Below are 121,896 nucleotides of genomic sequence, written 5' to 3'. Positions count from 1 at the left end.
TTTAACATAGTAGTTAATGATTAGGGTGATGGCAGAAGGTACCCTCAGCCTGTTTACAGATGACACAAAACAGGGAGGAAGGGCTGATAGGCCAAAGGCTGCGTAGCTATCCTGAGGGCCCTCAGCTGTCTGCAAAAGTGTGCTGACGTGAACCTTGAGAAGTTCAACCAGGAGAAGCGTGGAGTCCTGCACCTGGCACCCGGACATGCTAGGGGAATCCAGCTGTGGAACAGCTCTGAAGAACAGGGCTGGGGGTCCTAGTGGACACCAAGTTGAAGTATGAACCTGCAATCTGTTCTTGCTGCTAAGGAGCATAGTGGTATATTGGGCTGCATTTGGTGAAGAATTAGCAGTGAGTTGAGGGAGATGCTCCTTCCACTCTGAGCAGTGCTGGTGAGGTCAAACCTGGAGTGCTGTGTCCAGTTCTGGGCTCCCAGCACAGGAGACAGTTGGACATACTGGAGAGAGTCCAGCAGAAAGGGACTGAGATGATGAAGGGACTGGAGCATCACTTTCATAAAGGAGAGGCTGAAAGAGCTGGGACAGTTTAACTTATAGAAAATTAGGTTCCGGGGGATCTTACCAATGACCATCAATGTCTGAGGGGAGAGTGCAAAGTGTTTGGAGCCAGGCTTTGTTCAGTGGTGCCCAGTGCCAGGGCAAGAGGGAAAGGGCACAAACTGGAACACAGGAGGTTCACACTGAACATCAGGCAGCACTTCTATCCTGTGTCAGTGATTGAACCCTGGCACAGGCTGCCCAGAGGCTGTGGAGTCTCCTCCTTGGAGATCTTCAGAAGCTGCCTGGACGTGGCCCTCAGCACCCTGCTCTGGGTGTCCCTGCTTGAGTAAGGGTTTGGCCAGAGAGACACAGAGGCCCAATAGCCTCAGCCACTCTACGATTCTCTGATTCCACCATACTTCCAGCACTGGCATTGCACAGCTTCCTTGGCAGCACATGTTGATGTGTCTGGCTCTGCTATGGAGTCTATTCAGTGCTCTCCTGCACACGTGTGAACCTCAGTGAACCTGACTGCAGCTCCTTGCTGCACTTGCCTGTCCTTCCCAACCCTCATGTGGGTTCACTGAGGTCAGATACAGCACTGGGCCAAGGGGTCGGCAGCATCATTGTGGGCAGAGATGGGAACTGTTTGAAAACAGGCAGCTGAGGTTAAACAGAGGATTAAACATACACCAGTTCTGCAGCTGCAAATACCACCTGCTGAATGCCTTCCCTTAGCGGGCTGTGGGAACGCTCAGTGGTGCAGCGAGGTGCAACTGCCTTTCAGGGAAGATGGCCTCCATGCGTGATGTCCTGTGGTGCCACGTTCAGTGCCCTGTGATGGTGCCTGCAGTGGGGGTGGGGTTGTAACCTGCACTGGTCAGTGAGTACAGCAGTGTATCAGTGCTGGAAGAAACAGAAGGACTTTCTGCCTTTGCCCTCTCTTCCTTCTGATTGGTTTGTAAGCTGCTGTGTGTGTGAGAAACAGCGCAACCTGAATCTCCAGGTGGATTTCCCAACCCTGTGCAGGGAGAGGGGGCCCAGCAGCAATGAAGCACCCATAGCCAGACTGGTGCTGCCAGTTGTGCCAGAGCAGCGCTCAGAGGGGCGGGATGTGAGGGCAACTGTGGGTGCACTCAGCCTTCCTCATCGCTCTGGATGTTATGTCCACGCTGGCACATGCTGCCAGTATATTCTCTGCTTTAAACATTTCATGGTGTAAGTGTCACCTCAGCCAGTCTTTGAGCAGAGCTGAAGCAGATGCTCAGGAGAGGATAAAATTACAGCATGTATAAGAAGACATTGCCGTTGTTATACACCCAGAGTCTTCTAGGATGCTGCAGAGCAAAGGCTTTCCCAGCTGGGTTGCACCTTCACTGCAGAGTCTAACTTCTCTCACTGTACCATTTTTCTATAGAATTATCCAATTACTTTTTGATCCTATGTTTAAATTTTGGAATTCAGGCCATCTTGGGATAAGGAGGTCCCAAACCTATTTAGAAGTTGTAGTCTGGTGTTGCATGAAAAGAAAAAAGAAAAAAAAAAAAAAAGGAATATTAAAAAAAAATCATTTTATCTTTTCCTCCTTTTTTAATCCTCTCTGAATAGTTTTTGCCTGACAGCTTCCATGAAAGTACACCAACCGTGCATTTGGTGCTGTGTGCTCCAGTCTGGGAAGTGAGAGCATGCAGCACTCCAGCCTGCTCTTAACTCCACCTCCATCGTGCTCTCTGCAGCGTGCTGGATCTTAGGCTTTTGTTCTCCCATCACTGTATTTCATATGGATGGTTTTCCATGTAGTCAGTGGTTGAGGCCTGTTACATCAGCAGACCTCTTTGAAATCTCTTAGACCCTGGTGGCCCAATGTTGATTGTATCAGCAATGCTAAGCAGAATTCATGAAGACCCTTTGGGAATGGGAGCTTGTGCAGGCACTCACATTTGGAAAATCAGAAATGTAGACTGGGAATTAATCCTCTTGTCCAGCTGTTTCACAGATGTTTGCTAAATAGCTCAAAACATGCTTCTCTAGCTGAAATTCCTTCTCTCTCTGGTTATTAGAGTTTCACCTGCTTTGTGATCTGGATTTCAATGCTAGGCATTCAATGCATGCTTGTATAACACTACAAATACAGGCAAATACATAAGAGCCTTATTTCAGTAAAAATGAATAGTTCCAAAAGAATTACTAGATCCATATTTTCTCTATACAATAAAATTGATTCACAGCACAGAAAAGCAATTTTATAGCCCATGCTGAGATCACTTATTTGTGACTTCTGTGTTTAATACATTTCATATAGTTCATGTCTCAAGAGTAACGTACAAACCACGTTTCATTTGCAAAGAGAGGACATGGGCTACAAACTGAAGGCTAGAGCGGACAGCTGGCTGAGCTCAGCTCCTAAAATGTGAGCAAACAGGCCTTTAGGACTCAGATGATTATCCAGAGGATTGTTACAGCTCAAGGAGACCAATGGCACGGGATCACACAACATGGAACATGTCCTTACTTTCACAGAACCCATAGGATTTTCTGTGTTTTGTTTTGCTTTGTTTATTTCAGAACATGAGCATTACACAATAAAGATAGTGCAAACTGTGACTCTGCTGTGGCCTCACTCAATGAGTTCTAAAGTCTTAAGAGCTCTTGTTGCGTACCAACATCCTTATCCCCATCTGCAAAATAGCAGTAATATTTCCTTACTTCAGAGAAGTGCTGTAAAGATTATTTAGTAACATATTTGTCCAGGGCTCAGAAAATTCTAAGCATTAGGCATCATAAATTACGTGCTGATTTCTCCAAAGATGCAGTAAAGCCTGAGTACATTGTAGGAAATTCTCATTGTGTGCTGTTGTAGTTGACTTTGAAAAAGGTTATTTAAATAATGGCATTACAAAACAAAAATCACAAAAATTACATAGCTTAGCGCCTTCTATTTAAACTATTACTTGTTAGCTTTGCTAAACATGACATTAATTATGAAGAAATCCAACTGTGTGTCAAGTAGCTGTCTCTACATTTAAACATTTTTTAAAAATCTGTAAAAATAATTCCTTGCTGCTACTTCCTACTTTTTGAGCTTTGGTGAGAGAATGTGTATAGAACTCTCTGCAGTTAAAGACTGTGATGGAAACTGTTGACAGAAACTCCCAAGGGAATTTTTCCTACCTAAACCTCCAGCTCAGTGGACACTGAGCAGGTACCTATGTCCCCTGCCATTAAGAAAGCATTTAAGCATGTGACTAACTTGCAGAATGTGCTTTCCTGCCAAGTGAGCAAGGATAAATGCTGTCTTGGAAAAGGAAAGTAAATAGACATCATTCCTCAGCACTCAGTAGACATCTTGTCTGGATTCATGTAACGCCTCAGCCAACCCTCACGGAGTTCTGAGTCTGTCAGTGGTGACTGCTATCATGCCACTGACCCTTCCAATGGCATCCATCCTTGGCATTACGTGACTATTTTACTACAAATGCAAAAGCATCTAAAAAGCAACCCCTCTTTTCCAAGCCCTCATGATTTACAGATGATTTGGAGTCTGAGATCACATGTAAATGCTTTTCTGTATGCTGTCCAGAAAGCACACATGCTGTCCTGTATGAGGAGATTTATTATTTCACTGGTGTTGAATGCTTCTGGCTTGTGGCACAAAGCTCTTCCTTGGCAGAAGCAGCTAGTCCTTAGGTGCTCTGTGAAGTCTGGGCATCATACTTCCTGAAACTCTGGTTACGAAATGATTCCCTGCAATTAAATGAATCCACAAATAAAGTCTGCAAATGAACAAATATATAGGAAATACCTGCCACTGAAAAGGAGCAGCTGACAAATCACCATCTGAAACATCTTATGTGTGGGGAGATCAGAGGCTTATTCCTTCTTCCCCTCTCTCCCCACTCTGGACACAGTGGCTTTGTGAAGAGGCATACATTCGTAAGTAAAGAGAAGAATTAAAAACTCTTATGTCACAGTTAAGGCATTGAAATGGATTATGTTATGGAAAGGATCACTGACTTCATGCTGGCTAACATCACACAGTGCCACGTGTTCAAAATAAACACATACATGTTCTGTCTAGCTTCAGATGCCTAAGAAATGGCAAGATAATTCAATTCACTCTTTATTAGGTCAAATGGAAAGTCTTCTTGTTTTGCATTATAATGCATAATGGAGCTGCTTGAGAGACAGAATTCATACCATATTCAGCTCCAGTAGAAGTCAGCAGACTTTTTTCATCAAGGATGAATTTAGCAGTCTGCATTATGGCCTGTTTTTTTGCTATGTTTCAAAACCTACTGGTAGAACGGCCTTTCTTCCTTTAAGAAGAGGCATATTTTTATATAGCTGCAAGAGGAAGCCCTGCCCTAGCCGTACCTTGTGCTGTTGACTTTCACTATAGGTTTGTACAGCTCTGGGATCTTTCTCTCAATCATGGGCCTGAGGTTCTCCTTTAGCTTCCCGTAGTTCTTTTTGAGTTCTTGCTGATATTCCCGCTGGTCAGCAGTAATAAGGTGCTTGTTTTTATTCACTGCTTCACCACACCTAGACAGAAAGAAAGAGAAGAAGGCACAATATGTATTACCTAATTCTGCTCAACTCATTAACTGCGTGTTAGATAACCTGAATGGACAAGACAGCAGCTCCTCTGGGCTCTGGAAACTTGTCAACACCAAAGTCATGGTGAACTAGTAAAGAACATCTGCGTTGTCCAAGTGCACAAGGTGGTATTCTTAAAGACAACAGAAATTCATGAGGGAGCTAGTATATAAAATACATTAATGTAGTATATAAGCTCTCAGAAAGTAATGTATCCCGTTTATTTCCATGGAAACTACCACAGATACAAAGAGCACAATAACACTGATAGAGCAAGTTCTCAGCTACAAAACACTCTTTTTTAGTACAGTCACCAGCATTAGCTGTGTACTTTCACCAGTGATGAACAAAAGCCTTGCATGCCATGCTTGTAAAAACCTGCACCAGTGCAGATGGTCGCTGCCACCACAGCTGAAACGCACCACGCACTGCCTCACTGTGCTGACATCCACTGTTTGGTCTCCATAAACATTCTGTAAGTGTTGATGAATGTCAGTGGGTTCCAATTTTTTTTTTTAGCATGGAAGAATTCAGTGCCACACCTTTGCTTCATATGCATTTCTGTGTCAGATATCATCTTGTTAGTGTTCCCTTCTGCTGACAGCTGTCATGTGGCAAGAGAATGTAATGAAATATTGGTGGGAAGGTTCAACCTCTACTGCCATACCACCAACATCTGCCTCTGTTGTGGTGGGCCAACATCATAACACAGGCATTACTTTGGAGTAGCCCTCATACATATTAATATATAAAACAAAAATACCATGTAATGAAATCAAGGCATTAGTCTCGTGTTAAATCTCTGTGAAATATCAAAAGAGAAAATGAATGCTGAATCTTATTTTTCCACATAATTCTTTTGAAGTCTTAAGATTTACTCTTATTTGGGAGGCAAAATCCTGCAAAGCTCTGTTTACAAAGCAGAGATAGTAAGCCTGGACCAACAACCCTGAAGTATGAGATGCCTAGATTTGTGGTACTAGCTTGTAAAATTAATTACACTCTCATATTACTGTCTCGTTATTGCCATTACTGAAATTATCAATGCCATTCCACATTTAAATGTGGTTTTACTAACCTCATTATAAACTCTTTGAAGCACAACCTCAGTTTGTTGTGATGTCGATAAAGTTTGGGGTCTTCTGGAATTTCAGCCAGGAACACTTGCGCTACCTCTAGTGGTCCCTTACAGGAACAACAAAAGAAAACGTCAGAAAAAACTGAAAACAGACCACATGCTTGATCATTTTGTGCATGAAGTTAGAGAAGAAAAGATAACTATGCACAGACACCATAACAGGATGTTTTTCCTTTCTTTTCTCTTAATTTACCTTTGGCAAACAATTTTTGCACATTGTATTTTATCCTTACTTGATTTTATTTATCCTCCAGCCGCACAAAGAAGAGAAAGAATTAATTCTACTCTTCAGAGGAGAGCTAGGTAGATGTACTGCCAAAGCCCATGTGTGGCATTACTCCATCTCAAGGGAGTCAGATAAAACCAGGGCGAAAAGAGGCCACTCTTTTCAAAACTTACAACATGTTACTTCACTCTGGGGGCTTCCACTGACCAAGAATCTGGAGAAACCAAGAAGAGTTAGGCTTTCAGCAAAGAATCCAACTCTGTGAAAAGGTGGATAAATACCAACTTTTCTCTCAGATTTGTCTTCATTTTGTCCTTTTTTGGGGGAAGCCTTTTTTTTTTTTTTTAAGATCATCTTTGTGGTTTTTTTGGGGGGTGGAGGGTGAGGTGAGGGGACGGCACTCTTCTCTTCGGTTTCATGAAGTTCTGCAAATTGTGAATTTATAATGATTGCAGGCAGAGTTATTATTCTTGCTCCCTGAGGATGCATCTGGATTGCACAGAATAGCTGAGATGGCTAGCATGCTAGAAACAGAAAATCCTTGGATGAAATCACAAGGTTTATATGATTATCTGCACATACAACCAAGATGGCATTTCATCAAGCACCATCACCAAAAGAAACACTCCTATGTCTGCTTGACTTCACCTCTACTTGGCACACCCACATAACAAACATGATGGAGGAGCTGTGTTAATTGAGAATTGCTTCAGCAACAGGAAAGAAAAAAAAAAAAAAGTCTACCAAACAGACAGAATAAAAGGACTAGGTATCAAAGGATAAAGTTTAAATTGGCATTGTGACTAAATGTGTCTGACTAGATTTACCTCTCCCTGTGCAAGAGATGAGTGCAAAAAAAAAAAAAGCATGAGCAGAAAAGTATGCAGAAAATCATCATCTGGCTTATTTGGATTCCTTACCTGATTTACAGTGGCTCCAACTGAGCCCTGCAAAACCATTTGTAGCATTTTAGCATCTGGTGGCTCTTGGTTCGTAGCTGCAGTTAGTTCTTGTGTTTTTTTCCGCATATCTTCAATAGCAACTTCAATTGGTGTTAAAATAAACTATTGGAAGTGGAAGAAGAAACGATTCATTACCTGAACCACCTGCATAATTGGCCTGTTCTAAATCTGGCATTAAAAATATGACCGCCCTGTGTGATTAGAGTATATGTGAACCCTGGAAAGACTGTCTTGATAAATGCCACATCTGATTCAGAGCTTATTGGCATCTTATTGCTTGCAAGAGCAGGATTTGGATGAGATTCTCCATTTGCATATACTCACTATTATTCTAAGTTGCTGACTTGATGTCTGAAAGAGTTTTTCATTTTCTACTATAATAAAGGTTCTGTGTTTCTATTGCAGCTCTAAGCCCAATTTAGTTCTTTGACTGTATGTTATCAGCTGGAAGTACAGCCATAAATGGAGCTCGATGTATTATTCTGCACAGCATATGAGAAGTCAAAAGAATTTAAATGTTCTGCCTTTTCTTCTCCACAGTAAGTGGAGTATCCATCTTAAATTTCCTACCCATTCTATGCCATTCCTATTTATGAGAGTAATGTCTGAAAAATTCAGCTTTTTTTTTTTTCCTGTCTACCACAGAATTTCAAAACCTTCCCCCGCAGACTCCTTCAACAACTGAGAAAATAGATTTGTCCTCAAAACCCAATTACCTCTTCTTTTTGGATGATATTTATTCTAGTTTTGATGTAGGGGAAAGCATGCATTGTGGTCAAAATGGTGTTCCTCTTGTATTGCTCACTAAGTTCTCCTCTAGGGCGCCCATCCATGGTGAAAGGCGTAGTGTACATGAAGCGACAGAGGTTGAAGTTCTTTTCAAAGTAAGTTACCCTGTCTTTCATCTCATATTCATCAAAATATGGCTCCACAAAAGTAATCTGTATGTATGCCTGAGAGAAAAGGGAAGAACCATTACAGTACTTCACAGTGAAAGAAGTGTAAAGGAATGGTACATACAATAATTCTCACTTAGCCAAGCATGGTCTGGAAGAGCGCCGAGCTACAAATCCTTTTCTTCTTCACAGCTGACAAAACTTACCTCTGGAGAGGGTGCAACATATCTCTGGGGGATCAGAGCATCTAATTTCCACTCACAGTAACCAGCTACCATGGCATAGGCTATAATCCACCTTAATGGTTCAGTATAAAATCTTCAAGGGGATCCCTCTCCTCTGTGATGAAGCACTCAACTCTGTAAGTAGTGCTTTCCTTACCTTATTGGGATCCAGCTTTCTTTTGTCAACAGGAGCAGAGTCTTTAATGACTTCCACACTATCTTCCCCAAAGCACTGGCCATAAAATCCCTGGAAAGGAAACAGAATTATTCCAGAGTGTTTTTAGTCCTTAATACAGTGCTACTAACTTGTATGCCTCTAAAAGAAAGGAGCAACTATGATGATTTCTGAGTTCTGTATGGTAAATATGCTTCATGAAACATAGCTGGCCAGGCTTTACCTTACTGACAAAGCTCAGTTTGAGTTACTCACAAAAAAAAAATCAAAGTTCCAGCTAAACAGAGAAGAAGAAAACATTGCAGTTCCATCAGAAAGCTGAAAAGGTACCAGAGCAAGTATCTGGTCCGCTCAGATCAAATTCAATGTACTACAAACTGTGGTACTGAGGTCCTCACTTTCATCACTCTGCTGTAAAAAAGGGCTACAACTGAAAGAGAAAAGACATACACAAAAGAAATAATCTATGGTAAAAACTATGTTTTGTGATTGGGTTTTATATAATAGTAATGCTATTAGAACTCTGTGCGCTCTTTAGAAAGGATGATGTAACATAAGAGATAATATTATCACCATCTTTTTTTTTCTTTACCTCTAATCTGTGAGAAATCTCAGGAAGTTTGGTAATTGCAGGCTCCTTGTAAACAAATTCCTGTTCATCTAAGTCACCAAATTTGGATCCATAGAAACCAACACGGAAGTAAGTTCCAAACATTCTCTTTTGTCCCTAATAGATACAGAAAAAGAGGAAAATCATAATTACCTGTTTTTCAATGTCAACAGAGTATCACTTGGATGCCCTTTTCCCCCTTTTCATACTAATTTTACATCTTCCCACATTTCAGAGGCATATTTAGGTTTATATGTCTTCAGTGCCAGTGAATTAGAAGCATTAAAGAAAAAATACAGTTTAAGAGGACATTTGACTGCCACCTAACTTAAGATTTAGACTGACCATGACATGACTTTTACAAAACAGCATTCATAATTTGTTTAAATTCCGTTCTATTTAACAAAATTCAATCCTGCAAGGAACAAAAGTTGGTAAGAACATGTAACTGACCAGGTTCAGTGTGTAAAACAGTTCTGGAGAAAAATAACTACACGAACAGCTTGAGAACTGAGAAGTCAGTTTTTTCTTTCCTCTGTTTTATAACTAAAAATACTAAGTAGTGGACACGAAAGTTGTTTATCTTAAATACATGTGTCAGGTTGAATAAAGTCTCCTTTTCCTAAATTTGTCCTATTCAGCTGTTTGTTTGTTTGTTTGTTTAACTCTAAAACAATTTCATATTTACTTCTTTTTCTGGCATGGAGAATAGAGCTTCGCTATAGAGCACGCTCTATAGGTAGGACAAAGCAAATGGAAGCTTCTGTTAGAAAAAGAAAACTGACCTATTTCTCACGAGTCTTCATTTCACTATCATTAATCATAACCAAATACTGCAGCCTAGCAACATGTGTTGCTGGTGGTGCCTTGCCTCACAAGTACCTTATTAATAATGCTGTCAAAGGCCTTCTGTAGCTTGCTATGTGTCAAGGTAAGCTTCCTGAAGTCTCGATGTGCTTCCAGTATGGGGATGACAATTTTGTACACTTCATTCACAGTTTCATACAACCCTCCCTTGGTGGAAAAAAAAAAAAAAGAAAAAAAAAAGAAAGAGAAGAAAAAACACAGAAAACAAGAAATGAATTCTCATGATCTCTGAAAAGAAACTGGATCTCTATTTACAGCCTGTCTGAAAAGGGGATTTATGAGACTCATCTTTCAATCTATTCTGTCACTTGTTTTAGCCTTCTAAAATCCGTAAACTGTAAAAGAGAGTTCTGAAAGTAGCTGTGAAGAAAAAAGCTGTATTTAATTTGGATCTCTGCTCTGTTGGGCACTCAGCACAAAATCCCCATGTAAAGCACATGGTTTCTCATCAGGGACCTGAAGAGTTAGAAACCCAGGTGAGAAGAAGGGAATGGATTTGTTCTGCACGTATGGTTTTACTGAGAGGAAAACACAACAAAACCTGCATCTGGACAAACCAAAAGAAATGGCTTGGCAAAACGTCTTTCAAAAAGCAAGCAATGGCTAACCCTATCAATTTGGGCTGGAGGTGACTAAGCATAGCAGTAGTTCTCTGCCCCATTTGCTTGCCTGTTGATCTACTGAGGTTATAGACAAGTAGCTGTGAGGACTGCCAGATGCCCACTTACCTTGGGTGAAACTGTCTGCAATGGGGCAGATCCATGGAGCCTGGCTGAGCACTAAACCTTCACTTTCTCCTGTGCAGGAAAACCAACTGGCACAACCCCTCTACATCTCCCCATGCTTTTGCTCTCACTCACCGTGTTGAAGAGTTCTGCTGCTTGTTCTAGTAAACCTACAAGGCCACTTTCTGAGAAGTACCTCCCAGAACATATACCATCTTCATCCGGAGACAAAACATCATCTGAAACAGCAGATTCCTCCAGCACATTGGATGAAATGTTCTAAAATACATCAGAGCAGAGAAATCAGGAACCTAGACCAACAGACTACAGTAAAGATCCAGGCAGAAAAGTTTCAACATACTTAAATGACAGAAAGAAGAATGAGATGAAGTGCAGCCAGAGGGAACACAGTTAAATCTTATTCAGAAGCAAATGTAACATCATAAATCTTTGCAGATGGCAGATCAGGAGTTTCGTTTCAAGAAGGCTAAGCTTTTTTTCTTGCCTCAGGATTAAAAGGTGAACTCCTGTAGATCACCAGCTGACCTCCTCCAGGTGGTTAGGTTTCCCTGGAATGCTGGAATGCACTGAATCTCCTATGCCACAGGGATAACTAGAGGCCATATCCTTTCAGTTTCTCATAACTCACAGGTGAAAAATTTCAAGCTGCACCTCAGCCCTTCTTTGAGCTTTTAGAAGAACCTGAATTCTCAAGTTGTTAATTCTGCAATTTTTAGAAACAGAGAAGTACAACATGGACGGTACTACTCTAAAAACTGAAATAACTGCATGCTAAGGTTTGATTTGCTAGTACTTAAAAGCAGTTAACTTAACGTCATGGTGTCTCTCTGCAGTAGAACTTACAATGAATATCTGAGTGCAAGATAGCTGCCAGCTGGCTAGATATCTAATTCCTAGAAGACATCTTTATAAAACGGTTGAGAGTCTGAGGGCTGCTACTGTTGATCAGATTTCAGATAAAGAATTGACATCACACATCACCAGCAACACAGAACTTCCCCCCATGGCTTTTGTAGATGCATTTATTTTTCCATAAGCCAAATTTACTGCAGCCACATTAACATCACTGTGTCTGTTCTGAACACCGTATCAGCTCCTCTACCATAATCAGCATTAAACTCAGGACAGCATTCACAGGAATGAGAATTTGTCTGCATTTCATCCAGAGAGAAAATGACAGCACCTTTAAGTAGACCCATGGCTGTCGTTTTTCAGCTACCAGTCCGATTGAAGACAGTAACATTAAACACAGTTTGCATACCTGGCACATACTAAGGCAACTCATACAACCTATGCTACAGCCCAATTTCTGGCTCTCTCCTTACATAACAGTACCATTAGGACTGTTTTCACAAAGTGGCACACAGTATTTTATGACTTCTTTGTTTTATTTTCTTTAGCAATGGGAAGAGTGCCCAGAAGACTGATTTACATGTGAGAGGAAACCTAGAAAAATCACAGGCATGAATCCCCTCTTCTTTGTCTTTAAATCTCTAATAACCAATGTCAGGAGTGTATTTTCATGTTTTTTTCAATCCACACGCTCTAGTAGGAAAGCATCTCCATGACATATTTCTGGGGCTAGTATAATCTTTTGCAGCATGGACATATCCCATTCATTTTTTTTCCTTCAACCACCTTCAATATGGAATAATTTTCTAAGTCTCCTCTATGACAAAAGCAATTTACAAATTACCAAATATATATTCTGTAACTATTTTGAACAAGGCCCTATTTTTCTTTGAGTAAAGGAGACACTTGTGTTAATTCAAGAGGCTTGGCCAGTTGTCACCAGACCTCATCACAAAGTTAGATGTAGCAAGTAGCCTGCATCTTTGATCCTCAGAACACCGTGGCTGATTAGCCTAATGCCAGGACTATGCTAATTAGCCTTGGATCTCAACAGATAGATGCAAACATACTAAGACCTTGTGTGTGGTAATGTAAACTGACTTTAAAGCCAGTCCATACTCTCTTTAAGTCATCATTCTCACTCACAAAGGGAATTCAGTATGAACACGAACCGACAATCTCCAAAGAAAATTTTATGATTGCAGAGATGGGAGCATATACAGTTTTGCCTGGCACAGTATATGGTAAAGTGTTACCTTTCAGACAATCAGTTTTGAGGACTCTAATGAAATAACTGCAAAATACCTACGTAAACTCATTTAATCTTTTGCTGTTCCACTTTGCTCATTTACAAAAATGAGCTAACGCTTTTGCTTATTCAGAGCAGTACTTTACATTAATTACAAAAAAAAACAAATACATATCACCAATACTAGTTAATTTCATAATGAAGCTAAATGAAATGGACCAGAAAGAATTAGTGAGTGAGATCTGGAACTCCAGGTAAAGCTGAGACAGCCTGAGTAATGTTCTTTCTTTTTTAAAGAGATCATCAAGGTGCTACGGAACACAGATCTATTTGTAAAGAACAGGATATCTTCTCTTGAACAGCTTTGTAAAAATGCTATGTGTTACCACATTTAAGTGTTGTTATTGAGCAAACTGAAGCTCAAAATTATGCTGTCAGTAAAATGTTTTGTAATTGAGTTTCTACTCCTTAATTAAGGCATTTAACTGCCTCTCTCCTATGGAGCAACTTTTCCTTTAGCAAGCATGTATTTACACAAGCATCTTGATCAGAGAGATTGATTTGTTTAAGATGCACTTAAACTTCTAAGTTTTAACTTGCTTGGTGTCTTGTAAAATAGTCTTCAGTTCTCTAAAATAATTAGAATCATAGTCATTTGTGGAAATCTGCTCAATCTGGGAGCAATGAAAGGAGGAACTGAATTAGAATGAAGTGTGTGCGTGTGTTACAAGTATTTGTGATTGTCTGAGAGCAGTCCTTTCCTAAGGAATTCCACCCGTATCCATATGATGATTGTACAGAAAAAGCAGGGAGAAAAGAAGAAAATAGAAATAGTGAATTTAAGCTTGAAGTTAGGAAGTATGCAAAACTGGTAAGAGAAACAAAAGAACAAGGAATGTGGGAGTATAAATCCATGGCCAGAAGGTTAGACAGTAAAAAAAAAAAAGTACACACAGCTGGTTTAGCAGTAAAGGAATTATGAAAGAATAATGCTAGGCAATGACCTGATCACTGTGGTGGAATTGTGAATACTAAACACAATGCAAAATTCCAAGTGGTTCAGTAATATTCACATCCACTATTCTGAAGCGAAAAAACCATACATGTTGTGGCTATATCAAGGGATGATGAATGTACTACTAGTGTTAGCCCTTTCTGAACCACCTGGACCGTACAATGTGCCCCCCAGCACTTTGAATGAGCTAAGCAAGAGGGTATTCTAGCAGCTAACACTGAGCCTCTGTATGTTTTGGAAAATCGGAAAAGTACCAGAGCAGGAAAATTCTTTTGGGAACTAAAGACTACAATCAGATGACATCAACAGTGCCCAAACAATAGATGTCTATACAGTGTGTAAGTTGGTACTGCACTCTATTCACTGCTTAGAATGATTCCAAATCATTGCAGCAAACAGTATAAATAAAAAATGGTCTTAGAAGGGATCATCATAAGTTTTAGACAACAATCGTAAGAGAAGAAGCATCAACACACGGGAATATTCTAAGCGTGTAGCCAAACCTATTTTACATGTGGAAAAAAAAAAAAAAGGAATAAAATCACTATGTTTGCACATAAAATAAGTTTGGGTAAGAATGATCAAAACTACATATCTGATAAGCTGAGCGTGAATGAATACCTGCATTTCAAACTATTTCTTAGAGCAGATAATTATATTTTAATTCATACGGTGTAAGAAACAAAGAGGGAAACAAACAAACAAGCAAACAAAAAATAATCCAAGAAATCTCTCTGGAAAAGGCCGGTGTATCACTGAGTAAGGAGCTCAACAAGGCCAAAGAAACCAGTGGGGCCCTTGAAGCTATAACCTAAAAGGTACTTCCCAGACTTGAAGATCTTGCAGGACATTTTTACTGTGCATAAACTAACGTGATTGTGCCATTTACTCCTGAGAAAGATGCTGCTTCGTAACTGGAGGACACTTACAGGATTGGAGAATGTGATTAATAAAATAGAGTAGCTCCAGTTACTTAGCTTATCAGAAAGAAGGCTGAAAGATCCGTCACAATTACTAAGTAACAACCATAGGAAAAGATACATGATAATAGAGGGTTTTTATTTGACAAATAAGAGATTACAGCATCCAAAGACTGCAGTAGGAGCTACAGACAGCTAGACATTAAAGTACCAGTTTTCATCAGTGAGTGTAATAAATAATCAGATTGATCTATCAAAAGTGGTGATAGATCCTCTGTCATCATAACTTTTCCTACCTGTACATCCACTCCTACTCAGCTTGACACAAGAAGAAATACACAAACTACGTCATCCTAGTCTGTCAGAGCTTTGGATTCCCTTCTTACCTGAAAGCTGACGCTGCCCACTGGGAGATAGCTGCGATCTTCAAGCATGCTGAGGTACTCTGCCACCAGCGCAGCAGCGTGGACGAGGCACATAGCTGCTTCTGTGTAGCACTTCCTTTTGGTGTGCTTCTCTGCCATGTTCTGCAGCCAAGTCAGTCTCAGGTCGGGTGACGTCTGGTACCCTTTGGCAATTCTAATGACACAGGGAAGACAGGAGATGTGAATGACTTCTCAAATAACAGAAAGGATCTCTGTAGTTCTCCACATGGGCTGAATGGAAGCAGACACCTCTGTCTTTATTCTCTAAGAAGGATTCACTAAGCACATGGTAAAAGAAGTAGCTAGAGGAGGGGAGCTAGGAAATAGTGGAGTTATGAGGAAGCAAAAATGCTGAAACCAAGATCCCTCAGTGATCGTTAGTTCCTGACTTGCATCCTTGCTCAAGCCCATACACACCAGTGACCTCCCAGTCCCTCCTACTGCCATGACTCCACATAAGCAGTCCCACCTGGGTCCCCTGTGACAGGTCAGCTGTCAGGTCAGAAGTGGGAGCGTATAGAACAGCTAGAGTATTTGTCTTCAGCTTGTCCCTGACACACACAGTTCCTGTGCTCACCTCAGTGCAGAATTTTCTCACTAGCAGTTCTAACTGGATTCACCTGTACATAAGGTCCATGAGCATTTCTGGATCTTCCTGAAATTCCCTCATTTTCACTGTGTCTGACAGGATGCTGTTCAGATTACACAGCAGCTCCTCTACCTGCAGTAATAAAGATGAACAGGCATTTCTCAGGCACTTATTTTTTCTTTTCTAGAAAAGTACCAGTCTTTGCAACAGGTGATATGTTAGTCAAACTTAGTCCCTCTTACTGAAGGAAATGCAGGATGCTGAATTGCTACTAGGCATGTTTTCCCAATTCTATTCAATGCAGCAAACACTACTGACACAGCAAATTTTATTCATACATTTTAATGAATCAAAATGAGCTGGACACACCTTTGATCAGCTTACTTCTGAATGAAAATAAAAAAAACAACCACAAATCAAAATCAAAAATCAAGAATAAAGCAAACAAACAAACAAAACAAACAACAACAACAAAAAAAAAACCAAAAAACTCCAAGACTACGTGCCAATTCAGTTCTTCCTGTGATCTAATAACAAATCAGATGCTTTTGTAAGTCTTCAGCACAAACTGAATTTCAGCAAAGCACCTGGCAGTTGTCTGAAATGTTTTTCATTACTGCTACTGCTGCATTATAAGTTGAACAGAAGCGAGATGTCTCCACAGCGCTACTTGCTAGAAAACATACTTAATCAAATTCCACCCTGGGAAATTCTTATGGTGTACAGTTCCTTGCTGGGGCCTAAGAGAAAGCTCTCTACAAAGCCAAGAGATAACCCTTCTCTAATGTGAATCAAATGGTACAGAACTGAGTCTTCCACTTCTGTCCTGCTTATTGTTGCATAAGACATAAGCTCAGACAATAATTCCTGCATCATTATTTTCATTCTTCAGTAAGACTGAGATTCTAGGACTAGCTCCAAGCACATTCCTATGTGAAAGCTCTAATACAAGCCACAGATATTACAAAAGATTCAACCTGAAGGGGAAACGGAGTTGCCTGCATGTCTGCATCTTCCTCTGCATAGGCCAGGATAGTTCGTAAAGATCGTCGAAGGAATTCCTCATTAAACTCGGGTGATTTGCCAACCAAAGAAGCTAGTGACATGGTTACCTGCATCTTTACTCTTGAAAAATTCTTTCAGAAGAAGGAAAAGAAAGCCAAAAATTAGAGATGATACACCATGCATATCATATCAGTTCACATATCTCTGTCTCCTACATAAACCAAACCCACTTTTACCTGCCCACACTGTGTGGGTTAAAGTTGCTGCTCATGTGAACAAGAATCAGCAGACCTGGACTCTGGCATGTCAGTGCTACGAGGCAAGACCATGGTTGCTTGAAACTAGAAGAAGTCAGCTCTCTCTTTTCATAGAATGGCTTCGGTTGAAAAGGAGCACAGTGATCATTTAGCTTCAACCCCTGTTATGTGCAGTGTTGCCAACTACTAGACCAGGCTGCCCAGAGCCACGTCCAGCCTTTTCACCTCAGGACAGGCCAATAGGCATATAGATCAGCCACTCAGAGAGAATGAGAGCCAGCAGTACTATGGAAACATATCTATAAAGTAAATGGCCTCCAAGGATTTCATCTGGTGATGCACCATCCCTTGATGGTAACACTGCATCAGGGGCTTGCTCTCCTACTGCAGATCCACCATATCTTATTATTAAAGGTTCTTAAAATGAAAACTAGGGAGAAAATGATGCTAATGAATGTATTTACATGCTAGGACATTTGGAATCTACACAAATAAAATATATATTTTGCTCTGTATGCATAAGTAAAATCTGGGCCTAGTTTATAGTCCTTGACATGAAAGGGAAAGTGAAAAATTTGCATTAGTAACAATGTACAGTTATTCTACTAAGGCTGTAATTGCATTAGAATAGAACTGGTCAGAAGCAGTTTTGACAAAGAAGCAAAAAAAAATTGTAAGAAAAATAAAGTGTTGCTTATCTATCGTACAGCCCTTGCTATCAGAGCCCCATGATGTTCCATTTGAAAATGTACTTACAGATACTGCAGAAAAAAATCACATTTTCCTAAACAAAACATTGAACAAAGATTAAAACAATTCTTTCTCTACACTTCTCACACCACTTCCAGTTCAAGTGTGCAAAACAGCACAACATATTGACCTGCAGATGCTTCCTGTTTGTTACCACAGCTTCAGTTTCTGTTTCAATTGTCATGAAACTCTTTGCTACTGACAAAATCTTACACTGGTAGAGCTGAAGCTGTATCTCATGAGGAGATAAAGAGTAGCACAGGCTTGAGTCCGTGTAATGTCTATGCTGCTGCTGCAGTGATGGAGAACTCTTTGACAGAGGTCAGCACACTGTTCCACCTCTTCTTCAAACAGGAAATCTCCAAACTAAGGGAGACAGAGAAGATACCATTCAGTACTACCATTTCTGGCCATTAAAATACCATGAGCTTAGTGCATGAAAATCACAGGGTTCAGACAAAGACTAAAACTTATACAAATAATATTTTATACCCTTAATATGGGCATCTGATTTCTGTGCCTCTACAGATTCAATTTCCAAGCTATTCCAAAGAGAAGAAGAGTTTGAAAACAGTCTTTCTGTCTAAAAAAAAAGAGCATGGAAAGGGAGAGCAAAAATTTTCTCAGGGAGTCCCATGGTGCCTTCAGGAGTTTTTGAAAGGATAAAGCATTGCAAAATTCTTAAAAAGCAGGAAGAGTTGCTATTTCCAGAATATCTAACAGTTGATGAACCATGCAAATATTTCCTTGTGCATAAGGAGTAATTAGTGGCTTTTTGCATCAACGCCCTACCCCTCCCCAGCCCTCCAGCATGTTCTTCCTCCTACAGTGTGCCACAAAAATTCTGTTGCCCATCCTTCATGAAAGACCCTCTTTTGAAGAATGTCTTCATGCATCTACCAGACAATAAACCCAGGGAGCAGAATGCCTATCCTAAGAGACTGTCACTGTACATAGAAGTGTTGCACCAGTGTCATACGTGCACAGGTTGGACTGATAAAAGATGGGTGAGAAGAGTTCTGGGCTATTTTCCATTTGCAGGCCTATTTCCCAGACTCTGACCTTCTTTACTCAATTATCTCACTGTTTTACACCTAATTTATATTACAAACCTGCTAGTGTAGGGTTCTATCATTTTCATTTGTTTGTAAAATAACATGTATATACCTAAGGTGCAATACAAATAATTGCAATGATTGCTTCATAAAATGAAGAACTGAATCAGCTTAACTGGGAGATCTACTTCAATAAGAGTAACAATTGCTTCACAAAATTCATTATTTTAATTGGTAGTTAGCTCCCAAAGATGTACAATGAAAACATAATTATGAGTTTCATAACTACTCAGATATCTACCCTGTAATTAGGCTTTGTCAGACAATCTGCATTTAGCAGCAAACAGGCATTAACTGGACAGGAGTATCTATTTGCTATTTGCATTTTAGAATAGCTTAGGTGAAAAAAACACGTCACTGATTCTTCTGTTGTGGAAGTAATTTTCTTCATAGGAGAATGGCTCTTTCCCAGATTTCGAATTGGAAACTGGTCTTGATTATATAGTAATTCAGATATTTCTTTACAGTATCTGTGCATTCCCTGGAACTAAAATGCCTAATTAAAATCAGAATGTATTTGAAATAATTAGTTGTAATTTTTTTTTACACTTTTTTATTCGTAACTTTTCTGTATTTAAGAGTGAGTTGCTCAAACTCACAGCCACAAAGTTGTTCTGATTAATTCATCCCACCTTACGCAGTCAATGAGCTAATCTTACAGCAGCTAGAGAAGTTCCTGGAGTCCCTCCATCTAGGCGTTAGTATTTACACCTGTTAAACATACTTAACAAATGCCATGGGAAAAATGGTGCGTGATTACCTACAGCTCTGCTATAGAAATGCTGCTCTAACAACATCTGGAAGCATGGAGACAGAACCATGTCAAAAGCATACCTTACAAATGAGTGCTCTGAGTGTAGCAAAGCAGTGAGTCAGGTAAGTGGTGCTCTGATCACAGCCAAGAGAATTTACCAGGACCTTCAAAACTCCTCCCAAAAGATTGTCTCTGCACTCTGCTGCAAAGCTTGCCTATACATGAAGGAGAAAAACAACAATAACTGCACGAGGTAATTCCCCAGTGAACTTGCACGTAGGAATTGGATGTTCTGCTCTCCCATTCAATAGATGCATCCAACAGTTCGGAGAGCACAGGTTTTTGTTTGTTTTAATTTCTTAACATCTACTGCAAAGGGAACTCAAAACAGTTTTGTAGTGGACAAGATGATAGGAAAATGTTTCCAACATTTTTCAGTCTTCATAGGCTCCTCATGTCAGCTTTGTGTCTAATCTTTCATGCACCCTGCATTGGGAAGTGACTGTGTGGTGGCTATGCACCAGCTTTTTTCCCTCATGCATTTCTGGGCATACACGCTAGACAAGCATACTGGTATCTTAGGGTCAAACCTACAACCTGGACAAAAGGGATACAAGTTGCAATAACGGGTGCCATGTAAAAGTCATGCCCAGTACTACAAGGATCTAATAGCTAAATCCTTAGCAACTAGTAGGTTTTGAAAAACAAAGTTCTCTCTTAACTATGTATTAATACAAGTTGCTCCAACAGTACTATTCCAATACCTATGAATTTGGAGTATCTTTCTTAAGCCAGGAGACCTTGTCTCAGCACAGTCAATTGTTATGGTTCTATTGATGTCAGAGCCTGTGAAATGTTGCTGCATTTGACTCCTGCAAGTTAAATTCTTTACATCGCTACAGGGGGACACAGCTCTTTTCAGAAGGACACTGTGCAGGTGGAAGATCTTTCCCTGCATTAAGTACTCTGTGAGAGTCAAGGTTAAACGACTTTTGTCTCACAGGATCACTCAAAGTATGACCTAAGGCTGTCCATCAGCCTAGTTCCAAATTACTACTGTCTAAAAATACACTGCTAATATAAATGAAGACTTTTCTTCCCTTATCCTCTCCAAACTGCACTATCATAGTAAGACAGTTGAAATGGCTTTTAAACACATCCATAGAAGATAAGGGGTTAGATTTCCCTTTTATTCACAGTAGCATGCCCTAACAGTAGAAAGTGCTCGTGACAACAGTGTAAGGAAGTAATTTTGTCTTTAGATTCATTCACCCTTGCCTTCTTCACCACTCCAAGACTTTATACAAGCTTGCAGTAGATCTTTAATTAAAACAATTTGCACCACCTAAGATACAAAAGGCTTGCTTCCACTGCCTTCTGAGAAAGCAGAAAGTATACCAAGCCAGCACCGCAGTTTCCCACCTGGATGATGTTCTCTTGCATGTCAAGTATGATCAGGTTAGCTTCAGTTGCCAGGTTTCCACTGATGAGAGCTTCTTGGTCTAGCTCTGCTTTTGTCCTGCAGAAAAGAGTTCTAATTAGACCAAGAAGGGAGTTCCACAGGTGGTGAATGACCTACTATCAAAACAAAAGCAAAATACACATGCAGAATGATCCTTCAAGAGCAAACAATAACAACAGTGTTTGGAGGCATTTCTTAAGAACTACAGCGTCAAACCAGGAGAGCTGATACCAATCTTTCTCCTGAACCATTCTGAAAAGACCCACTGCATGGCTGAAGCAGCTTTATAGGGTTTGAGATTTGAGCTGCTCTAAGGCTAAATATCATTTTTCTGTGGCTGGAAGAACACTTACAAACACGCTTCTGAACGAATTCAAAATCTGTAGCTGTTCTGCTGTGTTTGTTTCCCTTCTCAGTGGAATCAAAAAGAAAACCAGAGAATTAAGGAGCATCTTTTTGGGCACAACTTCTTAATTTCGGGAAGCGACAGGACAGAAAGTAAGAACAGTAGCACAGTTATTAACTACAATAATTCAAAGTAATGAAGAAAAGAAGGGGCTGCCAAAAAGCTGGTGCTACAATCAAGCCATGAATTGCTAACTATGAGTAAGAGCGGAACAAATTAGGCAAATGACATAGCCTTCTGAGCCATTTCCAACAGCCACAAGGCTAGCACATAAGCTATGCTGACTGGATCCTTTCTGACACCAAACATAGCTTGTAACTGCAGCTTGTCACCATCTCATAACATGCTGGCTTCAACGAGATGCAGGCTAAGTGGCAACATTTGCAAAGTTTTTGTGTCATGTAGGTGACCTGCAAACACCTTACTTACAGGACATATGCTGTAGAAATCCATTAAGGATCTCTAAAGGATCTCACCTACCACAGTGATGAACACAGGGTAAAACAGAAAGGCCTTGACAACATGCAGAGTTTTACTAGAAGATTTAAGTTTTAATTAAATCTATATTTAACAATAATATAGAGCTGCTGCATGAGGCTGGTTTACGCTGACTACGGTGAAACTGAGAGGAAGCAAGCTGATTTCAAGGCAAAGTAAGAACATCCACGCATGATCTGCACCTCTTCCAACTTAGGACGGAGGGCAGAAGGATTATTCTTTTAAAGTTCAGATAAATACCAAATCAACCATCTTTGTTTTCAAAAAAGTATGTGATAATTGCAGCTGCGTGCCAGGTGACAACAACACAGTTGCTGAGCTGATCACAAACCAGTGTTCCAGTTCAAACTCACACACGCTAAAGGATACTGAGGAACTCAGAGCAGCTGGAGTGGTGAGAACACACAAGTGGCCTGTGTGTCAGACAGACAAAATTCAAGCAAGTATCTGTGCACAACGATCTATGCATGGTCACATTAGAGAAAAGCAACAACTTAAATGCTTACAGAAGAGTACCATGTATCATACGAAAATGCTATTAGTAGCACAAATCTTTCTTGAAATTACCATTTCCCATAAATTTAGACATTTATATGTCTATTACTATATAGTGCACAAAAGGTGAAATGTATTGATATATCATTGATCATAACTTTCAGCCTGCAACAAGAAAAAATGTTCACTACAGAATCAACTTGCCATAGCTAAGATGTCAAATCCAGCCAAACATATTTAATGTGGGAAACTTATACCACAGTATTGTACACAGCAAAGTGTGATAGCAACACCAAAGCAAGTGTCATGGGAAGCCATGATGATATATATATGAATATATGATGCATGTACCAATGACTAGTATTTCTCACTTTGATAATCAAAAGGAAAAAATATAGATAACTAAACATCTCATTCAAGTATTTCTGATCTCTGTTACATCACAGCAACAGTTGGATTTTTCTGCTACATACACATTTTCTATTTCTTTTCCATTAACAGAGGAGGAAAAGGATTGACACTGCTGATTTTGTACTAAAACCATCTTAGGAGAAAGATCATAACATTAAAAAAAAAGAAAAAAGAAAAGAACAGCTTGGTTCTAATAAAAGCAATAATTTTATTAAATGACTTACTTATCTTGTCTCTCATTTGCTTGCCGCCAGTGAGTCTGCTCCTTTCTCCACCTCAGGTTTTCATTTAGTCCTGCTGACCTGTCATTCCCTGAAAGTGCAACATATATTACTGAGATTAAAGCACAGGGGCACACGAAAGGACAGGACTCCACTATTTTTTCATCTAAGACTTTTTGAACATCAGCTTACTTATTGATTTCTTCTAAGACCAAAGCATAAAAATTCTATTTATTAAATGAAACAAATCTTTTGATATTAACAATTTACTCTCACTGAGAATTTTGACATTGTTTGACATGGTTTTTGATTAGAAACTAACAACAATTTCTCAGAATTCATTAAAATCTCTTAGTTGGCTTCATATTCTTCATCTCAGCTATACATTGCATAATTGAAACATAACAATATTTTTAACCACAACAAAAGCCTACAAGGGAAGGGACTGTGGGAGAGAAAGATAGAGATGAGAACTGGGAGCATGCATAAAACCCAACAAGCACAGTTACGTCTAAAACCTTTCAATATCCTCTCAAAAGTCATGGGGGAAAGGTGCTATGAAGTACCAGCTGGTATTCTGCAGCGCTTCATCATTTCTCCTCTGGCTCCTTCACCTCTCAGCAAAGCCTCTTCTAATCTGGCTTTAACGTCTCTGGACTTCTGGAGTGCTTGGTTGCTAACTTTATCTGAACTTTGTTTGCCCTGAAAGTGAAGTCAAAGCAATCAACACCAATGCCTCCAGCTTTGAGCACAAACCCAGATTATAACACCCAAACCTTAGACAACAGGAGAGACTAGGAGAGCAGGTAGACAGCAATAAATATCATTGACTAACATACAAATGCTTCTTAAAGGTTCCAGATGAGGAAAGATAGTGTATGTACTGTTCATCAGAAATAGTGATATAGCTCAGTGCTGTAGAGAGAGAAATTAAAGTGCACAGAGGTTGTTTCAGACAAGCTCCATCAGAGAGAGTCCTGATGTCCAGACCTAATCCTTAAATGAAGTGTCACCACCAGGACCTTGCTTTGAAACGGGTAGGACATAAGGAGAATAGCTCCAGCAATTACTGCACCAATTATTTACATTCAGTCACAACTGAAAAACATCAGTAAACTGGACTTGAGTATATACTGAGTATATATTCCCCACCCAAAATAGCTGTGAAACCCTCTGGACATGGAAAAGTAATACGTTTCAAACCAACTTCGTAAGATGTCCTCAGAAGTTTTCGGCTGCATTTTGTTTGAAGGCTGGTCTCAGTCATTTTGAATTAATATGTCTGTTTGTAGCATAGATTAGACAAGAGCTAATTTAACACTTGTCAATAACAAGGTTCCTCTGGACAGCTAGAAAGAAAAAAGCCAACAAAACATGACAACAAAACCAGGGCAAGTTTCACTTACCTTGTATTCAAAGCATGAAACACAAACAAAAAGGAGGTCTAAGATCCTGTTTAGCTGCATGGACGGAAGGTCTGCAATCCATTTCTGTATTAGATTCTGATCAGCATTTTTCATGATCCAGAGGAAACAGATCAGAAGGTTGCGAGTAGTGTCAGGACCTAATGTGGCACTCTGTCTGTAGGACTGGAGACAGATAAGGTAAAAGTCAGTTGAAAGATAAAAGAATAGAAAGGACATTCAAGTGAAGTAATGTCACTTAAATTTCAGCTGAGTCAAATCTCATGGCAGATTTTCTGTAAGTTTAACCTCTTCCAGGTTATAGTAATTTTGTTTTTGTCACTCTATGCATATGTATGTGACAGAGGCACTAGCTGTATGTTTATGAAAAAAGAAGGAAGCACAGAACCTGTTTGTTTGTTAGTAGCCTGTACTTTAAGTTCATTAGAATAATTAAAAAAAATATTCTATAACTGTTTGCTCCCCTTTTGCCAGTTGTATCAGCCAAAATGCGTGGAAAATAAAAACAATCATAAGGAAAGAGATACAGGGAGAAGAACCCTATAATCACCCTAAATCCGTGGATTTAGGTGACACTGTCAAAGGGAGATGGTAGGGGAGTTATAGCAGCATTTGCTGATCTGCAAGCATAACTAGGATGGGTGTGCAGATGGCAATAGAAACACTGGAGAAAAAGTGGAATCACTTCTGGTGAGGAGGCAATTAGAAGATTTGAAGATTAAAGGAGAAGATGACAGTAGGAGTACGAGGCATTCTTCTGGGGCTAGCAGAAACAAGAAAGCAGTTTCTTGCGCGTGCAATTCTTAGTCAGAAGAAAGGATATGAAGGAGAAAACAAAGATAAAAATGTATGCAAGAAAGGAGTCTGGCAAAACCCTGGACATACCAAGGATGTCAAAGATGTTCCCGAGCTCCTGAGGTTGAACTGATTCCCTGCAATAGCAAGTGCCACATTCTGACTGATTGCACCTGCAGACTCCTGTTCTTCTTCTGGGTTTCCTGTGCGCCCCTTTCCGCTGCGGGCATCTGAAACTAGATTTAGAACATCCCATTGGGACCTCATCAGCAATTGGGTTGTTGCCGCTCACATTTCACAGTCTTCCACTGAGCTGTTATCTAACAAAATGATCAGCACCTCCATTCCTGAGACTTTATTTTTATTGAACAGCAGAAATTACAGCAATGGCAAGACAGGAATCATCTGTAAATACTGTCAAATTGTTCAAATAAATACGGAGAAAGGAGCTGTGCCCAGCAACCTTCAGGTATTTATGGAAGCTGAATTAAAAGCAAAAGCAGTAGCAAACATGAGGCTGGCTCTGAAGTTCAAAGCTAAACCAGAACTTCACAATACTTAGAAAGAAATGTCCACTTTCAGTCAATTCCAGATGAAAGGATCAACATGAAAGCCATGCACGGACCTGGGGAAATTTGGCAAGCAATTTAAGTCTGCTAACACCTGACAGAGCCGCTACTGCCTTCAAGTTAAAGGACAGTTTTCATTTTAGGCAGCTGCTTGCTTCTACTCGGTGCTAGTTCTTGAGATCAATTTCAGTGAATCTGCTGGTTCATAAAAGCTTTGTAAAAATCTCATTATATTCTGAGTGTCCATTTATGCTTTCCAAGATGTAGTTTTCAGACAAACTGACTGATGAGCCAATCCCTGAGCGTTCAGAACAAGGTCAACAACCTTAGATACTGCAGATATTTAGAAAAAAACTTTAAAAACTAGCCATACTGGTAGACATGGACTTCTTCAGTCTGTGGCATAAGGATAATACTTACATTAGAAGAATGTGGTGAGATTTACTTACATTATGCACAATAAATGCTTTCATGCTATCAGACTGAAAGAGCTCAATAATACATTCACAACACTAAGCTCTTGTCCAGATATCAAAATGAAAAATATTTTCAGAGCCAGGGACAAAAGTATATTCTTCAAAGATTATACCTTTTTTTCTATGGTCTTTAATTTTTAAAATAAAAGTAAAATGCAATTTTACAAGTAGCAAAGATTTATTATTTCTCACATAGAAGGTCAAATTGCTATTTTCAGCAGTTTCATATGAACACATTTATAGAAAAAAAAAATCAACAGCTTAGTTTAAAAAGGCTTAATAACAGAGAACGAAGTTTAAAGTTATAGTAGGTGACAGAAATATATTTTCTGAGTGATGACTACATTCACCTGAGGTGAATTCTGACAACTTCAGTGTCAAGTTAACAGCCCTGAGGAGCAAGAGAGAAATATGGAAGGAATACAGTCCAATTTCTTTAATTGTAATGTAACACAATGCCCATGTCATTCTTGTTTTCTTCCTCACTGTCTGTGAAGCCTATCTATATCTTAGTTTTTCTTTCAAGACTGCTTTTTTTTTGCAAGATCCCATAGACATACCACTGGGTATATCTATTTGTTTGGTAAGTAAGGACACTAGATATTTTCCCTTCTTTAAACAATCCAGTTATCTGGAAATAAAGAAATACTGTGCCTGCTAGACTGTGGCAGAATTTCAGTACTTAAGGCAAATTCTTTAAGTCAGATTGTTTTAGACAAGTTACTCTAAGGCTGAAAAAGACAAAGGAATAAAGGTCTTACTTGTAAAGTCATGGAGCTGTGGCAGTGAATCCAAAATTATACCAACCAAAGGGAGGTAGAGAGCAGCAATTTTAATCTTCATCTCTTTTTTGGAACAACGTGGGTCTAGGTCATGGGAACTCAGCAGGCTAAGGATAGCACTGACTGCTTTTCTTTGCACCTTACTAATCCTGTTAACACAAAAAAATTGCCATGAGCTCCAATAATGGGTCATGCACAAATTATTTGTAGATCAAAGATTTAAGAAACAAGGTGGACATGGGAGAAGGAAATTAATACACCGATAGTCATTAGACAGTGTCTTCCACTCAGAGCAGAGATCCATGTTCCCTGCAAAAGACAGCTGTCTCACATGGCCATAGCATGAATCAACAAGCAGCCGTGAAAAAATCAGTATGGCAAAGAGAGATGCTTAAAGAAAAGCATCACACACTGTACAAAGTTAGGCTAAACTCTTAGGCTAATAGACAGTGGTGTTTGAGAGGGAAGAGTGATAAAAATTTTGAGCTCTGATCTCTATTTAGCCAACGCCACTGCAGCAAATAGTACTATTTTACTCAGTAACAACAACATACTGCAATAAAGCTGTTTTAGAGTGACTCATTGAAAAAGATGGCAAAGACCACTCTTTCGCTTCCCTTTTCCTCAGAATCAGTCTACATCACAACTCGGTGTGATTGACATTTTTCAACATCCACTACACTTCTATATGAACTTTCATGAAGGTTCATGCAGAAGTAATTCCTTATGGAGGCAACACCGAAGAAGCTTTGCAGGACTCTTAGACTCTGTGCCAAAGACAGAAAATATTCTTTCTGATAACACCAGCCAGCACTGTCATGATACATTAAGTGATTTTGGTTACATTTATGGGAAACATGATTAACCCTAGAGTTAAACTATAACCATACCAACAGTACATTACTGCTCACACGGTCGCATTCTACAATCTGCAGATTTGGATACTCACCCCTCACAGTCTGCGTCCAGTGCTGCTGCCAACTCTGTAAAGAGTAACCCAGTGAGAAAGTGCTGCTGACGGTATTCTGATGAGAGGTCAAACATACCAGCAATTTTCTGGTCCTGGAAGCTGGAGCAGGAGCTAGAGTTCTGCAGAAGAATAGGATGTAAAAAAAGTAAACAAAAGTGAAACAAACGTCCTTAAAGATGTTGTAAGGACAATCTAAGCAGGTAACAAAGTATCCTTACCAGAGGAAACCTGATTTCAGGCATTGAAAGAAGTATGGAGGAACACATCAGTATGTGAAATAAAAAGCATCAATTTTCACATGAATTGCTTTCTAGGATGCAACCTCATCCTTTCCATTCTGTCCAAACAATTCATTTAAAGCTATTTGAGATGTAAAATTCCTACCCTGTATCATCAGTTTGGATAGGAGACAAAGTCAGAGTTTTCCCCATGTTTAGAATTCTGCGTCATTCTTACTGTTGCAAAGCTGATGAGGTTGCCCCTCATAGAAGGGGGACTTTGGGCATCAAAAGTGCTGCACTGTTAAGCTCCTATAATGTCTACCATGGAGGTAGTGTGAGGAAGGGTGTATGAACTGTGTTTCCTTTTGCTCTGGAAAATTTTGGCTGAGCTTGCTGGCAGCTGGGCATAATTTAAAGCAACCTTCAAACTGCTATAACTTATGGCTATGGCTGATATACAGCTAGTCCAGGAATGGAAAGTTGCTGCTATATGCGTGTTGTGAACTTCTTAGCTTCTCCAATCATAGGTGCCACAGGTCATCTGGAATGTTTTTGTACCTTGATCTGGTGAACATAACTCTTAGACTCCACTCCCCAGTGAAGCTACTGGGGTTTATAAGTCTGAAATTTGCCTTTAATTTATATTGTTCAATATTCTACATGAAGTAGTAGTATACCATACTGTGAAAGGTGTCTTCCAGCATATTGTTTCAAATGAAGCCTACATCTCTGAGCTGCCCTACACTGACCTAGCTTAACCTGCTCCCATTCTAAACTTGAGCAGAATGCACTTTGTTTCTGAAAAGTAACAGTAAGGGGCAGAGCATCCACATAAGTGAATTTGGCTTCTCTCCACAAATTCCAAAAGATTTATTTGAAAGGCCACATTTCTTATTGAAAATCTAACATTTCCTCCATAGCACTCTTGCAGACAGATCAGAATTACTGCAAGGGTGGTCAGTGACTGTACTAAATCATGCAAGGGCTTCAAAGGCTTATTTATTTGCCGCAGTTGCACTTCACATGTTACTCCTAAAGAAGAAGAGTTGGTGTTGCTTCAAGGAAGGAATGATCCAGCTCTGACCTGCTAGAACCAGTTGGAAGATTTCTGTCTCCCCACATATAAGCAGAGGAGTTCTGTTTGTAGCTCTTTGAAATCTAGCATGACAGTTAAGCAGGACATTGTGAAAACCTGATTACGGGACCTTCACGCTTTGCTTTCAAGACCAAGAAAAGTTTTAAGAAAATATTAATTACAATTACTGACCTGTCAGAACCCTTGAGGTATGTGACGTAGCAGATCTTAGCATATAACTAATTCTTTGGCACTTTTCAAGTATCACTTGAAAAGGGAAATATGAATCTGAATTGTTCCATTGCAATTTTGGTTCAAAATTTACTTCGAATTTTGAACATTTGAACATTTCAAAGTTCATTTGAAATTCATGGTTCAAAAACCACAAATTTTGAATTGCTCAGAGAAACTACAGGCAAAGTAATAGCATCAGCTGTGCCACTGGGGAGGAGAGGATCCCAAGAAAAGAACATTGATATTTGAATTGGAAAGAGTGATACTCCTGCTCCGAAGAACACTATGCTCAACAGCAATACATCATTCAGAATATTGAAAATTCCAGTGGTTTTGTCACTAATTCATATAGTTATAGCATTTTCATCTACTTGAGAACTTCTGCTAGAAGGCAAAAGCACTGAAAGTTTGCTGTGTGCTGCCATATGCCTTAGCTCTCCAAAATACACACTGGTACTGAAATATGTACTAGCGGCTGTGTGCCTATGGCATGCCTGTAAATGAACTCTGTACCTTCACAGCCTTGTTCTTTTTAGATTTTTTATGTCTGCATGAACAACTGTTTTCTTCTTACATGTTTCTAGAAGGGTCTACTGAAGCATTACCACAAGCATACTTGTGCTACGTTAAGCTTTAATTTATATAGGTTCTGTTTTGCAGTAGTGGTCCTTTAGTCTTCAATGTTTTGCCGTTTTCTCCCTGATGTAGTGATGGCTCATTAACTCTAACTGAAGCAGAGGAATACAGAGCAACAGAAGTCTTTCTCTACATGCATTCTTCAGGTGAAGACCACCTAATATTGGCTGATGGATGCCTACCTGTGAGGACAAAGAGGGTGAAGGAGATGCTGGAGTAGAGGCCGAGGTCATGAAGAAGAGGTTTAGATTCAGGTAATGCTCATGGCTGCAGAGAATTCTCAGGAACTCCAGTCTCATGGAAATCAGGGTGGAAAGAGAATTCAGCTTGTTTGAGAGCTAGAGAAACAAATGAAAGTGCCTTGTTACTGGTATTTGCTATTTAAATCATCATGCAGCGAAATATCCTGCATCCTGTTTCCTGAAATAGAATCAGTCAATTTAAAAAATATAGCCAAATATCCGAGCATGCCTTAAAATGCTCCATGGTTCCCTGTACCTAGCTGTTTTCCATCCATTAGTTGCTCTTTGTTTGGCAGTGGCATTGTCTTTTCTCCTCTATGGCTCACTTGCCAGCTTCCCAAGGAAGAATCAATACAATACAATAATATTGCATAACACTGGGATTATGAACAAACAAAACTTTGCTGAATCTGCGGCAAATTCACTGAAAGTCAGGTTAGTGAACACAGAACAAGTAGTCTTCTGATCTCCCTTCACAATAACACTGACATTAACATTAATAGGGTTTTGCACATACTATAGGAAATGATGGTAGCAGACACCTTTGAATTCTCCTATGTACCATTAGGTGACAGCTTTGCTTGTTTTCAATGAAAAGCCACAACAGGTATATTGGCTCACAAGAAAGAAGGAAAGCTTTCCATCTTGAATACAACAATTATTTCATGCTAGAGCCTCGCAAACATAATTTATTTTTAATTTTTGGAGGCTTGTAAAGTAGTAAGACAAAGGTGGATCATTTTGATCAAACACCCCAAATCTAAATACTGCCTGTAACAGCAGTATTTTGTGAGAGTGCAAAAGCTCTATAATCTGTGATGTGCAGACTTTGAGGATCCAAAGACTGATGCTAAGAGAAATAACAAAGAAAGGCAAGAGAAGTGTCTCTACGGATGCTCTACAGTGCAGTGTAAGGTATGGCATTTCTAAAAAAACCCTAACCTCCACTCAAATTATTTCCTGCAGACCACAGACCAAAAGAGGTGTAAAGTCTCTGTATATGCAGAAGGAAATAAGCTATTTACCTTACTCTTTAACACAACTCAGAGGATCTTGATGGATAAATGAATCAAAGAGAACAGAATACAAGACTGGCCATAAGCCCAATACAATCCCAATCATGCATAATGCCTACCTGATTACAGTAATGTTTGATGAGATTAAACACAAATCCTCGGTCCATTAAAGAAAGAAGATCATACAGGAAAAATGCCAGGCTGATGTTAATTTTTTCTGCTTGTTCACTTTCCTTAAAACAAACAAACAAATAAATCAATAAAAATGGGGAGGGGGGTAAAATTGCGCTTACAATTTATAAAACTCACATTACAGTGAAGAACTTCTTGGTATCACTTAGAACAAAAAAATAGTGTAGGGGACAGTTTCCAGAAATGTGGAACAGAGAGGACAACACTGTTTAACTTCTCTAATTTACATGATCTTGTTAAAATTACGTGTATTATTTCAACAGTCACTGCTTTTGGAGAAGAAATGGAACAGGAGAATGAAAGAAATGGAACAGGAGAATGACCAAGCTTATCTTTGCAAATCTTTGTGCAGATAACAACTGAAATCAAATTTGAGAGCTTTTCTGAACTTCCTGTGGGCTCCAAACTCTCTCCCCTGCCCTGCACTTCTAACACTATTGAAAATTGTTTAGGCGTTCAACATAAAATACTGTCTTCAGATATTAGTCTTAGATTAGATTTAATATTATTAATATTAAATTAGATTTAATATTATTAAAAATCTGCCCTAGCTCTATTGATGGAATGCCAACTGTTTCATTTACAAATTTCATAATATCAGATAAAAATATCAGTATGACAAATCTGTGGGCAACTAAACTCCTTTGTATTTACAAACGGTCTGATTACTAGAGACACACAAAGAACTCCAAGTATCTTCTAAAAGAAGGCTATTTCAGACATACCAAATCAAACTATAACAGCTTAACAATATCATGTCCTTGACCAAGAAGAATTTGTGGATGTGCCTGAGGGGTCTGCACACCCCTCAGAGCTCTCAGGTGAGTTCGCTCAAGACAGACAAGGGAGATGATTGATAAAAATGCTATCGGTGTCTCTGGCAAGTGAGAGCAGGTGTGCAGCACCTCAGGGTATTTATGACTTCATTTTTGATTCTTCAACCTTTTTGTTGCTATAGCCATTCAAGAATATATTTATACACGTACAGAATATAGAATCCATATAGAATCTATGATCTAGAATTTACATAGCAAAGTAATTTTCTGCTGTGCTGAAAAAAAAAAAAAACAACCAGCTTTCCACCACCTTATAGAGTAGTCTACAGTAGGCCAGTAGCTGCAGAACCTCAGGACAATGTTACATGATCAACCATGTATTGAAACATACAGAATATTACTTTGTGGATTTAAAACGTAGACAGGTGTCACATCCTGCTGTTCTGTACAACTAGGCAATGACCTTAATTCTGAAAACATTGCAGCAGAATTTTCACACATAGTTAGACTCTACCTACTCACTCCATCAAAACTGAATTGAATTAACAGCCCATAAAAACCTGTACGTTTCTCATGAAGAAAGCATAAAATATTATCTCTTAGCAAAACCTACAGATCTGTTAAAACATTTTTAATGTAGCACATTTTTTTCACACAACATATTCACTCGTGAAAATTTCTATGGAAATGTTTTCTGTGCATATGGACATCGCAGAAGCATCTTTTCTTCATCAAACGATGAAGAAAAGGATGAAGCTTTAGAAACAACTTTTTGGTTGACAGTAATGGTGACTTCTGCCATTTCTTGTCCTCAGTTGTCTGGTTGTGGCTCTTCAACAGTTTCAGTTTTCTGACACAACACCTAGCCACAGGTGGAGAACTGGACTAAGAGCCATGCTGACTGAGCAGTGATTGGGCAGGTCAGCTCTCCAGCCCAGCTACCCTATGACAGAACACACTGCCCTGCATGTGCAGTGCCTCTGGCAGCCCTGGGGTATGGAAATAATGCTGGCTGCAACAGCATAGGTGCAGACACATAAACTGCCTTTATTTTATGTTCTGGGGAATAGCAAAAGTGACATCAGTTAACTGATGTTGAAATATAAATTACATTTCATAATATTTTCAGCTTTATAATCAATTATGCCAATGAAACTTGTTAAAATATACTAGGAGAAAGAATTACATATGGTTTAGTCTCTTGTCTTATCTCTTGTCTTTGAGTTTCATGTGGCCAGTGTGTCTTCAGAGAGATCTGGGGTTAAGTATCTCATGGTTGGGTTTTGCAGGAAGAACACTGACTTTGCAGTCATGGAAGTCAAATGTAGGGAAAAATGCTGTGCAGTAGGAGTGAGTGTAATAGGAGAAGGAGATTAAAGGAATATGCTACACATGGGTGCAGCCTGATGCCCTAGCCAATCTGACAAAAGGCAGCACAGCTACTGAAAGACAGAGTTCAGTCTTTCCTATCTCAGAGAAAAGTAATTCCCTCTCACACGTGCCTTCCTCTGAATAAAAACAAACTCTCTGCTAATAAGGCACAGGACTATCCCTTACAGTCACAGCTCTCACTTATGATCTCTGCAACACTATAGCGTCAGTTTTAGTCTAATTCCAGTGATGGTCCTGAAAGTACAATGGAATTAAATAAAGCTCAGTGTGATGTGGTGTGAACAGTGAGAATCCACAGTGCTTTTTTTTCGTGCTTTTACCTTCTGGGGTTTGACTAGAAGTGCAGCAATCTCAGAAGTAACCACGTTAACTATAGTGGTAATATCATCTTTGAAACGGTCAGAGAACCGGCTTCTTCGTACATTGTCTTGCTTCTCTATACTGTGAACATACTGAGCCATGCTCTTTATCTGCAAAGCAATAAAGAAAAAAGAGAAAAATATAACAAAGTGGAGATAAAACTCTTCTCTATGTTAGTCCATGGAATAAGAGTTCCCACCTGTTTTTCCCCCAACACAGTCACTCTCACCTTTCTTAGAGCCCTTTGATAAATCCTACCTTTGTTGGCAAAGACACCAGAGAGCCTAGGGCTTGAACACAGGTAGTTCTGTCATGTTCATATTGTGGCTCAGTTCACCCTCACCCCATCCTTGCTGCTCGTACCTTCTGTTCTTTCTGATGACATTCAGGGGAGGACATTTCTGGAATTAATTCCTACTCCTTGATCTCCTGTGTTGCTTATCTGCTTCCAGTGGAAACCGGTACGTCAACAAAACTTGCAGTGACATCAGTCACCTCAGGGCTCTGTGACACTGACCTTGGGTAGCCTTGCTACTGCACATGTTATTAACAAAGGGGAAGAAATAGGAGCTGAAAAGGAGGGAACGGCTCACTTTGACATCTGTCACCCAGACTTCTGTAAGCTATGGACCACTGTGCAGATAGCTGATGCAGGATTTAATTGTCACAGGCTCTCAGTAAGAAATGGGGGTGAATATACAGAATTTTTCAGTTTTGCTTCTATTATCTGGAACCAACCACAGTGGGGTTAGTTAGCTGAAGACATTATAGTCCAACAAAATCTGTGTTTGCATTTCACCATCAACTTGCCACAAAACATCACTGATAAATCTTACCAGGAGCTCAAAGAAGAACCAGGCATATTTGAAGACAGCCTCTCTCACCATACCCGTGCTGACCACCATCTGCAGTGCCAGCTCCTCATGGAAATGCTAAATAATAAACACAGAGTGTTCAGAAATAGTCTTTCACCCAACACATCTTTCATTTTCAACCAATTCCCAGCACCTGCATCTTTGACAGCCCCCATAATGGAGAGTGAACAGCTAGACAGGAACACCTTGTAGGAAAAAAGTGGATCTGACAAAAATGACACATAAGGAATAGCACTATGGGCTTTAGGACTCATTCTGCTGTGGATCCAGAACCCTGAACACCTGAGCTGGAAAATGCCATTGGTCTATCCCCAGATTATTGGCTGTATGCCTGACAGTGAACAGACACATGCTCCTCCTGAGAGCTTCTGCTTAGCACATTTGTGTTTTTGAGAGAACACACAAGATTATTTCTGTGGTGGGAGAGAAGGCCACAGCAACAATCACAGCGGAGTTTGCAAGAAGTGTGTAGTTAGAGACTATACTCTTTGCAGTGATGTGCAACCACAAGACTCCTAGTCCCAGTGACCTAAACTTGGAGAAAACTCAGATCTGGACTAACCACATATTAATACCTATTCTCTGTTCCTGATACAAACAATAAAGCCAGTGAAATCTCTAAGCCTATTCAAATTCAATAGGACACACAAATCTAGCCAAGATTTAGATTGGGTATAAACCCTTATGTTTTTTGGCCTAACTCAAATCAATAAACAGAAATAAGAAAGAAGTGCCTCTTAACTGCAACATGGATTCTAGACTGCCCACTGTAGATTTTCTCTCCCGTTTCTTTACCCAACGCCTCCTCAATGCCAAGCACAAGATACAGCTCTGGAGGAGTTAACTATCTGCTATGATATGTTTTACGTTGTTAAAAAGCTGTTTGGGAATACAGACTCAGAATAAAGAGGAATTAATTGATTCTACACGCTACAAAAAAGGGGAAAGTAAAATATTTCATACAGAAGAAAGAAATGGTAAATATATCTGAATGCAATTCACTGCAACATGTAAAGGCAGGCATCCACAGCGAAACAGCAGTGAAAAAAACATAGAGGTCTTAGTACCTTGAGAAAGAGAGCAAAGGAAGGATACAGGCAGGCTGCTACTTGTCTAAATCTGCCCCAGAAAAAGAATCTAAACATTTCAGAGCAGAGTCAGAAATGCTTGGGCAATATTGATCCATAGATTTAACATTCCATCACAAACTCCCTGTTGAATAAAACTTGTTGTTATTTCGTTCTCCCTCTCCTCATTTCATGCTAATTACAAGCACTGCTCGTGGAGGCTCCAGGTTCTGTTAGTCTATCACTCTCACATTCAGTAGTAGGCTACCTTTTTACTGGATGGTCTTGGGTTTGCACATACACCTGGCGTGTCATTTGTTCCTTCAATGTAAAACGACATCCAACTGGAGCTGTGATCTGCAGGCTGGAGAATGGCCAGAAGAAATACACACACACATTAATGCATTGCCTAAGCTAATTAACAGATTAAAAATCAAATCAGCGTTTTCTTGGAAGGTAAATAAAGATGTTCACCTGTATGGGAACTGCTGAGTCACGGCCTGAACCTCTGATTGATCACCCGAGGGAGCACTGAGTCAGCCACAGGAGCACAGGTGAAGGCAATTCGCCTGTGCTGCTGGAAGGGCTGGAGCCTGGCTCCACCTCTCCTAGACCCATTTAAGAGCTGGCTACCACGAGGGAAGCATCTCTTTCTGGGGATCCCTCCTTTGGAGTTTTACAGCAAGCTCAGGTCACGGATAAGCTTTCTATTTGTTCTCTTTTGTATAATAACCTGCTTAGCCAAACTCTCTGGTATATCCCTTAATTATAACATCTATACATTCATTGATTATACATCACCCAGACATTTTTTATGCCTTTCTCTCCCCTCCTCTCCCCTTCAATTCCCTTCTCCAGAGGAGGCCAAAGACCACCTGAATTTGGCAGATGCAGGAGACCACAAATGCCAACGCTGCCATCGTGTGCCCGATTTTAGCACCACAGCTGTGTTTTGGAAACTAAAATTCACCCTTTCAAGGTAACAGTCATTAGGGTTTATTAGGTAGTTCTATGTCCTAAATTAACTAGTATCTGCAATTATTTCATTAAAAGTGATACCAATTAAAAGACAGTGAAATGTTGCCTAAGCATTATACATTTTTAATTTATCAGTGTGATAAAGCTGTAGTACCAAATGTTCTAATTATGTATTAATTTGAAAAAAACAAAACAAACAAACAGAAACCCACCCTGAGATATTTTCTGATTTTTCTTTTTTCATTTTCTTAGGACACACTATACCAGAAATTCACGAAGATACTAAGTTCAAATCTACATTATTAAAAATTGCTATGGGTGAATATGTATACAAAGAAATGAAACAGACTGGCAAATTCTGTGCACCTTACTAGCTCTGGTTTAATTTAGGAAATTAAACCATCTGATAATTCAATGGCGGAAAAAAAAAACAAAACCTCAAAATATTCCTGAAAATAACTTGCTTGAGAAGCAGTATTCCATGTACATAACACGGAAAAAGGAAAGAACACATGGTTCTGAGATGCTGATGAGATCTGTCTGGGTTGCAGCTCAGAGCAGCCTCCTTGCACAGGGGTAAAATCCTGCATCTGTGAGAGGTTCCTGCTGATTTTGCTCCTGCTAAGGTTTTGTTTTCCTCAGTGAGTTGAACATAGCCATCCCCAAAAAGCTCTCAGAAGAACTCAGGGTGATGCACACCAGCAAGTACTTGATGCCCCAGCAGGAAACAAAATTCTGCTTCTTAGTTCCTCCTGTCCTATCTGCAATTTGTTGGTGACAAATGTGTTCTGGATAACAAAGAGGAAGTTTGCGTTTCACTCTGTGGCTGAGTTTATTATCTGGAAAGACTTTTATACAGAATCTTCACAGCATCTGTACTATAGACAGTATCACATCACAGGATTGCTGTTATGTATGTTGCCTAATTGTTATTTTTTAAAGTTGGAAGTAATTTACCACTAAGCAGGCTCTGTGAGTAAAAAATAGCAATAAAAAGAATGAGAAGGAACCAGAATACATTATCAATGTATTTTAGAAAATCTATTTCCTTCCCGAGAATTCTTCACCCTTTTTAGAAAGCAAGCCTATTCCCACTGTAGACAGTGGCAATCTTTTTTGATACTGATTCTGTGACAGCTAGATCAGCTCCCTCTGAATGCTTTAGGAAATAATGCAAAAAGAACTTAGGTCTCAGGATGAACAGGAGACTGGGGCACCTTGAATAAGGAAATCCTTCCTGGAGTGCCTAAACCTGAAACTCAGAGATGTTACCTCTTATTTTCTTCACTGAAAAATACATCAGAATTTAGCAAAGAGAATGTAACTTGTACATGCCAAATTAGACAGAGTGAATGTTTCTGGTGATACATACACTGTATTCACAAGAAGCAAGTCCAGCCTTCAAAGAAAAAACTTGGCTTCCTAGACCTGGTTTTGGCTCATACACATCTCAGATACTTGACTTCCCCCTCTTACCTTGGACGACATGATGTTCTTGACCTCTTCATCAGCAGCTGACTGTGTAACCGTGATGTCAGGATTGCTGCAGCTTATCACTCGGCTCTGCAGGAGTTTACTCCCGACGGACACTGCAGAAGTGCGCCCAAATGTGTAATAACGAGACTCCGTCAGAGCAGCACTGCCCCCTGCACCTGCCCACGGGGAGATGTTTGAACTAAGACTGAAGGACACAGTAATATGAGAGAAACATGAGATTCGAGCCGGCTCTGCTCAGTGCTGCACAGCATCAGCAGCATGAAAAGCATGGAGCTTACAGAAATCTCATCGCCAGCTGCTCTGTTAAATTACACAGGCAATGAATAACAAGGTACAGATGTTTTGGGATTCTGCAGCAGACAAGCTGACAATGCTTGCAGTAGTGAAAGACTGAGGGCTTTCTCAACAGTAGCACTGCTGCAGTAGCTCTTTCTTCCCCTATCAACTCTTTTCAGTCTGCTGTAGATTAAGACAAGATTCATGTGCTGAAGCAGTGCTACGTTTGAAAACTACGCAGTCTGTATACAAGAAGTTCTGATTTGCTCTTTTGAAGGCCAGTTGTCTATGACTCAGAAGCACTATGATGAGTAGTGTGTATGAAGAGAAAAGATTTTTTTTGCAATTACTGCAATGATATTACCTAGTTTTGGCACTTCTTTTTGGGGGTCTGGCAGGCGAAACACATAGTAGACATAGGATGCCAGGAGGCAGTTCCTCCCGTGCTGATCTTTGCTCAGGTCTTTGCTGTTATGGAGACTGTTCACTATTGCAACCACAGATTCAAAGGCAAACTGTGAAAAGTTGGCTGTGAAACAAAAGGCAAAAATTAGTCTCAGCCCTGAAGGAAATAACATAATTAGATCATGGCATTCCTTTTAACAATAACTAATTTGTACATGCTTTAAATCACTCCTTAACAGATTAATAGCTGCAGAAAGCAACAGTTACACTGGGCCAGGCACTAAGTCTACATAAACCAAAAACCTATCTTCAGTAGACTCACTTTCAACCCAATCACTACTATTTCACCACATGGTGCTACGTAAGAGCAGACCCTTACTGTTCATGACAATTTCTAGCAGCCTTCAGGTACTTCCTAAAAATATATATAAAATGTATTTTTATATAATATATATATAACTATATAATTTATATATGATATATAATTATATATATATATTTATATAAAAATACAATTTATATAGAATATATAGAATATATAGAGTATATATTTAAAGGGCAATAATGTCGATTCTTCTCCAGCTGACAGAAAGATACAAGCTACCATGCTCTTCTTCTAATATTTTAGTGGATGACAAATATTGGCAACCAAAATTAATTAGGAAATCAGCTGCACCACTGTCTTCAAGTATGTCTTTCTTCCACATTTAACATAGATAATGGGCAGTTGACAGCTTTAGTAACAGAAAAACACCAGTGTGCATGACTACATCCTGTTTTTGTCCACCCAATTCTGGCTAAAGATATTTGGGAAGATGAAATGCCATCGTCAATATTAGCTGTTATTTATCTGCTGCTTTCCTCACAAAGCAGTTAAACCACCATCCTGCTTCTGACTTGTATCTCCAGATAAGTAACTATTAAGATTTAAAGCACTTCTGAAAGGGAGTCTCAGGGCTTTATTTGTGCAGGGAAGAGAAGCACAAACAATTTCATCAAATCTGATTAAACTGCGCAATGAAACTGTGTCCAGAGAAGCCCAGCTACTTCTGTACTACCCAAAGAGTAAATATGACCCTGGACATCTGGCAAACTTTTCCACATCTCTAGTTTGCTTGCGGTACCAAGGAAAATAAGCAAAGGATCATTAGATACCTGTCTGGCCAGCTATGACCATAGGCTGTACAGCCAGCTGGAAAAGTTTATCTAGTACCAGATGTAAAAATAAAACAAGAGGTTCCAGTCGTGAAGAATTCAAACAGATAATGCTGAGTTTCAGTTCGTGTTCCAGTGTAGCTTCAGTGATCTTCTGGTCCATTAGTCGAATGGGAAAGGTCGCTTGACTTTCCAGAGAATGGCACAGAGTGAAGAACTTCTCCAAGTGATTGTCCTGCAGATAGGGTGCACTCACAGTTAACAAAGCTGATATGATTCAGCCTGCTACTTGATAAGCAAAGCTTGATTCCCATCTGATGGGGAGAGAAAATACTTATACGCTCCTGGCTTACAGAGGCAGATAGCTCTAGAGACCAACTTCTAAGTCAGTTGCCACAATGTTCTGGTTTGTTCCTTTTCAGCTGGCTCAGATTCAGATTGTGGTTAAATCAGATTAAAAGCAGAAAAGGTGAAGTCTGCAGTAAATTATACTGTTTATTCTTTCTGATAAAACTCTGAGGTCTAGACCTCACATCAGAGGTCTATAGTCTTTTTATTATTATACTTACTAAGGTATTTTCCAACCTGAGCAATTCTGTGATTCTATAGTCCCTATATGCCACCTGCATCTAAGAGTCTCACTTCCAGATACATGCAAGTTATGTGTCTTATAAATATGTCCTATTTGTATGTAAAAAGTATGCTATCAGAGTTAACCAGAACAAGATGATGTAGGAGACGATGTGAAATACAGTGGAACAAAATAAAGCTTTGGTGCTTCAGACCCCAGTAAAAGTGGAAAGCCTTCAACTTTCTACCACACTTAAGTTATCAGAATCTTAGATCTCGAAGTTTCCATTCAGCATTAAGTTAGCATCCCTACCCATGGCAGCTGAGCTGCCATCTGTGTGGAGTGTTTTGGCAGCCTAGCTGGCCCTGAAGGGAGGGGAGATGCTGTGCCTTCCTTCAGCAGTTGGACACATTGTTTGAACCAGCCTCAGAGAACAGAACACACACACTGCAGAAACAAGCACTGCACCCTACCAGTGTTCTTCCTATCAGATCTCTGTTGAGCTGAGAGGAAACCAGGCTCCTTATTGTTTGATTTGATTTGCTGCTCAGAGTGCTTATTTGTGCACTCACATCAGTGGATTTCATTCACTGAAAATAATCAAGTTCTTTCTACAGCTGTAAGACAGCAGGAACTTTTCATGTGTTTTCAAACCTGTGGGGGCTTTAACATCTCCAGTTCACAAATTTCCTCGGTCAGAATGGGCATATGAATCCCCTTTGAAATGAAACTACAGTTGCATGTTGCTTTTCGTGCATTACCTGGGTATGAACAGATGAAACAGCTTGCACTTCAATATTGAAAACACCTTTGTGTCCTTCAACCCATTTGATAGGTGGTGTCTGTGATGGAACTTTCTGTGATAGAAGAGAATTGCAGGAATCACTGTCTTTTAATGATATAACAGAAAGCCTGTTTACATGGGTCTCAACTATCTTAAGGCTGTTCACTTTACTTTAGGCATCTAATTCAGTGCAGCACAGAGGACCATATAGCTAGGTGTATTTATTCTCATAAGCCAGATGAAGAGAATTTCATTCCTTAAAGAGGGAAATTTGGAGCACTTCAGCTGGATGCCCAGAACAGACAGTGTGAATTTGCATCTTCTGTGGTTAGAAGTTCACAGCCAATGCATGCCAAGGGCACTCCTTGGTGACATGGTACAGTTTCAAAGACAGAGGCAGTTTTCTACTCGCCATATCAGCTCAGAGGGCAGCCTCCTGCTCTAGTAGCAGCACCTGAATCCATGTATCCTCCCTCTCCCACACTGCCACAAAAAACAAGCAACTCATCTTGTGAAAGAAAGCAAATTATGAACCTGACGAAATCTAAACAAATGTATCACTGGTTAGACAATTCACAAGGATTTCTGAATTAATAACTTTAAAAGACACAATTTAACAAAACATAATAGCACCAATTAAAGTAATAACAACACTTTCCTCTAGAGCTTTACCGTTTTAAAGCACAGAAAGGGGCAACTGCCCAAAAACAGACAGCTACGTTGGATTGTAAAATACTCATGATGTTCTACACTGCAAAAACATTGTCTTTTCATAATTTTCTTTGTTACCTCAGGAGAGTGAATTGAATAGTGGAATGGCAGCTTATCCAATGCAACAGGAAGACAATAATGTCCTGTTTGAAGACGATCATTTAACAGAATTGGCAGCCACTGAAACAAATGAAGAGAAAATGCAGCAATATTCATGACTATATATGATTAGAGCTATTTATCTAATCTTATGTATATGTTATATGTTATATGACTATATGTTATGTATAGTCAACAGAACAAGAAATGAGATATTGACCTGAGTTTCTCTGCTCCAATCCATTAAACAGTAATTTGTTTGCATTTTAAATTCACTGATAGCTACTGTAGAAAAATGTACAAGACTGCTTTACAAACAAACTCTTCTGAAAACAGAGAGCTTTTCATGCGTGACACATGTTTTTCTAATAAATCCTATCAGAAGGATTTAATAGGTCCCATGCTTTTATCTGAAAAACAACTTATCCTGAATAGATTGGTATTTGGCTTTTTTTTTTAATCCCACCCCTAGAGGTGTTCAAGGCCAGGCTGGATGGGGCCCTGAGAAGCCTGATCTGGAGCTAGCAACCCATGGTAGGAGGCTGGAACTGGGTGATCTTTAAGATTTCTTCCAACCCAAGTCATTCTATAGTTTTGTGAGGTGAATCAAGCTCAAGTTTTGAACTTGAAGAGTTCAAGTTTTGCTATGGACAAATTGAACATTTTGGTCACTGCCACCCTGAAGATTAAGGCCATCAGAACTCTGCGATGACATCTGGACATACTTTGCTCCTGTTTAGGTCTGAAAGAGGCTGTGGAGTAGCACAGGGCAGATACACATCAGGTTTAGATGAGTAGGCATTTGTGGCATCTATCCACAAAAGAAAGCCTGCTTGAGAGAACTAACAGTACTGGAATCAAAAGCATACAAACCTCACAGCACGAACACACGGATAGTATTTGTATGGTTCCATGGTTCAGTAGCACTAGAACTTTTTCACATCTTAAGTATTATTATCATCTGTGCTTTCTTCTTATTCTAAAATCTCTCCAGATAAAAACATTTAAAGAAAAATGATGCTATGCTACAATATGTGTTTCTCAAGCTAAAACATGCTAGTTTCAACATGAAGATAAATGAGTTTAAATAACTGAATTCTAGTATCTAGATATTTTCATGGCTTTTGATTTTAAAAAGGGTAAACAACAGTTTTTATGTAAGCAATATACCATAAAAAGCTTAATTCAAAATATTATATTGGATGTCACCTCATGTATGAATGTGTTAGATAATAGTAAATAACAGTTAATTACCTTTTTTCTTTTCAGCAAATAGAATCTAACAATTAAGAGCTCTACAATAAGGCATTGTTGCAAATATGTAGGTGTATACTTAATTTCTGTGCTTTGGGTAAATTCACCAACTTCAAAGATGCTTACCAATGTAAAATTATAAAACTAAGATGTAACAACACAAGCTGCATATGAATTTACTGTGTCTGTACATTTAACATGCACGAGCACGCCCTGCAGTATTTGCAGGACAGCCTTGTTATGATGTATTACCATAACCAGAAAGGGAATGTATGGCAAAATCCTTGATAAGCAAAGAGTTTATCTGCATGGGATACATACCCACACATCTAGCCTCTCTTCTCCCCTCCCTGCCCCATGCATGCACACATTTGTATCACTTACAGAATATCCAATGAGAGTTTCCACAGATGCTCCTTGCTTTGGCTGGCAGCTGATATGATAGAACGTGAACAATAGATGGTGTTTCTCAGTGAGTTTTGCTGGCAGTTTTATTTTCACTTCTTCATAAAAGTCAGGACACCTGTTTAAAAAAATGCCATGCATATTTCAGAGCAGAAGGCATATTTGTCAGCAGGCTCCCAGATGCTATGGTTATAAGAACTGTATAGATCCTAAAAACAGCCTTGAGATAAGTCATACAAGTGAAATATATGTATCTCTGTGGACACTGTTGTGATCTATCTACAGTTTTGAATAAGGAGGAATTTGATGCAAAGTGTATAAGCCAGAATATCTCAGTATCATCCACCTCCTTACTTTTAAAACCATTCAATTTTAATTTGTGGTTTCAGCATAGTTACTGTATAAAACCTATATCTTGAGTTTGCATTCATAAGAGAGAGCCCCTTCAATTCTTTTGGATCCGTGAATCTGTAGATCAAGGTGAACGCTTTTACAAAGCTGATGCTTCCTGCTCCTGTTCCTTCATCTTCAGACAGGGAATACCCTTGACTACTCTTTAAAGAGCTCAAAACAAGAAAAGCAGCAGTCACATGCAAATGCATGCAGTAATCCAAATTACATATTGACAAATACTCAGAAAACGTAGAATTTTAAAATAGCTTATTACCATAATTCTTTGAGTAACTAATATTGGCTGAGAATTACGTAAAAATATGCTTAATACATCTCAATTTATAAGAATAACAACAATGCTTACTTGTTATGATACGTGATAGCTGTATATGTCTCTTGCACAAATTCTGGACCTGAAGATTTTCCAAAAATTACCTGCATTAATAAATGAAAGTGAATACAGTCAGATCTAAAACATTTAATTGTTACCATTCTATGTCAATTTTAAGACAGCATATAAGGGTGGATAATGATCCTTCAATTTGATCTTAGCATGATGACGCAGAAGTGTTATTAGTTGGCATCTTCCTCACACAACATGCAACACAAAACACCAGGAAAATGGATCAGAGGCATCTTACATTACATCCTCCAGTAATGCAAAAGTTAGAAACTTCAGGAATGCAGTTGTGATAAGTCTCCTGTGGATTATCATATTGGTTTTAATTACATTCTAAGTGATGAATTAAATTTTTTTGAGAAGTTGATTTTTCACTTCTATCCTGTTTACATAGGGCGAGATTCACCTCACCTTACCTTAAAGATCCACAGCTCTTTTACATTCAGTAAAATTTGACTCACTTTAGCCTCCATGAAAGGGTGCTGGAATGCTGTAACTTTAAAGGGTCTCAGAGAGATGAACTGAGATAAGGGAATCTGCACAGCAGAAACCGGTATGTATTGAGGTGAAACCCACACTTACAGTGCACAGTGATGCCAGACAAACTGCCATTACCCCAAGCATTCATCAAAACCTAACAGTGATATGAGCAGAATGTAAAATGAACAAAACAGCCACTTAGCATTACATAAAACGTAAGTGTTATATTCATATAGCACAGCATCAGCTCTGGAAGAAAATATGACCTGGGAAAACACTGAGCTGATGCTCTGATTTCAGTTCCAGAGTGCATCTGAGCTAAGGAACATGCCACTGTAAAGTGCACACTGTGCAGCGTCAGCGCATTCAATAAGGTCAGCCAGGTGTCAGTCCTCAAGACAACAAATTCTTGGGGTAAAGTTCTTCAAAGTAGCATTTCAACCCATTATTATTTTTAACACAACTAAAACCACAAAAGGTGCTATCTCAATCTCATTTTCAAAAATCCACTGACATACTCTGAAAATTTCCCCAAAAACGCAAGCTGAAGCTACAGGGCTAGAACTACAGGGCTGATGCCTGCAGGCTTTCATAAGCTTTCTGATGTCAGTCTCATAAGGTCCCCCTAGAAACTGTGGCAATGTGGAGCAAATAGTAAGCTGTCTCTTCAAAAGGTTCCTCAGGACAGCACCTGAGCAACATTTTCCTACAAGTGGTCAGCATTTATTACCGGCATTGCACAGGATGGGTCTTCACCACACATAAACTGGATCTTGATGGTAATGTTTCTTCCAGAAGCTGGTCGGTTAGCAAAATTGAGCCTTTGGGGGTAAACATAGAGGAGATTTCTGGAAGAAAGAGAAATAAGAAAAAGCAGCTAAGTAACAAGGCTTTCAAAACAAAGTGCACAAATTAGCTTCTTGCTAATGTCTGTCCCTGTTCTTCAGTATCATCCAGACAGTTGAAGCTTCAGGAAAACTCTTTTACCCAAGTCCTCTTGTTGTGACATAAAACATCCTGTGTTGAGGGTTTCTCATATGGTAAATGCATATGAGAGGGCAGTCTTCGTAGCTCTCATTTTTTCAGACATATGTAAAATGAAATAATATATTTGCTTGATGTAATGAAAAGCAGAAGCCTCTCAAGAAAGCAGCTCCTTTCTCAGTCACCAAGAGTCAGGTTTTGAAAGCACTATGGAATCACTCAGAGGTGATAAAAACAAGCAAACCAGGAAATGAACCCACCAACATACAATCCTAGGTTATAGCTTGCATTTCTAGATTATGTAAATTGAAAAGCAGTGTTGATGATTAAATGTGAACAAGAAATTTTAACCTGTAACTCTAGAAGCCACCTAGAAATGAGTCTCTGGACACATTTTATTAGTAATTCTTTAAAATACATCATACTTTGCCATTTTCTGGCTATTTAGTAGCTTCTATAGATGGGTAAACCATTAAGCTAAAAAAGAACCTTTAATTTTTGTGGTGCACAGATGGTCTTCTGAGTTCAACACTCATTCTGACATAACAGTGCAAATGTAAATACAAAGATTTTTCTACAGTGAAGACTGTGGCAGGTCTGAGATTTCAGCTAGATCCAGCTTGTACGCTTTCTGGAATTATGATTATGTCTATTTAGTGTGTCTCTTGTTATCCTGCTCCGGTATAAGATTCTCATTCTTTGTATTCATAGCATAAGAAATAAGATGAATGCTGGTGGAACCTTGTTGGCTTCCAATGAGAAACAATAACAGGTATTCACAGACTTTCAACTTTGCTTTTTGTCCAACAGTCAGAAACTACACACAAAATTAACCTGTCCTTATCACAGTACATTGTCAGCACCATTGTGGAGCAGTTTTGGAGAACACTGTCATTAAATCAGATGGTCTGTCTTCCTTTTGTTGCATTCCAAGACGCAGAAAATTGGTTGTTACTCCTCATTGCCGTGTGTCAAAAAGTGACAGTGATCTTCAGTTACACAGCACCAGCCACTCTACCAACCAACACATGCTATGTGAGGCATGGCATGTCTTAGCAAACAGATCAGTATGTAACTTGCCTTTCCTCCTGTTCAGCACAGTACTCCTGCCTGCAACACTAACGCACTTTCTTCCCTAATCATCTTAAGTGCACTTTCAGCTCTGCCAAATTCTCTCCAAGATAATATTAGGAAAATCTAAGTGAAAGTGAGAAATATATCAGTAACCTCCACTGAATTATGTTAAGGGGAATGACATATTAAAGGAAGGATATTATCAATATTACGTCTGTCAGAGATGAAGAAATACTTATAGGGGATGCTGCATAATCCAGCCATTGCTTCATTAATCTGCAGCCCAGCAGAAGATGTCACAAATCTCCATAATGCCCCTGAGCACCGATTTTTACATTTACATCTGACTTGAGATGAAAGATATGCAAAATCACAGAGAGGTCTTTGCTGACTACACAACCAAAGAAGCATTCCAGTGAGCACTGTGCAGAAGAAGTAAAGCTTGTGCTATTTATGCTCAAGTGGTTTTAGGGACCTCTCTTACGTGCGTATTAAACCCATCAATGCTGAGGAAGAACAGAAGTAAACCCTGATTCTGAGTATCAGGCAGCGATGAAAGTGATGAAAAGCAGGAAGCTGGGGAGATGATCAAAAGAGTTTCTTCACAGTGCACTGAGGACAGGCATACACAGCAGATCTTTTGGTGACTAGAGTGCTTCTTCCTGCCAGCAACAGTTCCCTCCAACAGCCTGAGAGCCTAAACATTTCCATGCAGCGGTTAGCATCGCCCTCAGGATGTGGTGAGCCCCAGGAAGCCACATGTTCCTCTTCAGGCTCAGTGCTGAGAGGAAGTCCTCAAGCAACATGCCACAGCAGCTGCTGTCAGTGATTAATGCTGGTGTGACTGTACTTCTCCTCTCACTCCCTCTACAGAAAGTACCTCCAGATGCAGGCAGACGTGTTCACAAGAAGCAATAGACACATTCAGGAGTCAATATGGGTCTACAAAGGCCACAACAGAACATCCAGTATCAATCCAACAGGACAGTTCCACACTGTAACAGGGTTCTAGGGGAAGCACTAATTCAGTCTGTTTCTCTGGATCTGAGGCTGACCCAGCACAAGGACTGTGAGGTAAAAGGCTATTTCAGCGCAAGAAAACCAAGGCTCTGCATAGGACACTGTGAAACAGTTCTCATTTTAATTTGCTGATTTTTCTACTCTTTAATAGAGACTTAGCAGTGATGATTTGATCACCTCCTATGGCCAAAGCAACGGGGACCAATATTCTGCCGAAACAAAATCTATGCACGGTCTCCAAGACTGTTATCTTTCTGACTGAACATTGCTGTCTGTAATTACTGGCTGTGTAATATGTGTGTAATGTAATGAAATCCTTTTCCTTGCTAAGTTACGCAATATACAAAGTTTCACAAGTGCATCTGAAATTTCTGAACAATATTAGATGTGTTCACTGATGACTACAGTAAGAAAACCATGAATAACAAAAGCCAAATTAGGAGCAATCAGTCATCACTGATAAAAACTACAAATTGTTTAGGAGCATAGATGTACTACTTAAGAAACTGGAAACAAAAACTGATACACCTATTAGTCATTACTTTCAATCTTTGATGATTCCTCTGTTTCTACTCTTTTGAGAGAGAGATCTTCAGAAAAATGGTAAATCATGAATACTTTATCAAAGTTGCTGATTTTTCCATGCACTGACTAGAATAAATGGCATGACAAGAGAATTTCAACGTTATTTTCAAAAGGATGTGTCTATACCATATATTCTAAAACTTTGTAAAATTTTCTTCTAGTTTGGATAAGTTTGAATGTTTTTCTCATGTGCTAAAATTAAGCATTAAAAAGATAGTGGCCAGACTACATTACATTTTAGGTGAGAGCGATTGTTCAATTCATCCATTATCACTGACATGAAAACTTTAACAAATATTCTACTAAATTTTCAGAGCATAAAAATTTTCCCAGATAAACTGAGATCAGCTCATAAAATCTGGTTCCTGAAGTTTCAAATCACATCACATTATTATAGAAAATTAGTTCTTTCTTAATTTAAACGTTATCAAGAGCTCAGAGTCAATTCTGACTAAAATCTTAGCACTACTCTCTCCAGAACTCATGTTCAATCTGTGTATGTAATTGAAGAGGCTCATCGTTACTTCAAACATCAAATATTACAAAAAAGTAGTCAACAGCATAATGTATTTGAAAACCAAAACCACAGGCAATTAACTGAGATGTTATGCACCACAAAAAGAACCCACAAAATAATCTATTACCCATCACAATAGTTTTCTGCTGTATAAATGCAGGAAACCTTTTGACCCACAACTGTCTACTTCACATTACCTTTTTCAGAAGTTAAAACCTAAAAACTTTTCCAGTATTAAATTAAAGAGGACTAGATCCCCTTCTCATGACTTCTGCAGCCTTCTGCCGTAACTGAACCTACTGTGAGGTAATACTCTCAATTCCTCAACCGGTCCTAGTATTACTAAATCCTGAGTTGTCATACTGTTAAAGGAGACAAATGACTGCATGTTCATTAGGTATTGACTATTGCAATATTAAGCACAGAAGAGAGAAAAAGAGAGAAAGAAGGACAGAAAGAAAGAAAAGTAAACTAGGTTTCTGCATCTCTTTTAAACATCCAGGCAACAAACTAAAAGTAGATGTTACATTAGTATTTGTCTGGACGTGTGCAGAGGTATTATTATGCCAACAAGACCATACCAGACTGTATCTTTAAAAGTTTTCATTGTTTTGTTATTCAAATACATTTATATATATAAATCTCTCCTACATTCAAAGTAACATTTTAATTTAAAAAATACACATATATTGACTTTACTAATTTTGGATTCTTTTAGTATCTAAATCCATAGCACTGGATCAGTCCACATTCCCTAACAACACTTTTTCTGGCATGACTGTGTTTATTGGGTGCCAAAAGCATCTCAGAAAGAGCCATGTTACTCTAGCTTGTAGTAAAAGGTTTCAGTGCTGCTGCACAAACACAGTTGCTACTTCCTGCAATCACAAAGTCCTTCTCTCACAAGGTTTGCAAAGCTGACTCATCTGTCTTATTGGGGATCTACGGCTAGATATCAGCAATATTTGCTGATGACTCCCCTTTCTAACTGCAAATACAGCTGTAGTGACAAAGCTGTTGAAACAAAATCTAGCACTTCCACATTCATTCATCACTTTCCCACCGTATCTAAAAGACTGTCTTTGGGGTTGGATGGGGTATTAACAACAAAACTTTACAGTTTGCAGCACAATACTATTTTTGTCATGTCAGTTGTGTTATGTTATCATCACTGATTCATTAATTACAGTGAAGATTAAGGTAAACATGCTATATTGATCTTCTCTTCATTACCACTACCTATACAGGACAGTTCCTCTTTCGTTTCCACATTTTCTACTTAGAGTGAAATTCAAAACAGAGCCCAAAAACCTTGAAGAGGCTCAGCATGTTGGGTGTGAAGTCTTGGAAAAAGAGTGTAGCTGTTGAGCTACAGCAAGCATTTCTTCTTATGCAGGGGTATTTATCCAACACAGACACCTACCAACTGGAGGATAGTGTGGAGACACATTAACTTGCTTCAGGAGATGCACAGATTAAACATGGTAGCTTTGTTATTCAAGATGTATAGCTGTAGGACTTTACTCTTGTCAAAACTAAAGAGAGACTCAAACTCCTTTCTAGATCAGCAATTTAAAGTGTTTCCAAATGCTTTTTGTTTTCAAAAGCAAATCTTCATACACTACCAGGCAACCTGGAGTTGACAAGTGCTTCACCTTACTGAGGCCTAATAATGGAAAGGGAAGTTAAAATCTGGCCATTTTTTTTTCCATTAAAGTAAAAAAAAGAAAATTGACTTCATTTACATTAGTACTTTCAATTGTATAAAAACTACTGCTCTTTTTTTCACGCTTTCACTAAGGAAATGGGCACAGTATCCACATGATTTTATATATTTATGTCAAGCCAACAACAGCTGCTAGGTTGTGAACATTTTAAAAATATTCTGTGTGGAACAGGATAACTACATAATTAAATAGAGCATCCAGTGGGTATCTTACCTTCTAACAGCTAACAAGAGTAAATCAGTCTAAAACATAGTCGTTAGCAATTTTTCTCAGCTTTTATTAAAAAAAAAAAAAGTCAAACCACAACTACCTTTGAAAATGGTTCTTAGGCATTAAAAAAATAATAATAATCTTACCTGTAAATAGTATGGGGAACATACACTTCTCTAATTGGGAATTCCAAAATCTCTTTGTGAGGACGACTACGATTTTCTGGGAAGGGCTTCACTGGTAGTAATTCCGGTGTCAGACAGTAACCAAGGTTTTCTGGAGCTGGAGAGATCTCCAGTTTAAGCGTGCCTTTTAAAAAAAACCCACAAAATGTTACCAAAGAATACAAAAAATAACTAATGTATAATAAATCAAAACTGAAAACAGTATGTGAGGTTACACAATAACACTACGTAAGTAAGAAATGCATATTTGGATTGAAAGCTGCATGAGAATAAAACATGCATGTAGGAGGATACACAAGTTTATATGGAAGCTGAATAAAAAAGGGTGGTGTATAGCAGAGTTGTCTCTCCATCTCCACTAGGATTCTGCTGTGTTAATCTATGACAAGTAGACACCATCCAACAGAAAATCCAGACTAGCTGTGGACAACATTTACATAGTTAATAGTGATAATCCTGCCATGAGTATAATCAAACTTTCAATTTCAACTTTAAGTTTTGGAAAGCAAAAACTATTTTGGAAACCTGTATTTGTCATTTCTGACAATTATCTACAAAGGCAAAAGAAGCTTTACACTGAGTTTCTGTTTTTTGGGGGTTCCTCTACAATCCAGAAGATCTCAAGATGTAATTTATCTGAAAAAGTAAAAAGCAGCTTGTCAAGTGTTTGAGCATAGCCAAATACTGATCCAAATTCAAGGTGAAATATGTAGGCATTTTAGTCTCCTTATGTAACATATGACTCATTGGAAAACACTGCAGAGAAAACCTCTGTCTTCAAACAGCTTGAATGATCATGAAATACATCCAGCAGACTCACTATAAGTTAGAAAAAAAAGCAAATCACTGCGGAATATCAAGCTCAACACAAATCTCAATACTTAACTGGGGATGCTGGGAAGGTTCCACAATAGTTTAAAACACAATTTTATTCTATTTTGGGGTTGAAACTTACAAAATGGTTTAAAGGAGAAAAGTACATATATACTATTCCATCTTAAATGAATTGTGTACCTGGTAAAGTCTTAATTCGTCTCTGCAAGGAAGATGATCTTTTGAAATCAGCTAAAAATTTGAAGAGATCTTCATCACTAAGCCTGTCTCCTTCCTAACAGGAGAAAGACAAAAATCATTATCTTTATAGCAATACTACATAACAAAAGGCTGTCCAAGAAGGTTATGGATGCCCCATCCCTGGAGGCATTTAAGGCCAGGCTGGATGCGGCTCCAAGTATCCTGGCCTACTGGTTGGCCACTGTGCACATAGCAGGGGGGTTGAAAGTAGATGATCTTTGAGTTCCCTTTCCACCCAGGCCATTCTATGATTCAGTGATTACCTTGAAACATGCAAACAAGGTAAGTTACTGTCAACAGCAATTATCCTCTGAATCCCCACTAACATCACTGTATAATTTTTCCCAACACAGTTCACACAACACATATGAAAAATGTCTTAGGCAGTCAGAAACAACGAGCATCCTATACCTGTTTAAAGAAGGTACTGTGGGTCAGAGAGACAGTTTTGAAGTTTGACACTGGATAACTGTCCTCAGTGCTGAGACTTCTCTCAGATAGTCTTCTTGCTTGTAATAGTGTTGCTCTCTTCTCACTAGTTGATCCTTTCCCTTCAAAGAGAAATTAAATAAAATACCAACTTGTTTTGTGCTACTTCAGTACCAAGACTATAAGGATATGCTAGAAATCCACAAGTTCCCAGTAACACCAGAGGACAGAGACCAGTACCTACAACCAGTACCTATTAAGCTTTTATCTGTATTTCCCACTGGCCGTATTTCAGACTATGTGAAATAATGGAATGCTATGATACACCTAGTGAGAGTGACATTATTTCTGCTGCAGAGCACAGGCTTATTCATATTTCTAGTTAGTGGGTTACAAAGCACATTGATCAGTGTTGGATGCAGCTTGAAAACATCTCTTGTATACTACAGAAACTAAGAAGATTAATATTTTGATTCCCCTTTATTGCATAGGGATTCCAGATAGTAAAGGCCAGTTCAACTAAAATAGAACCTAGAACTGAAGAATATTTAGAATACATAAAAATACATATGCAGAGGTGAAATAGTGAGAATATTAACTTTTGCTTGTAGGACTACAAAGGAAAGCTGAGAAGATATGAATTTGAATCTGTCATTTGCTCTTGAGGACAAAAATAAATGAAATTGCTTCCTAAGCACAGAACCACTAAAGAGTTGCTTTGTGTTAGTCAGAAAACTTGGACAAGTACCATTCAAACCTTCAGCCTCAGATACTTCTCGCTCAAGTGTGGAAACGTTGAAGAAATTAGTTAGACTTATGGGAATCCAGGCAAATGGCATTCTGTATTTCCCTAGTCGTTGACAAAAGCATTCAGCTTGGGCTTTCAGTTTTTCAATCTTTTCTTTTGTCTAAGACAAAGAAAATAATGAATGTTTTAAAAGCAATCAGTTATTCTAACTTCATTTTAAAGAAAAAAGGGAAAAAATTTATTTATTTACAGTTTAGTAAATAATTTGCACTCTTATCTCTGATATCTTCCTGTTACACCACTGTCAGCACCATAGATGTTTTGATCTGTAAATTCAGTTCCCATTTCAACTAGTTCATTTTTGTTACTGAAAAGGAGAATGCAGATCTTTTTGCAGTGACCCTTGTGCCCAGCATGAGTAATCATCATAAAATGAGCAAGTTCCATCTCCTCCATCAGATACAGAAATAATATTCTGATGAACGTGAGAAACATGGGATTTTAGGAAACATCATCATTCTGCTCGAGGGAAGGTAAATGACAATTAATTCCCCAAACAAAGATCGTGTTATTTACAGATGTCTGCACTGAACTGGACATACACACCCCACAACAGGTTGCCTAATCAGATCAGCAGGAAGCCTTTGAGGTACAAATATTCATGCTATCTTCACTGCACTGTCATCTCCTTTACTTACCTATAGATACGTTATGGCTCAAGACGTTGGAATCAGTACTGATTTCCAAAGTGACTAGGAACAAAAGCACACCTTGTCTTCTTTTGAATTCTTCATGTCAACGACAGACATCAAATTGCTTGCCCTATGGACTGATCGATTCACTTTCTCCCCATTGTTCTTTGGGTTCTGTCCCATTCCAAAAGATTTGCTCTTTCCCTGTTTCCCTTTGCACGCATGTTTTGATCCAAACACTTTTCATGGTTGTTTTTCTTACCTTGCCAGCTTCATTTTCTTTAAGAACCATGTAAGGTTCTGCACAATCTCCAATTTCTCCTTGCTGAAGCACTTTTTCTATCTACAAAAAGCAGTAAAATAAGATGCTCATAAAGAAAAAAAATCACTCCAAACTTAACACATTACTTCTCTAGCAGTATGGAAAAGTCTGCCCAAATCTACCAAAAATAATGCTTAAAACTGTCTTCACGGAGTAATGTACAATAAACTTTTCCCAGCTCCCCTATTGTCAGTTATGAAGCAGAAAACATGTATATAAAAAAACTATCAGATACTGCTGCATTTTCACCACAAGCAGGAAAATTAACACATACCAAATGAAATGGTTCGGGCAAAATTAGTTCCAGAATTAAATAAACAGACCAATGCAAAACATACTAACCCAAAGCCAAAAAAACTCCATTTATACACAATTTAAAAAATTTAAAAACGGTTTATTTCACCTAATTTCTTTCTTATGAAGAAACAGGAAAACCTAAACATTCAGCTGAGCTAGAAAGTAAGATATTGATAAACTTCCAACTTCTTACATTGGAAACAAGATACACCAGGGGATATGTGTACAAAGATGATCAGAAATTACCAGAATGCCTCTCAGCTATGGAAAAACCACATTAGTCAACTCCACATGCTCAGACAATTGGCACAGCTGGGAACCGGAAGAATGGTGTTAAAAGTACTACTGTAACATACCTTTATTACTAGGTAAATATCTGATGAGGGATAAGTGACAGAAAATACTGCTGATCTTGCCAGAGAAGACAGGTCAGTGGAGGGTGTATGAGAACGCAAGAATCCTCTCAATGAATCAGAGTTCAGGTCACAATGGAAATTTTCAGAGATCTTGAAAAGAAAAAGAATTTAAAATGTACTGCAAAGCAAAAGTGAATTGAATGTTATTTTAAAATAAGTCAAAAGAAGTAAATGGAAATATAAAATAAAGAGCTGCAAACACAAAACAAAAGAGCTAGCATGACTACAGCAACCTAGATCAAGATGCACCTATGCAAAAGTTATTTTTTGTAAGCAATTCTAATAATTTTTAGAGTTAAAAGTTTTAAATAAGAGATAAGTCAATTAAAGAAAAGAAACAAAGAAAAGCTAAACATCCTAGAATTTTCACACTATAATGAAATTGAGCTGAAAATATGAATGAATGAACAACTCCATTCCTTATTTATGCTGTAGTGCACACTTGCCTTTTTCCTTTCTTTTATATCATAGAGAGCTATGCATGCAAACAAAGGCTCAATCTCTATATCAAACCTGTTAAGGAAAGACACACTCATTAATATTTTACTTTTAAGATCCTGTAAAACAAAAAAAAAAAAAGGGGGGGGTTAGGTTGTCATTTCCTTAGAAAATGAGGAGAAACACTTCATTCCAGACCTTGGCTCTCTTAAAGTTTGGAGGATTTTTCTTTTTTTAGCTAGTGCATTTTATTAACTGACTTCAAGTGGGGAAAAAAAATGAGATAAACTGCCAGCAGTGTATTTTCTGCGTTTGTCAGAAAGCTGGTCTCAGATATCAGTTAAAAATGATTCTACCATTCTTGATTTTTTTTCTATTTATCGCTATTATGAACAAAGATCAATCTACTTTGTTTATAATAAATAACTTGGCCTCATCCCCAACTCCTTTTCATTCTGACAAGATAAAAAGTCTTGTAACTACAGATATAAATGGTTTTCTGCCAAAATCACACTAAAGCAAGAACAAGCAAGCATGTAAACTCTTTGTGAACAAGGAACATACAGTGTCAGTGTGTCTGTGGCAAGATGCTCACATGAATTGAGACACTGTAATTGAAAAGTGTCACCAAAGCCTGCCAGACCAGGATGTAAGAATACTTACTTCAGAGTCTGCAGCTTTACCAGAATCCTGTTGCCCAGGTGTTCCTTTGGGCGATCTGGCACTGGGCGTATTTCCACTGCATCTTCCTATCATTAAACAGTTCAAATGCAATTAAAATAATTGCAAATTTACACGCTTACATAACAGCTTCAAGTGATGTAACTGAGCCACAGCTAGAAAACAGCAAGTTCCCTGACTCAGCAGCCACTTCATCTCTTCAGTCACAAAGAAAACTGATGTAAGTTTACAAATACCTACATGCCTCACCTGCATCTGGTGTGTTTCCCAAGTGAATGTGGCTTGTTTTGACACAAGCATTTTACCAGAACGTGGCCTGACTTACATCAAAAGAAGGCAGAAAGACCTCGGGCAACACCATGAGTTGGATACAACTGCTTGAAGGCACATTCCAGATGGCTGGCAGGCATGTGAAGGCCACACCTTCACTGTGTTATTATTCAAGGCAGATACACAAAAGCAAAGGAAGCAGGTATACAGGCCAGGAGTCACACTTTTTATGGTTGTGTGGACAATCTCCATCCCACCGAAGCATGGCTTGAGTCCCGGTAGCCCTGTGAGCTCACCTCATCCACCGACGGGTAGAGGGCGAGGAGCTCGGCGTGCCTATTGGTTCGTCGGGCTTCCTCATTCTGCCTCTCAAACTCCTCCGCGCTGACGTGCCGCAGCAGGTTTTCCAGGCGGGGATCCGGCTGCAGGCTGCGCAGGTCAAAGTCAGAGGAAGCTGGGGCAGTCTTGGAGGTGTCCTCAGTGAGCACGTGCACGGCCCTGGGCCCTGCCTGTCAGAAAACGAAGGAACAGCAAAACTTCTTACTGCCTGCTGTACCTTGGGCATCACGAGGTTTCTCTTGCCTGTCTTTCAGGCCTTTCTGCCTTAATTTCACTGCTGCCAGGGGGCTCACCAAGGAGAGATGGTGGGAGATGATGGTAAGCACCGTCCTCCAGTTTGTGACTCTCTGCATCCACGGGGAAGAAAGGGAAAGGGCAGATTACCTTCAACTTTCAAAGTGAACATGGTGGAAGCCAAAGCACAGCGGGCAGTCGGCAGGGTGACACTGTAATTCTTCAGATCTCTGAACCTGACTGCATCCACATTGAGGAGCAGGAGGCAGCTGGTGGGACTCCATCAGCCCACGGCCTACTTTGTTGCCCACACTTCCCTGACCAGGAGGTGTCAGGGGCATTACACAGCCACACCAGCCTTGTACCAACATCCCCAGGCCCTACAAACATTGGCGACAGAAACTCCCCGTAAGGAAGGGCTACCTGCTGCAGAGGTCTCTGTACACAGGACTTTTGCTTCCCTTGAGGGCAGCTTCTATATTAAATAACTTTTACCAAATATAATAAAAGATACCTGAAAGCTTGCTTCACTAGAGTCTGAAGTTTCTGATTCAAATGTTTGTTTCTGCAGATGCTTGTGAAAATCTTTTCGGGATCCCTTATTTTTCAAACTGCAAATGTATGAGTTCCCTTGGTTCCTTGCAGAGACAAAACCAAGCAAATCAGGATGGAACAAAAAGGAATTAGGGGAAAATAAAACAGAAGAAGAAAAACTAAAAATCAAGCAATGAGGAACATAATTGCACAGAAGGACAGCACACCATAACCTGTATACAAAATGTGACATTTCGCAATGTTCCAATGTTTCATCCAACCACTGCAGCTTTACAGTGGATAGGAAGGATAGCTTGAAAATGAAGAAAATTCACTCGCATTGTTATATTCTCACCCTGAGACAGCAGAAAAATTCTGACCTAGGAATAAATTCAGCCCTGAGCTACTCATAAGACATAGTGATTATCTCAATGACCTTAGAAATAATGGTCAGAAACACCTGCCTTTTAGCTGGCTCTCTGCTTCTGCACCATCGAGTTCACTGCTTGTCTGAGATGTCATTTGGTCTCTAGCATGCCTAGACCTAGCTGCTCCCCTTAAGTCAAGCATTTAGACTATTCTCTCCTTTCAAAAAATTTGCTAAATTCTGTAGTAGCATTCTAATAATCACTCCCCTTAGTCACACTATCCAGCTTCATTCATTTTCCTTTCCATTGCACTTAAAAGTAGCATCTAAATATCTCAGTACCTTCATTGTGATGTCACAATAAGTCATTATTGATCAGGGAGACACCTTTTTATTACATTTTGGATACAACTGAATTATATACATATAACTGTATTATGTATATGTATTATGTATTATGTATATATATAACTATATTATATATATATAACTGTATTATATGTATTTTAATATTAATTATTTGAATTTGAATCATTTATCAGTTCAAATGAAAACCAAAGGCAATAAAGATACAAGATCGACAAGATCTCTTTGGATGTGACCTTGCTTTGGAATTGCATTTACTACTTAGAATGGGAGAGAGGAATTATACACAACCTTCTTTTGAGACACTTCAACATTTACAAGAGGCTCTGTTGATTTTTTTTTTCCCACTACCTCCAGTGAAGGACCACTTTCCACTATCTCCAGTGAAGGACCACTTTCTTGCTCCTCCTCTTCAAAGGAAGGAGCAGGGGAGAAAATATGATAAGAAAAAAAGGTTCTTGAGATAAGGATAATTTAACTAAAGAATAAAGAAATCAAAAACAAACAAAGGCTATGTGGAAGCAAAGAGAGAGAAAACAATTATTCTCTACTTCCCATTAGCAAGTATTCCTATGTTCAGTCATATCTTGGGAAGCAGGGCTTTGATACACATAGAAGTTGGTTGGGAGGACAGATGTTTTAATAGCAAGATCTCCCTTTTCCTTCCCCTTTGCCAGGGTGTGATCCCATATGCTACTGAATGTCCCTTTGATCAGTTCAGATCAGCTCCCCTGGTGCTGTCCCCTCCCACCTCTTGCCCACTCCAGAATACTGGCTTGGATTGTGTGTCAGTGCTGTCCAGCCACAGAAAAAACGCTGGTTATGATATCAGCACAGTGCTAGCCACAAATGCAAAGCTCGTCGCTGTATGGGCTGCTGTGGGTAAAGTGAACTCTGCTAGCCAGACTCACTACAACACACAGACCTACTACTGTGCCCAGACCCTCCTACTCACGTCCTACTTCTCTGAGGCGTGAGGACCACAACCTTTTTTCCTCTTTACTGTGCTACTCCCACCCTTCTTATCCAGGAGTGGACAAGAGCTACATACACACACCTCTCACAGCTCTCCAGATTATAAACTGAGATCTGCCCTATGAATCTTTGTCTCATAAACTGGCAACCACTGACTTTTCAGTCTTTCCCAGCATGTTGGAAAGCTTTCTATGAGTACTCTTTCTCTCTTTACTCCTTTGCTTCCTCTCAGATTTGTTTTGAGAATGGTGCCATAAGGCTCCCAATAACAACCCCCGATTTACATGACACTAAAGCATCTTTCATGCTTTCTTTCTCTTCGTAATTTTTAGTAACCTGCTTGCATTGTTAGCCATCAAAGATCAGCTCTGTGGGAGGCCTCAAACTCAATAAAGTATCTGCAAATTTGCCTCATCTGAATCAGCGAGACAGTAAAACACCCTAAAAGCCTTTTGAAGCAAGTGTATTTCTCTGGCTCCATTCACACTTCTACACGCGTGCATAACAGCAAACACAGCCACACAACACTGTCTGCTGCACCTACTGGGTTGCTCAGTCCTTATCTGTGTGCACAGACAAGGCTGGCCCGTTACAGAGCGCTCAGAGCAGAGCTGTGTGATGGAGCGAGCACAGCGCTCTGCGCAGTGTAGGTAGGGAGCCTGCAAAAACCCACCAGCTTCTTCCTGGTGACTCACCATGTGCACTTCTGAGAACTGAACCAGTTTCATAGGCCCTTGGAGGAAGTCTCCTCGCAGCTCTCAGCAGAGTGCAGAACTAACAACACAACTCTTTTACGGACAGCAAGAGACAATCCCTCACAGTTAGAAAATAGTTTTTTCTAACTGATGCTATGCTAATAATCCAATGATACTAGCAATCACTGCCAAGAACATCTCTAATCTTCTTTTTTCCTTTCTGGAAAGAAAGACTGGATAGCCAACAGCCGTATATGAAAATGGACAAAGTAAGAACTGACAATACTCAAGATGTGATTGTCCTTGCACAGAGTTTAGACAAACAGACACAAAATGACTCTTCAAGCATCAGAAAAAAGGACAAAAAGAAGGAAGGGATAAGAGGTCGAGATGAAGGATCATTGCTACACACTGAATATGAATTACGTCCTGATTAATTCCTGGGGAACCTGTATAATTAAGAAGCAGGTACGAAAATATTCAGCAAAGCCCACCATCTCAAACAAGACAGCAGAGTAAAACTACTGAGAAATCCACTTTTATCTTCAGGTACTGATTCAAATTGTCATTCACTCAGATTATTTATAACAACGCATCTTCTACGTGCAAAATAGTATACCAGGTATTTTCTATTTCGTTTACTTGTGGGTAGCTTACTTTCTATTCACAATCAGCCAGTCCCGGATATAGGTCTGAACACAGTCTCGTACATGCGAATCCAGCTCAACCCTGGGGAAAAAGCAACATATGGGAAATATTTTAGTACCTAGGTCATGCCTTAAGGAAAAAGAAATTTAACTAAACATGCTGTACAGATAAAGGGCTCTCTGCTAGTCCACTCCCGTATGTTTATTGTATTGCTAAGCTACATTTCAGTTTTAAACAACAGGTGTACTGAATGAGTACACAGACATGGGTTTGGGTTGTTGGGTTCCAAATTAACAGAAATGCATTTAACAGAGATAACCATTTGCCACACCGTGCGTTTCAAGACAAATGTTGCTATAAAGTACTGTAAAACAAAAGAAAGTACCGCAGGTACCTATCTTCTGTGTTTTTCCAAAACTTGTTAACAAATAGAGATATTTTTTCCAGAGGCATCAGCTCATGTACTGTATATACTGAAATGGAGAAAATTCCAACAGCTCAACAGAATGTTGAGATCTGAAAATATGCTGTAAGTTTATGATTTTCAACTAAGCCTCTGTCAATGTAGGGAGTTGGCAGACTGCTTGAGAGAATGGATGCTGATTGGCATTAAAATGTGATAAATTAAGGTCAGTTTCCATAAATGTTCTGTCATGATGTTGTAGCACAATTTCCTTAATCCTACTCTAAAATATACTAGTGACCTGTGTAAAAACTGCTTGTTAAGTGAGGATACATGTGATGCAGGAATGGAAGAAAGATGTAAAACTTCTCAGCACTTTCCACCAAGAGCTCCTAATAGATCTGCAGCCCAAGCTGGCTAACAACCCTTGGGGCTCAGACAAGCAGACCACTGTGTGCCACGGTGGGATAAAGTAGCACATGCTGACCTCCTGCATCAGATGGGACTTTCGTCAGCAGGCAGCATATTAACCCTATCTGGTCAGTGACATCTACTTCATGTGTTTGGCACAGGAAGATACCACAGGAGGCACTGCTTGCATGCAAATCTCTGAAGCATGACCTTCCTGAATGCTCTCCTCCCTAACACACTATGCATCCTTTACCTGGATTTTCTGTAACATCAACTTCCTTATGAGTGGTTTGAACGTCCAAACAGGGATTTTCTGTACAAAATAAGTCTGTTGAATGCACGTTTGTTGTTACTGACACCCCTCTTTTTTTAATAGATTCCTTAAAACATCTTTTAATACCACTAAGGCAGAAACAGAAAACTACTATTTTAAATGATAGGTGTATTACAAAATGATCCTGGAAACATGTCTCCATAGGGGAGAAGTGGTCTCAGCCTACAGAAATGAAAATAGTCCACCATGAATCGTCATTCTACCTTAGCCTCCATCTCTTTTGGCATGCTGGGAAAAAAACACTGAAGACAAACTGAAGGAGCCAGGCCCCAACCTGAACAAACATGCATCCTTAGCTGTCTTTGCACACAAAGCAGTTTGGGGTTGACTTATGCTGACTTCAAATTTATCTGTTTGTTGCTGTCTGCAGACGTGGCTATGATTTTGTGTTTTTACATGGGTGTACTGTTTCTAGCCAAACAATCCCTGGAGACTATTTTGTATACAATTTATAGAACTCTTCTAAACCCCACTAGCAAAATTTCCAAGTCATCATTTTTTCTCACTGCAAAAAACTCTGCTGCCTGTATTCTTCCTGTTTATCAAACTAGCTTAAATATTTTGAGGACGGCTGAGTACCATTATGAAACATGGAAACTATTTTAATCTAAAAACTGTTGAAAACAGTGGAAAGCTTCCTGATTATTTCATTAATATCTACCTATATCTACCTGGACGCAGAAATGACTTCCACACTAGAAATCAACAGATACTCCTTCCTCAAAACCTTGTGATTGTTAAGCAAGAAAGACACTGAATAAGAGACACTGAGTGATCTGATCAATGCCATGTAATAAACAGCCAAGAGGGAATTAAAAAAAAAAAAAAGAAAAAAAAAGAAATTTTGATCTTACAAATCAATGTAAGAAGTCACAGTTACAAAATCATTTTTCATTTTTCATATTAGTTTCCTGTCTTTCTCCCCTGTTCTTTTTGATCTACTACTACCTCATACCTGCTGCTAACAGCTAGGCAGTGAAGCCCTTACGAGACTTTAACTGTCCTAAAGAGAGTAACAGAATCAGTGGCAAAGTACACGTGTTTAAAGTAACTGCATGATGGCTGAACAGATGGAGGACTGAGGTTAACAGACATTGACATCTTTCTGTTCAACACTTTTTAAAAATCTGTTGCATTTCAGAGAAAGAAAAAGTCTCCTCACCCATCTTCTGGCATAGAAGGCTGCAGAGTCCTGCATTCTTTGGGTGTAAAGACAATGTCCAAGTCATCTTCAGGAAAATCACCAAGTTCATGTGCCATTTCTGAGTCCAGGTTGTTCAGCTGTGTCATTAGGAAGCCTTCGAAATCTACTGGGTCTACTGCATCATAAAAGGAAGGCTAATGAAAGAAATAAAAAGGTGTTTGTTTTAGCAAAAGATGTGTTTTTTAAAAGTGGTGTTTTTTTTTGGGGGGGGGGGGGTGGGAGGGCCTCATTTCTTTTTCTAATTATCCCTTGTTTATTAAATACAGGAACAGACTTCTAACCTTATGTATTATGCCACTGCACTGAATGCAGGGAAAAGTTGATAACAAAACAATTAGATGAAAAAGAAATGATGAAAAAGAAAATTTTAACATGCAGAAGAAGGTATTACAGCTAAAACCAAATATGTGCCTATTTTCATTGCTGAGCTTTCACAGATGCTGGTAATCTGCCTGATCCCTGTGAAGTGCACTTAGTCCCCCTCTTCCAATGTGAAAGGGCAGCAGCAAGCAAGAACAAGGCCAAGGTGACCAAGAAGAGAGTGACAGGCAGCGGCAAGCTCACAGGGAGCTGGCAATAATCATAGCCATGCAGATGCCTCTCAGTTCTTTTGAATTTTAATTTTACTTCAACAGTTAGAATAGTAACTACACAAAAGATTACATGGAACTACTGAAATTGTTATTGCAAACCTTATATGTTCACCGTTTCTATGGCATTTGGCACTGCACCCTGACAGAGAGCAAATTTATTTGGCTGTATTTTATAAACCATTTTTATACAGAACATTCGATTCACAACAAAGCTTAACAAGTGCCAATCCAAAGTTTAACTGTGCCAAACATGAATGCTACAAAGCCACCTGTCTCTTTTTGTCTGTTCATTTTCAAAAATCTTGTTTATTGTACCTGTAATTGTTCTACATACACATAAGTGTAACTTCATGTGTTGTTTTTATTATATTTTTCCTTGTGTAGATAAAAAAAGAAACTCTACTTTCTATGTAGTCAATAAAAATAGCTTATATACATGCACAAAATAGAACACCTATCCAGCTGTGTACAGAGTTTAGCACTTCTTATTGTTGATTGCCTTGATGTGTAACAAATAGTTCAAGAACTACAGCTTTAGAAAACTCTATTTTATGTTCTGTGAGTTCCTGAAACATCATGGACGCCTAAGCGCAGTTCAGAGCAAGGACCAAAAGAGCATTCAAATAACAACCCTGCAATAATTAATTTACTAGGAGGAAATAATTAGCCAAAAATATCTTCAAACCATCCTTGACTGTAAAGAATAAGGATTGCGTTGTAACACATTGACTCAATACATCTCACACAACTGCCTTCTGAAGCTGCCAACAACAGTTTGTCTCAGCCTTGATGAGACAGATAATTTATTTGGTTCTGATGGTGGAGTGTGAAGAAAATAAGGCTCCGGATGTCCTTAATAACAATACTGCCTTTATATAACACTACTGTGACAACAGCCTCATCCAATATTCTGGAGCTATTCTTATGTTTCTGTGTTCTTCTCCATAAATGCAATCTGCAGGCTAAAATTATGAAGTCTTCTCTCATTATTACTGGGTCCTACTAAAGGAAGACTGTCAGGAAAGTTGACAATATTTTCACCTGAGTATGAAGTAAGTAACAGTGGTGTAGGCAATAAATAATAATTCTGTAAATAACTGTGCTTCACACAGAAATTTTATCACAAAAGGACAGTGAAGAATTCTACAACTTACGAAAGGACAAGGGTGCTTAATGGTAGCAATGCTCTGGTAGCTCCGAACTAACATGGCTCACGCACACTTTGCCACATCAGTCATTGTAGATAGGAAAGTTAATTAAAAATTATATATATGGTATAATCCAAGTATTGGAAGCTTATCAGTGTTCTGGAAATATAATAGGGGAAGTTATTCAGCTAATAAAAACTCAGAAACATTGAGAAAAGTGAAGTAGATTTAGAAAAAATGCGCTAGAAACAAAGCATGCTGCATGTTTGAAAAATAATAGATGTGGCAAACGATGGAGTAGAGACCACTGAGACACATGTCAAATAAACCACAGGTTCCTCTTTTATTGCATCTCCACAGGAATGAAATGTCAGAGCTTACCCTTAAGGGATCAACAGCATTCTCCAGAACCAGTTTAGGGAAAATCTCCCTCTTTCTTTGCTTTTCTTACTCATAGGTAAAGTCTAAAACTGAGAATCATGAAGCAGTCATGTGAAGAAGTTCACAAAACTATAGGTTAAGCACGATCTGATTTATACCTAGCAAAGAGCTGAGCATACAGGCTCAGGAGTTTTGGGTAAATAGTGATCTTTATTAGCTTTTAACTTCTCATTAATATTCAGTATAGTCTTCAGACAATATCCGTGAAGTTGATTTATTAGACTGCTAGTGGGTAAAATATTGCATGTTAATGCATGAATACATATCTAGAGCTGTGCAAAACAAAATGCAAAAGAGTAAAGCAAAACACAGCTGCAATTTAAAAAAAATAGACACCACACATATCTTGTCAGTTGTTGAAGATGAAATGTTTTGCATGCAAAATAATGTTGCTTAATAAAATCTAATTTTCAGTTAAGCATTGCACATCCTTTCAGAAATCACAGTTTTCTGTTCCAGCAAGTCAAATACATCACATTTCATTATGTCTTGTAACTCTGTCTTGTTGAAGACAAGTGGAAAAGATGGTGAAAAAGGTAAATGAGAAGGAGGGCAATGGTCTCTCTGATGTGCAAAGTATAAAGTATACAAAGAAAGATAACTGCTTCTATCATGGAGGTGTGCAAAGAAATCATGCTATAGAAAATGCCACAAAGCATTACCACAAACATACCTTTTTAAGGAGGGTGGACTAGAGGCACGCGGATGGTGATAGCACACAAAATGGCAGCTGCGGCGCAATATCCAGGAAATGAAACGTTATCGCGTTTCTCAAGAGCTAAAGCAATTGTACGCCGGAAGAAGAGAATCCAGCCACCCCCGGGCTGAAAAACCACGACCAGCAAGCTAAAGCATCATAGCACTTCAGATTGAGGAAGTGAGCTGTGGCGGGAGGCCCTGACACACGGGAAGTAAACGCTTACAGCTCCTGTTCTCCATTTTTCACAATCGCTGGTGCACAAAGACTTCCTCCTCCTACTTTCTGGGTCTTAATCAAAAGAAGAAAAAAAAAGTATCGAAGTCCCAGACAAGTGTGGCTTTTTTTGGAATGGCATAGCACACTTGCAGAACAGTCATCCTCTTGAAAGGCAATAAAGAAGACCTGGCAACTTTTCCCTCTGTCATAAGGGCAGTGTCATATGGTCTGATTTCTGCATGTCAGGCTGAAGATGATTTGGACCATATAACCACTGACTCAGTAAGGTTTATGCCAATCAAGACACTCTTCAGCATTTTTCACTTAACAGCACTGAAAATAAGGGTCAGTGCACAGTTTCGGCCACTGGCTCTGGGAATTGTTCGTTAAGCCAGGCAACAGCAATAGAGCTCAAGGGCACAGCATGAAACTGCAACAGAGGAGGGTCAGGCTGCATATCAGGAGAAGGTTCTTCACCAGAGAGTGGTTGGGACCTGGAACAGGCCTCCCAGGGCAGTGGTCATGGCACTGAGCTGCTGGAATTCAAGACTAATCTGGACAATGCACTCAGACACAGGGTCTGATTTTTGGTGGTCTTCTGTGTAGCCAGGAGTTGGACTTGGTGATTCTTATGAGTCCCTTCCAATTTGGGATATTCTATGGTTCTAAGCCTTGCTAAGTCTCCACCATACTCTTTTTCTTTTTTATTCACTGATCTCCTTTTGCCTCACACAATGCTTTTACTTGGTAGTAGAGCTGAATGTCTCTGTCAGGGCATGGCTGTATTATACTCCAATACTTAACTACTTCTCTTTGGTGTACAGTAGCATGCAGACTGTCTATTTCAGACTCTGAGGACCACTCCCAGTTCCTTCAAATGTGTAATTTTCCTGCTGATCAAGAAGGATTTTGATATTTAGGAATAAGACAATGGAAAGCAAAATGGACAAAAAAGCTCACTTAGTTTAGCCTAAAAATGTTATGTAATGCAGATGGATTATGTAGAAAACAAATTCAGAACTTACCAAATGAAGAGTAGAAAAGCCAGGAGTACTTAAGCTACGCTGGCAGAACTGTGCAAAGCCTGGTTGAAGGGTAAATTGCTTTCTTACTTCTGCAGAGGAGTACCTTTAATTAAGCAGAGAAAAAGCTTATAACTACAGTTATCCACATATAAATGTCAAGACCTAGACATCAGCCAATTTAGAGTCCTGCCACAGAGTTTAGAAACATCTTTTGATTATATTCTAGAATCCTTTTGCATTTTAGTTCATGCAGACCTCCAAAAATAATTTGCAGTCCTAAATAATTAACATCCTGACACACTTTCCACAAGTTTCTATTATTATGTTAACCCTGCAACTATGAAAGGCCATGCAAGAAAGAATAATCTTGCCCTCAAGTCAAATATGGCTGCAAACTACATAGCAACACTTGCACCTTTGTTTCAGCAGATCAGAATTACTGAATAATCAACCATTATTGAAAGATTAATGAACATCACATAGGAAAATACTTTAATGAACTGTAAGTGACCAGCAGATGAAAGCAAGGCAGGACCACTCACTGTACGGTGTGAGCCCAGATTTATGTTAATAATGTAGTCTGCTCTGAACAACACCAGATGAATGAAAGCATGAATTTTGAAATCAGTCTGCACTGCCAGCTGAATGCTTGAGGAGAAATCATCTTAAGAGCTAACTAGCTGACTTCAGTGGGAGGCCAGTACTGAGTTTTTCAGATGTTAGAGTGATAGCACAGTTGTATGTACTTAGTGTGCAAAACCAGTAATCAGAGTAGCTTGCTCATTCTTCAGTGAAATAAATCAATAAATATTTAGTATGATTTAAGAACAATCAGCCTTGAAATAATGCCAAAATAAGTACAATACATTTCACCATGAATACTCAGGACAAGATTTTCAAAGAACAAGAGCCAGTTAAGCAGATTCTAAGTAAAAAGAAAAACCTTCTGGCCATCAACCCACCAGGGCAGCCAACACAGAGAGAGGAAAAGACTTTCTCTTCTGCATGAGATTCTCTTCCAACTCCAGCAGATATTAGTGGGTGTCTTAGATCTACCAGCTGCTGCATGGCAGAGTTTGCATGCTTGTTCTGCAGCTTTTCTCCCCTGCAGTCTCTTGATTTCCATGACTATTCAATGTGTTTGGTGACACATAACCTCTGGCTACTACTGTTCTTTGCTGGTATGGCAAAACCCAGAGTGTGCTGAATCCATTTCTCCTCCTGTGAGAATGGGCATCTCATGGAAGGTATTATGGGCATCTCAATACAGGTTTGACTCCTAAAATGAAAGATGCATAAATACAGGCAGCTGTTTGGAGGTTGCACCAGTTTTGAGAGCAACGTGGTTCCACTCTATAGGAAGCAGTAACAGCAGACAGAGAAAAGCCAGAATTACAGAGAAAGAAAAGAGATTCACTGTCAGCAGTCAACACTGGTATTCCAAATACCAGGCAAAACAAGACTGGAATTTTTTTTAAGGCGATTCCATAATAATATAAGCAAGAAGCCATTAAGGAACTATGAAGAAATCTGTGGATTTTCTCATTATTTTTGCCCTATTTTGAAAAGGAAAGCTGGTTGTATATCACAGTTATTCTTTTCATCTTTCCACTGCAGACAGTATCTAATTGTGAATATGTGTAACAAGGTATAAAGCTCGGATTATTCAAAATTATGATTTTCTTTCAAACAGAGCAAGTTGTTTTCTACCCTGTATAGAAGCACACTGATGAAAGCAAAAGACCTAGCAGCTAGTCAAAAACCTACGTTACAGTGTATTGCAGAAGTTACTGCCAAAAAAAGAAAAGACATAAATTACACCATGTAGGGGGTCATCTTCGAACAGGAAATGGTATGAATGTTCATTCACAAAAGAGGAAGCACATATGTGGACACGGGGCCAGACTTGCTGCCTGGTAAAAACCTGTGCAAGTCAAACCAACTGGAGGAAAAAAGTTTTTTATGATTAGTTCCAGAGGCTCCAACAATACTCAGAAGTAAGAATTTGCAAAATAAATCACTCCAGTCAAAGAATACTCAGCTGGAAGACAGCGTCCACACATGGAGTCCTCAGTACAGGAGAGACACAGACCAAAGGAGGGCCACAGAAATGAACCAAGGCATGGAACGCCTCTCCTGTGTGGACAGGCTGAGAGAGTGGGTGCTGTTCAGCCTGGAGAAAAGGAAGCCCCAAGGAGACCTGAGAGTGGCCTTTCAATACCTAAAGGGAATCTACAGGAAAGAAGGGGACAGACTCTCTAGCTGAGTCTGTTAGAACAAGGGGAAATGGTTTCAAGCTTAAATAGGGTAGATTTAGGTTAGATATAAGGAAAACATCTTTTCGATACTGAAGAACAGCCAGAGTGAACTCATAGAATCATAGAATCACCAAGGTTGGAAAAGACTTTCAAGATCATCCAATCCAACTGTCCACGTGTCACCAACAGTTCTCCCTAAACCATGCACCTCATCACAGCATTTAAACATTTCTTGAACACCTCCACACACAATGACTCCACCACCTCCCTGGGCAGTCCATTCCAGTGCCCGACCTTTTAGAGAAGTAGTATTTCCTAACATCTAACCAGAATCTCCCCTGGTGCAACTTGAAGCCATAATGATTTATCAAAGGCTACGATTTATCAAAGGGCAGTCACATGAAACCTTTTAATATTTTTCTGTGATGGCTTACTGGCCTCAGTAAGGCTTTTGATAGTGTGCTTCAAAGCATTCCTATAAGCAAAATAAAAAGATAATGTCTTGATGGAGTCATCATAGCTAGCTGCTTATCTTCTTAAAAAAAAACCACCAGCCCTTATTCAAGTTGTGGTCATTCACAGTTTAGAAAAAGATTGTGAAGAGATTTCAAACAGTGTACTGCTGCAAACGAGCAAAGTAATTTGTTTTCATCCTAGTTCCAATCTACTATCTTATTTACAGCACTGACGGTGGTAATAATGAATACAATGAGTAAATCTGAGTTCACGTCAGACTGGAATAAATTGTGCAAAACAAGACTAGCACTTAGCATGATCTCATAAACAGTTTGAAACCAGCACAGTTACACACAATGAAAAGAAACACAAAACTCTGAACTTAGGAATTAAACACATCAAACATAGAAATGCAAAAAGGGAAATGAACTGTATAAGTAAACAACCCCACTGCAGAAGTCACTCTGAGAAAGAAGACCAAGACACATACTAACAGAATGCCCTACATGCAGAAAAAGGGAAGTTATTTCTATTTATTTCAGCCAATGACAGTGCTAAAGCTGATCTATACTGTAAGAATGCAGCGGAGGAAGAAGCAATTACACTGAAAAACCTGCCAAAGAAAACAGTGAGAATGTTAAATAGTTTGTGAAGGGTGACGAGAAAAGATTGAAAGAAGTGGATGTGTTCAGTACAAAAGAGTTGACTGAGGAGTGAGACAGCAGATGTCCTCAACTACATAGAAGATGGCATAAAGAAAACAGTGGCCATAAAGAAAACAGTGAGATATAAGTATCCATAAAGGGGAGAAGCAATCTTCTTATAGTAAAAAACTATATAATAAGTAACTGGGAAAAATGCTCTCACTTAAAAGGCAGTGGGACACTTGAGGTTATAGACAGTGTGGTCTACAACCCTGAACAACCAGCAGAGCTGCATCTGGGCAATTGTTTCCCTTCAGATCAGAGATGGGATCCAGTAGTGCTAACATCTCTATAGACAGCTCACTTTGGTACCTTTTTTTTTTTTTTTTTTAAAGGACAAAAAGGAATCATCAGCTGAAAAGTGAAAGTATAGATTCTGGGGAGTGTTCTTCACAGAAGTCACTGCTGTATTCACAGTTGGTCAGTATTGCTGTGGTGCGTTGTAAGATAGTGTAAATCCGGGAAAAACAGAAGACTGCAGCCTAAAGCTCTCCAAGATTCTTTACATCACTGGTCGCTCCATAGCACTGAAGCAAAGTAACATCAACTGGACTTCATTGCTTCACTGCGTATCAATGTGATCAGCCTGAATGATGATGCAGAACCTTGGAGACCTGACAATTTGGGTTACAGTTCAGGCTCAACAAGGTATAGGGAAAGGAAGATAAAACAGCCATGTATTCTGGCTCTCTAATGTATGTTACATCCATGGTTGAGCACCAAGAGGTTCAGTAATTAAAATGGTATGAATGTACATAATGCAAGGAGCTAGTTCTGTGGTTTCACCTACAGAATTCTGCTCAACAGTGTAGTTCTTTGAAATCTGCTTAAAAGCAAGGACAACAGGAATTTCTGTCATATGGGTATCATGAAAACTTAAACACAACTAGAGCTTTATAGAGAAAACAGAAGGAGAATAGCTTTGAAGATCATCTACTAATTTGAAAAGCAGAACTTCACAGGAAGAAAAAAAGATCTTAAAGGTATGCTTCACACATCTACTGATCCAGTTATCCAAATGAAATTAAAAGTTATGCAGTAGATGGAGGTATCAAGAGTAAATTTAGGCAATCTCTTCCAGAAGACTCTGAGGAACAGTGAGTTGTCCTCTTCAAGAGACATCTACATAATGACAGTAAGGAAAGACGAAAACGAAATGGAAAGAGATTATAAGAACCATCTCCAAGGACAGTGAAATGCTCAGATTTAAATGCATATAGATGAAAAAATCTTGTAATGAAATAGTGAAAACTTAGGCTTGACAGGTAAAATACTCAGTCTTGGCTACCCTGAGGAATAATCCCTTCCAACTGACACTGACACAGAACATTCTCCAGTAGCTTTTGTTCTTTTTCTGAGTTCTTAATCATAGAATCATAGAATCATCAAGTTTGGAAAAGACCTCTAAGATCATGTAGTCCAACTACCCACCCATCACCAACAGTTCCCACTATACCGCATCCCTCAGCACAACATCTAAACGTTTATTGAACATCTCCAGGGACGGTGACTCTACCACCTCCCTGGGCAGCCCGTTCCAGCACCCAACAACTCTATCGGAGAATTATTTCCTAATGCCCAACCTGAATCTCCCCTGGTGCTACTTGTGGCCATCCCCTCCACTCCTATTGCTAGTTACATGGTAGAAGAGGCTAACTCCTACCTCACCACAGTCTCTCTTCCAGCAGCTGAGCCTCCATTTCTCCAGATGGGATAATCGCAGTTCTTTCAACCCCTCCTCATAATACTTGTGCTCTAGACCCTTTGCCAGCTTCACTGCCCTTCTCTGAAAACAGGGCTTCGATGTCTTTCATGCAGTGGCTTGAAACTGAGCATAGTACTTGAGATGTAGCCTCACCAGTGCTGAGTACAGAGGGATGAGCACTTCTTTATTCCTGCTGGCAATGCTATTTCTGATACCTGGATGCCACCGGCCTTCTTGGCCACCTGGGCACACTGCTGGCTCATGGTTAGTTGAGCATCAACAATACCCCCAGGTTCATTTCCTCTACAGTCTTCCAGCCACTCTGCCCGAAGCCTGTAGCATTGCCTGGAGTTGTTGTGGCCAAAGTGCAGGACCTGGCACTTGGTCTTGTTGAACTTCATCCCACTGGCCTCAACCTCATGATTCAGCCTGTTCAGATCCCTCTGTAGGGCCTTCCTATCCCCAGGCAGATCAACACTTCCTCCCAACTTGGTGTAATCTGCAAACGTAGGGTGCACTGAGTGCTCTTATCCAGGTCATCAATAAAGATATGAAACCAGTACTGACCCCTGGGGAACACCACTCATGACTGGTCGTCAGATGAACTACCACCCTTTGGGCCTGGCCAACCAGACTTTACCCAGTTCTTTACCCAGCAAACAGTGTACCTGTGCAAGCCACAGGCTGCCAGCTTCTCCAGGAGAATACTGTAAGGAACAGTGTCAAAGGCTTTGCTGAAGTCTAAGTAGACTACATCAACAGCCTTTCCCTTATCCACCAGGCAGGTCACTCGGTCATAGAAGGAGATCAGGTTGGTCAAGCAGGACTTGCCTTCTATGTGACTTCTCTAGTTACTACTGAAAAACAACCAAAAATTCTGGAAAAGAAAAAGCTATAACTACCTACACCCAACCTCCACTCCCACATACAAACACACAGCTTTGGGCAACAATCCAGATACTTAGCAAGTATGGGAATATTGCTTAGAAGTTCTTCTCTTGCTGTCAGTGGAACTGCCTGTTTTTCTTCTAAGCTTCTAATTAGTCCTCAAGGCGGCAGAACTCAGCCTTATTACTGCTCACAGCAGTGGTTGATCTGAACTAGCAGCTATTTCCCTGGCAGCTCAGGGGCAGCTCCTTGTACATCCTCCAGCACACATTTGCCTAAGGGGTCTACCACATTAAGAGTCTGTATCAACTGGGGCAATAATGATCCTATTCAAGACGTCAAAACGTAACCACAGTCTTCTCAAAGGAGGTGGTGCAGGAGTAAAGAAGTCTAGGAAGAGTTATACTCTCAGCTTGTTACATATGAAAACAGGCAAGAGGTTAATTTTTATTTTTGTCCCAGGTCATGTGTGCCATTCACTAGGTAAACATTTTTCACTGCAGCTCAGTTTTACTGCTTCTGACTCAGGAAGAAACGTAAGCATAAAATAAGTAACCAACTAAAACTCTAATCCCAGCAATAGAAGAAAAGGACATCCATCCGTGTAAAGAAACAGAAGGTTTAGGATTTGGTACTGATGACCTATGCTTTAATGTGCTTTTTAGTCACTATTCTCCACAGATAAAATGCATATGAGAAGAGTGTGCCTTGCTTGCTGGTTGGTTCTCATAATAGAAGTGTTTGCAGGTGTAATGATTCTTGCATATTGGTACTTACAGCAAAGAGACTATCAAATTGATCACGTAAGATTAATGTAAAGTCTATGGGAGTATGACACCAGAGTTTATACATCAATGCAAAGATTCTAATGAATATTTCAGATGCTAACAGAAGATAAATGCCTGAAAACAATATATTTTTTAAATTGTTCTGCCCACTAAGTTAAAATCAAACAGCATTCAACATTGTGTATACAGATCTTTCATACGGATTGATCTCTGTTTATCTAAGGATAATGCTATGTGGTAGCTCAGAGCATTTGCTGTGTGCTCACACTGAGTCCTCCTTATACATTCATTTCAGCTGAGATGGTTGAAGAAAAGGCATCTAAAAAACATGCCCTGAGCTCTGCAGAAGATACTATACTCCACGGCTAGGGCTGAACTCTTTATTAAATTGTTTATTGCTTGCTAGGCAGTTTAAAATGCTTCCAAAATCTTAGATCATTTATCACAGCAAGAGCTATTTCAAAGCCACTAGTGATCATACACACCTGCTTTTACATTGTGGCTGAAATGTCACAGAAGGGCTTCAATGTGTCCTCTGGATTTTTATTTCTTCTGCACTGTTCTACCACATCAAATGAAAAGAATATGGCACAAATGCAAGGATTTATCTTTCAGCTCACACTTTTCACCTGAGCTTCACAAGGACTTCATCACAAAAATGCGACCGTAATGCTGATCATTTGTAAAATTCACATCAAGTTTAACAGTAAACAAGCTTTGTTTCTACTTTCTTCCTAATCAACAATTATTAACATAAGTGAAAGAAGGTCAGATCTTAAGAATAATAAAAAAGAGTAAGTAAGTGTTATTCATGGGGAATTTTTCTTTTTGCTATTTGGTTGGTTACTTTATGTTTTTTTTTTTTTTAAATCAAGGTGAAGGTTTTTATTTTTAGCAAGAAGAAGATGTGCATTTTGTGTATTTCATGACTAACACCAATGAAATCCATAATATATTCATAGATGGGTCTTTAGCACTGTAATAATGACAACATTTCATAAGTCAGAGGAGGAGATAATTAAATGACACAGAACTGGAAAAAAAATAAAAAATAAAAAATAGCATTTGACTTAATACTTTGCTCCCCCACTTCCTAAGCACACAGACCTGTAGAGTTTGTATGTGATATTTCTGTGGGTCACCTTTAATTTGTTTCATAGTGGAAACTGTAAAGCCCTGCTGTGATGCTACTGATGACATTGTGTAAGGCTTAAGTTGATGTGGGCAGACTGGCATTTTTAACTTCTGCCCTTGAGACCAGACACTTGGAATACGACGCTAGGTTCTGTTGTAGCTGTAAGCTTTTTATGACTCAGTACAGATGGGTTGCCCATAACACTGTAGATTATCTAATTTCTGCTTCACAGTTATGTCTGAAGAACAGTGTCTGATACATGAGCTGGCTGTTGGGAAAACACATGTAGATCTACAAACCTTGCCCCCCCAGAGATTGCACACGAGACCAATCACAAAAAGAAGACATTTGTGCTTTCCTGGTTATTTCTCAGAATAATATTTTTTCTTCACAGTTTTAAATCTATGGTTAAAAAAAAAATAATAATGGATTTCTTACTAGGACAGTATACCTAAAAAATACTGGCACACAATTTCAAGTATATGAAGATGTCATTTTTTGTCATTTTCAGAAGAGAGAAGTGGGACTCCAAAGGGAGCCAGAACAATAACTAAGATAGACACAACAGATCTTCCGCTCATGCTGATAGAAATGAAAAAGTCCAAAATTTTGCACTTAACAAAGTTGTTAAAAGAATTTTTTTCTTTTTTTGGTCTCTGCTGGCTATTAGTAGAGGTACAAATGCTACAGAAATGACACTATACACCTTCACACACACATATTAGGACAATGCAAGCTATTTGCTATCACGAATTATAACTCCATTTCACTTCTTGATTCATCTATAAAATCCCAAGCTTGGAAAAAGATTACATTTTACTCCAACAGCATTCAGGACATGAGGTTTTGTTACTGTAATGATAGTAAATTTCAACTCATGTGACAACTGAAATAAATTACTTCACCTAATCCAGTCGGTTTGACTTCAGGGAAATAAACATTACTACAAACTCCAGGTGTACTGTCTTATAAGAAGTCATTATTATTGGAGTTAGGAAACTGTGTGACTCATCACATGCAAGTATTACTTTACAGAAGTCAAAAGGAAAAAACATTTGGATATTTTTAATGATTTCTGCCCAACAACTGGTTGAGGCCTGGACCTGTTCTGCTGTAACTAAATCCTTGATGCTAAACAGTTAGGACAGCTATGCTATCAGCTGAGCATTTTTCACAGCCCACACTTTTTGCTACAGCTGCAAACAACAGTACAATTTGGTTTGTGTTTCTCAGAATTAAAAAAAAGTTAGAATAGACAACTTTGCTGGACTATGCTCATAAATAGTGATTTTTAATGACCACAAAGCAGAAGAGGGTATAACATACAACATTAAATATTTCTTCCTTGCTGGTTTTTACCTCCTATCTGAAAATGAAAAATACCCGGGAGGATAAAACAAGGAATGTATATGTGGGACCTGGTGGGCATAAATAAGTTTCTCAACCCCAACTTCATTTTTCTTGTGTAAGAAGAATTTCATTTCTTTTTCTACATTATAAAAGCAGAACCTCATCACAGTTTGCACAGTCTGCAGCGTAGAGCTCCCAGTTCTTCCAATTTTAAGTCTGAGAGGGACATACGATTTTAGAAATGCATTTTAAAATGCATCTTAAAGCCTATTTCCCACTCACCAGTTATCTTCTAGAGACAAACCACAACCCACAGTATTCTAATCGTGTAGCAGGGATTATGATGTCTGGCTCTCATGACTGCACAGATTTAAGCACAGTACGACAACAGCCTTCAACAGCTACTGTAGAAAATAGATGGCTACATTTTAAACATAATTTGAGTACCCAGTCAGATGTAAAGATTAGCTTCCTGCCAACAACAGCTGTCTGCAACATCTGTCTCAACGGTAAGACTATTCTGCTTGTTTCTACAGAGGCTGTTTGCTAATAAAGAGCACATTTACATTATGGAGCTCACTTTTCCCATACTTGTAATCGAAACCCTTATCTGGATGGGCCTGTATTTGGTATCAGCCCCTTACCAAAGTGCCTTCTGTCACCTCGATTGTAAAACATGGGACATCCAAAAAAGGCAATCATAAAACATAGGATAAACAATGCAAACCAAAAGTAAATCACTATAAATAGACATCAGCATCGTCAAAAAACAGTAAAAGGATATTTCATTATTCTTTCTTTTCCTCTTCCTAAGAGTTAGTTTTAGGCAAAAAAATGTATTTTGCAGTTTTCTGTAAGAAAGGTCTGTGCATTTTGATTTTTGTGATAGGCAGTATGATGTCACATCTATTAAGAGAGTCCTGAATAATCTTGCCTTTGAAATATGAACATACTCAAAAAGATCTAGCTCAACACTATAAACGAATATCCTATGGCATACCCTTGATGTATAAAGTTGCTTGCTTCCTAAACTCACTCCTGTAATTGATTTGCAACCCACCTCCAGAGGACGAGTGAATATTCATCTTGAGGATTCACACAGTTTTACACGGACACACACAGTTTTGCACACTGATTGCTTTTCATTAAATCTGTGCTTGCACAAAATATAATAGCATGCAACCTCAGTCTGGTCTATGAAAAGACCAGTTTACAGGCATTTGAGAAAAAACATTATAGCAATGTTTCTCTTTCCATGAAGCCATCTCTCTTTCTTGGAATGAAGTAACACATAAGAACTAGTGTTTTCAAATATCTGTTAAGTCCAATGCTAATGAAGTATGTGTTGGATGAGCAGACAGGGAGCTGGATCAAAAACTGGCTGGACAGCCAGACCCAGAGAATGCATACTGGCCTGCAAGATAGCTGGAGGCTAGCTAAACAGCACTGTATCCCAATGGTCAGTGCCAGATCCAATCCTATTTACTGTCCTCATTAGTGATCCATGCAATGGGCAGAATGTACCCTCAGCAAGTTTGCAGCAGACACAAAACTGGGAGGAGTGGCTTGCTCTGGCATACTGTAGACTCTGCATCTTGCTGCTATCCATCTGAAGAGACCAGGATGGATGGCCGAAGTGGACTAAGAGAAATCCTTCTAAGGTCAACAAGGAGAACTCCAGAGTCCTGTTTGTGGGAAGGATCAGCCCCAGGCACCAGGACAGGCTGAGGGGAATCAAGCCGGAAAGCTGGTCTGTGGAACAGGGCCTGAGGATCCTAGTGGAAACCAAACTGAATGCGAGTTAGCAACATGCCCTTGCATCAAAGAAGGCTAGTGGTATGATGGGCCACATTAGACAAAGTATCTCCATCAGGTCAGAAGTGCTCCTTCTCACTGTGCTCACCAGTGCAAAGGAGATGTGGGCACTCTGAAGAGCATCCAACAAAGGGCTGCCAAGATGAGGAAAGGACTGGAGCATCTTTTCTGCGAGGAAAGACTGAGAGAGCTGGGACTGTTCAGCTTTCAGAAGAGGAGGCTCCAGGGGATCTTACAAACGTCCATAAGTGCCTGAGGGGAGGATGCAGAGAGGTTGTAGCCAGGCTCTGTTAGTGATGCCCAGCACTAGGACAAGAGGCAGGGAGTACATGCTGGAACACAGGAGTTTCCATGTAAACGTCAGAAATGTGACTGAGCACTGGCACAGGTTCTCCAGAGAGGTCATGGAGTCTCTCTCTTTGGAAATATACATTGTCCTGGACATGGCCCTGGGCACCCTGCTCTGGGTGTCCCTGCCTGAGGTGAGAACTGGGCCAGATGGACACAGAGGTCCCTGCCAACCTCAGCTCTGTGGCTCTAAGAAAGAATTAGGAAGATACTCTGAGCAGTTCATGCACAGTCCCTGTAAGCTGGAAAGAGGATAAACCTACTCTGGCAATTGGGAAAAAAAGAGAACATAGGTTGAATTCAGCTGAAAAACTGGATATAACACTTAACGAAAGGTGTAATTATATCTCTCAAAGACAACTGCCCAAATATTTTTGACAGCCAAATTAAAAGGTTCTCAAATGAAACTGCATGCAGGATTAAGATACTAACCTGTTCTTTATGCTCTCTGCACAAGCAAGTCAGAGTAATTTTTTCTTAAGGATATTAAAAAAAAAAAAATTCAGCTTCACATGTAACTTTAAAGAAGAAAACTGGCCATTTAATATAAACTAACAGGTTGATACACGTAAATCATAGAACTTTTAGACATCCCATTTTTTTTACCCTTAATTTGCTATTAGTAGTTAACTTTCTCTGCACAAAACACGATAACACATCTATTTCACATATGCAGTATATAAAAAGTAGTGCTGCTACAGAAATTACCAATTAGAATTTTCTAGCTTCTCTTAAAAGCTACACTGCACTGTGTATCTACGGTATAGATCTAGCCCAATCCAGACAGACTACTATTTGATTATTTGAACGTACTGTTTTGCATATAAGTTTGAAAAGTCTTATTAACTTGAGTTATCCCTACTCAGATTCCCAGGGTGCAACTCATTTAACTAAAAGAGGATTCAGACATTTCATCAAGTGTGTCTTCCCTTGTGATCTTCCTTCCTGAATTAGACTGGCTCAGCAAAAATGATTTTTAATACTACCAATGTCTTGACACTACTAACAATGTCTAATCTAGACTTAGATAGTGTCTCAGCAGTCATATTTGATTCAATATACCAAACAGCATTTAAAAGGTGGCAGTAGTTAAATAGCAAACACTCTAACAGACAGCTATTTTTATTAAGATTTCTATCATGACTAGCTTTATGCAAAGAACTGACATGGAGAATTTACCACATCTTTTAAAAAGTATGTCTTTATACATACCACATAATCCTGTCGTAGATGCAAGATAGAGAAGGACTGAGATTCTCTCTGCAGCTGGTTTAATACATTTAAAGCAAAACAAACCAGAAGCATCTTGGCCTATGTAATGAAGTTTGGAAAACCACTCCAAGTAATTAGCATTTCATTATATCTATTTAATAAGAGTTAATTTAAATTCAATCAAGCAATATATGCCTCATCCCCATAAAGAAACTGCACTGAAAATAGATCTGCTACCAGAGGAGGTTGGAAATGGCCTCTTCTTCCACAGAAACTAGGATGAACTTCCCCACGTCCCCTGGTGGCTCCTCAGCACAATGGATACCTACAGCATTCAGAGAGCCCCCTAACACTGCATGCTAAGGAAGAGCTTTCTTCCTCTTCCTTTGTCCTGCACAGGAATCCATTTGGAAAGACAGTACAGCTTAGTGAAGTCTTAGGCTTGATTTCAAATAAAGTATAAAGTTGTACAGGAATTTATTTTCTGATGTAATAGAAATGAACGCTACATGCACTGGATGCTTTCTGAAGTCCTGCTCAGTTCTTAGCCCCTTACTCCAGGTAATACACAGGTCAGTTGTCAGCATGCTGCCTAAAATCAGGGACACTAATTTGAATGCTTGCTCCTTAATTTCTGCATAAAAGATGAACATCATGATATGTAAAAGTTATCCCATTAAAACAGCAGGAACTACTCATACATACATGCATTAAGAACATATGTGCAAGTCCTTGCAGGATTAAAAAAGGCAGGAAGCAACAGGTTGGGGCAGCAATCATGGGTGGAAGGGCAAATAAAATGACAGAAAGACGTGGTTATGTGAGCAGGTTGCATACACAGCTCACAAATCTGATTATATTTTAAGACCAGATTGTAAAGTTTGCCCTTGCTTTAAACAAATATGATGCTTGTCATAGCTCCTTCCTGAAGCATTTGCAGCCCCAGTGCATCATCAAGAACTCACTAACTTTAAATCATGACACCTGAGCACTAACGCAACATTCCAGATTATGTCACTGCTAAGTTTTTACTGAACATTGGTTAGCACAGTTTGTCATGCTTTTAATGAACATGCCATGCTCACCTTATGTGAGGAGCACAGAGGCAGTGAAGAACCAGTACAGAGCCTAAAACTCAACTGGTCCTCATTAAAAGAAGCATACAGTCAATTCACCAGCAAGAGAAATGAGTGAGAGTTCAGCTTGAATGTGTATTTATAGTGGAGAGTATAATGCAGTCTGTGTAACAACTCCTGTAAATGATGCTTTGTCAGTAATGACCAACTTTCATTAAGAGCTCTATTTTGAAGAACTACGTTCAGGAACTAAAGAAAGAGGAAGAAAAATTCATAGCTGCAGAACAGCCGTTTGTGTACAGTTAAGTAAATTAAGACATTGACCAAATATTCCTCCCCCACACAGGTTTTTTTTTAATTAAAAAAAAAAAAAAAAAAAAGAAAGATGAAATATTACTCTACTGGTGGTAGAACAAACTGTGCATGGATTGTGCAAAAACAACACGGTCCTCCTGAAGAAACAGGGACGATGCTCTGCTAGCATACATGTATCATCCCTCCCAAAGTATAAAAGACAATATTCTTACTCGCAAGATAAATAGGCTGGTTGTTCAGCAGAGCCACATCCAGAACATGAATGTAATACCGAAACATTTGGCTTACTACAAAAAATATGGAACGCTCCACTATCCAATCAGAGGAAATAAAAATAAAACCATAACTGTCCAATTTCAAAACAGTTTCTAATAGTAAATCTCTGTGTGCCAGATTAATTGGCACTGTCGCACTAATTTGTAAGGCTTCAGTTGTACAGACGAACCATCGCCACAGATGGGAGAAGCTGCCAGAAAGCTGACCCTAAAAATAGGAAGATAAAAAATAACCCAAACTCTCTGAATATCAGCCAGTTATGCACTTTATTCAAGCAAGGCCTCAGTTTATGAGGAACCACGGGAGGACCCAGCAGCAAACTGCTCATCTCATGGCCTCGCAGTATGATATCTCACTCTTGTGAACATTCACCACAAACTTAAAATGAATCCTCAGGGGAAATGGAAAGGTATGCTGATATGCACTCTGCCATGGGAAATGCGTATGGCAGTGGAGCTAATTTTATCCTCTGCAGCTGAAAACCCCATGTCTTCCAACAGATTGCTGGGGAGGTGGAGTTTCTGTGCATACTTTTCTCTCTGAGGTTGGCCTCTTCCTCAGTTTGTATTACCATTATGCTATTTGCTTTATTACGTGTCAGCAAACTCAGTCTCCTTGCACATACACCAAGCCCTCTGGAAACACGGTTTTAGCTTCTGATGACAAGTCTATGGAAAAGCAGCCTCGTGTTTCCCCTCGGCACATCGGTATGGAAATAACTGTCTTGGCGGCCACCAAGAGCAGGGAGCAGCTGAGAGTCAGCACTTCCCTGGGACGGGACACGCGAGTTCATGGCCAGAAGCATCACTGCCACGGCCAGCCCCTGGATGCTCATTTCATTGCGAGTGGCACATGGAGAACAAACTTCTTTTACATCAAGGGGGTTATTTTTTTTTTCTTTCCATAGATGAAAAGGTAAAAGGGAAAAAAGCACAGCGAGCACAGCCGTGCCGAAACCCCGCGTAAGCCTCTCTTTCCCAAGCGCGGCAATACGTCCCTGGGACCCTCGTGCCGTTACGTGCCCAAGAGGAGCCCCGACACCATCACAGCTCCGCCGCGGACACGAACTCGGCCGGCGGGGCACCGCTCCGCGCCGGCGTATCTCCGCGGAGGAAGCCGCGCCCCGCTGCGCCGTGCCGCCCTCTCGGCGGTGCCCCCCCCCCGAGCAGCTGCCCCGCGCAGCACGGCGGACGCTTCTCACCTGTTGATTTTCAGGGCAAACGCCCTCCGGTCAGCGGCGGGTAAAGTCGCCATGCGGAGGGCGCAGGAGTCGAGTGCGCGCACGGCAGGGTGCCTGCCTCGGTGCTTTTAGTGGTGCTGCGGGCTGCAAAGCCGGCGGCCGTCTGACAGCTTCGCCTGGGAACTTCCGCGTTTCACCTTCCTCGCCGAAATCGAGAGAGGTGGGAGGGCTCAGCCGCCCGCGCCGCCGGCTCCGACCTGCCGCGCCCCGCTCCGCGCCCGGCACCCCCTGCTCGATCCAGGACCCTTTGGAGGATTCCCAAGGAAAGCGCGGATCTGAGCGAGCGCAACAAGGAGGGGAGGCACCTGCGGAGGAAGGCGGCTACAGACCCCATCGCGCATCCCCGGACCGACCCCGTCTGGGTACCGCGGTGTTGGTGTCACGCGCCCACACACTCATCTGCCCTTCATGGTCGTGGGAGTAACCGAGATCGCTTCTCCATCGCCTGGCACGTGGGTGTAAGGTTTGGGCAGGCAGTCTTAGCGAGGTGCGTTACAGTCGGTACCTGGTTAGTGGGCATGTGCGTGCTGCCAGCAGCAGGTGTAGCCCCTCCTGCAAGGACCGACGTACAGCGTGAATTTGCAGCCTGCGAAGCCAAGACTCATGATGTAAATAGATGCCAGTTCTTTATCTGGGGCGGTGTTTTGCCAATACGCACACGCACCATGAATATGATTTCTTCTTATCATTAAAGTAATTGATTGCGGAAGGAAAACCCACACATACCAACACTGCATACCAGTCAAGTTTGGCAGGCTGCGCTACTGTATGCTTCAACTTCACTTGCAGCTGAGCTTTTAAAGGGCCGTTTTTGGTAAGTATCTTGTGGTTCTGTTGCAAAGTGATGTCACCTTGCTGGTGTGTTCCTCTCAGCCTTGGTGCAAAATCAGTTATCTTTTCAGGATTCACCAACTCTTAGAGCGCTAATAGTACTAATGTATGTAGATATGAATGTCAACCCAGATGACAGATGGTCTTCAAAGAGCACTGGCTACGTGTCCTTGCAGAAGCAGAGAAACACAGAAGAGCTGAAAGACTTAGCAGAAGTAAATGTTAAAAATTGAGAGTGGAAACAAAAATAGATACCTTAGTAAGAAAAAAAAAAAACAAAAAAAAAAACAGAAAAGGATCTATAGAAGAACGAGATCTCAGAGACAAGTCTGAAAACTGAGAAAGAAAATATTGAAATGTATTATTACTAGGCTGGTACTAATTGGAAAAGGATTGCAGTGGGAAGAATAAACTAGCAACCTTTTTGGACAGAACTTACCTACCACACCTATCCTTTATTTACGTCACCAAGATAAAGCTAACAACACTTACTGTTAATTTGAACTTAGTTATCACTCGGTTATAAATCACTCATAGCTATGATCTGGCGTATGGTGTTGGTGTCAAGAAAACTTGGGCACCAGAGATACTGGACGTGGCAAGATAGTGCTTTGTACTGCCTTACTTCTTCTTTGCACTCCCATGTGTCTTTTGGAGCTTGATCCCCACCTTCAGAGCTCTTCCCAGTGCACAGCCCACCTGCAGCTTTAGTAGACGTATTACTGACATGCAAAGAACATCCAAATGTGCAGCCTGCTCTTGGACAGGCCAGGGCAATCTGGCTGTGGAAAAACAAGAACAATGAAGCATTTTTTAATAAACCCTTGCCATTTTAATGGATGCATTCATTTTTGAAAGCCTAATTTGATGCAACTTGGCACACACAGGTGAAACAAAACAATGTTTGATGTTTCCTGGAGCACTTGGGATGCATTTCTTACCTACAGTAGTTGGAGTCAGGGGCCTCAGCACTGCTGAAAGCTATACATCTGAAATCAACTGGAGTACTTAATTCAGCACTGTGCCCTCTCCCAAAGACTCCCTTTGATCCTATGTAAAACTGGTGAACAGAAGACCGGCCTCCTTCCTCCTGTTTGCTTTTTAGAATTTTAGCTTGGAGAGCAATATAAACTACTCTCTCCTTAGGATGACAGGAAATAAACACTAGTTTATTGTTTTTCTTTACTATCCAGACCCACTGCAGGACAGGCAAGAGACATTTCTTATGTATTCTTCGCAGAGGTTGAGAATGTCTCTCTCAGGTCAGCATCATTCTATCTCCTGTGTAAAAGAAGGAACAGTGGAACAAAAATTTCACTGTGCAATTTTTCACTAGTACAAGGTCATTGCTATCATATGCAATTGCTTTCTGGTAGCATTATAGATAATCTGTCATTAGAAGAGCTAATGACACAGAAACCAGGTTTCCTGATTCTCAAAATATTGCTTCTGAAAAACACGATCATCTTTATAATTGTTTACTTACAAAAGCTTCCATGAAACTATGAAACGTTTTCTAACCATGCCTCTGTCTCTAGCAGCTCACAAGTGAAGGAGGAGAAAACGAATGAAACACAAGGAGGTAGCTCCTTTAACCATTTCATGCCTTGTCTGGCTCTAGACAGTAAGACAACAGTCTGGGCATTAAATAGGTATGTTTCACATCTGTCTTTCTATTCACTGTCGACAAAATGAAAGGGATTGGATTTCCCGTTCTTTCTTCACTGATGCCTGTGGTTAATTGGGTTTGGGGTGTTGCGTTTGTTTGAAAACGCAAAGATGTTTCTGTTTCTAGCTGTATCTCCAGAACTGCTAACTACTCAGGAAGAAATCACTACCTCAGTTTTGATGCTTCATCTTAACAGCTCATGTGGTACCTGCTAAATTTGGCAACAGAAAATGAGGTAGCCTCAGTAAACATATCAATCTCACAAATACACCTATTTATGAATTATGAAACTATTTATTTTGCAGTTTCCCACATTTTTGATAAAGAAAGACAAAAAGGTAATTAAAAAATGTTTTATCTCATGCAGAAAAAAGAACACCTGAGGAGACACATGAAACTAAGGTTTCCAGGACTGCTATCAGCAGCTGCAGACCAAATGCTTAGATTATCAAAAGCTTTAGTGATTAACTGAATTACCAGCAGCCTACTTCAGAATTTTGAGCAGCAAAAGTCATAAAGTATTCTTTTTCATCTGTTATTTTAGCATACTATTGCTTTTTTGGGGGAAAAAAAAAAAGAAGGAAATTCCATCAGGAAAGTTTACATGTTTTTAACTCACTGAGTTACCATCATATGAGATAGACTGATTTTTTTGTTTGTTTGTTTTTTGTTTTTTTTTTTAAACCATCAGATCCAATCTTGTCAATACTACTGCTTCAGCTTATTAAGCACTACTGTTGTTTGAATTCCTGCAACTAAGGGGTTCTCCAGGGATCTGCACTGGGACCAGTGCTCCTCAACATCTTTATAAATGACTTGGGCTGAGTGGTGCAATTGATACAACAGAAGGAAGGGATGCCATCCAGAGAGAACTGAACAAGCTTGAAAAGTGGGCCCACACGTACTGAACTGAGATTCAACAAGGCTAATCACATGTGGAACAGTTCCAGGTACTTATACCGACTGGGAGAAGAATTCACTAAGAACACTCCTGCAGAGAAGTTCTTGGGGTTCTGGTGGAATGAACAGTTGAATATGAGTCAGCAATGTGCACCTGCAACCCAGAAGGCCAACAGTATCCTGGGCCCACCAGAAGAGAGTGGCCAACAGGGACAGGGAAGGGAATGTCTGCCTCCTCTCTGCCCTCATGAGTCCCCATCCAGAGTATTGCATTCAGGTTGGGGGCCCCCAGCATAGCAAAACTGTGGAACTTTTCAAATGGGTGCAGAGGAGAACTACAAAGATGATCAGAGGGATGGAGCACCTCTCCTGTGAGGACAGGCTAAGGAAGTTGGGCTTGTTCAGTCTGGAGAAAACAAGGAGGTGGGAGACCTCACTGCAGCCTTCTGGTACTTAAAAGGGAGATTATAAACAAGAGGGAGACTGACTTTTTACACATGCAGATAACGACAGGACAAGGAGAAGTGGTTTTAAACTTAGAGGGGAGATTTATGTTAGTTATGACAAGGGTCAGTGATGAATCACATGAACGGATTTCCCAGAGAAGCTGTGGATGTCCAATCCGTGCTGGTGCTCAAGGCCAGGTTGGATGGACCCTTGGGCAGCCATGTCTGGAGGATGGCAAACTGCCCATGGCTGGGGATTGTAACTAGATGATCTTTGAGGTCCCTTCCATCACAAGCCATTCCATGATTCTGTGAACTAACAAACTTACTGTATACAATCACACAAATAGGTATTTTCCAATCTTTCCAATCAAGAGATGAAAAAAAGGGTCATCAAACCAAGTACCAGTGAAAGCAGAAAAAACAAAAAACAAACAAACAAACCCCCCTCCCCACCCCCCCCCCCCACACACAGACAAAACCAACAATCAGTGAACAAACAAACAAAACAAACAAAAAACACACAATCAAAATAAAGCAAAGAAAATAAAGCATCTTGGAACACATCACAGTTTCCCAGATCTGGCTTGCTTGGATGGTAGCAGCTGTTGGGGGGTCTTGCATACAGTGCAGTAGAAACCATGCTTTCATTCTCTATTTATTTCCTATTCCCCACCTTCCACATGCGTCTCAAACCGTGGTCCTAATGATCGCTTTCTCCCACATGCACATTTCAGCCCTCCAAAAAGACATAAAGGCATTAATCCCTCTGATCCCACTGCATTTTCAAATGTTCTCTCTGTGTTTTCTTTTTACTGCTGCAGCCTGACCTGAAGGTGGTGGGGCAGTGCTGCTGGTTGGTTGGTGTGGCTGGGCAGGGTGAGGAGCTGCAGACTCAGCCTCATAGAACAGAAGGGTGGCTTGGGTGTGTGCTGCCAGGCAGGACTGCTACTGCTATGCATCATTTTGAGAGTTGGCAAACCAGGGTCTGGGAAATGCTGGAAAAGACAGCAATCAACATGTCTATACACCATCTTCTGGGGGCTTTTTTTCTGTAATTATGCACATTTCCAAGCACCTTTTTTCCCTCAAAATTGAATTGCAGTCAATTGTCTATTGCCAGTCATACCCAGCAAAGCATCCTATTGCATGACAGAGTATTACAGGGCCATGCCTACCATTAAACATAACTTTGTGGCCCAGGATAGTCAGGAATGATGAAGCCCTGCTGAACCTCTAAGCATCCCTTGTTATCTGCAGAGCATATACCTTTGTTGCCCTGTTTTCTCAGTATCCTTTATAAATCTGCATCCTCAACAAAATACACAGGCAGTAATGAGCAACTGCTACCTGAACAGCTTATGAGTACATGGAAGTTTGCACCAACAGGAAAACTGTTATTACCTCAGTATGTGCCAGCAGAAGACTATGCCTGACAATGTTTGTTAATATAACACCTCTTACAGCATCACTGGTTAATGAAGCCAGAGCAACTGGATGCTTTCCTGCTAAGGGAAGCTGCAATGTAGTCATGTGCAGTGCTCACAATGACATAAATCTCAATTGCATCCGATAATGCTTAGCAGGATTAAACGCAGAAAATATGTGAACTTTCCTTCTACTGATGTCTGCAATAGATTGGCAAAGAAATTCTGAACCTTTATTAAAAAAAAAAAAAAAAAAAAAAAAAAAAGTTTAATTGAAGTTTCATTTCTGTGTTGGTGAAACAGGACAGAGGGAATTTAGACAGTTCTGCAGCTGGTTTGTTGTTGTTGTTGTTATTGTTGTTTTAATGAAACAGCTGATTCTAGAAAGAAAGCAAAAAGCTGTGTGAAAGTATGCCTTCTTTTTCCATCCATCTGTGCAAATATTCTGGAGAAATAAAAATATTCCTGACTGGATTCTCAATACAAAGTTTCTCAAAACAGAAAGTTTTCTTTGCTCGCATTCACAGGAAACAAAACCTGAATGGAAGCAACACTGATAGATAAATTTTTCCTTTTTAACCATGATCCACTTAGGCAACCTGCTAGGTTGTTTGTTGATATTTAAATTTGGGCTATAACATGTACCTTTATTCAAATGTTCTCAGTTTCATTAAAACACATTACAACCTAACAGCACACTGTGCACAAGTCACAAAAAACAGGAATGCTAAGAAGTAAAGGTACTGACTAAAGGAATGCTGGTGTTTTTAAAACTTTTGTCTTCATGCACAGTATGTGAATGATATATTATCCTTCACACACCAAAAAAATCCAACAGTTTCATTTTTTAAGGCAGTTTATATTAAAAAATCAAAGCCCTCTTTGCAGCTCCATGTGGGCAGAACTGTACCTCAGTACAGAACCTCGCTGAAAAGCAGCAGCTAAAAGCTGACAGGATCACAACCGGGTCAGGTCAGGCTTCTGCAAGCATGTGCTGGTGACACTGACTATCCATGTTTTATGTCAGAAATCTATCACAGTATTTGCAAGATCTGGGCCAGTATTGCTCAAGCAGAAATGTATTCCCATAAGGCTTTCAAATCCTGTTTATCTGTTTATTTTCTGTGTGTCCACACTGGATGTGACAGAATACCAGTTGTCATGAGAAGATGTCAATCTAAATACAGAGAAGAAAATGAGAGTTGAACAGAAATACCTAACCACTGACCACAGGTAAGAAAAAACTAAGTGTATCTAGGGGAGTATGCAAATCACATTGAAGTTATGTCCTTACTTACCACTGTATATCTTGAGATATGCATGGTTCATATGATATGCATAGTTCAGCACCTACTGAATTGATCACAAATTGGTTTTAATTTCTATTTCTTGGTGGTTTTGCGGATTGATGTCCACCCACAGGCCTGGCATCAGATTTTGTCTGGGACTCACTCCACTGGAACACTGGCTATGAACTGAACACACAGACTATGAATACCTTGGGAAAATCTTCAACAGAAACTGTTATATCCTATGCAATACTGAAATGCCAATGATCTTCTTTCCCTGTTGTTTCAATCACATCAGGCTCCCACTGCTACTGTATCACATATTAATAACTTGCAATCTTTCACAACACTCCTCAGTGCGTACTCTTCCTCATTCTCATGGCTCTTACAGTCCTATTCCCTAATTCTCCTCAAAGAGTAACAGCCTGAACAAACACTTTGTACCACTGTCTAAACCAGTCTGAAACAAACTGCTCAGCTTTTGCTGAGATCTTCAGTACTTGCAAAGGCATTACCTTATTTCAGTTGCAGCCAAAACCACTTAAACTCGCAGTTAAATATGACTTCCTGGAATCTATAAGCACTTTACTGCTTTCTGATAGTGTTTATTTGGTCTACAAGTGTCTTAGAACAAAACACTCCAACTGTGCCACCCAGTTTTTGGTTTACTACGTTCATTTTAGCTGCCACCACAACAAAATATAAAGGTTTTGCATTTAGTTTCATAAAGTAGGCTTTATGTCACAGTTCAACAGAAATTCAAGGAGAGCTAATACAGCAAAATTCTACTGTTTATATATAAACTTTGAAGAAACCAAAAGGAAACTCCAAATCCACATTATTTATTTTGCGTGATTTTATTCAAAAGAAACATAACGAGCTGTGTCATGTGAACTAATGAAAAGCAGAACTGCCCAAAGAGCCAGGACAAGTCTCATCACCTCTTTTTTTCCCCAGAGCCAGATGTCTCACTGACATGTAAATGAAATGTCAGTATTGCTACTAGCTTGATTTTTGAAAGGCGATTTACAGGCTTCTATATGCTCTGTCATGCTACCATGTCAGTTCCCAACCTGTCTGACTATTCTTCCTTTCCACAGCATTCTCACGGCAAAAATCTGCGAGATTTTTCTTAATCAGTCCCTTTATAATAGAGCTGAGAAACAGAGCAGATTCAGGCGAGAAGAAACATACCTTGGAATTTACTTTAAGAGCTCCAACTACAGTTTTGAAAAACAGACTGAGTTTTTCCTTTAAAACACAGTATGTCACGTGAGAGTAAAATGCAGAAAGATGCATCACACCATGTATTGGTCCCGACTCTACAAGCTGTGTATTTACCCCAATAGTGAACGGACGGGATTCAGTGCCTTCCATGGGTAAGCCAAGAGAAACTCCGCAACTGACTCCTGCCAGCTATGCTTCTTCTCCATCAAAAACATCATCCTGACAAGTGTTTTAACCTATACAGACATTAGAGGATTCAAGGATGAATACTAAGTGCATTTACTCTTGTACAAAGACACAGACGAGGTTAAGAAAAACATGCTCCTTTAGTCTGTGCTCAGACCTGTGTTACTTCACATACAGACCGGAGCACCACACCTGAGTTTTTAACATCATAGGAATACATCAGGCAAATCACTTTTGTGCCTCACCTTTCCCCAGCATGATTATATTTAAATCTTCTGGCATCAAGTGACGGAAAAGACTATTTTACCTCTTTACTAAACCTGTGGTCTACAAAAAGCTGTGGGGTTTCCAACAGCTGAAGCACCCATAAATGTCACATACGTGTACATTGCCTCAGAATACCCAAGACAGAAGAAGCTTACGCTCAGATTTTAGCTTAATTTTATTTGATGATGACGCACAGCTACTCCACGTGAGACTTTCCAAGGAAAAGCCAGACGTGAAATAAAGCCCCTCACGAAAGCTCTGCAGCACTGCCTTCTGTCTCCCAAGGCAGCCCTCATGCCGCAGCCTCCGCCGGTAGTGCGTGCCGTCAGGAGCAGATCCGGCACTCTTTTTCCTAAGGCAGCCGAGGAGCTAGCAGATCATAAAGACGCTACCGCCAGCTCCCAGACTCCCCCGAGCGAGGCGAAGTGCACCGTTACCGGCCGGCTACCAGACGGCCCGCGCAGAGCCACGAGCCGGGCGGGAACGCGGCCCCGGCCGCGGCTCTGCTGTTGCGCATGCGCCGCAGCACGGAGGCGACCGCCCTGAGTACAACGCGCATGCGCGGAGTCGCGCAACGTGTGGAGGGGGGCGCCGCCGCGCATGCCCGCAGCGGGACGCAGGCTTGTGACGCGCCGTCTCCGCGCCGTCGGTCCCTGATCCCACATGGAGGATGAGGACTGCCCCGAGCTGGTGCCGATAGGCGTCGGCGTCGTGCGGGACAGCGAGCCTGACTCCGGCAGGAAGATCCCCGTGACCATCATCACGGGCTACCTAGGTGAGGGGCGGGCGGCTTCCGGTGCGGGGACTTTGCTGTTTGCTCGGTAGCACGTCTGGTGGCTGCGTCTTGTGAGTAGCGATGGCGAAACGGAGAATCCGGTTCTGTTAATAGAGGTGAATTGTCTGGGAAAGACTGCCTGGTGAGGGGCTCTGCGTCAGCTGAAGTTAGTGAACGGGGCGGTCTGTTGCGGGTGGGCTTTTTTTGTCGGTGTTTTATTTTTTGTTTTCCAAGGTGAGGTTTAGCGTGCCAGTAGTTCTGTGAACTCTTCTTCAAATATATGTACGAATTAGTACGTGTGTATATATACATTGTAGTGTTGGTTCTCATTCTTTTGCATTCCATCTGATTCCTCTAAAGTATGTGTGCCCCCAATAGTATTTACTTTTAATCTGAAAGTTCAGCCGTTTTTTAACAGTTTAATGTTCCAGGTGCTGGGAAAACAACGCTTCTGAATTACATTCTGACTGAGCAACATAGTAAGAGAATCGCAGTGATACTGAATGAGTTTGGAGAAGGTATGTAAACCTGTACGAGCATTTTTGTTATTTATCTTGAGCTGCAAAATATGCGTAAAGCTTCTGGAAATCACAAATATTGATGTTTTAAATTTGTTGCTGGAATTAGTGTCATACCTCAGCCTTGAGAAAGGCAGGAAGACTTTTGGCTGAACTTCATAGTATTAATGTGTTGCACAGTTCTGTACGTAAATTCAAGTCAAGCAAATGAGGCTGTTACGCTGCTAGAAGTACGGTATGGCTGCTCATTCTGAAGCAGATGAAAATTAAAACAAAATGTTGGTGGATAATGTTTTCTTTGCATTCTACCCAGCTACTTAAAGAACACAAATTATCTTAGATCAAGAAAATGAGGAGGTGCTTGCATGGTCTCTATGATCGACTTTTTTGCTTCCTTGCTTGTGGGACTTTTGTCTGCCAGAGCTGTCATTTTCTATTTGCACCACAGGGTTTGCACTGTGATGATGATGTGTGTTGTTTGTTTATGGCTTTGTGTTTTTTTTCATATGCACATCACTTCTGGTCACGGAGCCTTAAGCTACAGAAGCAGGCCTATATGTGATATAGGGATAGAAGCTAACCTCTTTATTCTAACTTGTTCTATCCTGCTTGTCAGTTGTTTTTTTTACCTTTGTAGAACCACAATATAATCCCAGAACAAAACATATGCCAACATGAATCTTTCATGTTTTCTTTGCAGGTATTCTTTCACAAATTGATAGACTGAAGTTATATTTGTTCTTTTTCCAGGGAGTGCACTGGAGAAATCCTTGGCAATCAGTCAGGGAGGAGAACTCTATGAAGAATGGCTAGAGCTAAGAAATGGCTGTTTGTGCTGTTCAGTAAAGTAAGGAGGGATTACTATGCAAGTTCTCAATAGTGGGTTTTGGGGGAGTTGAGGAAAGGAGAGGAGATAAAGGACAAATTCATAAAGCTAATGACAGTGTTGATAGTGACTTACATTTTAGAGGAAACAAATTTGAATTTACTACATAGACATTATTTTCCCTCTGATGCCTTACTGGATTTGTAGTTAGCATCTTTCAGAAAAATGTTCTATGCAGTTGGGTATTACAGTTGGGTATTACAGGGTAAGGAGCTCTGCCTTATGTTCCTATTACATGCTTTTATACTGAGTGCTAAATATTCAAGAAAGCTGGAATTAGGACTCAAGTGAGATACTTAAGCTGTGTTTCTTACTCTGTTGCCTAATATTTGGGTATTTTGTAGCTCAGAAGGGACAGAGGGAGAGCTTCTGTAAGGAGACAGCATTCGTAATTGTAAACAGGTGGTTATGTTAAAACATAGCATTTTATTCATGTTTGTTGTTTTTTTGTTGTTGTTGTTTATTTGAATGTTGGACTGTTTGTGTTAAATTTGTTGGTGATCTGTTGGCACTGAAAATTTGAAAGAACTAGTCGTATACCTTACAAATTGGACAGTAAGGGGAAAACAGAAGGTCTCATTGCACTGTGTTGTGTACTGATAGATAAAGAATGCAGCTGTTACTGCTTTTTTTTATATACGTAAGTTTCATATGTAAAATGGCATACGTTTTTACTTAAGCAGCTGAGATTTAAGGATTTAAGTAAATAGCACATTTTGCTCCCTTCCAAACCAAAAAGTTACACGTTAGCGCAACTCTGCTTTACTGTGATTTCAGTGTTTGAAAATTAATATTAATTTAAATTGCCATTGTTATAGCCTTGGGGAGTGCACAAATGTTTTTCAGACCAAAATAAAACTGAAGGCTTTTGTTTGCCTAATACTAGAACAGCAGCTTGGTGACTGAATTTTAAGTGTAGTTTGTGTAGGTCCTGACTCAGAGCTTTTGCTTTGATGATACTGTCATTGGGTTCTGCATCAGCACATGGATAAGTTTATATAAAACATGTGTAAGCATGTTTTACTTGTTTTTTCTACTCTCAGGTTTAATTGTTTCTTTTTGCAGGGACAATGGTGTGAAGGCTATTGAGAACCTCATGCAAAAGAGAGGAAAATTTGACTATATATTGTTAGAAACAACTGGTTTGGCAGATCCAGGTAGTTTACATTGTGTATGTTTTTTCATAACCATTATAATTCACCTGTTTTTATGAAGTGTTTAGTTGCACAGCAGTCACTTCACCATTCAAAAATGTGTTATGAAGTGGTAAGTTTTCAACCATGCATGTAGGTTGCTGTATAGAGTAAAACTGGTCAAGGGAATGGGTGCACAGGCAAAATTGTGGTTGTTGTAGTTAAACTTCTAGCTTTTAAATTGACTCTAATGCTTGACAGAAATCTGGTTAAAATAAATCTGTGTTGAAAAAGTGTCTTGGAGAAGAAGACACTAAAACTAGCAGCTTTCAGTAAGTTTTATTTCTGTTCCACATTGCTCTTTCCAAGGTGTATGTTATCTGTCATAGCCTTTGTGAGGTCTAAAAATGTGCTGCCAAATGGACTAATGCATTGTTTTGGTAGGTACAGAACAATAAATCCTTATGTGCTGCTCAGTGATTTTTGTTATTAAAAAGCAATAGCAACCTGAACAGTTTTCTCTGAACCAGATCAATTATAAAAGCATGTTATTGTCAGAGAGTGAAGGAACAGGCTGCTCAGGGAAGTTGTGGAGTCTCCTTCTCTGGAGATGTTCAAGACCTGCCTGGATGCCTACCTGTGCAACCTGGTGTAGGGAACCTGCTTTGGCAGGGAGGTTGGACTCAATGATCTCTGGAGGACCCTTCCAACCCCTACAATTCTGTGATTCTGTGAAATTCTTACTGACATTTAAGCTGTTTCTCATTTGGTAGACTAACACTTTCCAGCTCAAAGCTCAATAGTTGTCACAGTAATTTTATTTAAAAGAAAGGACATTGATATGGCCTCTGTTAAGAACAAATCCTACATACAAAGGATGTTGGAGGGTCTATTCCAACTTCTAAAAGCAAATAAGCTAAATGATAAGGCCAGGTTTCTCAGGATATTCAGTCAGGTATCCCCATCCTCTGACAACTGGGAAGACTGCGTTTCTGGTCAGCTGGTTGTGTGCTTGTCTTTTCATATTGAAAAAGCATTTTTGTGATATGTGTGATCTGAACCTCTTGTTTAAGCTTAATGCTGTTATCTCTAATCTTTCTGCCATGTAACACTATGGAAAAACTTCTCTCAGTCTCCTGAGTGACTTATCTTTGATTTTCAAGGTGGCTGCCATTAGCTCCCATGGAAAGTTTGCTGTGTAGGCAGAGCAACTTCTGTTGCCCACCTCTTTCAGGGCCTGTGATCCCTACTGTCTTAGTGATTCTATGTGGAACTTGCATCAGTTTAGTTACATCTTTCTTGCATAGGCTATGCTACTGCTGGAAGAACTATCCACATGTAATCTTGTAAGTGCTGGATAGAGGAGAATAGCTTCCCTCAGCCATGCTCCTGTTCTCAACCCCATTTTTCTTTCAGTGTTTTGTATGGAGGAGTCCTGCAATGAGTGCAGTAATGACACTGTAGATATTACTGGGTGAAGTTAATTCAGAAGACTTACATGCATCTGGAATTGTGAGATTTTTAAAGCTTTTCTAGTCTCATCTTACATATTACATAACTATAATGCTTTGGCAGCTGCTGGATAAAATATATGATCAGGCACTTGACATTGATAACACTCTCTGAATTTGTAAGAAAGGAGCTTTAAGTACAGAACTACTAATATCAGTTTTGCAGCTAAACTTGTACTTCCTAGGAGCTGTGGCCTCCATGTTCTGGGTTGATTCTGAGCTGGGATGTGACATATATCTTGATGGTAAGCAGTGCAAGTTTGTTTTGCAGCATGTTGGTACTGCATATCTGTGTGTAGTGCAGTGTAATGTATTGCAATTTAATGCAAGCTTTCAGAAATTGTTTGAAAGACATAATCTTGGTTTTCATATCCTCAAATTTCTTGCCGAAGATCTAGTTACTTGTTTTGATGCTTCAGTTCACTAAAACAAGCAAAAATTGTGTATGTTTTGCTGACAGATTAGTTAAGGAGATATCTTGACTATGGGTTAAGGAGAAGAGACCTTATTAGTCCTCATTAGTTGGGTATTACCAAATGTTAATTAGGTTTTATTATTTTTATACATTGTGTCGTTGATCATTTTTAGTTTTTCTGATCTCTTATCAATATTCAAACTCCCCTGCCTCTGTTTTCTTCTTTGTCTTTTCTACTTGTTTGTTCTAGCACTTCATCTGTTCCATTAAAATCTTAATTTTACTGTAATTTTCATTAGTTAAAGAGCATGTTGTGTGTTGATTTCTTTCTTTCTTTTTTTTTTTTTTCAGTGGGAAAAAATCGTAATGTTTTTTCGCTTAAAAATACCCTACTGTGTTTTTGGTTAGGCTGTGAAATGCCCTTTTAGCTAGAGAAGCATTCAGTTACGTTACAAACAGCTTCATCGGTTTCTGCTAGACAGTTGTAGAATCCTGGTCACCTAAAATCAGAATGACTGTGTAGCTCAATCAGTCCCCTTAGTTTGCTTTGATTGCTTGTGGGAATGTATCTCTGCCCACTTATTTTTGCTTGGAAGGAGGCAGAGAGGCATCTGCGTGGTAAGAATTTTTTTAGTGTGGTTTGATGGACTTCTTTTAGCTACAGGTATGAGTTAATAAAGCAAACTAATCAGGTGACAAGTGTTACGTTGAGATACACTGGAAATTTTGAGAATATTATGAACAATTTCAAATGTGATGGTATTGTAATTTTACTAGTCATATGAGGAGCTAAAAAGATGTTGAAGTGTGCTTGATGCAGCTAACTCTATTTTAATGTTCTCCTTTAGGCATTGTATCTGTTGTTGATGCAAAGCATGGATTGCAGGTAAGGTACTGAGTTTCTTACATGTTTTAGATGAACAGGTACCCAGAACAGCTGTTGCAGTGATGTTCATTTTGGTTATTCTTTTTTTACAATTGTTTTAATTCTTAAAACAAAGATACATTTCAGTTACTGTGGCTCACTAGTGCTGCATTTTGAATGGGAAAAAGAAGAACAGACCTCTGACACCAGGGTGATAACAAGTGACTTAAGGCTGCAGATTGGGAAATGATGCTAGTGTAAGGGCAGCTATGGGGAGGACAGGTTAGAGATTTGGACTATTAGATACCATATCAGATGAACGGATTATTGAGTTACCTGGAAGTAGATTAAAACAGCAGGTAATAGAGTAATCTATGTGAAGTGTACTGAGAGAACAGACCTACAGAACAGTGAGGATAGGTAAGTGCAGAAATTGTGATTAAATCCAAGTAATTTAACTTTTTCATTTATAATTGGCTGTGAAAACAATTCTTCACAATGTTGTAAGCAGTAGTTACTTTGATTAGGTATTGCTTTTGTGGAATTCAGAATAAGAGTGATCATAACCCCTTTCTTGTGATGTTACCCCCTGTGGTTAACATCACAAGAAACTGCAATGTCTTAAGCCTCAGTTTTCAGTTTACTGCCCTTGTGGTAATTTAGGTGATTTATTACTTTCAAAAGTACTGTTCTGTTCAACTTTCTCCTTATGCAATGCTTACTTACTGGCTTGAATCAAATAGAAATGTCATGTAGGGCAGTGCTTAACTGTTTAGAAAAAATCAAACTTTTCATGTTTAAACTTGCAAATAATATGCCTGAAAACACACACACACATTTTGAAACATTGAACTTTTCATTATTATCTTCACAAGCTCAATGAAAACTGTTAGGTTGTTTAATTGGTCAGTATGCAAAACTGACTTAAACTATTAGAAACTTCAGACTTTCTGAATTATATGCTAGGCAGATAACATTTGTGGTTATGTGAAGGACTTGTTAATATGCAATTCTTCTTGTTACTAAGTTTGATCTAAAAAGCTGCTTGTGATTCAGGTAGTTCTGTAAACAGTACAAGTTTATAAAATACTCTTTATTTTTTATTTTTTAAGTAAAGAACAAATGGTCTACTTTGGCACGTGTACTGCTGACTTTGTCCTTTCAGGGGCAAGAAGTCTGACCACACTTAATTTGATAGAAGCTCAGAAACAAAAAGTCAGAGGAAAAGCTGCTTTTCCAGCCATCCTTTTGTTACCTTTTCTTTAGACTGTGCACAATCAGGAAGTAGTCTTGATTTGTTTTTTAATGTTTTTTTTTTTTTCTAAAGGCAACATTGATGGTACATGGTATAGTTTTGTTTTAGAATTCTGACAGTTCCACTTAGACAATTTTATTTAATTGATGCATTTCCCATGAAAATTAACACTATTTTCATTTTGTATTCCTGTGTCTTAATAAATCCAATTTGAAAGTAATACTCCTCGTACATTTAAGCTGATGAAGTAATGCATGGGACTGTGTGATCTTCCCATACGAGGTGCACTGCTGATATTAGAATGTCAGTTCAAAGTTGTACATTTTCCAGATGTCCTTGATGCTTTTGCCTAAAGGGTTGCTGTCTCAGTGTCAGGACTGAGCAGAAAATGCCTTGTAGCAGTGCCTCTGCTCTTCCAGTACTGATGTCTGTTGTTCTGAATTCCTGATAGAATAGAGCTTTAACTTACTATCGTTAGTGCTGCTGACTGAGAATTGGGTGTTTTTTCTCTCTTTCACTAATTCTCTGGGGGATGTTAGCTTGGGTACACAAATGTAGGACAAGGCTGCAGGTGGTAAGATACTGAACTCCTGCAGCATAACGATGTGATGCTCTTTTTGTCGTCGCTGTCACTTCTGCCCAGTTTCTGCTTGAATAAACAGCAAACACTGAGAAGAGGCAGACTCACTAATGAGTAGCAGTTTGTTCATATAAACTCAGAACAAGATTACGGGTTTTTTACTATAGCTATGTGGTTTTGTACATCTTTCAGAGAGAAGAGATATTCTTACATAATTATGAAATCTTGTACTGCAAGCCTAATACATCTTTAACAATAGACATAAGTAAATAGAAAAAGATATATTTTTATTCAGATACCTTTTTCCATGGTTACTGCATATCATGGTGACTTTAGTTTTGAGATTCATGATGAATTGAATATTATAACACAGCTTTCCAACTCTTCAGCGTTCTATGCAAATAATGTACTGAAAGAAAATAGTTTCCATTAAAGAAATGTTAAGCTTCTGTAAAGGTGAAGGTATGAACTTTTTCATCCTAATGGAAAAAAAACCCCACAAAGATAAGATACAGTCTTCCTGTAATACTTCCTTGAAAGTCATACCTTGTGTAGAATGACTTTGGCATACTTTAACTTCAAATTAATTTGAACATTAATTAAAGATGCTTAATCCCCTTGTTTTAATTCTTATCTAGCACTTGACAGAGGAGAAGCCAGAAGGTCTTGTCAACGAAGCATCACGGTATGGATATAAAAACTTCTTTTTTTTTTTAATTTTAATTTTTTAATTGTAGTCAGTGACTGCACTGTGTGGAAGATTATTCAGAATTGATTCTTTTTCTTTTATAAGATTTTCCCGTCCCTTACTTTTAAACAAAGATAGAAATCAAAAATTATTCAGTACTTCATTTGATCTTTCTGCTAAGAGAGGAATTTTCTAGTAAGTAGGTTTATCTGAAAATAATCTTTATTTTCCTCCTCTTTATTTCCAGGGAAACTGCAGCAGATAGAGTATAAATAATGCTGTTTGATAGAACTGCAGCTCAACTTTCACCTACAAAATCAATTTTCAGTATAGTTGCCCCACCATTAGCTATACATTTTTGCTAGCAATGAAAAAGACCCTGCATGCTGCGCTTGTAAATGTTTGCATGGCTATGTAAACATTTCAGGGCAGTGGCTGTTGCCACCGTTGTCTTCTTAAACACACAAGACACTGCCTCACCGTGCTCACATCCACTGTTTGGCCTTTGTAAGTGTCCAAGTGTCGATGGATGTCACTGGGTGCCCTTTTTTTCCACAAGGGGAAATTCAGTTCTACACCCACCCTTCATATGCACTCCCAAGTTAAACATTAGGCTGCCGCTCTGCTGCCATCTTTTGGACAGCAACAAAATTCAATGTAATGGTGGTGGGAAGGTTCAATCTGCTGTCACAGAAGGCATTACTTCTAAAGCAACTCTCATACATTTTTAAGATAAATATAATTTTACATTAAAGTAAATATTGGGGGAGGGGGGTGGGAAACACCTGGTAGTGGCAAGGAAGGTTTCCAAGCTAGGCTCTGTCAGATTATATAAGTTGTACTGGAGATAGAGAAATATGTGTGTGTGTATATATATTTAATGTGAAGCCACAGTGATTAAAGGTGTAATTGTAGTGATGAAGTCCTTGTGAAGAATGCATGCAAGGGAATTTGAGGTTCCTGGAGTTAATAAATTGTAAGAGAATTTGGAGTAGATGACCTCTTTTTTTTTTAAGTGGAGTGGGAGGGAATGGAAAAGGAGAAGCAAGCAAGCAACCAAAACAAGCAGCAAGGAATAATCTCAAGTAGTACTGTAGTCATTCCATGATGTTTTAGTTTGGTTAATGATTTGGTTAATGTTTGTCTTTCTGTTTTGCTAGTACATGTATTGTTAGTAATTTTACAGTGCTATGAGAGACATACTCTTTCTGCCTTGAAAAAAACTTATTTGTTCAAGCTGTCCTTTTTTCTTTTTCCAAATGTATAGGCAGGTTGCTTTAGCTGATCTTATAATCATCAATAAAACAGATTTGGTTTCGGGGGAAGAACTGAATAAAGTCAGAACCTCTGTCAGGTATGAAGCTTCTGGTATAACTGTAACATTGTACACACTCAAGTGTTATTAGAAATCAGATTTCATGATTACTCCAACACATTGTGTAGTCAGCAGTGGAAGAGTCTGTCCCTTTCTGGAGACATTTCCATTGCATTTATGTGTTCCCACAGTCTTAACAGCTTGCCTAAGTAACATTTTACGTTACCTGCTAAGAAGCGTGGAATCACAGAATAGTCTTAAGTTGGAAGGAACCTTCAAGGACCATGGAGTCCAATCCCTGGCTCTACTCAGGATCATCTGAAATTATAACTCTGTGTCTGAGAGCATTATCCCAATGCTGCTTGAACTCTGGCAGCTTGGGGCCATGACCACAGCCCTGGGCAGTCTGTTCTGTGCCTTCCTCTGGTGAAGAACCTATTGCTAACACTGAACATGACCCCCTTCTGATGTAACTCCACACCATTTCCTTGGCTAAGTTAGGCCTTAAAAAGGCCTTATGATAGACCTTTGTCTTAAGTATCCACATTCTTATACTACTGGGCAGCTGTTGCAGTTTTTCTGAATTAACCACAGGGGAAAATGTCTGCTGGTACATACATTTTTATTAGCAAATATAAACGGGTATGGAAGATATTCTAAATAATTGTTTTGGATGTAAAAGAACCAGTGGTCTGATTCAAACCAGTATTTAATGGCATGTCCCATCTTTCTCAGTACCCTGACAGACAAAACATAATATTTTTGCAAAGAAATACTTTGCAACTTTATTTGTGCCTCAGACTCTAAGAATTCTTAACCCTGCAGTTTGTATCAGGAGGATTCTTGTGGGGAAAAACGCTGTATTCAGTAGTAATATTTTGTTGTCAGAAGTTGTGCATTTTGACCTTTGTTCAGATATAGAAAGTCACAAAAACGAACGCTTTCTGGATGCCTCTTGGACAGTTCAACTTTTAATAACAGTGTGAGAGGTGTTTTTATGTTTCTTGTGTTGCTTTACATAGTTAAATTGTTCAATCAATATACTACAGTTTCGTTTGCACCTCACTTTTGCTTTTTTCTATTTTGTTTTAGGTCAATAAATGGACTCGTCAAAATTTTGGAGACACAAAGGTCAAGGTATTAGATTGGCCATTATTAGTAGTTCCAAATCCTGTTCCACAGACGTTATTTTTACAAGGCCTACACTATGAACTGTTAGCTGTGCACCTGCATAGCTACCTGTGTTATGTTTTAGTGTGTGCGTGCGTTCAAAGAGGTACAGAACAATTGCTCCCATCAGAGAATTAGGTATTTTCCAGGCATCCAGTACAAAGGATTTAATCTTTCTGAAAATAGATTTTTTTTTTTATTTTTACTTTTTCTAAACTATATTCTCTAAAATCCTCTTCTTACGCTTTCGTATTACTGTGCAACTGAAAGCTGCTTTACTCCATAGTAGATAATACTGACTGCCAACATCTGAAAATAGGGCTAGCTTCTGGTGGCTGATAACATTGGAATAAAAGGCTAGAAAAAAACCAATTATTTGTATATATATATAAGTGAGTAATTGAAGCTTCAGTACGCATGATCTTTACCTGCAGTAAAAATAGCATGAAAAGAAAGCTTTCCTTCTCTCCCTACTCATGCAGAGTTGATCTTTCCAATGTGCTGGACCTGCATGCTTTTGACAGTCTATCTGGAATAAGGTATGGCAATAATTTCATTTTTATTAGAAGTAATGTTCGTTGCATAAATACGTGCATGAAGTAGGTCACACTTACATGCAGGCAGACTCTGTATCTGAATTTCTGTTACAAATTCTAGTTCAGATGCTCGTTTAAAATTCTCAGTAAGAAGTAATCAGAAACGGATGTTTTTCTACTTGAGATACATGCAGCAAAAGATTTTAGGGTTTGTAAAATGAAATGAGAGCCAAAGTGCCCCTGATTGTTTGGCGTTTTTTCCCCATTTCCCTTGCTGAGGCGTTAAGTTGTTCTTTATTACTAATACTAATCAATAAGATCTTGGCACTTTTTTCTGGTTCTCTTAAAACTTAGAGGATTTGTTTTTTTTCTCACTTTACATCGTGATGAATTGGAGACCTTAGTTTTCACAGGAAACTCTGAGTTCCACAGCAGCCTCAGCTTCTAGGAATGTTGTTCAGCATGTTCCTGGATCCATTAAGTCCTCGACTTCTTTTGTGACAAAGAGGCCCAGCTTTAAATTAGCAAAAGCTGCACAGTGTGCAGTGGGAATTAGCTGTGGGAATGAGTTAAGTATAGATTAAGTTAAGATGTTACACTGCAGTTTTCACTCTCACAAGCAATGGCTTTGTACTTTTTCTTAATTCCTAACATAATTTTGGAAAATGATGTTCAGCAAATGGACACACTGTAGTTATTTTTCCTGCTGGCAGCAGCGTTGGGATTTATCTTTTGTTTCTACAGAGGAGTATCAATACTTGCAGTGTAAGTATTTTAATCAATACTTGCAGTGTAAGTATTTTAAATATCAAAGATACTGCCATTCATTACAATAATCTAACTGTATGTAAGATCAACAGCGAAAATAACCATTCATCTGTGTTTCAGATTAGTGCATGGCTTGAGTAATAATCTGGTCCTTCAGTTTATTTTTAGAATTGATTCTGTATTACTGACAGTAGTAAAAATCCCACAGATATCAGAAGTTATTTTTTAGTTTTATAAAGATGTAAATGCATAAGACGTGCTGGTGTAGTAGGGAGCACAATCTAAGTTGCTATTTTGATCTTTTTTGTGAACTTTATTTTCTAAAGAACGGAAATAGAAATTAGTGAGGAGCAAAGCAATGAATTCAGTACTTTTGAGACAGCTGAACACTCCCAATGGCGTGAGCTATTTGACCCTTTTTAAGCTCCTTCTTACCAGTTAAAGTTTTCGTGTTTCCTATCTCTGCTTTCACATGTTCAAAATCATTGTCCTCTTGCTGTGGCTGACATCCCAGTGCCAATACTGTGGTTCTTTCTTCATGTAAAGTAGCATCTGACTTTCTGAGGCTGTATTTTCTTCCTCCGTTTGGACTTCAGCACACATGTACATTTTTCACACTGGCTTCATAATATTGGATCAATATGTATGAGTCAATTTGAAAATTAGACTGAATGTATTTCTGTAAGTGAATACTGTCTAGTATTCTGAGTACTCTGATCAGAATGTGTTCGTACATCTTAACAAGGCTTTAATACAGTTTTGTTTCACAGCAGTATTTTTAATTCATTCATTTTTCTCTATGAAAGTCCCTGGTGACATAACTCTAGGATTGTTAGAAGTTTGTTGGAGGACCATACTATTAGCCTTGTTGTGAAAGTGAATCTCTAACTCTTTCTTTTCAGTTAGTCTGACAGTTGAGTTAGTCTGTTAATAGAAATGCTTTGTTGTCTCTTAAGCCCAAGAACAGCTTTAATCCTATCAGAAATGATCATCTGATAGGTCACTCCTTGCTCTATCACACATATAAGTTAGAATTTTTTTCTAATCTAGAAAGAAAATCTGTGATTGTTTTGTTCATTATTATAGTCAAATTAGATTACAGTGGTAATTATAGTGGAATTCCAGCAGCTAAGCAATGACAGACTTTCTAACATGGATCATTTGAAAGATCAAGCAAATATAATTAAATGTAACTGTTCTGAGATTAAAGCTGAATTAACAGATGAAACTTATTTTGATGATGATACTTTAGTTTTGGTCTGCAGTACTGAAGAGTTTGTGTAAGTCTTGTTTGAAATAATGACACTGCATCCATCCAATGCAAATCCAACATTTACTTATTTTCAGCTTGCAGAAAAAAATTGAGAATATGAAGACAACACATTCACATCTAGATAAGGTAATTACAAAAAGCACTGCTTCTGTCTTGTAAGAAGGTAGTTCAAGGTAATTGCAACGATGGCATTTTACTTTTTCAGCAGGTTTCAGTTTGGGAATGATGTTTGAGATCTCTGGAATATTACACTGAATGCCCACAGCCATGTAGTTTGATGTAGATGTATATACTAAGTTCTGCTTTCAAATGTGGCTTAGGAGTTCCACTGTTGGAGACAGTTACATTGTTCGTGTACATGGAGAACACTACTAGAACCAACAAATAATACTGTTCTTTTCAGTATTTGCAGAATTGAGTCCTGTACTTAGAGCTGATATTGATCCTGTGGGTCCAAATAGTGTCAATGTTTGTAGATACCAGGGAGTTGTTGTTCATGACTTCACATTAACTTAGATGTTAGGCAGGCACAGATTCTCATTCTGCGAGTGCTTCCCATTGTTTTTACACAGAAAATCAACAGATCAACTCTTAACAGTGAATTAGATTTTCCTCTAAACTTGGTATCAACCCTAGCTTATGTGCTAGAAAATTAGAAACACTTCTGTTGATACTGCTATTAGTATGTCAAACTCTAAAATGCTTTGTTTTTTCAGATATGTAACCCAGTGTGTATTTATGTCAGGGTAGAATCTTCTGCCTCCCTCTGTGCAATAAAACATGCCTTGCACATGGCAGTTGTAAAACACATTTTTGCCTTCATGGTTTTGTTTCATATAAAGAGCATATACAGTATTTTGTCTGCTTTGCCTTTCTAATTTTTAATACTGATTTAAGGGGGAAGGTCCTGGTCTGTCACTCCTACAGAGTATAAGCAGTTCTGTGCTAAATCAGAATCATAGAATGGCCGGGGTTGAAAAGGACCACAATGATCGCCTGGTTTCAACCCCATGCTGTTTTTAAGCCTCTATCTTGTCTGTGATGCACAGATTTTACTAGTAAGGTCCTTCCCCTCCCCTCTTTTTTTTTTTTTTACTGAGCTGAAATGTCTCCTGAACTTTTAGTTCCCTAGTTTGCAGATACAGATCTTTGAAGGACTTTATGTTCATTTCTTAAGTTCCAGTTTGGAAGACGGGAACAGGAAGATATTTCATTTCCTCCTGTGTCTTCTATTATTGCATTTCTGTCATGCTTTGCCATGAGTCTGATCTCAGACCTACTTCCAATGTACTTGCCTAAGTCTGATGCTGTAAGTTACTCCAGGATCAAAGGGATATCCTGCCAGGTTATCGGGTTTTAATACTACAGAAGCAAGTATCCAGCTGACAGGGCTTTTGAGCAAGGGCTTCAGTAGTAAAGCCTTTTCAGGGACCCTTGCCATTTGCCTGTAAAGGTAAGAGATAGTCTGAGCTACTGCAGTCAAGTTGCCACTTCCAATCTTGAAGACAGGGTTTTGCTTGTGCGACCATATGGATTGAACTGAGTGTACCACTCCATCAGTTGCAGAGTCAGAGGGGTTTAGGTTGGAAGAGGCCTTAAAGACCATGCAGTTCCAACTGCCCTGCCATGAGCAGTGTTGCAGCTCACTAGATCAGTCTTGAATGCCTCCAGGGATGGGTCATCCACAACTTCTCTGGGCAGCCTGATCCAGTGCCTCACCACCCTCATAGTGAATAATTTCTTCCTGACATCTAAACCTAAATCTCCCTTATTTTAGTTTTAAACCCACCTCTGTTGTCTTATAACTACATTGCCTGAAAAAGAATCCCTCTCTAGTTTTCTTGTCCTTCTAAATACTGGAATGCTTCTATAAGGTATCTTCAGAGCCTTCTCCAGGCTGAATAACCTCGGCGACCTCAACCTGTCTTCACAGGAGAGACTCTCTAGCTGTCTGATTGTGATTATTCTTGTGGCTCTCCTCAGGACTTGGTACAAGAAGTCTGTATCGTGTTATGTTGGAGGCCCTAGAGCTGGCTCAGCCCGTTCCAGAGGTCTCTGCTTTTGCTCAGAGCAGAGTTTTCAAGTTTCCTAGAGCATTCTAGTGGGAGTGATGAGTGGGGCAGCAGCTGTAGTTGTCCTGCACTGCTTTCCTTTCTGAGTGGCTGCACTCTGAGGAGCAGGGCTACAGTTTCTGCAATATCTTAATGTGGGCTTCCTGATGGGACTCACAAATATTAATCTTGCTTGCCGTTCCACAGTAAATCAGATGGCTTGTCACATACATTTCCCTGAGGCCAGTTCTGTGCTTCTGTGCTTTAAGGGACTGCTGGCTAGATTGCTGGTACTGTGTTTGAGAGTTTCCAATCTCTTGGTCTCCATTTGCGTATGATAAATGCTGGCATATCTCTACAGCAAGCCAGCGCACAGTAGAAGTGTTGTACAAATGGTAGCTATATTCATTTTTTAAACCATTGAGCTAATTTTCTTGGATACTGCCCTAGAAGACTGCTTCAGGGTATGTGAGTTTGAAGCTGTCAATGTCCCATGCCTTCCCAGCCATCTTACTGACTTTGAGAGGTCCCTACTTTTCCTGACGCTTTATACACTGTCTGTGTGGATCCATGCATGTGTAGCGAGTGCACTGCTCACACTAGAACAGGTAATGATAGATTCTCTGTACTGGAACCAAGATGCCTTCCCTGTGCCCCAAATCATCGCAGGCATTTCAGTTCTGGATGATGACAAGTCATTGTGTTCCAACTACTGTTAATTCCAGTCAGTAAAAACTTGCTGATACTGAGTTTTGAGAAAAAGAAATACATGGATAATTGAACACCTGTGCTCTCAGAGTATGAAATTTCCTTAACTGTCCCAGTAGGTTTCTGAGTTCTTCAGAATTTCCCTTTGCAGGAACAGAGACAAGCCATAGTAGCTTTCTCCTGCTCTTAATGGTTTTGACACTGCTTTGTTCCTTACTGTACCTGATCTGTAGGTCACCCACAGTCCCAGTCTAATACAGGTACTTTGTACGTAGGTGCTCTGTGGATCTGTTGTGAACCACCAAAAGGTGAATATCCCCAGTCCAGTGCAGTTCACTAATGGACAGCGTTCCCTCAGGGACTGGGGAGAAAGGAAATAAATAAATAAATAAATAAAAGCTTACATTTTTATGTAGTAGTAGTTTAGAAAAGTGAACTTTCTTTACAGAAAAATACTGTGGTTCAATTAAGTTTTCAGTTAAAATACAATGACTATGAAATCTATTTTTCTTTTGAACTGCAAATGTTGACTGTGAAGTTGATAGTCTTGAAAACTAAAGATTAAATATGAAAATTTATTGGTTAGCTACAATTATGATCAGAATCTGAAATTTTAGTTACACACAAAAATACCAATTTATGTTGATCTTAACAGTGTTCAGTTGTAGTATATAAGTCTGCAGTTAAGTAGAAGCTTTCCTGTGTGTTTCGAGGTCTATATTATGCTTGTATTATGAAGGAAATTCTTGCTTTTATTAAAAAAGCAACTGCAGTCAACCAGCAGTAAGCAGAATTCTTTGTTACTGGCCCTGTTCAGTTCAACACCCAGAGTTTGGGACAGTTGGTGAGTCAGATGAGGCATAAAGAGGAGAGAACGCTTCTGTCACAGTAGGCTGCAAGTTGGATGTGTGTTTATCCACATCATGTGGAAGGTCAGCAGGAACAATACTGCTTTATGCATGAAGCATACTTATCTCTTGTTTTGAAGCTACTTAAGATGTTAGTGCTTGGTTCTGAGCAGTTGCTGGGGGTTTTCTGGAATTAAACTTAATACATCTTTATTTTTGAAATCTATTCTTACGTAGCTTATTTGTAAAGAGCTTTTCATAGAAGGAAAGCACTGATAGGTTGGAAGCATATTGATAATTTTTTGTCTGATAAAGTTGTGATGAAGAGCAGAAACAATGGCAAAGGTTAGATATGAAAATAGCATTTTAAAACTTCCATAAAAAATTAAGCTTATTAGCCTATAAAAATTAAAGTTGTTAGGCTTTTAAAACAAGCATCACCTACAGCAAAGAGTTTTGCTTTATAAGCAGGTGGCAATAGACTATTTGAGGTGTTGGCTATGCCCCTGCCAAAACAGAACCAAACCAACAGTGTAAGAAAGTGGACAGCACAAAAATGGAGATTTTTTTTTTTTAATTTCCTGTTTGTATTTTGGAGTGGACTAATAGATTATTTTTTTTCTTTTAAATAAGGGCAAGCTATAAAGAACACTTTTTAAAATATATGAAAATACGAAAATATTTATTCAGTTAAGCAATTATAAGTGTGTCTTTCCATTTGCAGGGTATAATGACAGTAACATTTGAAGTCTTGGGAAATATTAAGGAAGAAAACCTAAATCTCTTCATACAGGTAAATACTAACACAACATAGTCAGCTGCAAAATTGTTATGCCTTTCTGTAGAAAATCATCCCATGCTTTTCGGTTTGTGAAAATGTTTTTCCTCTTCATAGAATCTCCTGTGGGAAAAGAATGTGAAAGATAAGGCTGGACGTACCATGGATGTCATAAGACTGAAGGTTTGCCTGAGACTACTAGCTTCTTTGTTTTGTGCTTTCCCTCTTTTAAACCAGAAGGAACTGCAGTGTATTGTCAGTGACATACAGAGCAAAGAGCAGGCAAAAGAGAGAACACCAGTTTGTCCTTGATCTGTTTGGAGACTCTTAAATGTCTGCTGGTGAGCAAGACAACTCAAGATAGGTGACAGAGAAGCAAACAGTGGTACTACTTGCTGTGTAGTGAAAGGGAGACTTGCAGTCCCGAACATGAATGGGACCAGATTAATGATCAGGACATAAATGAAAGGACGTGATGCTATTTTCACCTCCTTTGCTCTGAAAGGTCCCGTCCATTTCACATGACTCCTGATCTAGAGATGCAGTTACAGATTTCTGTCCATGATTACAGTTATTGGCATAATAAGCAGAAGTTTAATCCAGTGTAGCAGAGCAGCACAATGCTAGTTATGGTCTACATCAGACTGCAGTTCTAAAGAGGAGATTCAAACATAAGTGTATTCATCTCCACGTGCAATTCATTGCATGGTTTTGAGATGAATGTAGGTGATGCTGGAGGATATGCTTGCATTTTCCTTAAACCAAAAAGCTAAGTAAATAAAACTCAATTGTAAAACTTGATAAGGTCTAAGAAATACAATGAAATGTGCTCTGATTAGTTTCCTGGGAATGTGTGCGTCATAGGTAGCAACATAATTATTTCTGCTTCACTGGAAGAAAGGTTGCATTTCTTGATCTTTCAGCAGCAAAAAAACAAAGGTTCTCATCTTCCCTCTCTTAACAAGTAAAACAACAACAAAAAAACAACAATGCTGATGCACTTTAAGCTGTCTGCTGTACTAATTAGCTGTACTGCTAATTAGAAGTATGCTTCTGTTGTACTGAGCTTTGGAATCAAACTAATCTAAATTTCTGAGGCAAATAATACAGTGTGTGCTGAACAACAGTTGTTGCAGACAAATATACCAAAGTAATTTAGTCCCAGGTAATTACTGAATGGATTCCAAAGTTTGTTGCTTTCATATTCATATTTTACCAGCAACTACAGTATTTTTTGGCAGTGGCTGCAGAATTCCTACTACTGTGTCAAATACAGACTTTTTGTCGTGAAATATTTTTAACTGCTTTTTTTTTTTATTTCTTTAAGGAAGTATAAGAGGTGTTTGACAGGATGTGTGCGACTAGAATATTTTAGAAAGTTTTCAAGTGATGAAAACTCTTAATGCAACTTTTGGAATGTGAGTTAATGGACTTAGTTTTGAAAGTATTCCATTGTAATTCCATTGCTAGTCATTTCACACAAATATTTGTTCTTTCTCTACTATTCGGAGATTCCGTTTCAAGATAGTGTAAATGTTAAGCATGAGAACTCAGTGGGAATAGACTCAACATTTTTGCTCATTTTATGTCATCGTTGAGAGGTGATAAGGCTTTCATAGAAACATACATCATACATATAATTAAAGTGCCATGGTAGGAGATGACATTTTAATTTGCACAAACGTTCTAGGTGACTGTCCAAATGAGAAACTGAGAGCATGGCAAAGTATAATTGTTATATGTGAGAATGGATGTTACTAGAGACAATTCTGTTGCGTTATTATTTTGATCAACTGCTGCATAGTTGTCAGAGGTTTTCCCTGTTCTGTCCACTTTTAAAGTTGTTTTTTTCCCCTACAAGTATTTTGTTTTTAAAGGTTTGTTTATATACTCTAACAGTTATTTTTCTGATAAGGGACTCGTATCTATTCAAGGCAAATCTCATCAAGTGATAGTCCAAGGTGTCCATGAGCTCTATGATCTGGAAGAGACTGCAGTAGCATGGAAGGAAGATGAAAAAAGAACAAATAGACTCGTTTTAATTGGTATGAGTAACTTTGCATCTTTTTTTGTGACTTTAAGGAGCTTTTTCTTTCAGCAGCAGTCCAGTGAAACCTGTCCAGTGAAAAGCAGCCAGCCTGTACTAGCCAGAGTAACAGCAATTATGATGTTCTGTGTAACCTTCAGTCCAAGCTCTATACATGAAAATCCCCCTGCACCTTCTTAAAGCAGCTGAGAACAGCTGTGCTTGCTGTCCTTTGTAGTTAAATAAAATAAAAGATATTCAGAAATTATGTAAGCATATTGAGGATTGTTTTAAAAACAAATAATTACATGGGAATTCATGGGCATGCTTTGAGTATTTGATCACATAACCAATAACGGTGAGGAATGTGAAGTCATTAAAGCGTACAAAGTCAGGTTTGTTTCGCAGGGGTTGCATATTTCTTGAAATCTGTTTTTGCCTGTATAACGTGAAATTAACTTGTTACCTGCAGCTTAGTTTTGATAAAGTACTGTTTTCACACACTGATAGAGTAAGCATCTTCCTGGTGAGAGGTCTTAGCGGCTTCTCCTTACAGCAGTGGATTTTTGTAATGCGCTCTGAAGTACAATTGACTGATCTTTTTTCTCTTTGCAGGTAGAAACTTGGATAAGGAGATCATCAAAGAAGTATTCATAGAAACTGTGACAGAGAAGCATGAAAATAGTTGACACTGGATATAAACAAGATTAAAAGTCTTGTGCTTAACTCTGCAAGCTTTTTATGACAAGAAGGACTGAATGACACACAGTGCAGTAGTCCCTTTTTCCTCTTCCAACCTACTGGACAGTTAAACTCTCAAGTCCTGCTAAGAATCCCTGCTCACCTACTGTTAAAAGAATAGCTCTTCTGGTCTAGAATCAAACACAAAAAAATTCTAGCATTTTGAGTTAGGCTTAATTTATGCTGATGAATTCATTTAGCATTGCAAAAATACAGATAGGGAAAAGACTTGTTTCTGTTGTATGTTGAAAAAGGCCATAAATTACAGTAGGTATATGTGGTAAGGATGTTGGAAAACTATTGCTTTTTTGCTGTAATGATCTCTTAATAATAAATTAGTATTGATTTTTTGCCAGTCATGTAATCACAGAAAAAAGTATTTAGTATTTCCTATTAAACTTTCTTGCTTAGCTTTCCGCTTATTCTTTGATTTTTAAACGCATCCATCCGTCCCAGGTAACAAACCTGTGGTATAAATGAAAGTCTCCACACAGCAGCTGTCCTCCCAGCCCTCTCAGCTCAGTTCTACTGGGTTTTTTTTGTTTGTTTGCTTGTTTTGTTTTGTTTTTAACATGATGTCTCATGTTATAGAATGTTCCTCTGGCCAGTTTAGGTCAGTGGTCCTGGTTCTGTCCCATCTCAGCTCTTTGTGCCTCTGCAGCAGCCCTTTGCTGGCAGGACAGTATGAGGCACTGTAAAACATCCTTGGCTCTGTGCAGCACTGCTCAGTAACAGCAACATACTGGTGTGTTACCAACATTGTTTTTCTCCTAAAGCCAAAACAGCATTGTTCCAGACACTAAGAATAAAATCAGCTCTGTCCAGCTGAAATGAGAACACTAGCAGACGTGAATTGATACATCGTGTTATTAGTATTAGGTAGCTTGAAGAAGTTTCCACAAACCAGAAACCAATGCAAGGTAAAAAGAACAACTTTGTGGTAACATTGCTGTTTAGAATCAAATAATCACAGAATATCCTAAATTGGATGTTCCTCCATACAGGAACACTCAAAAATTGAAACGCTGGGGTTGAGAGCATTGTCCCGATCCCCTTTGAACTTCAGCAGCTTGGGGCAGTGGCCACTGCCCTGAGGAGCCCGTTCCAGGGCCCAGGCACCCTTTTTCCTGACACTCAACCTGACCCTCCCCTGTCAGAGCTCAACCCTGTTCCCTTGGGCTTTCAGCACTGCTGGTGCTTGAGTTAAATAGGAATTTTGTCAGTTTCTCTTAGCAGTCGCGTCCCTTCAGTTTGGAAGCTAGTATGTATACTCGCAACTCCGCAGATTCTAGATTGTGTAAATGACACTTTCCTGTATACAAGACAAATGATTGCTGTCAATTAAGGGCTGAGTTATAAATGCAAAATCATAAATTATGCATTTGTACTTAGTGCTCTTTATGTTTCATTACATATAAGGAAAGCAATCAGTTACCTTTATCATAGAAATAATTAAGAAGTCTGTTGTCTGTGGAAAGATAATTGATTTTCTGTGAAGTGCCTAGCTGGTCATTCATTGTTGGTTTGAAAGAGGTGTACAGAGGCTTAATACGAACAACTTCCATGAGTCATAAGAGAACAAACAGTGGATGCCTTACACATTCGCTGTCAGATTTTAAATACATGCTTTTTGTATTGCAAATGAACTACATATTCTGAAAATACCAGCAGGACTGTTGCACTACTGCATGGGAGCCCAACATCTTGGCTTGCCTGGGCTGTATTCAGTGAATAGAAATTGTCTTGGGCCACGTGTACATGCATCACTCCAAAATCAATGCCTAGTTTCCATTTATTTCCATGGGAATTACATCTGATGATAGAGCAAATCTCAGCTACAAAACTGTTTTTCAACACAGTCACCATCATTAGCTGTGCATTTTCACCTACAATGAGCAAGAGCCTGTGTGCTGTGCCCATAAACATCTGTACCCCCCATCACCACAGCTGAAACGTGCCACCCACTGCCTCGCTGTGCTCATATCTGCTGTTTGGTCTTCAGAAACATGCAGCAAGTGCTGGTGAATGTCAATGGGTGCAATCTTTTCTGCATGGAGGAATTCAGTGTTGCACGTACACACTTCTGTGCCAGACACCATCCTGTCAGAGGGCTCCTCTGCTGCCATCTGTCACGCAGTAGCAACACGTAATGGACTATTGGTGGGAAGGTTCAGCCTCTACTGACAAACGACCAACACCTGCCTCTGATGTTATGGGCCAACATAATAAAACAGGAGGCATTGCTTTCAGAGCAGCCCTTGCACAGCATACAATATTGTTAAGATATAAGTTACAAAACATTTAAAATATTTTTTTCTTACAACAATAAAAAAGGAACAAAAAAACTAGTGGGACACCTGACTTTGTATTTCGTAGTTCGATGTCTGTGGCTGCAAAGCTTAGTGAGTTCTCAAGGTGTTCATCAGAGATTTTTGATGAAATTTTACTTTTCCTGTGCTTCATCCTTGACAAGAATTGTTCAAAATGTGTGAGCTGCCAAAAAGTGATGACATGAATAAGGATAATCTTGAAGCAAGGAGTACTTTCCTCTGCTAAGACAGGGATCATGAAAGTCCATTAAAGAGACGTGATCTGATTTTTGAGTTGAGTATCTGTTTGCGACTCCATACATTCGATTTGGAAATGTGTGGGTCATTTTTATCAACTGAAAATAGCTTCACAAGCATAAGTTGATGATTTAGTTTTTGAGGTCGTGAAACCCAAAGCTGTGTGGTGCAGTCAACACGCTCAGGGGACAGGATGCCATGTGGAGTGCCCTTAACCGGCCCGAGCAGTGGGATGAGAAAAACCTCCTGAGGTTCAACAAAGCCAAGTGCAATGTCTTGCACTGGGGTTGAGGCAACCCCCGCTACCAGTACAAGCTGGGGAGAGGTGCTATAGGAGGCCATAGGACTGCAGTGGGGATGACATGAGTGCATGGGGCAGGTGCAACTGGGGGCTGTGAGAAAAGGCACTGGCATTTCTTCTGCACGGCTCCCAAGACGGGAGTAGCAGGGAGTGACCTTGATTCTCCTCATACGTGGAGCCATGCACAACTGGGCACATTTCCCAAGCCCCTCTCTAGCAGGTCTTCCTCCTTGGGCAGAGGTCACTTCCTACTTCAGCAGGGTGAGCAAAGAGCAGCCTCTGCAAAACCAAACTGTGTGTGTGAGAGAAGTGCTAGGTGCTGTGTATGTGCATGGCACCTGTTTTAGTGACAAAATCACACTTGGTGGAAGCACAGATGCTTTTCCAGAGGCAAATCACAGTGATTTGATCACCTCCGCCCCCTCACCAGCATTTCCTATATGAAATCACCTTTCTAAAGCATCGTTTTCTCCACTGCCCTTTACTTACTGCCTTTTTTTTGGCCTTTTAAAACCCAAAAATAAACATGGTGCCATTGGATCTTATCTATCAGTTTTCAGCAATTAGTCAGTATGTGTGGATTCCAGCCAGATGGATGAGGTGTGCATTTTTTTGTTTTATGACATTCTTTAAAATTTAAGCAGTTCTGAATAGGTTGCATTTTCTCTAGTTCCACACTGTCCAAAATCATTAAATATAACAAAAATAATTGGTGATGAACAGAAATCACAGAAGTTTAATGCAAAGATGTACACAAATTTAACACAGTGCATTTCTAGCTGCTCTGCTGTGATACTGAAATGGCACTCTTTGGTCACTTGGGTAGGACTGAAATTTAGCTATTCTGTTCACGGAAATATTAGCAGAAATAAAATACAGAAAAGCTAAATGGCTTCCCTTTTCTCTCTTGGGAACCTCTGTACAGTAGCAAGCAAACCAAGGTGCAAAGGCACAGCCCCGCTGAGATCCTGCTTGCTTGCTTTCAGTGAAGATGCTGCCTACACCTGCATCACTGCCCCTACCCCTTTGTCACCTGCAGCAGAGGCATGGTTCTATTAGTGTCTGAGTCTGGTCATGCGGTCTGCACGTGGAAGGTTCCTCTTCCTTCTCAGGTGGGTCATTTTTGTTTGCATGCTAAGGCAGAGCTGGAGGAGGCCAAAATCCTGTTAGGACAAGCGGCTGCACAAGGGCAGCCCATGTAGCCCAAGTATCTTGCTCCAATTTAATAGGAGGGAGAGGAGGTTTTTGTTACATGCATACCCCACCTGAGAGTGGTTGAGTCAGCTCTCTTTAGGGTGGCAGCTCCTGACTCTGGGATCTCAGCAGAAACTGCTTTTGTTCCCATCTTCTGGGCCTTTCAGCAGATAAGAGGAAGCAGGGATGCCCACCTGCATCCTGTTTTTCACAGGACACGATGGTGTCATTCCCCACTTTTCCCATACCAAGCTGGAGCTATTTAGTCACAGTCCACATCTTCCGCCAGTAAACATTCCTGAGCACTCTTTTCCAGAGGCAAACAGCTCTGAAGGAAGGTACTTTCAAATGTCCACAAAAGTGATATCAGTTGTCACACAGTATAACCAATCACTTGCCTCCTCAGTATATCAGTTCGAGTCTTATCACAAGAAATACCTCAGGAAGCAAGCTCTGAGCTGGAAGACAAAGAAGGGTTCTTGCACCAAAACAGATCTGCACATGCTGACATTCACAGATGTCTCGGGTGAAGACCTGAGATGCAAAAAACTGAGCACCGAGCAATCTAGGGCATATATTTATTGTTAAGAGATGAGTAAAAGACTTGTGACTTGTATTGATGTAAGTAGGTTGCACTACAGTGCAGCTTCACTGAACTGCTTCCAACCTTTGAGCGCTTGGACGTGCCAATGATTTCAGTCCTTGATGAGGCAGTTTAAAGTATCTCAGCTTCATGTTGGTTTTTGCCAGGAAAGATAAGGACACAGAAACAAAGCAAAAGATCTTATTTTTAAATACCTAGCTTTGTGGCTGGTGCTGTCACCATAACTTTGATTTTTTTGACAGCCAATTAGCCTACATGGTACCAGGTTTGAGGGCACCACATGGAGTTTGCCTTTCTCAAAGGGGTAGGAGAGTCCCTGGGGAAAAGGCAGCGGGGCTCATTGGGAGGGCTGTAAGGGGGAGCAGGGGGAATAGTGAGCCTTCCCTTGGTGAGGTGTGGGATGGCAGAACTATATTAGAGGAAAAGGGTGCTAGCTGGGGTCTTGAAGGACCTATTGCCTTGAGAGGTGCTGGCAGCACTGCAGCACATACAAACCTCTATGATGGTGACGCAGTGATTGCTGGGGCAACAGGAAAAGGCAATGGGGAAAATCAAGGGAAATACCTAAAATGAGTTATGGAGTTATACTTTAAGGAAGTGAGAGGAACAGCTATCCAGCTGAAGTGCTTCTACACCTATACACGCAGCTTGGGAAACAAACAGGAGGAGATGGAAGCTGATGTGCTCCTGTAAAACCATGATACAGCTGCTGTCACCGAAATATGGTGGGATGACTAGAGTGTGCATATTGATGGCTACAAGCTGTTCAGAAGGCACAGGTGAGAAGAAGGGAGCAGGTGTTGCTACCTACATCAGGAAAGGAATAGAATGTGAAGAGCTGTCCCTAAAGAACAGTCATATGGATGACAGCTAGAGACCAAGGCAGCAGAGGGAGTCTTGTGATCTGTGTCTACTACAGGCCACCTGATCAATCAAACCTGTTGATTCTACCTCCAGCTACAAGAGGTGTTCCAATTGCAAGTACTCATCTTGCTGGGGGACTTCAACCACCTGGACATCTGCTAGAAAAACTGCATGGCGAGTTGTAGGAAATCCAGGAGGCTCCTGGGAAGCACTCAGGATAACTTTCTGAGGCAAGTAATAACAGCCCTATCAGGGGAGATGCAATACTGGACCTGTGCCTCACCAATGTCAATGAACTGGTTGGTGACATCAGGACTGGAGGTAGCCTGGGCTGTTGTGACCATGAGTTGAGTTCACGTTGGCAAATCTTTAAGGAGGGTTTACCTCAGCGTGCAATAGCTTTCTATTCCCAAGTGTAGTAAGTTGGGAAAGGAAGGCAAGAGACTGGCATGGCTGAATTGACGCCTGCTGGTCAAACTGAACACCAAGAAGTAAATGCACTGGCAGTAGAAACAGGGACACGTGGGAAGAGTACAAGGAAGCTGCTAGGTTGCATATGGATGGGCTCAGGAAAGCCATGGCCCAGCTTGAACTGAACTTTGCAGGGGATGCCATAAAGAACAAGTAAGGCTTCTACAGGTACCTCAATCGGAAAAAGAAATTCCAGGAGGGTGTACCCCCCTAGTGAGTGACACAGGCAGTCCGCTAACAACAGACAAGGAGAAGGCTGAGGTACTCAACACTTCTTCTACCTCGGTCTTGTCTGACAACTGCTTGCCTACAGCCCTCAAACTTCTGGTTTGGTAGGAGGGGATTTTGGAAGCTACATCCCCACTGGGATGACCCTGGGTACTACTGACCTGTCAGTTTCATCTCTGTACTGGAGAAGATCAAGGAGCAATCTTCCTGGAAGCTATGCTAAGGCACATGGAAGGCAGGAAGGTGATATGGAAGAACGAACCTGACTTCACCAAGGGAAATCCTGCTTGACCAATCTTAGCAGCCTTCTATGATCATGGCACTGCATCCATGAGCAAGGGAAGAGCCACTGATGTTATCTATCTTGACTTCAGTAAGGCCTCTGACACAGTACCTCACAACATCCTTCTCTCCAAATTGGCAAGATGTGGATTTCATAGGTGGACTGTTCAACGAATGAAGAATTGGCTGTAGGATTGGGTCCAGAGAATGTTGGTCAATGGCTCGATGTCTAGATGGAAATTGGAGATGAGAGGTGTCCCCAGGGGTTGTTATTGGGTCTGATAATTTTTAGTATCTTCACTCATGACATTGACAGTGGGGTTGAGTGCATCCTCAGCAAGCTTGTGGATGGCACCAAGCTGTGGGATGCAGCTGACACACCAGAGGAATGGGATGCCATCCCGAAGGACCTAGACAGCATTGAGCAGTGGGCCCAGGTGAACTTTATGAGGTTCAACAAATCCAAGTGCACCTGAGCAGAGGCATCCCCAATACCACTACCAGCTGTGGGATGATGTAGTTCTATCAAGTACATTGCTTGTGTTAGATGTTATCCCGAAAGCAACATTTGGGATAAGCCATTTGTCCAAGGGTTGTTCCACCAAACATGTTGAAAATGAGTTGTCTGGTCACGCAGTTGATAAGCAGATCAACTCTTGTCCCGTTGAGTTGGCCAAGGTAACCCACACATTTTGTTATGGCTGTGCAAATACCCAAAAGGCCATCAAGGCAGTATATGCACAAGTGAAGATGATGATTGCTGTAATTATGGTTTCACCCATTTTGCTGGCACCCATTATGGTCCAGTGCCTGTGGACATGCAAGCATAACCTCAAACCCAAGTAAACAGTGTGAAAGGACTTGTCCATTGACCTGTCATTGCATCCCATATCAATACTCTCACTTCATCCTTAACCTCTACAAGACTTCCTGTCATAGTCTGACATCCTCTACCATCGGAAGGTAGCCCTTGTTATTGAAAAGTCACATGAAATTAAGCACATGTAATGCTTTATTCAAGCAATCATGCCAACTCACCCCCTCCCCCTTTTTCTGTTTAAGTAGCTGCTCCTTTAACACACTATGTGCACTCTCTATTAGCACCTGACCCGTAGGTGAGTGGGGATCCCTGTTATATGAGCAACACCCCAAAGAGGCAGGAAAGTTTGTGTTGCCTTACTGACGTACCCAGGCCCATTGTCAGTCCAGGAACACCAAGGACCACAAAAGCAGATTGAGGATGACGCTGAACATCGCAGCCTGTTTTGCTGGCTTGTGCTGTAGCTCATACAGCATGCAAAAAGATGTCAATACAAACATGTACATACATCAGCTTCTCAAACTCTGCAACGTGAGTAATATCCATTTGCCATATTTCTAAGGAGTGTAAACCCTGTGGGTTAACAGCCCCCCCCATGGGCAGGTATAAGGCCATGGCAATTCGGAGAGGACTGGACAATACCTTTAGCCTCCACTAGGGGTAGACCAAACTGTTTTGCAAAAACTTTGGCCAATTGATGAAAGAAATTGTGAGATACCCAGACCTGGATGAATTTATCTGGTAGGGATCCTGACAAAATAGGTGCAACAAACTTGTCAGCACGGTCATTGCCCTCCACCAGAATCCCTGGGAGTCCAGAATGGCTATGAATATGACACATGAAATAGTCATGCGTTCTTTGTTCAAGTATAAATCACGAAGTGCGGAACAATGCATACACTTCCTTCTGTTTACAGTCCTTAAGTACCTTCTGATCGCCCCTGCTACATACAGAGAATGTCACAATATTCACAGGAAAATCAGTTCATCTCTTGAAAACTGAAAGAAACACTTGTAATTCAAGGTGTTGCGCCAATCCTGTGCAGCATAACACCTGCTCCTGTCATGAACCATCGTGTTGCCGTACAAGCGCTGTCTTTTTGGCTCGACCTCCCCCATCAGTAAACACAGTCAGTCAGTTGACTGGAGTCTCAGCATTTTGCAGTTTGCTACAGTGGGGTAGTCGATAGAAATGAAAACATGAGATGAGATGGATAATGAGAGGAAGTTTCACCATGAAATTTGGGTAGTGCAAGTTGGAAGGCCATGGAGTGCCATATGCCCCACTCCAAACAGTCCTGTTGGATGGGCAACAGAAGACGAGCTAGTTTGCCTCCTGTTATCTCAACTGTCTGCTCTTGACACTTACAAAAGACTTGAGCTAGCTAGGATTTCCATATGTGGCTATTGTGGTTTTGCGGTTTTTTGTTGTCAGTATTCCACATCAGAACATGGCGGCAAATGCCTTAGGGGGGTGGTTACAGCAGTGGGAACAGAACAACTGGCAACAGAAAGGTAAACCTATTTGGGCTGCTGAACTGTGGAAAGACATTGCTGCCCAAACAAAAAATATGGTTATAAAGTCACGTCACATAGATACCCATGTGCCCAAGAGTAGGGCTACCAAAGAACAGCAAAATAACCATCAGGTAGACTGAGTGCCAGAATGGAGGTGGCTCAAATAGACCTGGACTGGCAGAACAAGGGTGAATTATTTCTAGCTCAGTGGGCCATGACACC

At 39.8% G+C, this 121,896-nt stretch overlaps 2 protein-coding genes and 2 long non-coding RNA genes across 11 annotated transcripts; 3 read left to right on the top strand and 1 right to left on the bottom strand.

Moving 5' to 3' along the window:
- Positions 1–4,096: 4,096 nt before the first annotated feature.
- On the bottom strand, positions 4,097–83,868 carry DOCK8 (dedicator of cytokinesis 8). 4 transcript variants are annotated; one of them, XM_048930537.1, is made up of 48 exons: positions 83,705–83,868; positions 68,178–68,280; positions 64,013–64,188; positions 61,712–61,783; positions 58,632–58,755; positions 57,841–58,053; positions 57,257–57,342; positions 56,602–56,668; positions 56,096–56,245; positions 55,383–55,463; positions 54,429–54,588; positions 53,663–53,802; positions 53,192–53,285; positions 52,139–52,301; positions 46,606–46,723; positions 45,360–45,430; positions 44,582–44,720; positions 42,923–43,024; positions 42,111–42,206; positions 40,779–41,013; positions 39,583–39,747; positions 38,922–39,097; positions 36,736–36,831; positions 35,362–35,457; positions 34,486–34,635; positions 31,925–32,038; positions 30,730–30,885; positions 28,361–28,500; positions 27,391–27,560; positions 25,675–25,820; positions 24,772–24,954; positions 23,932–24,067; positions 23,369–23,456; positions 21,295–21,391; positions 19,953–20,087; positions 18,217–18,369; positions 16,969–17,127; positions 16,023–16,123; positions 15,364–15,556; positions 11,056–11,199; positions 10,211–10,342; positions 9,311–9,445; positions 8,701–8,790; positions 8,140–8,376; positions 7,382–7,525; positions 6,176–6,282; positions 4,876–5,043; positions 4,097–4,245 (listed from the first exon to the last, which is right to left on the bottom strand). In XM_048930537.1, the coding sequence occupies exons 1-48, from the start codon at positions 83,755–83,757 to the stop codon at positions 4,185–4,187; spliced, it is 6,315 nt and encodes a 2,104-aa protein (XP_048786494.1). In that variant the 5' UTR covers positions 83,758–83,868; the 3' UTR covers positions 4,097–4,184. The 4 variants fall into 4 exon arrangements, with proteins under 4 accessions (XP_048786494.1, XP_048786495.1, XP_048786497.1 ...); XM_048930538.1 differs by having other exon boundaries at positions 38,922–39,034; XM_048930540.1 differs by lacking the exons at positions 68,178–68,280; positions 83,705–83,868 and adding an exon at positions 66,910–67,037.
- LOC125686505 (uncharacterized) lies at positions 36,838–38,903 on the top strand. The gene is made up of 3 exons (XR_007373811.1): positions 36,838–37,158; positions 37,326–37,446; positions 37,698–38,903. It is a non-coding gene; the product is annotated as an uncharacterized LOC125686505 (long non-coding RNA).
- A 117-nt stretch (positions 83,869–83,985) lies between the features above and the next one.
- LOC125686506 (uncharacterized) lies at positions 83,986–88,310 on the top strand. Its single transcript, XR_007373812.1, has 3 exons — positions 83,986–84,557; positions 86,113–86,226; positions 86,935–88,310. It is a non-coding gene; the product is annotated as an uncharacterized LOC125686506 (long non-coding RNA).
- A 4,247-nt stretch (positions 88,311–92,557) lies between these two features.
- Positions 92,558–113,237, top strand: LOC125686878 (COBW domain-containing protein 1-like). 5 transcript variants are annotated; one of them, XR_007373927.1, is made up of 15 exons: positions 92,559–92,760; positions 93,192–93,278; positions 94,029–94,125; positions 95,230–95,321; positions 96,994–97,053; positions 98,072–98,109; positions 100,562–100,608; positions 101,879–101,965; positions 103,019–103,063; positions 103,579–103,635; positions 105,748–105,799; positions 110,005–110,073; positions 110,176–110,241; positions 111,993–112,103; positions 112,700–113,237. XR_007373927.1 is itself a non-coding variant. In XM_048931413.1 (15 exons), exons 1-15 carry the CDS (start codon positions 92,649–92,651, stop codon positions 112,771–112,773), a joined length of 1,113 nt encoding a protein of 370 aa, XP_048787370.1. In that variant the 5' UTR covers positions 92,562–92,648; the 3' UTR covers positions 112,774–113,237. The 5 variants fall into 5 exon arrangements, 2 of the variants coding, with proteins under 2 accessions (XP_048787371.1, XP_048787370.1); XR_007373928.1 differs by lacking the exon at positions 112,700–113,237 and adding an exon at positions 111,386–111,476 and having other exon boundaries at positions 111,993–112,106; XR_007373929.1 differs by lacking the exon at positions 112,700–113,237 and adding an exon at positions 111,386–111,476 and having other exon boundaries at positions 111,958–112,048.
- The last annotated feature ends 8,659 nt before the right edge of the window (positions 113,238–121,896 follow it).

This window comes from Lagopus muta, chromosome Z, assembly GCF_023343835.1.
Source record: "Lagopus muta isolate bLagMut1 chromosome Z, bLagMut1 primary, whole genome shotgun sequence".
In the NCBI taxonomy this organism is placed as follows: Eukaryota; Metazoa; Chordata; class Aves; order Galliformes; family Phasianidae; genus Lagopus; species Lagopus muta.
This window is presented reverse-complemented; position numbering and strand designations above follow the sequence as displayed.

What these genes read in the sequence shown, in the direction of transcription:
- DOCK8 (XM_048930537.1), bottom strand. Translation starts at nt 83,757, where the DNA reads ATGGCGACTTTACCCGCCGCTGACCGGAGGGCGTTTGCCCTGAAAATC. An exon ending in TGGCTGATTGTGAATAGAAA is followed by an intron (nt 58,756 to 61,711) that starts GTAAGCTACCCA and finishes TGTCTCTGCAAG; the next exon opens with GAACCAAGGGAACTCATACA. An exon ending in CTCATGGACCTTATGTACAG is followed by an intron (nt 15,557 to 16,022) that starts GTGAATCCAGTT and finishes CTGTGTCATTAG; the next exon opens with AATTGCCAAAGGGTACCAGA.
- LOC125686878 (XM_048931413.1), top strand. Translation starts at nt 92,649, where the DNA reads ATGGAGGATGAGGACTGCCCCGAGCTGGTGCCGATAGGCGTCGGCGTC. An exon ending in TGTTTGTGCTGTTCAGTAAA is followed by an intron (nt 94,126 to 95,229) that starts GTAAGGAGGGAT and finishes TTCTTTTTGCAG; the next exon opens with GGACAATGGTGTGAAGGCTA. An exon ending in ATGTGACATATATCTTGATG is followed by an intron (nt 97,054 to 98,071) that starts GTAAGCAGTGCA and finishes GTTCTCCTTTAG; the next exon opens with GCATTGTATCTGTTGTTGAT.